Source organism: Hyla sarda, chromosome 1 (genome assembly GCF_029499605.1).
Source record: "Hyla sarda isolate aHylSar1 chromosome 1, aHylSar1.hap1, whole genome shotgun sequence".
In the NCBI taxonomy this organism is placed as follows: Eukaryota; Metazoa; Chordata; class Amphibia; order Anura; family Hylidae; genus Hyla; species Hyla sarda.
In genome coordinates, this window is record NC_079189.1 from 11751118 (window position 1) to 11895296 (window position 144179).

The 144179-nt window shown below is 44.9% G+C and overlaps 2 protein-coding genes across 6 annotated transcripts in view; one reads left to right on the forward strand and one right to left on the reverse strand.

Annotated features, from left to right (window-relative positions):
* The first annotated feature begins 12271 nt into the window (after window positions 1-12271).
* Window positions 12272-90953, forward strand: HSPA12B (heat shock protein family A (Hsp70) member 12B). 5 transcript variants are annotated; one of them, XM_056551832.1, is made up of 14 exons: window positions 12349-12405; window positions 20993-21038; window positions 41657-41745; window positions 44203-44303; window positions 51088-51212; window positions 58082-58268; window positions 60608-60712; window positions 60858-60974; window positions 62682-62859; window positions 65725-65811; window positions 70696-70800; window positions 76110-76368; window positions 87247-87350; window positions 89475-90953. In XM_056551832.1, exons 4-14 carry the CDS (start codon window positions 44211-44213, stop codon window positions 90113-90115), a joined length of 2001 nt encoding a protein of 666 aa, XP_056407807.1. In that variant the 5' UTR covers window positions 12349-12405; window positions 20993-21038; window positions 41657-41745; window positions 44203-44210; the 3' UTR covers window positions 90116-90953. The 5 variants fall into 5 exon arrangements, with proteins under 5 accessions (XP_056407749.1, XP_056407770.1, XP_056407812.1 ...); XM_056551774.1 differs by lacking the exon at window positions 41657-41745 and having other exon boundaries at window positions 12272-12405; XM_056551795.1 differs by lacking the exon at window positions 41657-41745 and having other exon boundaries at window positions 12272-12405; window positions 44206-44303.
* Window positions 90954-141933: 50980 nt separating this feature from the next.
* Window positions 141934-144179, reverse strand: part of ADISSP (adipose secreted signaling protein) — a 44446-nt gene continuing 42200 nt past the window's right edge. Inside the window, exons 5-6 of the mRNA XM_056551988.1 lie at window positions 144137-144179; window positions 141934-142509 (exon numbers count right to left, since the gene is read on the reverse strand). The exon at window positions 144137-144179 is cut by the window's right edge and continues 80 nt beyond it. Of these exons, the coding sequence (XP_056407963.1) occupies window positions 142409-142509; window positions 144137-144179 (144 nt within the window). The 3' untranslated portion in view covers window positions 141934-142408. The remainder of the gene's footprint in view (window positions 142510-144136) is intronic.

Genomic DNA, 144179 nt, shown 5'->3' on the forward strand with positions numbered 1-144179 from the left:
TGTATTAGTAGTGGTGTTTTTCTATCTTCATAGTGTGTATTAGTAGTGGTGTTTTTCTATCTTCATAGTGTGTATTAGTAGTGTTGTTTTTCTATCTTCATAGTGTGTATTAGTAGTGATGTTTTTCTATCTTCATAGTGTGTATTAGTAGTGGTGTTTTTCTATCTTCATAGTGTGTATTAGTAGTGGTGTTTTTCTATCTTCATAGTGTGTATTAGTAGTGGTGTTTTTCTATCTTCATAGTGTGTATTAGTAGTGTTGTTTTTCTATCTTCATAGTGTGTATTAGTAGTGTTGTTTTTTTATCTTCATAGTGTGTATTAGTAGTGGTGTTTTTCTATATTCATAGTGTGTATTAGTAGTGGTGTTTTTTTATCTTCATAGTGTGTATTAGTAGTGATGTTTTTTTATCTTCATAGTGTGTATTAGTAGTGATGTTTTTCTATCTTCATAGTGTGTATTAGTTGTGGTGTTTTTCTATCTTCATAGTGTGTATTAGTAGTGGTGTTTTTCTATCTTCATAGTGTGTATTAGTAGTGGTGTTTTTCTATCTTCATAGTGTGTATTAGTTGTGGTGTTTTTCTATCTTCATAGTGTGTATTAGTAGTGGTGTTTTTCTATATTCATAGTGTGTATTAGTAGTGGTGTTTTCTATCTTCATATTGTGTATTAGTAGTGGTGTTTTCTATCTTCATAGTGTGTATTAGTAGTGGTGTTTCTATCTTCATAGTGTGTATTAGTAGTGGTGTTTTCTATCTTCATAGTGTGTATTAGTAGCGGTGTTTCTATCTTCATAGTGTGTATTAGTAGTGGTGTTTTCTATCTCCATAGTGTGCATTAGTTGTGGTGTTTTTCTATCTTCATAGTGTGTATTAGTAGTGGTGTTTTTCTATCTTTATAGTGTGTATTAGTAGTGGTGTTTCTATCTTCATAGTGAGTATTAGTAGTGGTGTTTTCTATCTTCACAGTGAGTATTAGTAGTGATGTTTTTCTATCTTCATAGTGTGTATTAGTAGTGGTGTTTTTCTATCTTCATAGTGTGTATTAGTAGTGGTGTTTCTATCTTCATAGTGTGTATTAGTAGTGGTGTATTTCTATCTTCATAGTGTGTATTAGTAGTGGTGTTTTTCTATCTTCATAGTGTGTATTAGTAGTGGTGTTTCTATCTTCATAGTGTGTATTAGTAGTGGTGTTTTTATTATCTTCATAGTGTGTATTAGTAGATGTGTATTTCTATCTTTATAGTGTGTATTAGTAGTGGTGTTTTTCTATCTTTATAGTGTGTATTAGTAGTGGTGTTTTTCTATCTTCATAGTTTGTATTAGTAGTGGTGGTTTTCTATCTTCATAGTGTGTATTAGTTGTGGTGTTTTCTATCTTCATAGTGTGTATTAGTAGTGGTGTTTTTCTATCCTCATAGTGTGTATTAGTAGTGGTGTTTTTCTATCTTCATAGTGTGTATTAGTAGTGGTGTTTTTCTATCTTCATAGTGTGTATTAGTAGTGGTGTTTTTCTATCTTCATAGTGTGTATTAGTTGTGGTGTTTTTCTATCTTCATAGTGTGTATTAGTAGTGGTGTTTTTCTATCTTCATAGTGTGTATTAGTAGTGGTGTTTCTATCTTCATAGTGTGTATTAGTAGTGGTGTATTTCTATCTTCATAGTGTGTATTAGTAGTGGTGTTTTTCTATCTTCATAGTGTGTATTAGTAGTGGTGTTTCTATCTTCATAGTGTGTATTAGTAGTGGTGTTTTTCTATCTTCATAGTGTGTATTAGTAGTGGTGTTTTTCTATCTTTATAGTGTGTATTAGTAGTGGTGTTTTTCTATCTTCATAGTGTGTATTAGTAGTGGTGTTTCTATCTTCATAGTGTGTATTAGTAGTGGTGTATTTCTATCTTCATAGTGTGTATTAGTAGTGGTGTTTTTATTATCTTCATAGTGTGTATTAGTAGATGTGTATTTCTATCTTCATAGTGAGTATTAGTAGTGGTGTTTTTCTATCTTCATAGTGTGTATTAGTAGATGTGTATTTCTATCTTCATAGTGTGTATTAGTAGTGATGTTTTTCTATCCTCATAGTGTGTATTAGTAGTGATGTTTTTCTATCTTCATAGTGTTTATTAGTAGTGGTGTTTTCTATCTTCATAGTGTGTATTAGTAGTGGTGTTTTTCTATATTCATAGTGTGTATTAGTAGTGGTGTTTTCTATCTTCATAGTGTGTATTAGTAGTGGTGTTTTCTATCTTCATAGTGTGTATTAGTAGTGGTGTTTCTATCTTCATAGTGTGTATTAGTAGTGGTGTTTTCTATCTTCATAGTGTGTATTAGTAGCGGTGTTTCTATCTTCATAGTGTGTATTAGTAGTGGTGTTTTCTATCTCCATAGTGTGTATTAGTTGTGGTGTTTTTCTATCTTCATAGTGTGTATTAGTAGTGGTGTTTTTCTATCTTTATAGTGTGTATTAGTAGTGGTGTTTCTATCTTCATAGTGAGTATTAGTAGTGGTGTTTTCTATCTTCACAGTGAGTATTAGTAGTGATGTTTTTCTATCTTCATAGTGTGTATTAGTAGTGGTGTTTTTCTATCTTCATAGTGTGTATTAGTAGTGGTGTTTCTATCTTCATAGTGTGTATTAGTAGTGGTGTATTTCTATCTTCATAGTGTGTATTAGTAGTGGTGTTTTTCTATCTTCATAGTGTGTATTAGTAGTGGTGTTTCTATCTTCATAGTGTGTATTAGTAGTGGTGTTTTTATTATCTTCATAGTGTGTATTAGTAGATGTGTATTTCTATCTTTATAGTGTGTATTAGTAGTGGTGTTTTTCTATCTTTATAGTGTGTATTAGTAGTGGTGTTTTTCTATCTTCATAGTGTGTATTAGTAGTGGTGGTTTTCTATCTTCATAGTGTGTATTAGTTGTGGTGTTTTCTATCTTCATAGTGTGTATTAGTAGTGGTGTTTTTCTATCCTCATAGTGTGTATTAGTAGTGGTGTTTTTCTATCTTCATAGTGTGTATTAGTAGTGGTGTTTTTCTATCTTCATAGAGTGTATTAGTAGTGGTGTTTTTCTATCTTCATAGTGTGTATTAGTTGTGGTGTTTTTCTATCTTCATAGTGTGTATTAGTAGTGGTGTTTTTCTATCTTCATAGTGTGTATTAGTAGTGGTGTTTCTATCTTCATAGTGTGTATTAGTAGTGGTGTTTCTATCTTCATAGTGTGTATTAGTAGTGGTGTATTTCTATCTTCATAGTGTGTATTAGTAGTGGTGTTTTTCTATCTTCATAGTGTGTATTAGTAGTGGTGTTTCTATCTTCATAGTGTGTATTAGTAGTGGTGTTTTTCTATCTTCATAGTGTGTATTAGTAGTGGTGTTTCTATCTTCATAGTGTGTATTAGTAGTGGTGTATTTCTATCTTCATAGTGTGTATTAGTAGTGGTGTTTTTCTATCTTTATAGTTTGTATTAGTAGTGGTGTTTTTCTATCTTCATAGTGTGTATTAGTAGTGGTGTTTCTATCTTCATAGTGTGTATTAGTAGTGGTGTATTTCTATCTTCATAGTGTGTATTAGTAGTGGTGTTTTTCTATCTTCATAGTGTGTATTAGTAGTGGTGTTTTTCTATCTTCATAGTGTGTATTAGTAGTGGTGTTTCTATCTTCATAGTGTGTATTAGTAGTGGTGTATTTCTATCTTCATAGTGTGTATTAGTAGTGGTGTTTTTCTATCTTTATAGTTTGTATTAGTAGTGGTGTTTTTCTATCTTCACAGTGTGTATTAGTAGTGATGTTTTTTCTATCTTCATAGTGTGTATTAGTTGTGGTGTTTTCTATCTTCATAGTGTGCATTAGTAGTGATGTTTTTCTATCTTCACAGTGTGTATTAGTAGTGGTGTTTTTCTATCTTCATAGTGTGTATTAGTAGTGGTGTTTCTATCTTCATAGTGTGTATTAGTAGTGGTGTATTTCTATCTTCATAGTGTGTATTAGTAGTGGTGTTTTTATTATCTTCATAGTGTGTATTAGTAGATGTGTATTTCTATCTTCATAGTGAGTATTAGTAGTGGTGTTTTTCTATCTTCATAGTGTGTATTAGTAGTGATGTTTTTCTATCCTCATAGTGTGTATTAGTAGTGATGTTTTTCTATCTTCATAGTGTGTATTAGTAGTGGTGTTTTTTTATCTTCATAGTGTGTATTAGTAGTGATGTTTTTTTATCTCCATAGTGTGTATTAGTAGTGATGATTTTTTATCTTCATAGTGTGTATTAGTTGTGGTGTTTTTTATCTTCATAGTGTGTATTAGTAGTGGTGTTTTTCTATCTTCATAGTGTGTATTAGTAGTGGTGTTTTCTATCTTCATAGTGTGTATTAGTAGTGATGTTTTTCTATCTTCATAGTGTGTATTAGTTGTGGTGTTTTTCTATCTTCATAGTGTGTATTAGTAGTGGTGTTTTTCTATCTTCACAGTGTGTATTAGTAGTGATGTTTTTTTATCTTCATAGTGTGTATTAGTTGTGGTGTTTTTCTATCTTCATAGTGTGTATTAGTAGTGTTGTTTTTCTATCTTCATAGTGTGTATTAGTTGTGGTGTTTTTTATCTTCATAGTGTGTATTAGTAGTGGTGTTTTTCTATCTTCATAGTGTGTATTAGTAGTGGTGTTTTTCTATCTTCACAGTGTGTATTAGTAGTGATGTTTTTTTATCTTCATAGTGTGTATTAGTAGTGGTGTTTTTCTATCTTTATAGTGTGTATTAGTAGTGGTGTTTTTTATCTTCATAGTGTGTATTAGTTGTGGTGTTTTTCTATCTTCATAGTGTGTATTAGTAGTGGTGTTTCTATCTTTATAGTGTGTATTAGTTGTGGTGTTTTTCTATCTTCATAGTGTGTATTAGTTGTGGTGTTTTTTATCTTCATAGTGTGTATTAGTAGTGGTGTTTTTCTATCTTCACAGTGTGTATTAGTAGTGATGTTTTTTTATCTTTATAGTGTGTATTAGTTGTGGTGTTTTTCTATCCTCATAGTAAGTATTAGTTGTGGTGTTTTTCCTTTGACATCCCATCCCCTCTGTCATTACATGAATTGTGATTCTTTCCAAATGAAAAATTGTGGTGGGTGGGGGTGGGGGGATGTAGTGTTTTTTCTGTTTTTTTTTTTTTTTTTTTTTTACCCATAGAGGTTTGTAGGATGAAAAACATCACAATTTCTTGAGGAAAAAAATGCAATGCAATCACTAACAGATATAAAACATTTCATTTTTACAAATTTCAAAAGGTGTCCAAAGTCTTTATTCCTGCAGGAGATTGGTGGAATCTGGTGGAGACTGCAGAACAGAGGAGGAAGAGGGAGATGAGAAGAGAGGAAGCAGCTGCGGGAAGTAGTGATGACAGGTTATATATAGATCCAGGAGAACCGTGATGTCATCATCTCTGGGGTTACATGGGACTGCAAGTAACACCTACTACATTATCTGTACTCAGAGTTATCACTGTGTGTTATCTGTGGTGTTACATAGGACTGCAAATAACACCTACTACATTATCTGTACTCAGAGAGTTATCACTGTGTTATCTGTGGTGTTACATAGGACTGCAAGTAACACCTACTACATTATATGTACCAAGTGAGTTATCACCGTGTCTTATCTGTGGTGTTACATAGGACTGCAAGTAACACCTACTACTTTATCTGTACTCAGAGAGTTATCACTGTGTGTTATCTGTGGTGTTACATAGGACTGCAAGTAACACCTACTACATTATCTGTACTCAGAAGTTATCACTGTGTTATCTGTGGTGTTACATAGGACTGCAGGTCACATCTACTACATTATCTGTACTCAGAGAGTTATCACTGTTATCTGTGGTGTTACATAGGACTGCAGGTCACATCTACTACATTATCTGTACTCAGAGAGTTATCACTGTTATCTGTGGTGTTACATAGGACTGCAGGTAACATCAACTACATTATCTGTACTCAGAGAGTGATCACTGTGTTATCTGTGGTGTTACATAGGACTGCAGGTCACGTCTACTACATTAGCTGTACTCAGAGAGTTATCACTGTGTTATCTGTGGTGTTACATAGGACTGCAGGTCACATCTACTACATTATCTGTACTCAGAGAGTTATCACTGTGTTATCTGTGGTGTTACATAGGACTGCAGGTCACATCTACTACATTATCTGTACTCAGAGAGTTATCACTGTTATTTGTGGTGTTACATAGGACTGCAGGTCACATCTATACATTATCTGTACTCAGAGAGTTATCACTGTGTTATCTGTGGTGTTACATAGGACTGCAGGTCACATCTACTACATTATCTGTACTCAGAGAGTTATCACTGTGTTATCTGTGGTGTTACATAGGACTGCAGGTAACATCTATACATTATCTGTACTAGTATTAGTAGTGGTGTTTCTATCTTCATAGTGTGTATTAGTAGTGGTGTATTTCTATCTTCATAGTGTGTATTAGTAGTGGTGTTTTTATTATCTTCATAGTGTGTATTAGTAGATGTGTATTTCTATCTTCATAGTGTGTATTAGTAGTGGTGTTTTTCTATCTTCATAGTGTGTATTAGTAGTGGTGTTTTTCTATCTTTATAGTGTGTATTAGTAGTGGTGTTTTTCTATCTTCATAGTGTGTATTAGTAGTGGTGTATTTCTATCTTCATAGTGTGTATTAGTAGTGGTGTATTTCTATCTTCATAGTGTGTATTAGTAGTGGTGTTTTTATTATCTTCATAGTGTGTATTAGTAGATGTGTATTTCTATCTTCATAGTGTGTATTAGTAGTGGTGTTTTTCTATCTTCATAGTGTGTATTAGTAGTGGTGTTTTTCTATCTTCATAGTGTGTATTAGTAGATGTGTATTTCTATCTTCATAGTGTGTATTAGTAGTGGTGTTTTCTATCTTCATAGTGTGTATTAGTAGTGGTGTTTTTCTATATTCATAGTGTGTATTAGTAGTGGTGTTTTCTATCTTCATAGTGTGTATTAGTAGTGGTGTTTTCTATCTTCATAGTGTGTATTAGTAGTGGTGTTTTCTATCTTCATAGTGTGTATTAGTAGCGGTGTTTCTATCTTCATAGTGTGTATTAGTAGTGGTGTTTTCTATCTCCATAGTGTGTATTAGTTGTGGTGTTTTTCTATCTTCATAGTGTGTATTAGTAGTGGTGTTTTTCTATCTTTATAGTGTGTATTAGTTGTGGTGTTTTTCTATCTTCATAGTGTGTATTAGTAGTGGTGTTTTCTATCTTCATAGTGTGTATTAGTAGTGGTGTTTCTATCTTCATAGTGTGTATTAGTAGTGGTGTTTTTATTATCTTCATAGTGTGTATTAGTAGATGTGTATTTCTATCTTTATAGTGTGTATTAGTAGTGGTGTTTTTCTATCTTTATAGTGTGTATTAGTAGTGGTGTTTTTCTATCTTCATAGTTTGTATTAGTAGTGGTGGTTTTCTATCTTCATAGTGTGTATTAGTTGTGGTGTTTTCTATCTTCATAGTGTGTATTAGTAGTGGTGTTTTTCTATCTTCATAGTGTGTATTAGTAGTGATGTTTTTCTATCTTCATAGTGTGTATTAGTAGTGGTGTTTTTCTATCTTCATAGTGTGTATTAGTAGTGGTGTTTTTCTATCTTTATAGTGTGTATTAGTAGTGGTGTATTTCTATCTTCATAGTGTGTATTAGTAGTGGTGTTTTTCTATCTTCATAGTGTGTATTAGTTGTGGTGTTTTTCTATCTTCATAGTGTGTATTAGTAGTGGTGTTTTTCTATCTTCATAGTGTGTATTAGTTGTGGTGTTTTTCTATCTTCATAGTGTGTATTAGTAGTGGTGTTTTTCTATCTTTATAGTGTGTATTAGTAGTGGTGTATTTCTATCTTCATAGTGTGTATTAGTAGTGGTGTTTCTATCTTCATAGTGTGTATTAGTAGTGGTGTTTCTATCTTCATAGTGTGTATTAGTAGTGGTGTTTTTCTATCTTCATAGTGTGTATTAGTAGTGGTGTTTCTATCTTCATAGTGTGTATTAGTAGTGGTGTTTCTATCTTCATAGTGTGTATTAGTAGTGGTGTATTTCTATCTTCATAGTGTGTATTAGTAGTGGTGTTTTTCTATCTTCATAGTGTGTATTAGTAGTGGTGTTTCTATCTTCATAGTGTGTATTAGTAGTGGTGTATTTCTATCTTCATAGTGTGTATTAGTAGTGGTGTATTTCTATCTTCATAGTGTGTATTAGTAGTGGTGTATTTCTATCTTCATAGTGTGTATTAGTAGTGGTGTTTTTCTATCTTCATAGTGTGTATTAGTAGTGGTGTTTTTCTATCTTCATAGTGTGTATTAGTAGATGTGTATTTCTATCTTCATAGTGAGTATTAGTAGTGGTGTTTTTCTATCTTCATAGTGTGTATTAGTAGATGTGTATTTCTATCTTCATAGTGTGTATTAGTAGTGATGTTTTTCTATCCTCATAGTGTGTATTAGTAGTGATGTTTTTCTATCTTCATAGTGTGTATTAGTAGTGGTGTTTTTTTATCTTCATAGTGTGTATTAGTAGTGATGTTTTTTTATCTTCATAGTGTGTATTAGTAGTGATGATTTTTTATCTTCATAGTGTGTATTAGTAGTGGTGTTTTTTATCTTCATAGTGTGTATTAGTTGTGGTGTTTTTCTATCTTCATAGTGTGTATTAGTAGTGGTGTTTTCTATCTTTATAGTGTGTATTAGTTGTGGTGTTTTTCTATCTTCATAGTGTGTATTAGTTGTGGTGTTTTTTATCTTCATAGTGTGTATTAGTAGTGGTGTTTTTCTATCTTCACAGTGTGTATTAGTAGTGATGTTTTTTTATCTTTATAGTGTGTATTAGTAGTGGTGTTTTTCTATCTTTATAGTGTGTATTAGTAGTGATGTTTTTTTATCTTTATAGTGTGTATTAGTTGTGGTGTTTTTCTATCCTCATAGTAAGTATTAGTTGTGGTGTTTTTCCTTTGACATCCCATCCCCTCTGTCATTACATGAATTGTGATTCTTTCCAAATGAAAAATTGTGGTGGGTGGGGGTGGGGGGATGTAGTGTTTTTTCAGTTTTTTTTTTTTTTTTTTTTTTTACCCATAGAGGTTTGTAGGATGAAAAACATCACAATTTCTTGAGGAAAAAAATGCAATGCAATCACTAACAGATATAAAACATTTCATTTTTACAAATTTCAAAAGGTGTCCAAAGTCTTTATTCCTGCAGGAGATTGGTGGAATCTGGTGGAGACTGCAGAACAGAGGAGGAAGAGGGAGATGAGAAGAGAGGAAGCAGCTGCGGGAAGTAGTGATGACAGGTTATATATAGATCCAGGAGAACCGTGATGTCATCATCTCTGGGGTTACATGGGACTGCAAGTAACACCTACTACATTATCTGTACTCAGAGTTATCACTGTGTGTTATCTGTGGTGTTACATAGGACTGCAAATAACACCTACTACATTATCTGTACCAAGTGAGTTATCACCGTGTCTTATCTGTGGTGTTACATAGGACTGCAAGTAACACCTACTACTTTATCTGTACTCAGAGAGTTATCACTGTGTGTTATCTGTGGTGTTACATAGGACTGCAAGTAACACCTACTACATTATCTGTACTCAGAAGTTATCACTGTGTTATCTGTGGTGTTACATAGGACTGCAGGTCACATCTACTACATTATCTGTACTCAGAGAGTTATCACTGTTATCTGTGGTGTTACATAGGACTGCAGGTCACATCTACTACATTATCTGTACTCAGAGAGTTATCACTGTTATCTGTGGTGTTACATAGGACTGCAGGTAACATCAACTACATTATCTGTACTCAGAGAGTGATCACTGTGTTATCTGTGGTGTTACATAGGACTGCAGGTCACGTCTACTACATTAGCTGTACTCAGAGAGTTATCACTGTGTTATCTGTGGTGTTACATAGGACTGCAGGTCACATCTACTACATTATCTGTACTCAGAGAGTTATCACTGTGTTATCTGTGGTGTTACATAGGACTGCAGGTCACATCTACTACATTATCTGTACTCAGAGAGTTATCACTGTTATTTGTGGTGTTACATAGGACTGCAGGTCACATCTATACATTATCTGTACTCAGAGAGTTATCACTGTGTTATCTGTGGTGTTACATAGGACTGCAGGTCACATCTACTACATTATCTGTACTCAGAGAGTTATCACTGTGTTATCTGTGGTGTTACATAGGACTGCAGGTAACATCTATACATTATCTGTACTCAGAGAGTTATCACTGTTATCTGTGGTGTTACATAGGACTGCAGGTAACATCTATACATTATCTGTACTCAGAGAGTTATCACTGTGTTATCTATGGTGTTACATAGGACTGCAGGTCACATCTACTACATTATCTGTACTCAGAGAGTTATCACTGTGTTATCTGTAGTGTTACATAGGACTGCAGGTCACATCTATACATTATCTGTACTCAGAGAGTTATCACTGTGTTATCTGTGGTGTTACATAGGACTGCAGGTCACATCTATACATTATCTATACTCAGAGAGTTATCACTGTGTTATCTGTGGTGTTACATAGGACTGCAGGTCACATCTATACATTATCTGTACTCAGAGAGTTATCACTGTTATCTGTGGTGTTACATAGGACTGCAGGTCACATCTATACATTATCTATACTCAGAGAGTTATCACTGTTATCTGTGGTGTTACATAGGACTGCAGGTCACATCTACTACATTATCTGTACTCAGAGAGTTATCACTGTTATCTGTGGTGTTACATAGGACTGCAGGTCACATCTATACATTATCTGTACTCAGAGAGTTATCACTGTGTTATCTGTGGTGTTACATAGGACTGCAGGTCACATCTATATATTATCTGTACTCAGAGAGTTATCACTGTGTTATCTGTGGTGTTACATAGGACTGCAGGTCACATCTATACATTATCTGTACTCAGAGAGTTATCACTGTTATCTGTGGTGTTACATAGGACTGCAGGTCACATCTACTACATTATCTGTACTCAGAGAGTTATCACTGTTATCTGTGGTGTTACATAGGACTGCAGGTCACATCTACTACATTATCTGTACTCAGAGAGTTATCACTGTTATCTGTGGTGGTTACATAGGACTGCAGGTAACATCTACTACATTATCTGTACTCAGAGAGTTATCACTGTGTTATCTGTGGTGTTACATAGGACTGCAGGTCACATCTACTACATTATCTGTACTCAGAGAGTTATCACTGTTATCTGTGGTGTTACATAGGACTGCAGGTCACATCTATACATTATCTGTACTCAGAGAGTTATCACTGTGTTATCTCTGGTGTTACATAGGACTGCAGGTCACATCTATACATTATCTGTACTCAGAGAGTTATCACTGTGTTATCTGTGGTGTTACATAGGACTGCAGGTCACATCTATACATTATCTGTACCAAGTGAGTTATCACTGTTATCTGTGGTGTTACATAGGACTGCAGGTCACATCTATACATTATCTGTACTCAGAGAGTTATCACTGTTATCTGTGGTGGTTACATAGGACTGCAGGTAACATCTACTACATTATCTGTACTCAGAGAGTTATCACTGTGTTATCTGTGGTGTTACATAGGACTGCAGGTCACATCTACTACATTATCTGTACTCAGAGAGTTATCACTGTGTTATCTGTGGTGTTACATAGGACTGCAGGTCACATCTATACATTATCTGTACTCAGAGAGTTATCACTGTGTTATCTCTGGTGTTACATAGGACTGCAGGTCACATCTACTACATTATCTGTACCAAGTGAGTTATCACTGTGTTTTCTATGATGTTACATAGGACTGCAGGTAACATCTACTACATTATCTGTACCAAGCGAGTTATCACTGTGTTATCCATGGTGTTACATAGGACTGCAGGTAACTTTACAACATTCTCAATGTGTGAGATCTGTGGTTTTACACAGGACTGCAGAAAACTACTACCTTACTGCACAAGGCCCAAGTATTGTAGTTTAATACAGCGTCACGACAAACTCGCCACTGCCACATCTTTCTAGATTTTCGGTATAAAATAAAAGAATAATAAAGTGTCAGTGCTACGGGGGCAGAGTTGTGGCAGAGTTGTAGCAGAGCTGAGTGCGCGGCGTCTAATGTTCCCTCCCTGGGGATGCTTGGTCCAGCCTCCTCCTCCTCCTGCATCTGGGAGTGACTGCCCAGAGGAAACAAGGAAAACAGAGAATGAACTTCGCTTTTGAGAAGAAAGAAAACTTTCTCCCCTGCAGCCAATAAACTGGATCCTGGGACCTAGAGAAATCGCAACGACAGCGAAAAACTGAGCCGCGACCGTCCACTGGACCCCGCTGCACAACAAGGTACTGTGTCCTAATCTTGGCTCATTATAGACATAACCGACTGACTACGGCTGCGTTCACACCACCATTTCGCTCGACGGTTTCGGAATACGGTTTTATGTACGAAACCGGATTACCCGAAAACGTATACAACCGTATGCTTAAAAAGTCAACCGTATACGGTTACATAAGTTTTTATTCCATAAAATGTTTTTTTTTTTTTTTTTTTTTATTATTTATTAATTTTTTTTAAATAAAGTTATGGTTGTTCTGTTGAAATTTAATTTTGACATTTCATTTTGAAATCTGCGCATGTACAAAAGTCTAAAAAACTGTACTGGACCGTAGGCATGTACGGTTCTCCTCATAGACTGCTATGTTAAAAAAAAAAAAAACGTTGTACGGTTACTATACCGTTTTGGACCCTGACAAAAAAAAAAAAAAAAAAAAAACGTGGTCGACCACGGTTTGGAGTAAGAAAAAAATAAAAATAAAAAATAAAAATACGCATAACAGGCAAAACGTATGTAACCGTATATATATAATTGGGTATACGGTTTATAATGTTAACGCAATGCACACGGTTCGCTGTACGGTTGAATGCGGTTTTGGGGTCGAAACCGTATTCCGAAACCGTACAGCAAAATCATGGTGTGAAAGGACCCTAAGCCAGTGTTTCCCAACCAAGAGTGCCTCCAGCTGTTGCAAAACTACAACTCCCAGCATGCCCGGACAGCCTTCGGCTGTCCGGGCATGCTGGGAGTTGTAGTTTTGTAACAGCTGGAGGCACGCTGGTTGGGAAACACTGGACTAAGCAGTAACTTTTACACAAAGATATCATGTGATTGTGATTTAATTAACAAGTTATTACGGGATTATTTTTCTCCATATTTAAATTATACTCGGAGCCCGTAATAATTCCAATCCGACCGCGGTTTATTATTCGCTGCGCCGTGTACAGGACAAGGGAGAGGTGTAACTTCAATCCTGGGTCACATTGCTTAAAGGGGTACTCCGGTGGAAAACGTTATTTTTTTTAAAAATCAACTGGTGCCAGAAACTTAAACAGATTTGTAAATTACTCCTATTAAAAAAAAAAAATCTTAATCCTTCCAGTACTTATTAGCTGCTGAATACTACAGAGGAAATTCTTTTATTTTTTGGAACACAGAGCTCTTTGCTGACATCACGAGCACAGTGCTCTCTGCTGACATCTCTGGCCATTTTAAGAACCGTCCAGAGTAGGAAAAAATCCCCATAGCAAACATATGCTGCTCTGGACAGTTCCTAAAATGGACAGAGATGTCAGCAGAGAGCACTGTGCTCGTGATGTCAGCAGAGAGCACTGTGTTCCAAAAAGAAAAGAATTTCCTCTGGAGTATTCAGCAGCTAATAAGTACTGGAAGGATTAAGATTTTTTAACAGAAGGAATTTACAAATCTGTTTAACTTTCTGACACCAGTTTAATCTATAACAGATAATGTCCTGCTGATGTAGAGGTGTGTAGTGTGGATGATAATGTCCCTGGTGATCTAGAGGTGAGCAGTGTGGATGATAATGTCCCCGATGATATAGAGGTGTGCAGTGTGGATGATTATGTCCTGGTGATGTAGAGGTGTGCAGTGTGGCTGATAATGTCCTGGTGATGTAGAGGTGTGCAGTATGGATGATAATGTCCCTGGTGATGTAGAGGTGTGCAGTATGGATGATAATGTCCTGGTGATGTAGAGGGGAGCAGTGTGGCTGATAATGTCCTGGTGATGTGGAGGTGTGTAGTGTGGCTGATAATGTCCTGGTGATGTAGAGGTGTGCAGTGTGGCTGATAATGTCCTGGTGATGTAGAGGTGTGCAGTGTGGCTGATAATGTCCTGGTGATATAGAGGTGTGCAGTGTGGCTAATAATGTCCTGGTGATGTAGAGGTGTGCTGTGTGGCTGATAATGTCCTAGTAAAGTAAAGGTTTGCCATGTGGCTGATAATGTCCCTGGTGATGTAGAGGTGTGTAGTGTGGATGATAATGTTCTGGTGATGTAGAGGTATGTAGTGTGGCTGATAATGTCCTGGTGGTCTAGAGGTGTGCAGTGTGGATGATAATGTCCCTGGTGATCTAGAGGTGTGCACTGCAGTGTGGATGATAATGTCCCTGGTGATCTAGAGGTGTGCAGTGTGGCTGATAATGTCCTGGTGATGTAGAGGTGTGCAGTATGGATGATTATGTCCTGGTGATGTAGAGGTGTGCAGTGTGGATGATTATGTCCTGGTAATGTAGAGGTGTGCAGTGTGGCTGATAATGTCCTGGTGATGTAGAGGTGTGCAGTGTGGCTGATAATGTCCTGGTGATGTGGAGGTGTGTAGTGTGGCTGATAATGTCCTGGTGATGTAGAGGTGTGCAGTGTGGCTGATAATGTCCTAGTGATGTAGAGGTGTGCAGTGTGGCTAATAATGTCCTGGTAATGTAGAGGTGTGCAGTGTGGCTAATAATGTCCTGGTGATGTAGAGGTGTGCAGTGGGGCTAATAATGTCCTGGTAATGTAGAGGTGTGCAGTGTGGCTGATAATGTCCTAGTGATGTAGAGGTGTGCAGTGTGGCTGATAATATCCTAGTAAAGTAAAGGTTTGCCATGTGGCTGATAATGTCCCTGGTGATGCGGAGGTGTGCAGTGTGGCTGATAATGTCCTGGTGATGTAGAGGTGTGCAGTGTGGCTGATAATGTCCTAGTAAAGTAAAGGTTTGCCATGTGGCTGATAATGTCCCTGGTGATGCGGAAGTGAGCAGTGTGGATGATAATGTCCTGGTGATGTAGAGGTGTGCAGTGTGGATGATAATGTCCTAGTAAAGTAAAGGTTTGCCATGTGGCTGATAATGTCCCTGGTGATGCGGAGGTGTGCAGTGTGGCTGATAATGTCCCTGGTGATGTAGAGGTGTGCAGTGTGGCTGATAATGTCCTGGTGATCTAGAGGTGAGCAGTGTGGCTGATAATGTCCCTGGTGATGTAGAGGTGTGCAGTGTGGCTGATAATGTCCTGGTGATCTAGAGGTGTGCAGTGTGGCTAATAATGTCCCTGGTGATGTAGAGGTGTGCAGTGTGGCTGATAATGTCCCTGGTGATGTAGAGGTGTGCAGTGTGGCTGATAATGTCCCTGGTGATGTAGAGGTGTGCAGTGTGGCTGATAATGTCCCTGGTGATCTAGAGGTGAGCAGTGTGGATGATAATGTCCCTGGTGATCTAGAGGTGTGCAGTGTGGCTGATAATGTCCCTGGTGATATAGAGGTGTGCAGTGTAGCTGATAATGTCCTGGTGATGTAGAGGTGTGCAGTGTAGCTGATAATGTCCTGGTGATGTAGAGGTGTGCGGTGTGGCTGATATTGTTCTTGTGGTCTAGAGGTGTGCAGTGTGGCTGATAATGTCCTGGTGATGTAGAGGTGAGCAGTGTGGCTGATAATGTCCCTGGTGATGTAGAGGTGTGCAGTGTGGCTGATAATGTCCCTGGTGATCTAGAGGTGTGGCCTTGTTTTTCTTGTTACTGTGGCACACCCATGGTGCTTCTAGTCCACACATCAGCTGCTACATGATACCCTTAGAGAAGAAGCTTTTTTTGAGTTAAATGATGCTCATCCTTACAAAGAGCTTCTGCAGCAGCTGGGCTGTGTATTTGTTATATACCCTGACTGTCTGTGTAATTTATGCAGTATTGTGAGCTTCTCAGGTATAGTCTCAGTGTAACAACATTATCATATATATATATATATATATATATATATATATATATATATATATATATATTGCCCTCTGAGCTACAGGGAAGGACTGGGCCACCTCTGATACAAAGCAGAGGGTTTGTTACAGTTGCATCCAGACTAAAAAAAATTCCTCGAGTAGTTTAACATATTATTATGATTTAATATTCTAACGTATTAATCTCTTTAATGTATCAAGGCAGGTAAAATGTAGCAGTCTGAACCCAGCTCACAGAGAGGGACGTCTACATTTGGATACAATTGTAACAAACCCTCAGCTCTGAAATGAGTTAGGACTAAACAAGTGTTTTCGGCTTCTTCCTATAGAACAGTGGTCTTCAACCTGCGGACCTCCAGATGTTGCAAAACTACAACTCTCAGCATGCCCGGACAGCCAACGGCTGTCCGGGCATGCTGGGAGTTGTAGTTTTGCAACATCTGGAGGCCCGCAGGTTCAAGACCACTGCTATAGAATATGTTAAAACTTACTGACAGCAAGTAGAAATCTTTAAAAAAAAGGAGAAAATCTTAAAATCTTAAGTATGTAGAATGTAGGTGAAGTGTTATTATTTTTACATTTTGTTTACATGGGACTGCACGACTCTGTGATGTAAGAGCCCCTCTCCGCATCCAGGGGAAATGTATCAATGTTGGTGTAGGAAGAAGTTTTTTGTAGATCATTTTGGTTGGTCTAAATTTGGTGCAACTGTACCAAATTCCCCAAAATTTTGTGTAAAATTCTAAATCTCCACCCAGTTCTATTTGTAACCTGAGCTGCACCTCACAGGAAAAGGGGACACAGGGATTTTGTTTTATTGCTTTGAGGCTCGGATTCCATTGAGGTTTTTTTGTTCACCAGTAAAAACGCCAGAAAAACGGTCACAACTTTTTCCTGCGTTTTGTCAGTTTTTTTCTTGCCTTTTTGCCGGTGTGTGGAAACAGTCATTTTTGTACCCTGTGGCAATTTTTTCCTTCAGGTACCACTCCAGGGGTCAGATGGAGAGCGCCCGGCCCACAGAGTGTAAAGAGTGATGTATAGTATATACATATACAGGGTGTAGAGCATCACTACTTACCTCCGCCGGCTGTATAGTATACAGGGGTGCATAGTGCACCCATGAATATTATGCAGGAGCCCAGCAAGGAAAGTGTTAACCCAGAACTGCTCAGCAGCAGCGTGGGTTAAGTCTTTGTGCGCTATCCTGTATACACACACGTCTATAGATGACTGTATATACAGGATACAGTAGGCAGACATCAACAATTGGAGGCTCCCTGTTTAGGAACACCCAAGGGGAGAGCGCCACAAATGTACTAACCTTTTTAAAAAAGTTTTTTTTTTTTTCTTCTCATTTCAGATACGTGAATGCGGTGGGCTATGTCACATTTGGTGGATTGCTACGATTGCTAGCGTTTTTTTTAAATGTCAGTAAAAGGGTTAACGAGGGCTGTGGAGGAGTGCTTTTTTTAACCCCTTAACGACCACGGACGTAAACGTGCCTCCTGGTTTGGCGGTACTTCGCGCACCAGGAAGTACATTTACGTCCTGTTTATGACCACGAGCATCGGAGCAGTGCTGGCGTCATACATGGCAGGTTCGGGTTGCTATCATCAATGTGTCATGTTTTTTAGAATTTAATTTTCAGGCTCAGTAGTGGAAGCTGGGGAGGGCCAGTAACAATGGTCCTCGCCCACCCTGGTAACGTCAGGCTGTTGCTGCTTAGCTGATATCTGGCTGATACTGAAAATAGGGGGAACCACACACGTTTTTTTATTTATTTATTTTCAGTTTTAGCCAGATACCAACCAAGCAGCAACCGCCTGACGTTATCAGGGTGGGCGAGGACCATAGTTATTGGCCCTCCCCAACCTAAATAACGCCAGCCTGTTACCGCCTAGGCCCAGGAGCGCCATTTTTTACGCTCCATGCCTGTTGGTACCCGCTCTTCCCGGCACCCCTGTGGCGGTGAGTACCGGTGTAATAATTGTAATAAATGGGGGTTAGCGCTAGCTAATCTTGGGGCTATCGCTAAGCCCCTGCTTAGTAGTGGATTCTGTGTACAAGACGGTTTCCACTACTAAGCCTGAAAATTCAATTATAAAAAACATGACACATTGAAAAAAAAAATTTATTTAAAAAACACTCCCCCACAGCCCTCGTTAATCCTTTTATTAAAATTTAAAAACCGCTGTTCATCGTCGCAGTCCACCAAATATGACGTAGTCCTCTGCATTCACGTATCTGAAATGAGAAGAAAAGAAAAACAAGAAATATGGGTTAGTACATTTTTTGCGCTCTCCCCTGTTCGTAAACAGGAAGCCTCCAATTGTTGCTAAACTACAATTCCCATCATGAGGGGGCTGTAGTTAAGCAACAGCTGGAGTCTCCCTGTTTGGGAACACACTGCCAGAAAGGCTCTGTTCCCATTATGCAAAAAGCATAGTCAGGCCTGGACTGTGTAGCTCCGCCCCTAATGATGTCATCACTAGGGGGCAAAGCAGTAAAGGTCACAGGGGGTCTCAGGAGTGAGACCCCCTTTTGATCTGTCCCTCTGACCTTGGACTACTACTCCCATCATTTGACAGAGTCTGTCCCATGATGGGAGTAGTTGCAGTACTGCAGCACTGAGGGATGGTACTTGCACATCCCCTGGCTGCGGGACTCTTTTTGGACAGTTAGGACTACTACTCCCATCATGGACAGACTCCGTCCATGATGGGAGTTATAGTCCAGGGGCTGAGGTACAGATGGCAGCAAGTCATTCTCCAGAGACCCGCTGCGATCCGCATTTATTAAGTTAACAAGCCAGCTCCAGGCCGGGAATACTGTATACGCTGTCATAATTCCTAATCCCCGCCGCCGGGAGACGGGAGCCCTGATTAGTGAATAGCTCAGTGGAGCCGCATGTGCTGCCGACTTGTTAATTTAACAAATGCGGATCACAGCGGGTCTCTGGAGAATGACCTGCTCCTATCTGCACCTCAGCCCCTGGACTATAACTCCCATCATGTACGGAGTCTGTCCATGATGGGAGTAGTAGTCCTAAAAGTCCCACAGCCGGGGGATGTGCAAGTGGCATGCCTCAGCGCTGTGGTACTACAACTACTCCCATCATGGGACAGATTCTGTCCATGATGTGAGTTATAGTACAGGCTGAGGGGCAAATCGCAGCAGGTCATTCTCCAGAGACTCGCTGCAATCTGCACTTATCAAATTAACAAACCGGTGGCACATGCGGCTCCACTGCGCTCCCCACCGGCTCCTGTACACAGCTCTCACAATTCATAATCCTCGCGGCCCGGAGTCGGGAGCTTTGATTGGTGAAAAGCTATTCACCAATCAGAGCTCCTGTCTGTCCCATGATGGGAGTAATTGCAGTACCGCAGCGCTGAGGGACGGAACTTGCACATCCCCCAGCTGCGGGACTATTTTGGGACAGTTAATACTACTACTCCCATCATGGACAGACTCTGCCCATGATGGGAGTTATAGTCCAGGGGCTGAGGTGCAGATCGCACCTGGTCATTCTCTAGAGACCCGCTGCGATCCGCATATATTAGGTTAACATGCTGGCAGCACATGCGGCTCCACTGCGTCACTCTGGAGAATGATCTGCTGCGATTTGCCCTTCAGCCCCTGGACTATAACTCCCATCATGGACAGAGTCTGTCCGTGATGGGAGTAGTAGTCCTAATTGTCCCAAAAGAGTCCAGCAGCCGGGGGATTTGCAAGAGTAGTTGTAGTACCTGCTGAGGGATAGCACTTGCACATCCCCCGGCGGCAGGACTTTTTTGGAACAATTAGGACTACTACTCCCATCATGGACAGACTCTGTCCATGATGGGAGTTATAGTCCAGGGGCTGAAGGGCAAATCGCAGCAGGTCATTCTCCAGAGTGACGCAGTGGAGCCGCATGTGCTGCCAGCATGTTAACTTAATATATGCGGATCGCAGCAAGTCTCTGGAGAATGACCAGGTGCGATCTGCCCCTCAGCCCCTGGACTATAACTCCCATCATGGGCAGAGTCTGTCCATGATGGGAGTAGTAGTCCTAACTGTCCCAAAATAGTCCCACAGCTGGGGGATGTGCAAGTTCCGTCCCTCAGCGCTGCGGTACTACAACTACTCCCATCATGGAACAGACTATGTCCATAATGGGAGTAGTTGTAGTTTAGCAGTGTTGAGGGACGGCTCCTGCATCCCCCGGCTTTCTCGGTAGAACATTTCCCTACGTGTCCTTTTTTATGATGTATTTTTGCATTAAAAAAAAACGTATTTACACAAAAAATATATAAACGCACATGATAAATTAGTATCCACTGCAAAATGCTTTCTACAATACACAAAAAATAGACTACTTGCTTTCTGCTCTATCAAAAAAGACGAACAAAAAAGACGCAAAATAACTTACTGCGCATAAATTTGCGCTACATATAAAAAAGAAAAAGCTTCTACCACTAATGATAAATTCCCCCCAGTGTCCCCCCTGTCATTCTAGGACCTGTGCGGACCACCTAGTGACTCACACATCACACCGGTCAGACTTCCTCTTAGCTGCGCTCACATCCTACGCCCCTTCCTTCCACACTGCTGGAGGGGGCGCTGCCCCGCACATTGTTCAGCTCCTTAAGGAGATAATTATAGGAGAAGAAGAGAATTTTGTTTTCTACTGGGAAATTCTGTCCTATATTAATTCCCTTTATTTACAAAAGTAACTAATTCCACAGGAGCTCAAGATATAAGATCTCTATATAGGTAACATCTACTGTATCTGTGGTGTTACATAGGACTGCAGGTCACATCTACTATATTATCTGCACCCCCCTAAATTCTGAGGGCTCGAGAATAATAATTTGTTTCTATATTTCCAGGACATGACAACGTTGCTGGACAGCAGGATGGGATCACTGCAGATAGGTAGGAAGAGCTTTCATTATTATTCATTTACTCTGTAATGAATTAAGTAAATATTGGTATGGATGTTAGGCCCCACCCCTGCTTACCTAAGCCCCGCCCTTGCTGATAGGCCACACCCCCATATCCTGTAGAACATTGACTTTAATACATACCTGTTCCTCATGGAGATGAAGATGTAGGTCAGTGGAGGTCATGGAGATCTAGGTCAGTGATCCCCACCAAGTCCTCTAGGTCCACCAACTTTCCAGATATTTTTGGTAACTCCATTAAAATAGAGAATTAAAATTTGGGACTGTTCGTGGGCCTTGAGGACGAGTTTGGGGACCTGTGATCTAGATGACAACCCGTGAGCTAGATGTAATAGTGGTCATAGTGGTTGTCATGTAGACTACAAGTGTCCAAAGACTAAATTGCCGGGGACACGCGGATTGTCGGTCTATCACCATGACCCCTGGGTTCTCGGTGGTGACATAATTCTAGGATTCAGAGACGACTCCTCAGTCGGGGGGTCACCACCTTTCTGTCCAAGAGGAAACATTCAGACAATGACATTGTATCAAGGCGTTTACATCTGTACCGCGTCCCATTATTTCAGACATCCCATAATTCATGGTACCAGATGGAAGATCTCACCCGGCACCCATGGAAGTGGCCAGAACCAGGCATCAGGGAGGGGGGATGTTTACTCTGGAGGCCATATACAAAGATGGGAGCCGGGGAGAGCTGAGATAGCAGCCACTGATAAGAGGAAACCTATAGAGAGGTATTTCCTTCTCCTCCTTTCTCAGAGGATGTTTGCACAGAATAGAAATATAATGACAACGCCCAACTTCCATGTACTGAGGGTCGGAGGCAAGGAGCCCGGAGCCTCCGGGGGTCACAACAAGATGACTTCATTGGAGGACTTGGCAAAATCATCATCCTGTACACATGAAACATAGTCATTGTATATGAAAAGTTCTGCAAAGAGCTCTGCTTCTTGTCAATGAAGTAAAACCTTTTTTGCACAAAGATTTCCATTATGACTTAGTCCTGTTAACAAACCTGTAAGTGTTTTGCAAATTATTATGGACCGGCTGCAAAGTCCAAAGAAAATATATAGTGGATATAGTGCACAATAATACCATAAACCATATAAATGATGCATAATTCTACTATAATCACATATTATGCACAATTCTACCATAACCATATGAAGTAAAACATCCTGAGGAAGACACCCCTTTAAGAAGAACCAAGGTGGGAACCTGGATTGAGATGGGAGCCATGATGGGAACAAGGAATGACATGAGGAGCCATGATGGGGAGCCATACTGGAAACCAAGAATGGGATAGGGAGCCATTGTGGGGACAAGGAATGACATGAGGAACCATGATGGGGATCCATACTGGGGACCAGGAATGACAAGAAAACCCATGATGGGGAGCCATACTGGGTACCAGCAATGACATGAAGGACCATGATGGGAAGCCATGCTAGGGACCAGGAATGACATGAAGGACCATGATGAGGAGCCATACTGGGGACCAGGAATGACATGAGGAACCATGATGGGGAGCCATACTGGAAACCAAGAATGGGATAGGGAGCCATGGTGGGGACAAGGAATGACATGAGGAACCATGATGGGGATTCACACTGGGGACCAGGAATGACATGAGGAACCATGATGGGGATCCACACTGGGGACCAGGAATGACTAGAAAACCCATGATGGGGAGCCATACTGAGGACCAGGAATGACATGAAAGACCATGATGGGGAGCCATACTAGGGACCATTAATGACATGAAGGACCATGATGGGGAGCCATACTGGGGACCAGGAATGACATGAAGGACCATGATGGGGAGCCATACTGGGGACCAGGAATGACATGAAGGACCATGATGGGAAGCGATACTAGGGACCAGGAATGACATGAAGGACCATGATGGGAAGCCATACTAGGGACCAGGAATGACATGAAGGACCATGATGGGGAGCCATACTGGGGACCAGGAATGACATGAAGGACCATGATGGGAAGCGATACTAGGGACCAGGAATGACATGAAGGACCATGATGGGGAGCCATACTGGGGATCAGGAATGACATGAAAAACCATGATGGGGAGCCATACTGGAGACCAGGAATTACATGAAGGACCATGATGGGGAGCCATACTGGAGACCAGGAATGACATGAAGGACCATGATGGGGAGCCATACTGGAGACCAGGAATGACATGAAGGACCATGATGGAGAGCCATACTGTGGACCAGGAATGACATGAAGGACCATGATGGGAAGCCATACTAGGGACCAGGAATGACATGAAGGACCATGATGAGGAGCCATACTGGGGACCAGGAATGACATGAAGGACCATGATGAGGAGCCATACTGGGGACCAGGAATGACATGAAGGACCATGATGGGAGCCATGCTAGAAACCAAGAATGGGATAGGGAGCCATAATGGAACTAGGAATAACATTGTGAGGCAGTCTGGGGACTAAGAATGAGATGGAGAGCCTTGCCTTGGGGGACATATTGCAATGCTTGGGACAAAAAAAGGCTAAGAAATAGGAAGGAAACAACAGCGCCCCCTTGTGAACCAGCATTCTATATACTTTTTTTTTCTTTTTGAGGACCACCCATAAAAGACCATTTATTTGCACAGATTTTGGTAGTAAGCTCAGAGAGGTTTCAATGTACATTTAGTGCGCAGATCTACCACAACCATAAACTTATGGAGGGTATGTGTTATCGAAATACGCTGCGCATGTTTGCTTTGTATTGTCGGAAAATTATGAGCAACCAGAAAACCGCACAAAAAAATTAAGACTCTTATGAAATGCAACTATTCACATTTTTCCGCAAAAAGTCATAAGCGGTTTATTTTGAGCTGTCGTAATTGACCTGGATCCATATGGTCCCGAGAACAGTTCCCAGTCTAGACATTTACTTTATAAGCATTGAACATGTCACCGTTATTTCTCCTATAGACCATGGACTGACAACACAAACCCACATAACAAATCCCATTTGTCACCATAGACCAGAGTGATGTATGGAATTATTTTCAACAAGTAAAATGAACCGTGTCCAGAGAGGGGGAAGGGTTCTCCATGGTGGGCAACTCTCTTAGCACCCTCCATAGTCTGACAGGATATACAAAGCCTTTATGATAAGAATAGTGTAATGGCCATGAGAAGTCCCTGCATAACAAACATACATGGATGGGGGATGAGGGTTAAAGAGAGAAAATGAATGGGACTCTGCATATTTTATAGGATTCAATACACCAATGTACATCACATAGAACATTAACTTATAATACTCATCCCAAGTTATATCCTGTATTAGGCTAAGTATGTACACAGTGACCTTACCAGCAGAATAGTGAGTACAGCTCTGGAGTATAATACAGGATATAACTCATGATCAGTACAGGATAAGTAATGTAATGTATGTACACAGTGACCTTACCAGCAGAATAGTGAGTGCAGCTCTGGAGTATAATACAGGATATAACTCAGGATCAGTACAGGATAAATAATGTAATGTATGTACACAGTGACCTCACCAGCAGAATAGTGAGTACAGCTCTGGAGTATAATACAGGATATAACTCAGGATCAGTACAGGATAAGTAATGTAATGTATGTATACAGTGATCTCACCAGCAGAATAGTGAGTACAGCTCTGGGGTATAATACAGGATATAACTCCGGATCAGTACATGATAAGTAATGTAATGTATGTACACAGTGACCTCACCAGCAGAATAGTGAGTACAGTACTGGAGTATAATACAGGATATAACTCCGGATCAGTACAGGATAAGTAATGTAATGTATGTACACAGTGACCTCACCAGCAGAATAGTGAGTACAGTACTGGAGTATAATACAGGATATAACTCAGGATCAGTACAGGATAAGTAATGTAATGTATGTACACAGTGACTACACCAGCAGAATAGTGAGTACAGTACTGGAGTATGAGTTTCCGGTTGGCAGTTTTTGGATATCTGCCACTGCAGTTTTTGAGCCAAAGCCAGAAGTGTATTCAAAAGGAATAGGACATATAAAGGTCGGACTTGTACTTCTCCTCCCTTATGGATCCACTTCTGACTTTGGCTCAAAAACTGCAGTGGCAGCTATCCAAAAACTGCCAACTGGAAACTCATACTACAGTACTGTACTCACTATTCTGCTGTTGAGGTCACTGTGTACATACATTACATTACTTATCCTGTACTGATCCTGAGTTATATCCTGTAGATCTTTTATTAAAATTTCAAACATAACAATAAAAAAAATTACAAAACATAAACATATCATATCCGACAGAACATATCAATATGATCATGAAACCAACACAATAGCATAAAATACAACACCGGTCCACCCCACACTCATTCCTGCACACAAACAAATATATACAATATTTACAAAAGACATATTCCTATAATACCCATAATACCCATACCATACTAATAAACTATATACACTAATACTAAATGTGAATTTCCTGGCCCAGTTGCAATATCAAAAACCCAATACCAGTAATATACCAAAAAGAATAACAACAACAACAATAATAATATATACAAAATAATAAAAACCAACACAAACAAAATAACACCACTTTTATTTATTTTTATTTTTTTTTGGCCCTGAGCTGGTCCCGCATCCCATGCCCCCAGTACATGTTACCAGACGTCCATGAACCAGTCCAGGATTTTCTGTATATATAAAAGTCCCATACAAACCCCCTCCCCCCTTTTTAACCCACCACCCAACCTAAACTAAACCCAAACCCCAGGTGGCATCACACAATATATACAATATATACATTACATAAAATATACACAGACTAATAATATATACAATACATAAGTATACACATAGACTACAACAATAAATACAATAACAAATACATATAACACTATAAGCCAAACAACAAACACCTAAAGCTCAAGTTCAGCGCCTGCAAGCCCTATATTACCATAAACCAACTGCTCAAAACAAAAATACTAATGTGCCAGCATCAGCCCACCACCAGGGGGAGACAACAGGCTAAGGCACTTTAAAGGCAGAGCCCCTCCACAGACGAGAGGCCCTGCCAGCACCCAGCCTCTCGTACTCCAGAGAACGCACCTTCACCAGGTCACCGAGAATGTTCCTAACCACCACATCCACATGGAGGATTTTACGCTGCGTCGACACTAAACACCGTGCGTTCCACGTGTAGTACCTAACCACTGAGCTGACTAGGAATAAAGTGCACCGGTCCCAGCCTCCAAGGTTTCTGAATGCCCCATAGGCCCATTCCGCATAGGAGAGACTGGCCAGCCGAGGCCAACCAATGGAAGCGCCCACCCTGGTGTAAACCTCTGTGTTAAAGGGACAATGAAGCAGAAAATGCTCCATGCTTTCCAGCATGCCTCCACACTCTTCGCGGGGACATCCCCGGTCATCAGAGCTCCTGCACTTCAGATTGTCCCTCACACACAGTTTCCCATGGAAGCAGCGCCAAGTCAAGTCCCAAAACTTCAAGGGGATCCTGATAGAATTCAAAAGCTCTAAACCCACCTCCAGATCCCGACTTGGGCAGTCCTTGAGCGCCAATGGCCTCTGGAAATGAGAAGACAGGACCCTCTTGTTAAGGAATTTCCTTGACAGAGTCCTAATCTCCCACATCCCCAGACCCCACCGACGAATAACCTTCAGAACCGGGGTAGCATAAGCCGGGAGATGTCCGTGTGGTGTGCGAAGATCCTTCACTTGCCCTCCTGTCTCCCATTCCTGGAAGAAAGGCCAAAACCATCCCCTACAGGAGGATACCCACGGAGGAGCCCTCTCTGACCAGAGGTTTGCTATATTGGTCTTAAGAAAGGTATTCACTAGGAATACCACGGGGTTGACCATACACAACCCCCCTAGTCTCCTTGTACGGTAAGTAACCTCTCTCTTCACTAGGTTCAGTCTGTTCCCCCATAACTTCTGGAAGAACACACTGTAGACCTGGGTCCAAAGAGGTTCTGGCAACATGCATACACTGCCCAGGTATATCAGTAAAGGGAGCAGGAATGTTTTGATCAGGTTAACCCTTTCCCGGAGGGTCAAAGACCAACCCTTCCACTGATCCACCTTCTGAGCGGCGATCTTAAGCCTGCTGTCCCAGTTTTGTTTGGGGTAATCCCCTTGGCCAAATTCGATGCCGAGAACTTTGCAGATTCCTGGGGCTCTGGAAGGGCGTCCGGGAGATCAAAACTAGGATCTCCCCCTCCCAGCCAGAGACTCTCGCACTTATCCCGGTTGATCTTGGACCCGGATGCCTCCGAGTAGCGGTCCACCTCTGACATCACCCATTGGCCTTCCTCTTGTGAGGTGACAAACACGGTGACATCATCAGCATACGCTACCGCCCTCAGAGCCAAACCCGGCACCACCAGGTCCATTCTCACCCCCGCCAACGGTCCACAATCAATCCTCCTAAGGAAAGGATCAATTGCAAACACGTACAGCAACGGGCTCAAAGGACAACCCTTACGGACACCAGACCCAACCTCAAAAGAGCGGCCAATCCAACCATTCACAAGCGGGAAACTCTCTGCCCCTGTGTACAAGGTCTTAAGCCAATCAACAAACCCCCCCCCCCCCCCCCCCCGGCAGGCCATATCTCAGAAGAACAGACCAGAGGTACTCATGGTTAACCCGATCAAACGCTTTTGCCTGATCCAAGGACAGCAAGTAACCCTTCCAGTGGCCAGCCCTACCCTGTTCCACAGCCTCTCGGACACTGAGCACAGCACTAAATGTATTGCGGCCCGGAACAGAGCAATGCTGAGCCCCCGAAAGGAGCCGGGGTGCAAACTCCACCAGCCGGTTAAACAGCACTTTTGCCAGAATCTTTCGGTCCACATTGAGAAGCGCTATAGGACGCCAATTCTAAATGTGGAACGGGTCTTTACCCTTTGACAGGATGATCAGCGCTGACCTCCTCATTGACTTTGGCAGAGTGCCTGAGGATAGACACTCATTAAATACCTCAGTCAACAGGGGAACCAAAGTGTCCTTAAAGGTCTTATAGAACTCAGATGTTAAGCCATCTGGACCGGGTGACTTCTTGAGGGCAAGCCCATCAATAGCCATCCTGACTTCCTCTTCCCGGATCATCTCTGTCAAAACGTCAAGAGAGGGGTCTACTCCTAGTTCAGGGATGGTTTCAGCCAAGAAAGCTGACACCTTATCCCGATCTAGATCCTTTCTTCCCAAGAGGTGCGAGTAAAAGGATCTGACGACCTCCAAGATCCCTCATCTGGACCTTTTCAAGGATCCCGTACTATCAATCAGTCCTGAGACTACCTTACTATTCACTGACATCTTGCAGTTTCTGTAAGGGTCGGGCGAGCGGTACTTCCCGTAATCCCTCTCAAAAACCAAAGATGCATGCCTATCGTACTGACACCTCATCAGCAAGGATTTCACTCCGGAGATATCATCACGACTACCTCCAGTCGAGACAAGGTGCTCAAGTTTCTTCCTCAGGCCCTGGTACAAACGGTACCTGTTTAGGCTTCTGAGGCCTGAGAGCTGGCGGAAGAATCTCGCAACCCTTTTTTTGAAGATCTCCCACCACTCTGACTTACTGCTACAAAGGCCCAGCAATGGTACCTGGCTCTGAAGAAAATCCTCAAAGGACTGTCTTATCTCCGCTTCTTCCAAGAGAGACGAATTCGGCTTCCAATAGCCTCTGCCCATCCGGGGGGTCTCTGTAACATTCAGAGAAAACAAAATTAAACAGTGATCGGAGAACTCCACCTCAACAACAGACACTGCTGAAGAGACGGCCTCCTCCTTTAAATAAAACCTATCTATCCTAGACCTACAACTACCCCTATAATAGGTGAATCCTGCGTGGCCTGGGGTGTGCCGGATGTGGACATCCACCATGCGAGCCTCACTCGCTATGTTATTTAGGGCGACGCTATCATTAGTCAGCTTGTCTCTGGAACCTCCCCTATCTTGGGGCCTCGTGACAGCATTGAAGTCCCCTCCAAAGACCACCTGCCGACTTGTAAAAAGATAGGGCTTGATCCTCATAAAGAGACACTTCCGGTCCCACTTAGACTGTGGGCCGTAGATGTTAATAAGGCGAAGTTCTTGTCCCCTCATGAGGACATCTAAGATCAGGCACCTCCCCATTTCTAACTCGATAACCTGTCGGCATTCTACCGCTGCCGTAAAAAGGACCGCCACTCCGCTATACGGCTCGGCCCCAAGAGACCAGTATGAGGGCCCATTCCTCCACTCTCTTTTAGCCTTGTAGATAGATGACATATCTGTTAGCCTGGTCTCCTGCAAAAATAACAGCATTAATATGGGCAAAAAAATCATAGGCCGCAAATCGAGCCGTATCTGACTTAATGCTGGCAACGTTAATGGATGCCAGAGTCAACGGAGAGGGTGCCGCCATCGAGGGTGATTGAGTTAGACAGCTTTCTTTTTCCTCCCATCCACCACACCACCCTCCTCATCAGATGATGGTTTACCCCTTTTTAGTGAGATGGATGTGTCCATTTTCCCTTTATATACATTTTCCTCGTCCCCAGACTCTGAGCCAGTCCCCCCCCCTGAAGACATAGGTTCCCCAGGGAGAGAGGACTCAGGGTCCCCTGTGGGCCCCACCGCAACATCCGGAACCTCACCCCGAGCCTCCTCCTCCGAAGAGGAAATTTCGCGGAGGCCTCGGAATCGGTTGGAGAGACCAATCAGAGGGGGGTCAGTTGTACCTTCCTTTGGCATCTGGCGGGTGGGAGAAGATTTTAAATCTCCCTTTTTCTTATTCCTCCGAGTACCCCGCTTTGTTTCTGCCCATCTCCCTCTGTCCTCATCCACGCTCTCACCATGGGAGGACAGCGAGGAGACAGCATCCTCCTCTTTGTGGATCCTTCCAGTCTCCTCATCCAGTTCACTATCCCCCAGGGCCTCAGCAGTAACACTGGTCGCAGGGACAGGATCAGAAGCCACCTCAGCTGGCTGATGCTCCTGTGACTCCCGAATCTCCCTATCCCTTTGACGCTTCTTGAGACGCCTCAGTTGGGCAGGCGTCTTCTGCTTACTTTTCTTCCCTGGCCTCTGCACCCCTTCATCCCCGCCAGCCATCCCCCCAGCAGAGTTCACCTCATGGCTTACCCCCACCGGGGCAACAACCGCGTTGACAAAGGAACGAGGGCAGCGACTGAATGGGTGACCTAAGTCACCAAACAGGTGACACCTAATCTCCGCACAAGATGCAGCGAGATGGCCTATTTCCCCACACAGAGTGCACTTTTGCACAGTGCAATTGGCACTAAAATGTGTGGGGTCACCACATCTGTGACAGAGCTTCGGCTGACCCTGGTAGAAGATCTGGATAGGTAACGGTGTTTCCTGAAAGCTTAAGCTTGACCATAAACGTCCAGGCCCCTGACCAGATGCCATATTCATCCCTGTTCTTTTTTGGGACCTCCACCACCTCTCCATACCGACCTAGCCACGTCATGATGTCAATACAAGAAAGTGATTCGTTACGGGTTAAAACGGTCACTTTCTTGACATTGTTTTGGCGAGACACCGCCTGAATGGCAAAGTCTCGCCAGCCGGGCTCATTCTTTACCAGCTCATAATTCGACCAGAAGAGCTCAAGCCCCTCTGGCCGAACAAAGCTGATATCGAACTCAGGGGTACCATAAGGATGTATCAAGGCGTAGATGTCAGCTGCCTTAAAGCCCAACTTCAGCAGAAGCTCAACAACTTTAGATCTTGGAGGACATGTTTCACTGCCTCTCCACCTCAGCCGGACCACATTCCTTCGGAGACCACCTGGCCCGGCTGTTGGGAGGGACCACACAGTATCCCCCCCTCTTTCCTCTCGGAAGGCTGAAAGACCATGTCTTTCTATCCAAAAGGATAGATCAACCTCCCTACCCTCTACATTGATTGATCTCTACCCTCTCCTTAAGGCCCCCAGGAGACGCTGCTGCAAATTGCCCCCCCCCCCCAGAGCCAGAAGACGAGGAAGGTGCCCCCCTCCCCCCAGCGGTGACATTTGCGTAGCTGCGTACCGGTGCTGCCACCGCTGGGGGTGCAACTGAACCAGGCCCTACATCCCCACCACTAATTTGTGCCCCTTCACCACCCTCCTCCACATAATCCATACTCACACCATTATTGCCTGTTTTAGCTGATGTGCCCCCCATACTTCCACCCGTGCTACAGCCCATACTACCATTCACTCCAACATTAACCTCCCCATCCATACTGGCTGGACCAGTGCGTTCTGGTGCAGATAGTGTACCATCAGCATCACTGGGTACCAGAGCTGGAGCCACTGCCACAGGACAGGTCACCGGTCCTTTATACAAGGACCGGGAAGCCTGCCTAGCCTGTTTATTAGTGGCCCCAGCCCTGTTTTTACTGGTACCCTTCGCCTCATCAGTACTGGAGTTTTCTGCTCCTGGGCGCCACTGTTCAGGATAAGCGGCGCCAATACAAAATAAAGGTTTTAGTCCAGTCTTTCTGGGAGACGAAGACATCTTGGCCCCGGCAGCTCTTTCACGATGACACCGCTGCTCCAAAGGAACAGCAGTGCCAACGCTCAGAGCCACCGGAGCTCCCGCAGCTGACTCTGGCACAAAGCCGCCCCCCCTCCCGTTAGGGAGCAGCCCAATGTGCCAGAGCCATCCATGCCCATCGCTGGGCAAATATCACTGTCCGACCTCACAGCCGATGCATTGTCTGCTCCACCACTGTTACTACAAACAGCGATGGAGCTCACCGCCACACTAGACTCCATACTCTCCCCACTCTCCTGCACTGAGTCCACAGCAGAACTCAGGCTGGGCTGAGAAATGGGGTTCACACAGTGAGCTGACCCTGCGGCCAGTCCGGGGGGCTCAGGGAGGGGGGTATACACAAATGTTACCTGCTCCTGGAGCTTGGTCTTCTTTAGCTTCTTCTTTTTCCTTCCCCCAGGTGCCTCCTCTGGTAACTCATCCCCAAACGTGAAGTCCTGGAGGCGACCTGGGGACTCCAGGAGCTGGATCTGGGCCATCAGCGCCCCTCCCTGGTGACTGGTGCTGCTCTCATCCCCCGAACCACCAGAGCCACGGCCAGATGACATCGCCACTTGCCCTGCAGGGAGCCCACTGTATGGGGTCAGATGTTGCAGACCCCCGGGTGGATTTGGCTCAACATTATCGGCCTCCGCAGCGTCTCCTTCCTCCTCCACCCGTGGCTGAAGCCCCCTCAGCCGTCTCTGCTTCTCTCTCTCCATTGTATGAAAGCGGTCTTCATTTAAAAGTTTTTCCCTAAATGGCCCGCTGTTCTCTAAAATAAAAGTTCTCTTCTTCTCCAGTATCCTTATTTCATTTTTCAGCTGTTTAATCCGGGCTGACAGCTCAGCTTTCTGTTGTTTGGCCGCAGTTTCCACCAGGGCTTTTGCTTCCCGTACCTCCTCCTGGAGCCTATACAAGCTGCCCCTTGCTTCCTCATACCCACGGATGTGTTCTGCCACACGAGAGTTATGGGGGACTCCAGACTCCCGGGCCCTAGGCATCCCCCAATCCTCCTCCACACATCCGTGGGCATTTAGCTTTGCTCCAGGAGGAGTATCACAGTCCACATTGTCAGGCCTTGTTGTCACAGTACCTGTGCTTCCGGAACTTCTTGCACTTTTAGTCCCACAACTTGCAGGGCCAGCCTTGCGGCTGCTCTTTGTCTCTACGGGTTCAGGGCTGGAGATGCATCGCTGCACCTCCTGGCAGAGCGCCTCAACCCGGAGACCTCTGATGCACTTCCTGACGCTGGTCCCTCCACACCTGGTCGCTGGCTCCCCCTGCCCCCCGCGGACCTGATTCGGGGGGCAGGTGTTGGGGTTCTCTTCTCCTCGCTCATGCCTGAACACACGCTCTCCCTCTGGGGAAGGAAGAACGTTGTCCGGCACAGATGACACGGCAGAGCTCAGAGCGCACACACACCAAACAATCCAGCAAACGACTTCCTCCACACTCAGCAGACTCACAGGAAGATGCTCCCTCCAGAGCTGTACTCACTACTCTGCTGGTGAGGTCACTGTGTACATACATTACATTACTTATCCTGTACTGATCCTGAGTAATATCCTGTATTATACTCCAGAGCTGTACTCACTATTCTGCTGGTGAGGTCACTGTGTACATACATTACATTACTTATCCTGTACTGATCCTGAGTTATATCCTGTATTATACTCCAGAGCTGTACTCACTATTCTGCTGGTGAGGTCACTGTGTACATACTTTACATTACTTATCCTGTACTGATCCTGAGTTATATCCTGTAGATCTTTTATTAAAATTTCAAACATAACAATAAAAAAAATTACAAAACATAAACATATCATATCCGATAGAACATATCAATATAATAATCATAAAACCAACACAATAGCATAAAATACAACACCGGTCCACCCCACACTCAATCCTGCACACAAACAAATATATACAATATTTACAAAAGACAGATTCCTATAATACCCATAATACCCATACCATACTAATAAACTATATACACTAATACTAAATGTGAATTTCCTGGCCCAGTTGCAATACCAAAAACCCCAATACCAGTAATATACCAAAAAGAATAACAACAACAACAATAATAATACATATAAAATAATAAAAACCAACACAAACAAAATAACACCACTTTTTTTTTTTTTTTTTTTGGCCCTGAGCTGGTCCCGCATCCCATGCCCCCAGTACATGTTACCAGACGTCCATGAACCAGTCCAGGATTTTCTGTATATATAAAAGTCCCATACAAACCCCCTCCCCCCTTTTTAACCCACCACCCAACCTAAACTAAACCCAAACCCCAGGTGGCATCACACAATATATACAATATATACATTACATAAAATATACACAGACTAACAATATATACAATACATAAGTATACAAATAGACTACAACAATAAATACAATAACAAATACATATAACACTATAAGCCAAACAACAAACCCCTAAAGCTCAAGTTCAGTGCCTGCAAGCCCTATATTACCATAAACCAACTGCTCAAAACAAAAAGACTAATGTGCCAGCATCAGCCCACCACCAGGGGGGGACAACAGGCTAAGGCACTTTAAAGGCAGAGCCCCTCCATAGACGAGAGGCCCTGCCAGCACCCAGCCTCTCGTACTCCAGAGAACGCACCTTCACCAGGTCACCGAGAATGTTCCTAACCACCACATCCACAGGGAGGATTTTACGCTGCGTCGACACTAAACACCGTGCGTTCCACGTGTAGTACCTAACCACTGAGCTGACTAGGAATAAAGTGCACCGGTCCCAGCCTCCAAGGTTTCTGAATGCCCCATAGGCCCATTCCGCATAGGAGAGACTGGCCAGCCGAGGCCAACCAATGGAAGCGCCCACCCTGGTGTAAACCTCTGTGTTAAAGGGACAATGAAGCAGAAAATGCTCCATGCTTTCCAGCATGCCTCCACACTCTTCGCGGGGACATCCCCGGTCATCAGAGCTCCTGCACTTCAGATTGTCCCTCACACACAGTTTCCCATGGAAGCAGCGCCAAGTCAAGTCCCAAAACTTCAAGGGGATCCTGATAGAATTCAAAAGCTCTAAACCCACCTCCAGATCCCGACTTGGGCAGTCCTTGAGCGCCAATGGCCTCTGGAAATGAGAAGACAGGACCCTCTTGTCAAGGAATTTCCTCGACAGAGTCCTAATCTCCCACATCCCCAGACCCCACCGACGAATAACCTTCAGAACCGGGGTAGCATAAGCCGGGAGATGCCCGTGTGGTGTGCGAAGATCCTTCACTTGCCCTCCTGTCTCCCATTCCTGGTAGAAAGGCTGAAACCATCCCCTACAGGAGGATACCCACGGAGGAGCCCTCTCTGACCAGAGGTTTGCTATATTGGTCTTAAGAAAGGTATTCACTAGGAATACCACGGGGTTGACCATACACAACCCCCCTAGTCTCCTTGTACGGTAAGTAACCTCCCTCTTCACTAGGTTCAGTCTGTTCCCCCATAACATCTGGAAGAACACACTGTAGACCCGGGTCCAAAGAGGTTCTGGCAACATGCATACACTGCCCAGGTATATCAGTAAAGGGAGCAGGAATGTTTTGATCAGGTTAACCCTTTCCCGGAGGGTCAAAGACCAACCCTTCCACTGATCCACCTTCTGAGCGGCGATCTTAAGCCTGCTGTCCCAGTTTTGTTTGGGGTAATCCCCTTGGCCAAATTCGATGCCGAGAACTTTTGCAGATTCCTGGGGCCCTGGAAGGGCGTCCGGGAGATCAAAACTAGGATCTCCCCCTCCCAGCCAGAGACTCTCGCACTTATCCCGGTTGATCTTGGACCCGGATGCCTCCGAGTAGCGGTCCACCTCTGACATCACCCATTGGCCTTCCTCTTGTGAGGAGACAAACACGGTGACATCATCAGCATACGCTACCGCCCTCAGAGCCAAATCCGGCACCGCCAGGTCCATTCTCACCCCCGCCAACGGTCCACAATCAATCCTCCTAAGGAAAGGATCAATTGCAAACACGTACAGCAACGGGCTCAAAGGACAACCCTGCCGGACGCCAGACCCAACCTCAAAAGAGCAGCCAATCCAACCATTCACAAGCGGGAAACTCTCTGCCCCTGCGTACAAGATCTTAAGCCAACCAACAAACCCCCCCGGCAGGCCATATCTCAGAAGAACAGACCAGAGGTACTCATGGTTAACCCGATCAAACGCTTTTGCCTGATCCAAGGACAGCAAGTACACCTTCCAGTGGCCAGCCCTACCCTGCTCCACAGCCTCTCGGACACTGAGCACAGCACTAAATGTACTGCGGCCCGGAACACAGCAATTCTGAGCCCCCGAAAGGAGCCGGGGTGCAAACTCCACCAGCCGGTTAAACAGCACTTTTGCCAGAATCTTTCGGTCCACATTGAGAAGCGCTATGGGACGCCAATTCTCAATGTGGAACGGGTCTTTACCCTTTGACAGGATGATCAGCGCTGACCTCCTCATTGACTTTGGCAGAGTGCCCGAGGATAGACACTCATTAAAAACCGCAGTCAAGAGGGGAACCAAAGTGTCCTTAAAGGTCTTATAGAACTCAGATGTTAAGCCATCCGGATCGGGTGACTTCTTGAGGGCAAGCCCATCAATAGCCATCCTGACTTCCTCTTCCCGGATCATCTCTGTCAAAACGTCAACAGAGGGGTCTACTCCTGGTTCAGGGACGGTTTCAGCCAAGAAAGCTGATACCTTATCTCGATCTAGATCCTTCCTTCCCAAGAGGTGCGAGTAGAAGGATCTGACGACCTCCAAGATCCCTGATCTGGACCTTTTCAAGGATCCCGTACTATCAATCAGTCCTGAGACTATTTTACTATTCACTGACATCTTGCAGTTTCTGTAAGGGTCAGGCGAGCGGTACTTCCCGTAATCCCTCTCAAAAACCAAAGATGCGTGTCTGTCGTACTGGCACTTCATCAACAAGGACTTCACTGTGGAGATATCGTCACGACTACCTCCAGTCGAGACAAGGTGCTCAAGTTTCTTCCTCAGGCCCTGGTACAAACGGTACCTGTTTAGGCTTCTGAGGCCTGAGAGCTGGCGGAAGAATCTCGCAACCCTTTCCTTGAAGATCTCCCACCACTCTGACTTACTGCTACAAAGGCCCAGCAATGGTACCTGGCTCTGAAGAAAATCCTCAAAGGACTGTCTTATCTCCGCTTCTTCCAAGAGAGACGAATTCAGCTTCCAATAGCCTCTGCCCATCCGGGGGGTCTCTGCGACATTCAGAGAAAACAAAATTAAACAGTGATCGGAGAACTCCACCTCAACAACAGATACTGCTGAAGAGACGGCCTCCTCCTTTAAATAAAACCTGTCTATCCTAGACCTACAACTACCCCTATGATAGGTGAATCCCACGTGGCCTGGGGTGTGCCGGATGTGGACATCCACCAGGCGAGCCTCACTCGCTATGCTATTAAGGGCGGCGCTATCATAAGTCAGCTTGTCTCTGGCACCTCCCCTGTCTTGGGGCCTCGTGACAGCATTAAAGTCCCCTCCAAAGACCACCTGCCGACTTGTAAAAAGATAGGGCTTGATCCTCATAAAGAGACACTTCCGGTCCCACTTAGACTGTGGGCCGTAGATGTTAATAAGGCGAAGTTCTTGTCCCTTCATGAGGACATCTAAGATCAGGCACCTCCCCATTTCTAACTCGATAACCCGTCGGCATTCTACCGCTGCGGTAAAAAGGACCGCCACTCCGCTATACGGCTCGGCCCCAAGAGACCAGTAGGAGGGCCCATTCCTCCACTCTCTTTTAGCCTTGTAGATAGATGACATATCTGTTAGCCTGGTCTCCTGCAAAAATAAAATATCAGCATTAATATGGGCAAAAAAATCATAGGCCGCAAATCGAGCCGTATCTGACTTTATGCTGGCAACATTAATGGATGCCAGAGTCAACGGAGAGGGTGCCGCCATCAAGGGTGATTGAGTTAGACAGCTTTCTTTTTCCCACCATCCTTCCCATCCACCCCACCACCCTCCTCATCAGATGATGGTTTACCCCTTTTAAGTGAAATAGATGTGTCCATTTTCCCTTTATATACATTTTCCTCGTCCCCTGACTCTGGGCCTGTCTCCCCCCCTGAAGACATAGATTCCCCAGGGAGAGAGGACTCAGCGTCTCCTGTGAGCCCCACCGCAACATCCGGAACCTCACCCCCAGCCACCCCCTCCTCCGAAGAGGAAATGTCGCGGAGGGCTCGGAACCGGTTGGAGAGACCAATCAGAGGGAGATCAGTTGTACCTTCCTTTGGCATCTGGCAGGTGGGAGAAGATCTTACATCTCTCCTTTTCTTATTCTTCCGAGTACCCCGCTTTGTTTCTGCCCATCCCCCACTGTCCTCATCCGCGCTCCCACCATGGGAGGACAGTGAGGAGACGGCATCCCCCTCTTTGTGGATCCTTCCAGTCTCCTCATCCAGTTCACTATCCCCCAGGGCCTCAGCAGTAAGACTGGCCGCAGGGACAGGATCAGGAGTCACCCCAGTTGGTTGATGCTCCTGTGAGTCCTGAATCTCCCTGTCCCTTTGACGCTTCTCGAGACGCCTCAGTTGGGCAGGCGTCTTCTGCTTACTTTTCTTCCCTGGCCCCTGCACTCCTTCATCCCCGACAGCCATCCCCCCAGCAGAATCCACCTCACGGCTTACTCCCACCGGGGCAACAACCGCGTTGACAAAGGAACGAGGGCAGCGACTGAATGGGTGACCTAAGTCACCACACAGGTGACACCTAATCTCTGCACAAGATGTAGCGAGATGGCCTATTTCCCCACACAGAGTGCACTTCTGCACAGTGCAATTGGCACTAAAATGTGTGGGGTCACCACATCTGTGACAGAGCTTCGGCTGACCCTGGTAGAAGAACTGGATACGCTCCCTTCCGAGGAAGGTCGCAGATGGTATATGGGTAACGGTGTTTCCTGAACGCCTAAGCTTGACCATAAACGTCCAGGCCCCTGACCAGATGCCATATTCATCCCTGTTCTTTTTTGGGACCTCCACCACCTCACCATACCGACCTAGCCACGTCATGATGTCAATACAAGAAAGCGATTCATTACGGGTTAAAACGGTCACCTTCTTGACATTATTTTGGCGAGACACTGCCTGAATGGCAAAGTCTCGCCAGCCGGGCTCATTCTTTACCAACTCATAATTCGACCAGAAGAGCTCAAGCCCCTCCGGCCGAACAAAGCTGATATCGAACTCAGGGGTACCATAAGGATGTATCAAGGCATAGATGTCAGCTGCCTTAAAGCCCAACTTCAGCAGAAGCTCAACAACTTTAGATCTTGGAGGACATGTATCACTGCCTCTCCACCTCAGCCGGACCACATTCCTACGGAGACCACCTGGCCCGGCTGTAGGGAGGGACCACACATTATCCCCCCCTCTTTCCTCTCGGAAGGCTGAAAGACCATGTCTCTCTATCCAGAAGGATAGATCAACCTCCCTACCCTCTACATTGATCGATCTCTCCCCTCTCCTTAAGGCCCCCAGGAGACGCTGCTGCAAACTGTTCTCCCCAGAGCCAGAGGACGAGGAAGCTGCCCCCCTTCCCCCAGCGGTGACATTCGCGTAGCTGCGGACGGGTGCTGCCACCGCTGGGGGTGCAACTGGACCAGGCCCTACATTCCCACCACTAATCTGTGCCCCTTCACCACCCTCCTCCACATAATCCATACCCAAACCATTGACCCCTATTTTAGCTGATGTGCCCCCCATACCTCCACCCGTGCTACAGCCCAAACCACTATTCAAAGCCCCAGACAGATTTTTAGTAACAGATTAATTATTCCCCTCATTCACACCCTCAGTCACTCCAACATTAACCTCCACATTCATACTGGCTGGACCGGTGCGTTCTGGCGCAGATTTTGTACTGTCAGCATCACTGGGTACCAGGGCTGGAGCCATCACCACAGGACAGGTCACCGGTCCCTTATACAAGGACCGGGAAGCCTGCCTAGCCTGTTTATTAGCGGCCCCAGCCCTGTTTTTACCGGTACCCTCCGCCTCATCCGTACTAGAATGTCCAGCTCCTGGGCGCCGCTGAGCTGGATCAGCGGCGCCAATGCAAAACAAAAGTTTTTTTCTACTTTTGGGAGAATCTATTTTTCCCTTAGCCACCACGACTACCTCCGGCACTGAGTCACCCCCCTCTCCCACAGGGGAGCGAACTACAGCACCGGAGTCTGCCTCTATGCCCACCGCTGGGCCGCCCTCACTGTACGGCCTTGCGGCCAATGCCTTCTCTGCTCCATCTCTGCTACTGCAAACAGGCATGGAGCTCTGCGCCCTTTTAGTATCTGTACTCTCCCCGCACCTTTGCACCGAGTCCACCACAGAACACGGGCTGGGCTGGGTAACGGGGCTTGCACAATGAGCTGACCCTGCGGCCGACTCAGGGTTTACAGGGAGGGGGGTGTAGATGTAACTCACCACTTCTTGCTGCTTTGGCTTGGTCTTCTTCTTCTTACCCCCAGGTGCCTCATTTGGGAGCTCATCTCCAAACACCAGATTCTGAGGACACACTGGGGATTCCAGCATGCGGATCTGGGCCATTAGCGCCCCTCCCTGGTAGCTGCTGTCACTGTCCTCCCCTGAGTCGGCAGGTGATACTGCTGGTTGCTGTGCAGGGGGCCCACTGTACGGGGCCTGCTGCTGTTGCCGCAGGCCACCAGGTGGATCTGGCTGTTGTTCTTCCTCCATCTCCTCCGCATCATCCACCTGGCTCTCAGGTTGCAGCCCCATCAACCTTTTATTTTCCTTTTCCTCCATTACCTTGAATCTTTCTCCATTTTCCAATTTTTCTTTAAATGGACCACTCTTCGCCAGTAATTCTGCTCTCTTCTCCTCCAAAGCTTGTATTTCAGCCATAAGTCTTTTTATCTCTGCCTGGATCTCTGCCTTTTTCCTCTTAGGAGTTACCTTAGCCCTGGCACGGGCACAGCGAAGTCCCTCTCCGAGCCTCCTGATGGCCTTACAGGCGTCTTCATACTCACGGAGGTGACTTTTTACCCGGGACGTATAGGTGGAAATAGACTCCCGGGTCCTCAGCACTCCCCAGCCTTCCTCACTGAGGTCGGCTTCACCTCCGTGAGTACTCTGCCTTCTTCCTGATGAAGCCAGCTTTCCGCTGGAAACACCCAGCTTTCCCGAGGTGGATCCAGCCTTGGAGCTCCTCACCTCTGTGGGGGGAGTTGGAGCAGCATTGCTGCGACTCCTGGTGGAACGCCTCACCCCCAAATCCTCCGATGTTCCGGCCGCTTGCTGGCTTCTACTGCTCCCCTGCGGCCTATTCCGAGGAGCAGAAGCCTGGGCCTCGCCTCCCTCACTCATGCCTGGAAACCCACTCCCTCCCTGGGGAGGAGGAAGCAGGCCCCAGGTGGAACAGATGGAAATCCCTGGAGCTCAGGAGACACAGCAGACACACACAGCACAGCTGAAGCACGACCACACCCGCAACTAATTGGTCAGCACTCCAGAGCTGTACTCACTACTCTGCTGGTGAGGTCACTGTGTACATTCATTACATTACTTATCCTGTACTGATCCTGAGTTATACAGTATCCTTTATTATACTCCAGAACTGTACTCACTATTCTGCCGGTGAGGTCACTGTGTACATATTTGATGTCCCAGTACAGGACATGGTCCTGTACTACCATTAGGCCCTGTCAGGTTGAGTCCCTCAGTGACCTGGGGGCTGTCCTGCAAGGTCTCCCCCCTGTTGGTTTTCTAAAGGTGTGTGTGTCACGTTAATACCTAGACAGGATCCCTATGTATAGGTAGTGTAGAGGACCTGTGGGAGGTCTCAAGGACCTGTGTAAGTCTGTCACATGTTATGTTATGCAGTCCCATGATTTGTTGTCACATATTCTCCCAGAGAGCACCAGCTTAACCTATGACCCGCAGATTGACCAATGGGCTTTAGTCCACAATATAAAGGGGCGGCAATTACAATTTCTCTCAGAACAGATTCCATCTGCTTCTCAGCACAGCAACCACCAGAGATCTCAGTGCAAGTGATCAGCATCTGGAAGACCCCAAAATCTACAGTCATTCCAGTAAGTCTCAAGTCTATGTCTGCTGTCACTGAAACTAGTCAAGTCCTGCACATAGTCATGTCAAGTCTGATTTCAAGTCAAGTTAATTACAAATATATTGGTCCAGCATTGGTCCTCTGCTTCCTGGCCACCTCTCCGGGAATTCCGGCCTTAGCTGTGAAGATAATTACACCCGTCTTCTACTCAGTAAAGCCTCTGTTTGACCATAACTGGTTGTGGACTCTCATTTCACTTCTTGTAATTGGGATAGCAGAGGAACCGGGCGTGTGGTGTTCCGGAACCCAAAAACCACACTGGCGTCACGAACACTAGGGGTTAATACCATCCAGCCCCCAGGGTTAAAACCATCTGATCCCACCACTCTCACCGCAACACCCGTGGTCCCGCCATTTCACCCGGTGGTCCACCACACATACATTACATTACTTATCCTGTATTATACTCCCAAGGTGCACTCACTATTATATACATAATATGTGACAGATCCTGTGTTATACTATAGACATGTACATTTTATATATTTCATTCAGCTTCTCCAGTTTAGAGGGCAGCGGACTGATGACTGACTCTGGAGAGAAAGCTCAGGGTCAGTAAGTCTCCCTTAAGGCCCTATACACATAAGGTAGACCTCCCCTTTGAATATAGAAATGTCTGTGATATATATATTTTTTTAATTAATTAAGTTCAAACAAACCTCGTACAAAAAGTACTGCCTGGTCCCCGGAGACTGATTCTTGACATTTTATTTGGTACACGATCCCCTGTGCAGATCATGTTCAATACAGAGGGAATGTTCTGGAACCCCCAACCCCCTACATTACCCCCTTCCCCTGTAATCACACAATTCAGGGCACATCTGTTATTAATCTACATGAAATTTCTGAAATCCCACCTCAGAGCTGGGGTGAGGGAGGGGGGATAATGGCAGGGGCTTCACAACCGAAGCTCAGATTCCTTTGTGTGGCAAATGTTCGTGCCCCCTGTGTGATGTGAACCGGACTTATCTGGTCAGAACACTTACGTTTGATTCTAACACTTTCTATGATATACAGTCATTCCCTCCCCCTACGTGTTCATCACTTTGCTTGTTACATTTTTTAGAATGTTTTATTCTAAAAGACGAATTCTAAGTGAAAAGTATCACAAGGACCACATCAGTAGCCCCCCGTATCTCCTACATAGTTCTCTAACCCCCAGAAGTTAATATAACTAATGGAGCAGGATTACAGGTGAGATTATAACCAGAGACGAACGGGGAGAGAAAAAAATGGAACACAAAGCGCAACTATGTGTCATTACCCTATGTGAGGATACTTCCTCAAAGGGGTACTATGGTGCATAGACATCTTATCCCCTATCCAAAGGATAGGGGATAAGATGCCTGATTGTGGGGGTCCTGCCGCTGGGGACCCCCGTGATCTTGCATGCAGCACCCCAGTTAAAATCAGTCCCCGGAGCGTGTTCGCTACGGGTCTGATTACTGACGACCACGGGGCAGGCGGCGCGTGGTGTCATGCCTCTGCCCCCATGTGACGTCACGCTCCGCCCCTCAATGCAAGCCTATGGGAGGGGGCGTGACAGCTGTCACGCCCCCTCCCATAGGCTTGCATTGAAGGGCGGAGTGTGACGTCACACGGGGGCGGAGGCGTGACAGCTGTCACGCCCCCTCCCATAGGCTTGCCTTGAAGGGCGGAGCGTGACGTCACACGGGAGCGGAGGCGTGACAGCTGTCACGCCCCCCCCCCCCCATAGGCTTGCATTGAAGGGCGGAGCGTGACTTCACACGGGGGGCGGAGGCGTGACGTCACACGCCGCCTGCCCCGAGGTCGCCGGTAATCAGACCCGTAACATGCTCCGGGGACTGATTTTAACTGGGGTGCTGCTTGCAAGATCACGGGGGTCCCCAGCGACGGGACCCCCGCGATCAGGCATCTTACCCCCTATCCTTTGGATAGGGGATAAGATGTCTAAGTACCTGAGTACCCCTTTAAATAGAAAAGCAGGTGTGCTCACATTACGGTGTTGTGCTATGGGCAAGCGTTCAGCGCTTTAGGTCACTAATAATGACCATCGATGGCGGGGTGCAGCCGAGCAGTCAATAGCTCAGAAGTATCTCCTCTAACAGAAGTGGGGGAAAAAGGTGCTCAAAAGGCGCTCTCCCGTGCAGTGGAGTAAGGTGTCAGCTTACAATTTATCGATGTCAGACAACAAAATAATAAACATAAACAAGACTGCACATTGTGCTACATTCCTTTTGCATATAAAAGCCTTATTTATGTTTAATATTTGGTTCATTGTAAGTTTACACCTTACTCTACTGCGCGGGAGAGCGCCATTTGAGCACCTTTTTTCCCCCCACTGCTGTTGGAGGAGATACTTCAGAGTCATTATAACCAGAGAAGTATAATGTGAGTCAGTGACTACAAGGAGTTATAACTATGTCTTATTCTCTTCTAGCAGAAAACATGGATCGTTCCTGCTCGCCTTCCCCGACACTGTCACCAAACTTCCTGAATGAGAGTTGTAGTATCGCTCCACTAACTCCATCACAGTCTCCGGTATGCTTTAAGTCTTATTTTACCGTATATAAGTCTACTATGGTCCCTATATACAAGATGTATAATATATAAGACCAGCAGTACATATTGTGAGACAGTGACAGGAACGGTCGCCAGGGATCACCATTCAGTGGTCCCTTAAAGGGGTACTCCGCCCCTAGACATCTTATCCCCTATCCAAAGGATAGGGGATAAGATGTCAGATCGCGGGGGTCCCGCTGCTGGGGACCCCCGGGATCTCGGCTGCAGCACCCACCTCAACAGCTTCTTGCAACACTGGAGGCTTCAAATCCCGACCACGCGAGCGAAAGAGCGTGACGTCACGACTCCGCCCCTGTGTGAGGTCACGCCCCGCCCCTCAATGCAAGTCTATGGGAGGGGGCGTGACGGCCGTCACGCCCCCTCCAATAGGCTTGCATTGAGGGGGCGGATCGTGATGTCACACGGGGGCGGAGCCATGAGGTCTCAACGCTCTGGCCCCGTGATCGACAGTAATCAGACCCGGAGCGAACACGCTCCAGGGACTGGTTTTAACGGGGTGCGGCATGGAAGATCACGGGGGTCCCCAGCGGCGGAACCCCCGCGATCCAGCATCTTATCCCCTATCCTTTGGATAGGGGATTAGATGTCTAAGCGCCGGAGTACCCCTTTAAGTTAAAATATTCATTTTACCAGTGAAATGCCCATCCTGATTGGTCAGTTCTTCCAGACAGTTATACTACCATAAATCACCAAAGTGGTCATCAGAACCCTTTGTTCACAAACACTAAATCTAAACTAACATAATGGCCGATGTGGTGAAACTTGAGGGCGCTGTGTCTTTGAGGTTTTAAAGGGGTACTCCGCCCCTAAACATCTTATCCCCTATCCAAAGGATAGGGGATAAGATGTCAGATCGCGGGGGGTCCCGCCGCTGGGGACCCCCGGGATCTCGGCTGCAGGACCCACCTGTTGCGACTTCCGGCAGCGTTAGAGGCTCTCATCCTAACGCCTCCCGACCACGATGATGTGAGATCATGACGTCACGACTACGCCCCCGTGTGAAGTCACGTCCCGCCCCCTCAATGCATGTCTATGGGAGGGGGCGTGACAGCTGTCACGCCCCCTCCCATAGACTTGCATTGAGGGGCGGGGCGTGACATCACACGGGGGGCGGAGCCATTCTTCATGATCTCACGTCACCGTGGTCTGGAGCAGAAGCCTCCAGCGTTTCCGGAAGCCGCAACAGGTGGGTCCTACAGCCAAGATCCCGGGGGTCCCCAGCGGTGGGACCCCCGCGATCTGACATCTTATCCCCTATCCTTTTGGATAGGAGATAAGATGTCTAGGGGCGGAGTACCCCTTTAAACAAACACTGTGTTTGTTTATGGGCATCATTTAATTAAGGTTTACTTGTATTCAGTTTAGATTTAGTGTTGGTGTTTGGAAACAAAGGGTTATAGTGACCACTTTGGTGGTTTATGATAGTGTAAACTCCGGTGGAAAACTTATTTATTTTTTATTTAATTTTTTTTCAAATCAACTGGAAAGTTAAACAGATTTGTAAATTACTTCTATTAAAAAAATCTTAATCCTTCCAGTACTTATCAGCTGCTGTATACTAAAAAGGAAGTTGTGTTTTTCTTTCCAGTCTGACCACAGCGCTGTCAGGAACTGATCGGAGCAGGAGAGGTTTGCTAGGGGGATTTGCTTCTACTCTGGACAGTTCCTGACACAGACAGAGGTGTCAGCAGAGAGCACTGTGGTCAGACAGAAAAGAACAACTCAACTTCCTCTGGAGCATACAGCAGCTGATAAGTACTGGAAGGGTTTAGATTTTTCAATAGAAATTATTTACAAATCTGTATAACTTTCTGGCACCAGTTGTTATGAAAAAAAAAATAGTTTTCTACCGGAGTACCCTTTTAACCCTTCATTCACATATCTCCTTTGACAACTCTTCCAGCCATTGACACATTTCACAGATCTGGACTGTCTGTAGCATATACCTTGTGTTAGTTACACATTTTTGGTTACTTTTATGTTGGGTGGCTGCATAGAGAGGGAAGATTTTGGCTGTATAGAGAGGGAAGATTTTGTGCAGTTAGCCTAGACAACCAGGGTTTATTTAGTATTTGTTCCTGAAGTTAAAGGGATTGTCAGGTTATATAAAACGTATCCCCTAACCACAAGGGATAAGTCATGGGCCGAGGCAGGCCATCTCTGCGTACGGTGACTGGCGGAGCGGGCCATCATTCCCGAGACCAGTTTGTCTAGAATGGTGTGGACTCGAGCTCTCCAAGGCAAGAGACTGGCTCCGTATGCCATGTCATATGCCTCAATGTGACAAGACTAAAAAAAAATGTAAGTGACAGGTACACTTTAAAGGGGTACTCCGGCTCTAAGACATCTTATCCACTATCCAAAGGATAGGGGATTAGAAGTCTGATCGCGGACCCCCGCAATCTTGCATTCAGCACCCACCTTAGGGAGCTGCACTGCCAGCTCAGAACCTGCCGTGTGACGACCACGGGGCCGGAGAATCGTGATGTCACGACTCCGCCCCTTGTGCTGTTAAGCCCCGCCCCCGCTATGCAAGTCTATGGGAGGGGGCGTGACGGCCTCCCATAGACTTGCATAGCAGGGGGCGGAGTCGTGATGTCACGATCGGACATCTTATAGGGATAAGATGTCTTAGGGCCGGAGTACCCCTTTAATGTTGCCAATGTGTGAAGTACCACAATCCTCCACAGGTTTTTCCTCTTTTGAGCTAGTGTCTCACTGACACCCACGCGGACCGGCTATTGCTAAGGAAACGTGGGAGCAGGATCACACACCTATAAGTATAAGTCGTGCCAACCGTCAAGAAGAAGAAGCTCAGAGTCCTCTGTACAACCCAGAGGAGTGAGAATGAATTCCTGGCAAAATGGCAAGGGCCCTATGATGTAATGGAGAGAGTAGGAGAAGAAATGATAAAGTGTACCAGCCAGGTAGGAGAAAGCAGAACAGTTGTACCACATAAAACACGGACAAAGAGTTTCTGGCAGCAGTGAGCTCCCCTAGTAAGGTTGTTCTTAAAAACACCTGCCAATTGGAAGCACCACTTATAAGAATATTCCAAAAATATGTATTTATCTTGTCCAGGGCCCAAAAGCAAGGGACAAAAGAGTTGGTCCTTAGAACTATTGATGTCTTCTCCCAATTACCTGGGCTTATCCCATACATGATCATACATGACCATTGTCTTCAAGCCACAGGTACGAGTTCATTTTAAACCATATAGGGTACCAGAAGCTTGTAGACAAGCCATATTTGTAGAGGTCAAAATGATGTTGGACCTCTGGGGTATTGGAATGGACAATAAAAAAGTGAGTGGTCAAGTACCATTGTCCAGTAGATGGAGCATGTTTGGATCCCATCCGAAGTGAGTGGTGAATTCGGGACACGTTTTGATCAAAAAATGCGCTAAGAGACTCAATTATTCTGATCAAATACAGTGGTCCCTCAACATACGATGGTAATCCGTTCCAAATGGACCATCGTTTGTTGAAACCATCGTATGTTGAGGGATCCGTGCATTGTAAAGTATAGGACAGTGGTCTACAACCTGCGGACCTCCAGATGTTGCAAAACTACAACACCCAGCATGGCCAGACAGCCAACGGCCGCAGGTTGAAGATCACTGGTATTGGAGGTTATACTCACGTGTCCCCGCCGCTCCGGACCATCACCGGTGCCCTGGATTTCGCCGTCCATCGCTGTTGCCGCGTCCCCTTTCTGGGTCGTCCGGATTTTCAGGTTTGTCCCTCAGTCAGCACAGGTACTGAGTCTTTCTGGGTCGTCCGGATTTTCAGGTTTGTCCCTCAGTCAGCACAGGTGCTGAGTCTTTCTGGGTCGTCCGGATTTTCAGGTTTGTCCCTCAGTCAGCACAGGTGCTGAGTCTTTCTGTGTCGTCCGGATTTTCAGGTTTATCCCTCAGTCAGCACAGGTGCTGAGTCTTTCTGTGTCGTCCGGATTTTCAGGTTTGTCCCTCAGTCAGCACAGGTGCTGAGTCTTTCTGGGTCGACCGAACTTTTAGGTTTGTCCCTCAGTCAGCACAGGTGCTGAGTCTTTCTGGGTCGTCCGGATTTTCAGGTTTGTCCCTCAGTCAGCACAGGTGCTGAGTCTTTCTGGGTCGTCCGGATTTTCAGGTTTGTCCCTCAGTCAGCACAGGGGCTGAGGCCGATTAATAGAGGGCTTACAAAATGTATAACCAAGTCTGCACTGAGAGGCTGTGAGGAACCACTGATGACATGAGCATTCCTGAGGTCCTGGAAAAGGGGACATGTATGGACAAGAAAGATTTCTGTGTAGTCAGCGCTGGACAAAAAGGCTTATTTTGTATTTATTTGTGCCTGAAACTAAATGTTATTTGTTTTGTTACTGAAAAATAAAGAAAGTCCTCTTTAACCCCATTTTGGCTTTAAGAACAAAGCCAATTTTATTTTTGTATTTTCATTTTTTCCTCCTCGCCTTCTAAGAGTCAGAACTCTATTATATTTCTATCCACAAACTTGAGGGTTTGTTTTCTGCACGACCAATTATATTTTGTAATGACATCACTTATTTTACCATAAAATGCATGGCAAAACCAAAAAAATATATATTTAAAATTGCCCTATTTTGACCGCCTATAACTTTCAAATTTGTCCTGTATACGGCGCTGTATGAAGAATAATTTTTGCACTGTGATTTTTTTTTTTTTTTTGTACCCTGTACGTGTGACTTTTTAATAGTTTTTTCTTAAAAATTTTTGGTATGTGATGTGACAAAAAGGACCAATTTTAGACTTTTTTTTTACGTTTACACTGTTCACCTTACAGGTTCATTTACATTGTATTTTGATAGTTTGGACATTACCGCACACTTAGATACCAAAATGTGTGTTTATTAATTTACTTTTCACGCTTTTCTGGGGTGAAATGGGGAAAGGTGCAATTTTTATTGTGGGACGGGATTTTTCACACTTTTTAAAAACTTTTTTTTAACATTTATTTTACACTTTTTATGTCCCCATAAAATACTATTTATAGCAATTACTAGATTACTAATACTGTTCAGTGCTATGCCTATGTAAAGCACTGATCAGTATTATCAGCGATCTACTTCTCTGGTATGCTAGAAGGCAGAGCAGAGAAGACCCTGGGAGAGAGCGGCGGAGGCAGGTCAGGGGTAGCTCCATAAGTCAACTTGGCTGATCGGATTTCTGGGTGATCCGATCAGTTATAAGAACCACCCGCACACCATCTGCGGGGTACCAGAGAGTATCTGGCTGCTGACAGCAGCCGGCACTTGCCGTGCATAAGTGATCACAGCTCCTGTGCTCGCTTTATGTACAAGACGTAAATGTAAACATTTTACAGAAAACGTTTGACCTCTGTCATTGCCAAAAAAGGGTGTATATATAACAAAGAACTGAGATGAACTTTTGTTATTGACCAAATATTTATTTTCCACCATAATTTGCTAATAAATTCTTTTAAAATCAGACAATGATTTTATGGATTTTTTTTCTCATTCTGTCTCTCATAGTTGAGGTTATAACCTATGATGAAAATTACAGCCTCTCATCTTTATAAGGGGGAGAACTTGCACAATTGGTGACTGACTAAATACTTTTTTCCCCCACTGTATGTACATTTATGTCCGATGTCCTTAAAGGGGTACTCCGCCCCTGGCATCTTATCCCCTATCCAAAGGATAGGGGATAAGATGTCAGATCGCCGCGGTCCCGCTGCTGGGGACCCCGGGGATCGCTGCTGTAGCACCGCGCTATCATTACAGCACAGAGCGAGTTCGCTCTGTGCGTAATGACGGGCGATACAGGGTCCGGAGCTGCGTGACGTCATGGCTCCGCCCCTCATGACATCACGGCCTGTCCCCTTAAAGGGGTAGTCCAGTGGTGAAAAACTTATCCCCTATCCTAAGGATAGGGGATAAGTTTGAGATCACGGGGGGTCCGACCGCTGGGGCCCCCTGCGATCTCTCTGTACGGGGCCCCGACTCTCCAGCCAGATAGCTGGTGTCGACCCCCGCACGAAGCGGCGGCCGACACGCCCCCTCAACACATCTCTATGGCAGAGCCGGAGATTGCCGAAGGCAGCGCTCCGGCTCTTCCATAGAGTTGTATTGAGGGGGCGTTTCGGCCGCCGCTTCGTGCGGAGGTCGACACGCCCCCTTCCCGCGGGCTGTCGGGGCTCCGTACAGGAGATCGCAGGGGGCCCCAGCGGTCGGACCCCCCGCGATCTGCAACTTATCCCCTATTCTTAGGATAGGGGATAAGTTGTTCACCACGGGTCACCACTGGACTACTCCTTTAATGCAAGTCTATGGCAGGGGGCGTGACGACCCCCACGCCCCCTCCCATAGACTTGTATTGACGGGGGCGGGCTGTGACGTCACAAGGGGCGGAGCCGTGACTTAACGATGCTCCGGCTCCTGTATTGCCCGTCATTACGTGCAGAGCGAACTCGCTCTGCGCAGTAATGATAGCGGGGTGCTGCAGCAGTGATCCCAAGGGTCCCCAGCAGCGGGACCCCGGCGATCTGACATCTTATCCCCTATCCTTTGGATAGGGGATAAGATGTCTAGAGGCAGAGTACCCCTTTAAGGGGTTAAACATTGCCACCTTGTCTTTGAATGCTATCTTGTTGCTTTTGGCAATATATAATTATATACAGTAGAAACCCAGGCTACATGCATAGTGCATATATTTTTTTCTCTATAAGAGTACTTTTGTTCTACATTGGCAATCCTTGTATTTCAGAGGAGCGAACACCGGTCCGTCCTGTCACCTCGGTTTGTTGTAGTCGTGGCCATTGACTTTGGCACCACGTCCAGCGGTTACGCCTTCAGCTTTGTAAAGGACCCAGAAGCGATTCACATGATGAGGTAAGCCACAGTTATATTACCAGAGGGCAAGTGATGGGGACGGGGGCTTTGACCACCTCCTGTTACCATAGTTACATAGTTAGTACGGTTGAAAAAAGACATACATCCATCAAGTTCAACCAGGGAATTGAAGGGTAGGGGTATGGTGCGATATTGGGGAAGGGATGGGATTTTATATTTCTTCATAAGCATTAATGTTATTTTGCTCCAGGAATGTATCTAACCCTGTTTTAAAGCTGTTAATTGTTCCTGCTGTGACCAGTTCCTGAGGTAGACTGTTCCATAAGTTCACAGTTCTCATGGTAAAGAAGGCGTGCCGCCCCTTTAGACTAAACCTTTTCTTCTCCAGACGGAGGGAGTGCCCCCTCGTCCTTTGGGGGGTTTAACCGGGAACAGTTTTTCTCCATATTTTTTGTATGGGCCATTTATATACTTATATACGTTTATCATATCCCCCTTAAACGTCTCTTCTCAAGACTAAACAATTGTAACTCCTTTAATCGCTCCTCATAGCTAAGATGTTCCATGCCCCATATTAGTTTAGTCGCGCGTCTCTGCACCCTTTCCAACTCTGCAGTGTCCCTTTTATGAACAGGCGACCAAAACTGAACAGCATATTCCAGGTGAGGCCGTACCAATGCTTCATAAAGGGGGAGTATTATGTCCCTGTCCCTGGAGTCCATGCCTCTTTTTATACATGACAATATCCTGCCGGCTTTGGAAGCAGCAGCCTGACATAGCATAAAACAATTGCTCATGTAAACTGAGGACAGGCATAAGTAGTACATACCTTATTTTTCGCCATACAGGACGCTCCGGCATATAAGATGCACCCAATTTTAAAGGAGGAAAATCTAGAATACAATGTAAAGTATAGGACAGTGATCTTAAACCAGCGGACCTCCAGATGTTGCAAAACTATAACTCCCGGCATGGAGGTCCGCAGGTTGAAGACCGCTGGTATAGGAGGTAATACTTACGTGTCCCCGCCGCTCCGGACCCTTCACCGCTCGTCACCGCTGCCCTGGATGTCGCCCTCCATCGCTGTCGCCGCGTCACCGGGGTGTCCCCGTCGCTCCGGAACGTCTCTGCTGCCCGGTATCCTCGCTCTCCGTCGCCGCCATCACGTCGCTACGCACACCGCTCCTATTAGATGACGGGACGGCGTGCGCAACGACGTGATGACGACGAAGGAGAGCGCCGGCCATGCAGGGGATCCCGGCACGGAGCAGACACACCGAGGAGGCCGGTAAGGTCCCTCCAGGTGCAGCCGGGTTAGTGTCACTTTCCCTTCAGACGCGGCGATCGCCACGTCTGAAGGGTTAACACAGGGCATCACCGCGATCGGTGATGTCCTGTATTAGCCTCGGGTCCTGGCCGTTGATGGCCGCAGGGACCGCTGCGATAGGACAAGGTTTTAATGTGTATTCGCTGTATAAGACGCACCAACTTTTCCCTCCCCATTTTTGGGGAAGAAAAAGTGCGTCTTATACGACGAAAAATACGGTAATTATTTTTCAAATAAGGTTTTTGGGTGCAACTACCCCCAATAACATCCACCAAGAGATCCATCCTGAAGATACAGCTCTTCCAATGTTTACAAGGCGGTGGAATCCGTTATCATCGCTCATCTGCGTCCCACGCTTATCTCTGTATAAAGTAGTGAAATCCAGGTTACGTCGGTCACCTAGCAACTAAAGAGTGTGGAATGTGTTCTGGCTTCACCTCCGTCTGCCCGTATCATTCCACAAGACGTGATGTCTCTCTGATGGGTATGAGGCAGCCCTACTAATCAAGTGCAGAAGGAGGGGAGAGCCCGGGGACTCCTTCAGTACACATGCTCCTCCAGAATGTTAAAGGGGTTCTCCACTATAAGGTGATTTTAGTACGTACCTGGCAGACAGTAATGGACATGCTTAGGAAGGATCTGCGCTTGTCTTGGGCTAAATGGCTATGTTGTGAGATTACCATAACACTGTGGACTTGTATTTCCTGTTTTCAGTTTTCTTGTTTGCCTACAAATCCCATGATTCCATTTTCCTCCTTCCCGCACATCATCCACCCCACCCATTGAAACATAAATGAGCTGCAGACCTGTGGTTTTCAATCAGGATGCCTACAACTGTTGCATTACTTGCAGATTGCTCTCTCCACCCATTTAAGCAGACAGGCTCCCTGTCATCAGTTGACTAGTGATGTCAGGTCTCGACCGCATTGCAAGCTGGGAAAAATCTGAGACAACAGTCATTTTGTATGCTGGTAAAAATACATATTGGGGTGAAAATCACATAAGAATTGTGAGAAAACCGTCACACACAGGTACAGGCACTATATTATGAACTACACTAACTGTACAGCCTCTGTAGCATAGTCAAATAAAAAAAAATTCCTGGAATACCCCTTTAAGCATTTATAGATTTGAGCAGACCAGGCCAGGGACTAACTCTATAAACATCTCGGCTGATCACATAGGGAACAGGCACTTCCAGGACTGTAAGAACTTTTTAAGTCTTCCATATGGACCTCACCTCACTATACATGGGGATTCTGGATAATACGGTGCTATAAAAGCTCTAAATATAGTATTTTACTCACAGCCTCTCTATACAGCACTCTATGGTGGATGATGACTGTGCACTCTATTTTTGCTTGGTAACTGGATATTAATGAGGGCATGGCGTCACGAAACTAATACAGAGGGAGCTGATGTGTCACCTGACATCTACTCTTATCCTGGCCATATTGAGGCCACTGTACCTTGGTTGTCATTCAGGTCTGGTGGGTGGCAGGTTTCATCTTCTAAACTCCCATGGCAGGTCCTCCATGGTGTCCACATATACAGTCGTCCATCATGTTACAATATTAATTGGTTCCGGGACGACCATTGTATGTTGAAACCATTGTATGTTGAGACCAGAACTCTATGGAAACCTGGTCATCGGTTCTAAAGGCACCAAAATGTCATCCAAAAATAGGAAAAAGTGAGAATTAAAGAGAAATAAGTAGATAACTAATATAGATAAAGCAAATCCTTACATATAAAAGTAATAAAGATCTGCTGGGAGCTGTAATCACTGTGTATGTCAGTGTTTCCCAAGCAGGGAGCCTCCAGCTGTTGCAAAACTACAACTCCCAGAAGGCTGTCCGGGCATGCTGGGAGTTGTAGTTTTGCAACAGTTGGGGGCACCCTGCTCTGGAAACACTGGTCTATGTAGAGGACGGGAGCTTCTTCGTGGTCCTGTACAGTACACGCTAGGGATCGGCAGATAATCACGATTTTGGCCAATATCGGTATCGGCAATTACCTTGCCGATAAGCCGATAATGCCCCGCGACCGCAGCCCCCAACCCGCCGCGAACGCCCCCCCCCCCCCCCCCCCCCCCCGACGCACCGCGTCGCACCCCCCACCGTAGTGCTGGGCGGTATACCGGTATGGATTTTTGCCCATACCTATATACCGGTCGGGCCCCTCCCCCACCCTCCGAGTCAATAAAAAAAAATTAAACTTACCCGTAATGGGGGGTGGTCCGGGCCATCCATCCTTCCTTCCTGTAGTGTCCAGCGGCATTCCGAGTGGAGGGTGAACCGGTCCGGGCTGTCCTTCTCCGGGGGTCCTCTTCTCCACTCCGGGCAGGCTCTGGCCTAGTACACTGCATAGACGCCGCTGCGCCGTGACGTCAGGTGCGTCGCTGCGCACGGGCGTCACTGTGCAGCGGCGTCTATGCTGCGTTACTAGGCCGGAGCGGAGAAGATGACCCCCGGAGAAGAAGGACAGCCCGGACCGGTTCACCCTCCACCCGGAATGCCGCCGGACACTACAGGAAGGATGGATGGCCCGGACCACCCTGACAGGTAGGGGGAGAGAAGCGGGTGGTGGCGGCGGCGGCCTATGGCACCGCAAAAGCCACCGCAGTGCATTGATTTTAAGCGCCCACTTTAAATCAATGATCTGCAGCGGTGTCGCAGGGGGATAAATAGCCGATAACTTATACCGGAATATCGGTATAAGTTATCGGCTATCGGCCCTAACCTCCAACGATTATCAGTATCGGCCCTAAAAAAACGATATAGGTCGATCCCTAGTACACGCAATGTCCTAAAAAAGTAACATGGAGTCGCCCTCACCTGGTGTCCAAAGGAGCAGGTAACCCTGGTACAGGTAAAGTGTACAGAACATGTAATACCTCCCTGTACTGTAGGGGGCGCTACCAGACATCAGTCAGTGCATACGATTCAATAATACAGGTGTTTTACCAGTGAAACACCTGTATTATTGGTTGGTCGGTTCTTCCGGCCATTGACACTTTTCACAGATCTGGACTGTTCGTAACATTGTATGTTGAGTCTGGTTTCAAGTTACAATGGTCCAGAAAAGACCATTGTATGTTGAAACTATTGTATGTTGAGGCCATTGTAAGTTGAGGGATCACTGTACATGGTAATTTGGAGGTAACACACTTGTTTTAACCAACCACCTGTCTCCCAGGATCAGCATTGAGACATTAATGCATTGACTGTAGTAGATTAGTAGTGACCCACAAGAGATGCAGCAGACGCTCAGCCTTCTCTCTCATTCCTATAGAGCGGTCTCACTATGTATTTTAATCATAACCAGATTGATTTAATTAATGTAAGCTGAAAAATGACATTTCTTTCTGTCTGGAATGTGTAAATGTGTAAATGTGTAAATGTGTGCCTACAGTAATAAATCATAGGGGCATCCGCTCAGCATCTCCACCAAATTACTGCAGCCCAGTATATACTGAATATACCCAATAAATACCATTCCTGGTCCAAAGTCATTATAAAATCTATATCATTCTAGAACTTTCCGACATTGACCTTAGCTGTTTAGACTTCTTACCCGCTGGATTTTTATAACCATATGTCCTGAAGTTCAGGAAATGACGTGAGCAATCCCAGAAGATGTCATTGAGATTGTCAGGATCCGGAGTGGTATGCAGCGAGGACACTGGTGGTGGATCCTCTGTGTCATTGGGGTGATGGCGTGGGACATACCAGGGGAACGGAATCTAAGGGGTTACTGGTTTTCACCAGAGCCCGCCGCAAAGCGGAATGGACTTGCAGCAGCAGGTAACCCCCAGGTCGTTCCACCCGATAGCGACTCAACCCCAACTGACAGCTGAGACAGGCACGGTACAAGGGATTAGGCAAGAGCAAGGTCGGACGTAGCAGAAGGTCAGGGCAGGCAGCAACAGTCATAGTCAGGGGCAACAGCAGAAGGTCTGGGTACACAGGCTTGGGAACACAGTAAACGCTTTCTCAGGGCACAAGGCAACAAGATCCGGCAAGGACAGGAAGGGGAAGTGGGTTTTTATATCAATGGAAGTGATTGACACTGATTGGGCCAGGCACCAATTAGTGGTGCACTGGCCCTTTAAATCTCAGAGAGCCGGCGCGCGCGCCCTAGAAAGCGGGGCCGCGCGCGCCGGGACGTGACAGCCGGGGAACGGGACAGGTGAGTGGATTGGGATGCGACCCGCGGGTGGGCGCGTCCCGCTACACGGATCGCATCCCCGCCGGCAGTGACAGTGCAGCGCTCCCGGTCAGCGGGTCTGACCGGGGCGCTGCAGAGAGGAGAACGCCGCGAGCGCTCCGGGGAGGAGCAGGGACCCGGAGCGCTCGGCGTACATAAGGTGAGTGTTGCAGACATAAGGTGAGTGTTGGCTTAAAGGAGTACTCCAGTTTATTAAAAGCTATATCCTATTCTAAAGATAGGGGATAAGTTTCAGATCGCGGGGGGTCGACCACAACCCCCCCCCCCCCCCCCCGTGATTTCCCTACGGGGTCCTGGCTCCCCGTCCAAATGGCGCGTGGCGACCACTGCACAAAGTGGCATCCAACATGCCCCATCAATGCAGCTCTGTGGGAGAGCAGGGGAGTGTCAAATGCCGCCTTTGTGTGGTGGTTAAACATGCCCCATTCAGCAGGAGCCCGTAAAGCGGGACGACCCCCCCACGATCTGACATGATCCCCTATCCTTAGGATAGGGGATACATTTTTTATGCCAGAGATCTCCTTTAACTGTCAGAAGGTCTGGAGGGGACAGAGAAGTCAGAAAGAGGACAGAGGGTTCTAAGTACCTGGACAGAGATATCTGGACAGGGACAGAGATATCTGAAGGAAGATAAAGGGATACAAGGTGAACAAGTTACGGGATCTAACAATGGATTATTTCTTTCATCCTACTGAGAACATCTGCATGCTTGGCTGAGCTGAATATGCATGTGTAAGAGGATAGGAAGGTAAGGAGGAATAGCTGTTGGCTGACAGCTATTTAATGTCTGTCGAGCCTTCGAAGGAAAAAAAGACCGTCTTGAGTACTTAACCTTACAAAATGATTGGGGCAGCCATAAACATTTGAGGAAAGTCTTTAGATCTCTAAGGAGTCTTGGATCAGCACATTATCTCAGATGTAGGGGTATTCTGACTCTCCCTGATAGCTAATGGCAAGAAAAAAAAGGATCAGACAATGGTGAATGGCGGTAGCTAGGGTGTAGAGAGTATCAGGGTGTAGAATAAGAATAGGTGGAGAACAGACGACCATTTGGCCAACAGCTATTGAAAGTGTGTGACTGGATATAGAGCCGTTCTGTGAAGCTTATAATATGTTATAATGTACAAGTATACCCTAATATGTCTCAAAACATATTGTTAAACATCGGACTGACCCTCTTCCCCCCCAGTAGTGTTTCGGATATCGAGCAGCACTCAACACAAGCCACCATAACACTCATCTCCATTATGTCCGGTTACATCCAGCTCTATAAAACTCATTGTCAGTGCGTCTAAATATCTCCATGACTGCTCCACCAAAACCAACTCTTCTACTGCTCTTCATTTTTTAGGAAATGGGAGGGAGGGGACCCTGGCGTTGCCAACCAGAAAACTCCCACAAGTCTATTGCTGACTCCTGACAAGACGTTCCATAGCTTTGGATACTCGGCCAGAGACTTCTACCATGACCTGGACCCTGAGGAGGCACGCGACTGGCTCTACTTCGAGAAATTCAAGATGAAGATTCACAGCACCAGTGTAAGATGGTTTGTGTACACTGTGTAAAGTAATGGTCAGACCATACATAGAATACTGTGTACAGTACTGGTCAGACCACACATAGAATACTGTGTACAGTACTGGTCAGACCACACATAGAATACTGTGTACAGTACTGGTCAGACCACACATAGAATACTGTGTACAGTACTGGTCAGACCACACATAGAATACTGTGTACAGTACTGGTCAGACCACACATAGAATACTGTGTACAGTACTGGTCAGGCCACACATAGAATACTGTGTACAGTACTGGTCAGACCACACATAGAATACTGTGTACAGTACTGGTCAGACCACACATAGAATACTGTGTACAGTACTGGTCAGACCACACATAGAATACTGTGTACAGTACTGGTCAGACCACACATAGAATACTGTGTACAGTACTGGTCAGACCACACATAGAATACTGTGTACAGTACTGGTCAGACCACACATAGAATACTGTGTACAGTACTGGTCAGACCACACATAGAATACTGTGTACAGTACTGGTCAGACCACACATAGAATACTGTGTACAGTACTGGTCAGACCACACATAGAATACTGTGTACAGTACTGGTCAGACCACACATAGAATACTGTGTACAGTACTGGTCAGACCACACATAGAATACTGTGTACAGTACTGGTCAGACCACACATAGAATACTGTGTACAGTACTGGTCAGACCACACATAGTATACTGTGTACAGTACTGGTCAGACCACACATAGTATACTGTGTACAGTACTGGTCAGACCACACATAGAATACTGTGTACAGTACTGGTCAGACCACACATAGAATACTGTGTACAGTACTGGTCAGACCACACATAGAATACTGTGTACAGTACTGGTCAGACCACACATAGAATACTGTGTACAGTACTGGTCAGACCACACATAGAATACTGTGTACAGTACTGGTCAGACCACACATAGAATACTGTGTACAGTACTGGTCAGACCACACATAGAATACTGTGTACAGTACTGGTCAGACCACACATGGAATACTGCGTACAGTACTGGTCAGACCACACATAGAATACTGTGTACAGTACTGGTCAGACCACACATGGAATACTGTGTACAGTACTGGTCAGACCACACATGGAATACTGTGTACAGTACTGGTCAGACCACACATGGAATACTGTGTACAGTACTGGTCAGACCACACATGGAATACTGTGTACAGTACTGGTCAGACCACACATGGAATACTGTGTACAGTACTGGGCACCAGTGTACAAGAAAGATATAGTGGAGCTGGAGAGGGTTCAAAGACGGGCAACCAGAGTAATACGGGGAATGGGAGGACGACAGTACCCAGAAAGATTATCAGAATTAGGGTTATTTAGTTTAGAAAAAAGAAGGCGTAGGGGAGATGTAAGAACTATGTATAAATATATCAGGGGACCGTACAGAGATCTCTCCATGATCTATTTATACCCAGGGCTGTATCTATAACAAGGGGGCATCCTCTACGTCTAGAGGAAAGAAGGTTTCTACACCAGTACAGATGGGGGTTCTTTACTGTAAGAGCAATAAAACAGACCCACAGAGCGCTCCGTAGTGCAATAAATTTAGGGTGAGTAGATCATAGGATAGGAAGTAAAAAAACATGTAATGGAGTCTCCACGATGCAGCCGATCCCTCCACCAACGAATGGTGTTTAAGATACAGAACAATTCCTCCAACCACAGCGGGATTCAAATAGGCGCAAGCATGAATAGCAGCAATAGTAGCAAGAGCACTTAGGCAGTAGGTACGGTAATATAAAATGATTTAATATAGAACAACGCGTTTCAACGTCAGGGCCGGTGTCTTCCTCAGGTTCTCATGTTCGCTTCGGGTCTGATGACTGCTGATCACGGGGCAGGAGTATTGTGACTTCGCGGCTCCGCCCCCCTGACGCCTACTCCGCCCCCTCAATGCAAGCCTATGGGAGGGGGCGTGACAGCTGTCACGCCCCCTCCCATAGGCGTGCATTGATGGGGCGGAGCGTGATGTCACACAGTGCGGAGCTGCGAAGTCACAATACTCCTGCCCCGTGATCAGCAGTCATCAGACCCGAAGCGAACATGCTCCAGTCGCTGATGGTAACGGGGTGCTGCTTGAAAGATCACGGGGGTCCCCAGCGGCGGGACCCCTGCGATCAGGCATCTTATCCCCTATCCAAGATGTCTTAGCGCCGGAGTACCCGTTTAACATGGACAGGAAGCCAAAAGTGTAGATGAAATTGTATTCCTCCCAGAGTCATAACTAATATAAGAACGTTATGTCTGTCACTATAGTTATGATATTGTGTCTTCTAGGATCTCACAATGAAAACAGAACTGGAAGCCTTGAATGGGAAGAAGGTTCAAGCACTGGAGGTGTTTGCACACGCCCTGAGGTTCTTCAAGGAACATGCAGTACATGTAAGTCACACCTAGCAAAAAGGGAACTGGGAATGGATACAGAGTAATGAGGATTAAGAGGTTTAGGTCACGTCATATGATCTAGGACAAGTGTAGATGGTGGCACTCATTTTTATTTTATATTTTTTTCTGTTCTTCTGAAAAGGAACTCAAGGAACAATGTCCATCTCTTGATGAGAATGAAAGCATCCGCTGGGTGATAACTGTACCCGCCATATGGAAGCAGCCAGCAAAGCAATTCATGAGAGAAGCAGCATACTTGGTAAGACGTAATACCTACAAGAATACTGGCCCTATATACCAGAATGCAACTACTATATACTGGCCCTATATACCAGAATACAACTACTATATACTGGCCCTATATACCAGAATGCAAATACTATATACTGGCCCTATATACAAGAATACAACAACTATAATACTGCTCCCATACACAAGAATATAACTACTATAATACTGCTCCTATATACAAGAATACAACAACTATAATACTGCTCCTATATACAAGAGTATAACTACTATAATACTGCTCATATATACAAGAATATAACTACTATAATACTGCCTCCTATATACAAGAATATAACTACTATAATACTGCTCCTATATACAAGAATATAACTACTATAATACTGCCTCCTATATACAAGAATATAACTACTATAATACTGCTCCTATATACAAGAATACAACTACTATAACACTGCTCCTATATACAAGAATACAACAACTATAATACTGCTCCTATATACAAGAATATAACTACTATAATACTGCTCCTATATACAAGAATATAACTACTATAATACTGCCTCCTATATACAAGAATATAACTACTATAATACTGCTCCTATATACAAGAATACAACTACTATAACACTGCTCCTATATACAAGAATACAACAACTATAGTACTGCTCCTATATACAAGAATATAACTACTATAATACTGCTCCTATATACAAGAATATAACTACTATAATACTGCCTCCTATATACAAGAATATAACTACTATAATACTGCCTCCTATATACAAGAATATAACTACTATAATACTGCTCCTGTATACAAGAATATAACTACTATAATACTGCCTCCTATATACAAGAATATAACTACTATAATACTGCTCTTATGTACAAGAATATAACTACTATAATACTGCCTCCTATATACAAGAATATAAGTACTATAATACTGCTCCTATATACAAGAATATACCTACTATAATACTGCCCCTATATACAAGAATATAACTACTATAATACTGCCCCTATATACAAGAATATAACTACTCTAATACTGCTCCTATATACAAGAATATATCTACTATAATACTGCCTCCTATATACAAGAATATAACTACTATAATACTGCCTCCTATATACAAGAATATAACTACTATAATACTGCCCCTATATACAAGAATATAACTACTATAATACTGCTCCTATATACAATAATATATCTACTATAATACTGCCTCCTATATACAAGAATATAACTACTATAATACTGCCTCCTATATACAAGAATATAACTACTATAATACTGCTCCTATATACAAGAATATACCTACTATAATACTGCCTCCTATATACAAGAATATACCTACTATAATACTGCTCCTATATACGAGAATATAACTACTATAATACTGCTCCTATATACAAGAATATAGCTACTATAATACTGCTCCTATATACAAGAATATAACTACTATAATACTGCTCTTATATACAAGAATATAACTACTATAATACTGCTCCTATATATAAGAATATAACTACTATAATACTGCTCTATATACAAGAATATAACTACTATAATACTGTCTCCTATATACAAGAATATAACTACTATAATACTGCTCCTATATACAAGAATATAACTACTATAATACTGCTCCTATGTACTAAAATATAGTTACTATAAAGTGTACTCTTTCATCTTGTGACCTTCTAGGCCGGTCTGGTCTCTCCAGAATACCCGGAGCAGCTCCTCATTGCTTTGGAGCCAGAAGCAGCCTCCATCTACTGCAGGAAACTTCGTCTTCACCAGCTCATTGACCTCAGCAGCGCCACTTTCTTCAATGGTTTCCCCACTGAGCGGTGTCGGTCCATTGACTCCAGCTTCAGGCAAGGTAAAAACTTCACCGAGCCTAAAACGTCCCAGTAGCTGTGATTATAGTTCGTGATGCCATGTGTCCATGCCAAGTGTCCATGCCAAGTGCCAGCTGTAGAATGTGATCCCAAGTTTTCACCGAGGATCCACGACGGCTTCCTTCCTGTTAGTCTTCACTATTGTCCTTTCTTGAAGAATCACCATCAGCCCGGCGGCCCGAGCAATCATCTTTTCTCAGCGTTTCATCATTGCTCCATCAAGTGTCCACATTCTATATCCTTCACAGTCTGAAGTTTGTTACAGTGTATCAGTGTAGGTAGAGATATCAGTCCGGATTCCAAGAAAAAAAGGGAGATTTGTGTCTTCGTGTTGTTGCTGCTGATACATTGTGACAAAGTTTAAGAATTGGTGTAGTAGGTTTTCCTTACACAATGATTCAGTCTAATTCATAGATCAATGGATAATCCGCCGGCAGATGATCATTTACAGATTATAGAGTTTATCCCTCAGCCATTTAAAGGGGTTATCCAGGAAAAAACTTTTTATATAAATTTAAACAGATTTGTAAATGACTTCTATTAAAAAATCTTAATCCTTTCAGTACTTATGAGCTTCTGAAGTTCAGATTGTTTTTTTCTGTCTAAGTGCCCTCTGATGACACGTGTCTCGGGAAACGCCCAGTTCAGAAGAGGTTTGCTATGGGGATTTGCTTCTAAACTGGGCGGTTACTGAGACAGGTGTCATCAGAGAGCACTTAGAAAGAAAAGAACAACCTTAACTTCAGAAGCTCATAAGTACTGAAAGGATTAAGATTTTTTTAATAGAAGTCATTTACAAATCTGTTTAACTTTCTGGAGCCAGTTGATATATAAAAAAAAAAGTTTTTTTCCTGGATAACTCCTTTAAAGGGGTACTCCGGTGAAAACCTTTTTTCTTTTAAATCAACTGGTGGCAGAAAGTTAAACATATTTGTAAATTACTTCTATTAAAAAATCTTAATCCTTCCAGTACTTATTAGCTGCTGAATGCTACAGAGGAAATTCCTTTCTTTTCGGAACACTGATGACATCACGAGCACAGTGCTCTCTGCTCACATCTCTGTCCATTTTAGCAACCGTGCATAGCAGATGTATGCTAAGTGCAGCATGGTGGTTCAGTGGTTAGTACTGCTGCCTTGCAGTGCTGGGGACTTGGGTTCAAATCCCACTAAGGACAACAATAAATAAAGTGTTATTATTATTATAATTACGTCAGCAGAGAGCAATGTGCTCGTGATGTCATCAGAGAGCATTCCAAAAAGAAAAGAATTTCCTCTGTAGTATTCAGCAGCTAATAAGTACAGGAAGGATTAAGATTTTTTTATAGAAGTAATTTACAAATATGTGTAACTTTCTGCCACCAGTTGATTTAAAAGAAAAAAGGGTTTCACCTGAGTACCTCTTTAATTTGTTACACTCAACATAAGGGTGGGTTCACACCACGATTTTTCTATACAGTTTTTGGATACGGTCTTTAAAAAAAAAAAAAAAAAAAAAAAAACGTAGGCAACCATACAACAAACCATGGCCATAGACTTTCCATTCAAAACCGTATGCACCATAATGTATACGGTTGTCTCCGTTTTTCAAACCATACGTTTTTTTAGCATTTTTTTTTTCTGGACAGAAAGTCGTGGCCTACCATGGTTTTTGGTCCTAGTGAAAAACCGTATTAAAGCGTATACGTTTTTTTTTTTTAACATGGGAGTCAATGGAAACCGTACAGACCTGTACGTATGTACGGTTCCATCCAGTTTTCACCATACGGTTTTTTGACTTTGCACTGTTTTTGTGACTTTGTGAAACTTTATTCATAATGGAGTTGAAAAGTTCAAAACGTATATGGTTTTTTTTCTTTAAAGAAAACGGATGCAACCCCGCATCATTTTTCAAACCGTATACAGATAAAACTTTGTACACACGTTTTGATACCGTTTAGTCCGGTTTTGAGGAATCCGTTTTTTTTTTTTTTTTTTAATTCTACTCAAAAATTCTGCTGCAGCGGTCTTATTGATTTCAATGTGATTCTGCTGCACTGTGCACATGGCAGAATTTTCACGGCAGAAACATCTGGCGTGGATATTCCGGTTTGGGCGTCCGCAGAAACAATGAACATTACAGTGGTCCCTCAACATATGATGGTAATCCGTTCCAAATGGACCATCGTTTGTTGAAACCATCGTATGTTGAGGGATCCGTGCAATGTAAATTATGGGACAGTGGTCTACAACCTGTGGACCTCCAGATGTTGCAAAACTACAACACCCAGCATGCCCGGACAGCCGTTGGCTGTCCGGGCATGCTGGGTGTTGTAGTTTTGCAACATCTGGAGGTCTGCAGGTTGAAGACCACTGGTATTGGAGGTTATACTCACCTGTCCCCGCCGCTCCGGACCGTCACCGCTGCCCTGGATGTCGCCCTCCATCGCTGTCGCCGCGTCCCCGGGGTGTCCCCGATGTCCGGTAAGGCCTCTGCTTCCCCGGCATCCTCGCTCTCCGTCGCCGCCATCACATCGCTTCGCACGCCGCTCCTATTGGATGACGGAACGGCATGCGCAGCGACGTGATGACGACGATGGAGAGCGAGGATGCCGGGGAAGCAGAGGCCTTACCGGACATCGGGGACACCCCGGGGACGCGGCGACAGCGATGGAGGGCGACATTCAGGGCAGCGGTGACGGTCCGGAGCGGCGGGGACAGGTGAGTATAACCTCCAATACCAGTGGTCTTCAACCTGCGGACCTCCAGATGTTGCAAAACTACAACACCCAGCATGCCCGGACGTTTCTATAAGACAAATGATCTCGCGCATGAACCACATATAACCTGTATCTTCCCTTCATTCAGCGAGAGAGCAGCTGCGGAGATCCCGGCACAGCCGCACGTTCCTGGTGGAGACGGGGATGGGGGAGCTGTGGTCAGAGATGCATGCAGGTCAGTCCCTGGAAAGTAATGGAGCCTCATTGGATGATGCTCCTCCTCATTGTTTTGGGCTTCAAACTATTAAAGGGGTACTCCGGTGAAAACCTTTTTACTTTTCAATCAACTGGTGCCAGAAAGTTAAACAGATTTGTAAATTACTTCTATTAAAAAACCTTAATCCTTCCTGTACTTATTAGCTGCTGTATACTACAGAGGAAATTCTTTTCTTTTTGGAATTCTTTCTGATGACATCACGAGCACAGTTCTCTTTGCTGACGTCATTATAAAAATAATAACACTTTATTTTTTGTTGTCCTTAGTGGGATTTGAACCCAAGGCGCCAGCACTGCAAGGCAGCAATGCTAACCACTGAGCCACCATGCTGCCCTTAGCATACATCTGCTGTGCACGGTTGCTAAAATGGACAGAGATGTCAGCAGAGAGCACTGTGCTCGTGATGTCATCAGTGTTCCAAAAAGAAAGGAACTTCCTCTGTAGCATTCAGCAGCTAATAAGTACTGGAAAAATTAAGATTTTTTAATAGAAGTAATTTACAAATATGTTTAACTTTCTGGCACCAGTTGATTTAAAAGAAAAAAGGTTTTCACCGGAGTACTCCTTTAAGTCATTCAATCTACTGCTGTCTTCTTGGCAACAGAGATTGGTAAAGATTAGATACATCACTGGTACCAGTAAGGTCCCAGCATGCACCCCTCCTCTGATGCCATCTCCGGGTATATCTAGATGACATCACAGGACACTTGCTGGAGAAATTTCTGCTTTTTATAGTGATTTTTGCCTTCAAAGTTTCTGTTAAAGGGGTACTCCAGTGAAAACCTTTTTTCTTTTAAATCAACTGGTGGCAGAAAGTTAAACATATTTGTAAATTACTTCTATTAAAAAAATCTTAATCCTTCCAGTACTTATTAGCTGCTGAATGCTACAGAGGAAATTCCTTTCTTTTTTGAACACTGATGACATCACGAGCACAGTGCTCCCTGCTGACATCTCTGTCCATTTTAGCAACCATGCATAGCAGATGTATGCTAAGGGCAGCATGGTAGCTCAGTGGTTAGTACTGCTGCCTTGCAGTGCTGGGGACTTGGGTTCAAATCCCACTAAGGACAACAATAAATAAAGCATTATAATTATGTCAGCAGAGAGAACTGTGGTTGTGATGTCATCAGAGAGCATTCCAAAAAGAAAAGAATTTCCTCTGTAATATTCAGCAACTAATAAGTACAGGAAGGATTAACATTTTTTTAATAGAAGTAATTTACAAATATGTTTAACTTTCTGCCACCAGTTGATTTAAAAGAAAAAAGGTTTTCACCGGAGTACCCCTATAATGCAGAGATTTCCTTAAATCCTGGCCTATGGATTAATAGATGGCATCTAGTGCCATCTGGTGGGCACTTTCTAGAATGCATCACACAAAGTTCTCTGCATGCTCTTGTCTGCAGAAGACTGGAAGGGCACAAGGGTTAAAGGGTTATTCCAGGAAAAAACTTTTTTCTTATATATATATATATATATATATATATATATATATATATATATATCAACTGGCTCCAGAAAGTTAAACAGATTTGTAAATTACTTCTATTTAAAAAAAATCTTAATCCTTTCAGTACTTATGAGCTTCTGAAGTTAAGGTTGTTCTTTTCTGTCTAAGTGCTCTCTGATGACACGTGTCTTGGGAACCGCCCAGTTTAGAAGAGGTTTGCTATGGGGATTTGCTTCTAAACTGGGCGCTTCACGAGACACGTGTCATCAGAGAGCACTTAGACAGAAAAGAACAACCTTAATCCTTTCAGTACTTATGAGCTTGTGAAGTTAAGATTTTTTAATAGAAGTAATTTACAAATCTGTTTAACTTTCTGGAGCCAGTTGATATATATATTTTAAAAAAAGTAACCCCTTTAACACTAAGTCTGTTCCCTGTTATCAGCCATTATAGACTGAGGAGAGGTGACTGTAATAGATATGAATGTATTCTATTACTCTCTGTTATCAGCCATTATAAACTAGGGAGAGGTGACCATAGTAGAGGTGAATGGATTATACAACTGAATACGTTCTATTACTTTCTGTTATCAGCCACTTAGAGCAGCAGAGAGGTGAATGTAGTAGAGGTGATTCTATTCAATTACTCCAGTGGGATAGTAAAACAGACACGTACACCGAGACGTTTTAAACTTTCCGGGGGCCAGCAGGGTTCATATCCCCTTATCCCCTGCTACTGTAGCTATATATATATATATATATATATATATATATATATACATATATATATACAGTGGTCCCTCAACATACGATGGTAATCCGTTCCAAATGAACCATCGTTTGTTGAAACCATCGTATGTTGAGGGAGCCGTGCAATGTAAAGTATAGGACAGTGGTCTACAACCTGCAGACCTCCAGATGTTGCAAAACTACAACACCCAGCATGCCCGGACAGCCGTTGGCTGTCCGGGCATGCTGGGTGTTGTAGTTTTGCAACATCTGGAGGTCCGCAGGTTGAAGACCACTGTTAAAGGAAGTAGTACTCACCTGTCCCCGCCGCTCCGGACCGTCACCGCTCGTCACCGCTGCCCTGGATGTCACCTTCCATCGCTGTCTCCGTGTCCCCGTGGTGTCCCCGACGCTCCGGCAAGGCCTCTGCTTCCCCGGCATCCTCGCTCTCCGTCACCGCCATCACGTCGCTACGCACGCCGCTCCTATTGGATGACGGGACGGCGTGCGCAGCGACGTGATGATGACGATGGAGAGCGCCGACGATGCAGAGGATCCCGAAGAGGACGCGCCGGAGCCCTGAGGACAGGTAAGTGATCGTCAGCGGAGCACACGGGGCACCGTAAACGGCTATCCGGTGGCAGCTGAAGCAGTCTGCGCTGCTGGATAGCCGTTTATGCGATGGCCCCGACATAAAAAAACATCGTATGTTGATGCTGCCTCTGAGAGGCCATCGCATGTTGAAATTATCGTATGTCGGGTATGTCCACCCGATGTGTTTTATTTAACACAACAAAGGGTTAAAGGAAAACTGTTATCCTGTTCACGCACACTAAACCCAATAAACTGGCTTAAAGTGAACAGGAGTCTGTTGAAGGGTCCTTAAAGGGGTTATCCAGGAAAAAACTTTTTTAAATATATCAACTGGCTCCAGTTAGTTAAACAGATTTGTAAATTACTTCTATTAAAAAATCTTAATCCTTTAAGTACTTATGAGCTTCTGAAGTTAAGGTTGTTCTTTTCTGTCTAAGTGCTCTCTGATGACACCGGTCTCGGGAAACGCCCAGTTTAGAAACAAATTCCCATAGCAAACCTCTTCTAAACTGGGTGGTTCCCGAGACAAGTGTCATCTGAGAGCACTTAGACAGAAAAGAACAACCTAAACTTCAGAAGCTCATAAGTACTGAAAGGATTAAGATTTTTTAATAGAAGTAATTTACAAATCTGTTTAACTTACTGGAGCCAGTTGATATATAAAAAAAAAAGTTTTTTCCTGGAATACCCCTTTAACATACCTTAGGTCTGGAGTAATGTTCCACCGAAGATCCTCTTCTATCTTCACTGAATTGCGCGCTGGAGGCGGGCCCTTTATTTGCATATTCATCGCCACTGGTCTCTACGTTCTAGTGCCGGTCACGTGAGCACTAAGCCGGCGCATGCGCTCACGTGACCACCACTAGGATGTGGAGACCAGTACCAATAAATATGCAAATACAGCCAACAGGGTCCGCCTCCAGCGCGAAATTCAGTGAAGATAGAAGAGGATCTTCGGTGGAACATTACTCCGAACCTAAGGTAGGTATGTTAGTAAGTGACCCCTCCATGAACTACTGTTCACCCACACTATAATCCAGTGTATTGTGGGTGAACTGGATGACAGTTTCCTCCATGTTTCCTGTTACTCTTCATTGGTGACAAACATAAAGTCTACCCTTCACAGCGTGCAGTGTGTGGTGCCCGGCTCTGAGCACTATTAAAGGGGTACTCCTGTGAAAACCTTTTTTTTTTAAATCAACTGGTGGAAGAAAGTTAAACATATTTGTAAATTACTTCTATTAAAAAATCTTAATCCTTCCAGTACTTATTAGCTGCTGAATGCTACAGAGGAAATTCCTTTCTTTTTGGAACACTGATGACATCACCAGCACAGTGCTCGCTGCTGACATCTCTGTCCATTTTAGCAACCATGCATAGCAGATGTATGGCAGATGTATGGCAGTTGTATGGCAGTTGTATGGCAGATACATGCTAAGGGCAGCATGGTGGCTCAGTGGTTAGCACTGCTGCCTTGCAATGCTGGGGACTTGGGTTCAAATCCCACTAAGGACAACAATAAATAAAGTGTTATTATAATAACATCAGCAGAGAGAACTGTGCTCATGATGTCATCAGAGAGCATTCCATAAAGAAAAGAATTTCCTCTGTAGTATTCAGCAGCTAATAAGTACAGGAAGGATTAAGATTTTTTAATAGAAGTAATTTACAAATATGTTTAACTTTCTGCCACCAGTTGATTTAAAAGAAGAAAAAAAGGTTTTCACCGGAGTACCCCTTTAAATCTACTACATAAGGCGATCAGTGAGAGGTCCATGGCTATTTGGGTCCCTGGCAGGAGCGGCCGGGCTAATATTAGCCTGTAAAACATTATACAGTATATTTGACACTTCTAGAGAACCTTAAAGCAATCGTCTGGTTTAGAACTCCAAATATCCCGAATTAAAGCTGATTTCTAACTTTTGATCTCCCACATAGGAGCTGGAACTTACTGAGCAATATGGTTTTTTGCCTATTTGATATTGAGCAAACAGTATAAAGTCTATGAAGCACTGTACAATGATCCTCCTCTCTCCTCATGTTTTCATATCTGACATTCAATTGTAGGCGATCGGTATATTGTGGCCGACTGCGGAGGAGGAACAGTGGATCTCACTGTCCATCAGATAGAGCAGCTAGAGGGAACCCTAAAGGAACTATACAAAGCATCAGGTACATCTTCATTTTTTACCAATATGTCTATTCCTGCTGCACAATAGAGTGTGAGGAGGGACAAATATCTAGTACAAAAGTGGGTAAAAAAATATCAATAACTACTTTAATACTGCCTCCTATATACAAGAATATAACTACTATAATACTGCCTCCTATATACAAGAATATAACTACTATAATACTGCTCCTATATACAAGAATATAACTACTATAATACTGCCTCCTATATACAAGAATATACCTACTATAATACTGATCCTATATACAAGAATATAACTACTATAATACTGCTCCTATATACAAGAATATAACTACTATAATGCTGCCTCCTATATACAAGAATATAACTACTATAATACTGCCTCCTATATACAAGAATATAACTACTATAATACTGCCTCCTATATACAAGAATATAACTACTATAATACTGCTCCTATATACAAGAATATAACTACTATAATACTGCCTCCTATATACAAGAATATACCTACTATAATACTGATCCTATATACAAGAATATAACTACTATAATACTGCTCCTATATACAAGAATATAACTACTATAATGCTGCCTCCTATATACAAGAATATAACTACTATAATACTGCCTCCTATATACAAGAATATAACTACTATAATACTGCCTCCTATATACAAGAATATAACTACTATAATACTGCTCCTATATACAAGAATATAACTACTATAATACTGCTCCTATAAACAAGAATATATCTACTATAATACTGCTCCTATATACAAGAATATAACTACTATAATACTGCCTCCTATATACAAGAATATAACTACTATAATATTGCTCCTATATACAAGAATATAACTACTATAATACTGCTCCTATGTACAAGAATATAACTACTATAATACTGCTCCTATATACAAGAATATAACTACTATAATACTGCTCCTATATACAAGAATATAACTACTATAATACTGCCCCATATACAAGAATATTACTACTATAATACTGCTCCTATATACAAGAATATAACTACTATAATACTGTTCCTATATACAAGAATATAACTACTATAATACTGCCCCCTATATACAAGAATATAACTACTATAATACTGCTCCTATATACAAGAATATAACTACTATAATACTGCTCCTATATACAAGAATATAACTACTATAATACTGCTCCTATGTACAAGAATATAACTACTATGATACTGCTCCTATATACAAGAATATAACTACTATAATACTGCTCCTATATACAAGAATATAACTACTATAATACTGCTCCTATATACAAGAATATAACTACTATAATACTGCTCCTATGTACAAGAATATAACTACTATGATACTGCTCCTATATACAAGAATATAACTACTATAATACTGTCTCTGTTACGCCTAGCGCTCCGGGTCCCCGCTCCTCCCCGGAGCGCTCACGGCGTCTCTCTCCCTGCAGCGCCCCGGTCGGTCCCGCTGACCGGGAGCGCTGCACTGACATGGCCGTCGGGGATGCGATTCGCACAGCGGGACGCGCCCGCTTGCGAATCGCATCCCAGGTCACTTACCCGTCCCGGGTCCCTCCTGTCATGTGCTGGCGCGCGCGGCTCCGCTCTCTAGGGCGCGCGCGCGCCAGCTCTCTGAGACTTAAAGGGCCAGTGCACCAATGATTGGTGCCTGGCCCAATTAGCTTAATTGGCTTCCACCTGCTCCCTGGCTATATCTGATCACTGCCCCTGCACTCCCTTGCCGGATCTTGTTGCCTTGTGCCAGTGAAAGCGTTTAGTGTGTCCAAAGCCTGTGTTTCCTGAACCCTTGCTATCCACCTTGACTACGAATCTTGCCGCCTGCCCCGACCTTCTGCTACGTCTGACCTTGCCTCTGCCTAGTCCTTCTGTCCCACGCCTTCTCAGCAGTCAGCGAGGTTGAGCCGTTGCTAGTGGATACGACCTGGTTGCTACTGCCGCAGCAAGACCATCCCGCTTTGCGGCGGGCTCTGGTGAACACCAGTAGCCTCTTAGAACCGGTCCACCAGCACGGTCCACGCCAATCCCTCGCTGACACAGAGGATCCACTACCTGTGAGCCGAATCGTGACAGTAGATCCGGCCATGGATCCCGCTGAGGTGCCGCTGCCAAGTCTTGCTGACCTACCCACGGTGGTCGCTCAGCAATCGCAGCAAATTGCCCAACAAGGACAGCAGCTGTCGCAGTTGACCGCCACGTTACAGCAACTTCTGCCTCTGTTACAGCAGCAACCATCTCCTCCGCCAGCTCCTGCACCTCCTCCGCAGCGAGTGGCCGCTCCTAGCCTCCGCTTGTCCCTGCCGGACAAATTTGATGGGGACTCTAGACTCTGCCGTGGATTTTTGTCTCAGTGTTCCCTGCATATGGAGATGTTGTCGGACTTGTTTCCTACGGAACGGTCTAAGGTGGCGTTCGTAGTGAGCCTTCTTTCAGGAAAGGCCTTGTCTTGGGCCACACCGCTCTGGGACCGCAATGATCCTGCCACAGCCACAGTCCAGTCCTTCTTCGCTGAGGTCCGTAGTGTCTTCGAGGAGCCAGCCCGAGCTTCTTCTGCCGAGACTGCCCTGCTGAACCTGGTCCAGGGTAATTCTTCAGTGGGCGAGTACGCCATCCAATTTCGTACTCTTGCTTCCGAATTATCATGGAATAACGAGGCTCTCTGCGCGACCTTTAAAAAAGGCCTATCCAGTCGCATCAAGGATGTGCTGGCCGCACGAGAGATTCCTGCCAACCTGCAAGAACTTATCCATTTGGCCACCCGCATTGACATGCGTTTTTCTGAGAGACATCAAGAGCTCCGCCAGGAAAAAGACTTAGATCTCTGGGCACCTCTCCCACAGTATCCGCTGCAATCTACGCCTGGGCCTCCCGCCGAGGAGGCCATGCAAGTGGATCGGTCTCGCCTGACCCAGGAAGAGAGGAATCGCCGTAGGGAAGAAAATCTTTGTCTGTACTGTGCCAGTGCCGAGCATTTCTTGGTGGATTGCCCTATTCGTCCTCCACGTCTGGGAAACGCACGCACACACCCAGCTCACGTGCGTGTGGCGTCTCTTGGTTCAAAGTCTGCTTCTCCACGTCTCACGGTGCCCGTGCGGATTTCTTCTTCAGCCAACTCCTCCCTCTCAGCCGTGGCCTGCTTGGACTCTGGTGCCTCTGGGAATTTTATTCTGGATTCTTTTGTGAATAAATTCCGCATCCCGGTGACCCATCTCGTCAAGCCGCTCTACATTTCTGCGGTCAACGGAGTCAGATTGGATTGCACCGTGCGTTACCGCACAGAACCCCTCTTGATGTGCATTGGACCCCACCACGAAAGGATTGAATTTTTCGTCCTCCCCAACTGCACCTCTGAGGTCCTCCTCGGTCTGCCATGGCTCCAGCTTCATTCTCCCACCCTTGACTGGACCACCGGGGAGATCAAGAACTGGGACTCTGCTTGCCACAAGAGATGCCTCTCCCCCCCTCCCAGTCCCGTCAGGCAAGCCTCAGTGCCTCCTCATGGCCCCCGTCCTTGTGTCACCCTGCCCCGTGCCAAGCTTCACCCTCTGCCCTCCCTCCCCATTCCCACTCCTGCTGTACTGCCTGCCTTTGAGGAAACCCTCCATTCACTCCCGGTGTCCTCATCCCAGGTAAAGCAGTTGTCGGACAAAAAGAGGGGGAGACCTAAGGGGGGGGTACTGTTACGCCTAGCGCTCCGGGTCCCCGCTCCTCCCCGGAGCGCTCACGGCGTCTCTCTCCCTGCAGCGCCCCGGTCGGTCCTGCTGACCGGGAGCGCTGCACTGACATGGCCGTCGGGGATGCGATTCGCACAGCGGGACGCGCCCGCTCGCGAATCGCATCCCAGGTCACTTACCCGTCCCGGGTCCCTCCTGTCATGTGCTGGCGCGCGCGGCTCCGCTCTCTAGGGCGCGCGCGCGCCAGCTCTCTGAGACTTAAAGGGCCAGTGCACCAATGATTGGTGCCTGGCCCAATTAGCTTAATTGGCTTCCACCTGCTCCCTGGCTATATCTGATCACTGCCCCTGCACTCCCTTGCCGGATCTTGTTGCCTTGTGCCAGTGAAAGCGTTTAGTGTGTCCAAAGCCTGTGTTTCCTGAACTCCTGCTATCCACCTTGACTACGAATCTTGCCGCCTGCCCCGACCTTCTGCTACGTCTGACCTTGCCTCTGCCTAGTCCTTCTGTCCCACGCCTTCTCAGCAGTCAGCGAGGTTGAGCCGTTGCTAGTGGATATGACCTGGTTGCTACTGCCGCAGCAAGACCATCCCGCTTTGCGGCGGGCTCTGGTGAACACCAGTAGCCTCTTAGAACTGGTCCACCAGCACGGTCCACGCCAATCCCTCGCTGACACAGAGGATCCACTACCTGTGAGCCGAATCGTGACAGTCTCCTATATACAAGAATATAACTACTATAATACTGCTCCTATATACAAGAATATAACTACTATAATACTGCTCCTATATACAAGAATATAACTACTATAATACTGCTCCTATGTACAAGAATATAACTACTATAATACTGCTCCTATATACAAGAATATAACTACTATAATACTGCCTCCTATATACAAGAATATAACTACTATAATACTGCTCCTATATACAAGAATATAACTACTATAATACTGCTCCTATATACAAGAATATAACTACCATAATACTGCCCCATATACAAGAATATTACTACTATAATACTGCTCCTATATACAAGAATATAACTACTATAATACTGCCTCCTATGTACAAGAATATAACTACTATAATACTGCTCCTATGTACAAGAATATAACTACTATAATACTGCTCCTATATTCAAGAATATAACTACTATAATACTGCTCCTATATACAAGAATATATCTACTATAATACTACTCCTATATACAAGAATATAACTACTATAATACTGCTCCTATATACAAGAATATAACTACTATAATACTGCTCCTATATACAAGAATATAACTACTATAATACTGTCTCCTATATACAAGAATATAACTTCTATAATACTGCCTCCTATATACAAGAATATAACTACTATAATACTGCTCCTATATACAAGAATATAACTACTATAATACTGCTCCTATATACAAGAATATAACTACTATAATACTGCTCCTATATACAAGAATATAACTACAGTAATATTTTGCTTTCCTTCTGGATAAGAATTAGGCTTCCCGCAGGGAGCAATATAAGGTTTTTTTTATAGAGAATTCCATAAGATTTGTTTATAAGTTCATTTATAACAACCTGGCAATATTTTGTGGTCATGTAGGGGGTCCCTATGGAGCTGTCGGGGTGGACCTTGCCTTTGAGAAGATGTTGTGTAAGATATTCGGTGAAGACTTTATCCAGATCTTTAAGGTGAAGCGTCCGGCGGCCTGGGTGGATCTAATGATTGCATTCGAAGCACGGAAAAGAACGGCGGCTCCACAGAGGTCCAACCACCTGAATATCTCCCTCCCGTTCTCCTTTATAGACTTCTACAAGAGACACACCCGGCAGAATGTGGAGACCGCCCTACGAAAGTGCAGGTGAGGCGGAGGTAGCAGGGGTTTTATACTGCGGAACATGATATAATAATGTACCCAGGTGTATATTTTATGGGTGTTGTTATAAGGATTGTAAGGGATCATTATTGTAGTGTGAATCGTCAATCCTCGATGATGTCCTAGCCAAGTGAGATCCAAGGGATGTGTCCCAGGTAACATGGTTGGACATCCTGTCTGCAAAATGGCCTCAAGGGAAAGGGGCCCTTAACCTATCGGAATGAAGTTAATAACTCTGGGTCTCAATAGGTATAGAACAGTTTAATCACTTAAGGACCCAGGGCATACAGGTACGCCCTGACACCCTGGTACTTAAGGACCCAGGGCATACCTCTACACCTGTGGGAAATCGTTCAGCAGGCACCCATTGCAAACCCCTGGGGAGGTCCTGAGACTGGCGATTAGCGGCGATTCCGGGTCAATCGGGTCTCTGGTGACCCGGTAAAAAAGGGTGATAGGTTATCACGCTTTACCAGCAGGAGTGAGGTGGCACGGGTCCCGACGACTAATCAATCACTGAGCCTGCTGGGAGGTGATCGGGTGGCGAGCGGGCAAGTCGGGGGTCCCTTACCTGTCCATCGGGGCAGGCGGAGGTCCCTGGAGTTGGCAGAGCCAGCAGAGGACCCCAGGCTGTGGTGGCAGCAGCATCCTCAGTGGCGGTTGCTAAGAAACAACTCCCAGCATGCACAGCCAAAGGGCCTGCTGGGAGTTGTAGTTTTGCAACAGCTGGTAGCAACACTACAACTCCCAGCATGCCCTTTGGCTGTTTGTGCATGCTGGGGCTTGTAGTTATGCAACAGCTGGAGGCACTTTTTTCTATGAAAAAGTGTGCTTCCAGTTGTTGCAGGGCATGCTGGGCGATGTAGTAGTGTGCCTACAGCTGTTGATTAACTACAGCTCCCAGCATGCCCTTCGACTGTCAATGCATGCTGAGAGTTGTAGTTTTGCAACAGCTGAAGGCATACTGGTTGCGAAACACAGAGTTTGTTACCTAACTTAGTGTTTCGCAACCAATGGGTCTCCAGCTGTTGCAAACTACAACTCGCAGCATGCACTGACAGACCGTACATGCTGGGAGTTGTAGTTTTGCAACAGCTGTAGGTTGCGAAACACTGAGTTAAGTAACAAACTGTGTTTTGCAACCAGTGTGCCTCCAGCTGTTGCATAACTGCAACTCCCAGCATGCACGGATAGCCAAAGGGCATGCTGAGATTTGTAGTTTTGCAACAGCAGGGTACATTCACATGGGCAGGGGTTTACAGTGAGTTTTTCGCTGCAAGTTTGAGCTGTGGCAAATTTTCTGCCGCAGCTCAAACTCCCAGTGGGAAACTCGCTGTAAACCCGCCTGTGTGAATGTACCCTAAAAACACTACACTACACTACACTGACACAAAATATAGTAAACCACTGAATATACACATACCCCTACACAGTTAGTGAGTATGCAAATACCTCATATGTGGATGTAGAGTGCTCTGTGGGTGAACTACAATGCTCAGAATAGAAGGAGCTCCATTGGGCTTTTGGAGAGAGAATGTGTTCAAAATTGAAGGCCATGTGTGTTTTCAAAGCCCCCATGGTGCCAGAACACCCCCCCCCCCCCACACGTTACCTCATTTTGGAAACTAAACCCCTCACGGAATGTAATAAGGATTGCAGTGAGCATTTACACCCCACTGGTGTCTGACAGATTTTTGGAACAGTGGTCCATGAAAATGAAAATTTTTCATTTGCACTGCCCACTTTTCCAAAGATCTGTCAAATGCCAGTGGGGTGTAAATGCTCACTGCACCCCTTATTACATTCTGTGAGGGGTGTGGTTTCTAAAATGGGGTCACATGTGGGGGGTTCCACTGTTCTGGCACCACGAAGGGCTTTGTAAACACACAAGGCCCCCGACTTCTATTCCAACCAAATTCTCCCTCCAAAAGCTCAATGGTACTCCCTCTCTTCCGAGCATTGTAGTTCGCCTGCAGAGCACTTTACTTCCACATATGGGGTATTTCCTTACTCAGATGAAATGGTGTTACAAATTTTGGGAGGCTTTTCTCCTATTATCCCTTGTGAAAAAGAAACATTTGGGGTAACACCTGCATTTTAGTGAAAACAAATCGAATTTTTCATTTTCACATCCAACTTTAGCGGAAATTTGTCAAACACCTGTGGGGTATTAAGGCTCACTGTACCAATTGTTACGCGCCTTGTGGGGTGTAGTTTCCAAAATAGTATGCCATGTGGAGTTTTTTTTAATGTTGTTCTGGCACCATAGGTGCTTCCTAAATGCAATATGCCCCCCAAAAAGCTAAATGTGATTCCTTTTCTTCTGAGCATTGTAGTTCGCCAGCAGAGCACTTGATGTCTACACATGGGGTATTTCCATATTCAGAAGAGATGATGTTACAAATTTTGGGGGGCATTTTCTCCTATTACCCCTTGTAAAAATGTAAAATTTGGGGGGGAAAACTGCATTTTAGTGAAGAAAAAAAAAAAATAAATTAATTTACACATCCAACTTTAACGAAAAGTCGTCAAACACCTGTGGGGTATAAAGGCTCATTGTACCCCTTGTTACATTCCTTGAGCGGTGTAGTTTTCAAAATAGTATGCCATGTGGGGGGGGGGTGCTGTTCTAGCACCATAGGGGCTTCCTAAGTGTGACATGCCCCCCAAAAACCATTTCAGGATAACTCATTCTCCAAAATCCCATCGTCGCTCCCTCCCTTCTGAGCCCTGTTGAGTGCACCCACAGAGCACTTAACATCCACATATTAGGTATTTCCTTACTCGAGAGAAATTGGGTTACAAATTTTAGGGTGATTTCTCTCCTTTTACTCTGGCTCTACTGAGTCTCCAAGAACATGCAAGTGTAAAAGATGAAGATTTAGAATTGTCTCCTTCATTTTGCTGCTATTCCTGTGAAACACCTAAAGGGATAACACACTTACTGAATGTCATTTTGAATACTTTGAAGGGTACAGTTTTTATAATGGGGTCATTTGAGGGGTATTTCTAATACGAATCCCCTTCAAATCAACTTCAAAACTTAACTGGTCCCTGAAAAATTCCGATTTTGAAAATTTTGTGAAAAATGTTAAAATTGAGCTGAACTTTGAAGCCCTCTGATGTCTTCCAAAAGTAAAAACATGTCAACTTTATGATGCAAACATAAAGTAGACATAATGTAAATTTATTTGGAATGTCCATTTTTCTTATAAGCAGTTTCAAAGTAAAAAAAAAATGCAAAATTTTCTAATTTTTCATCAAATTTTGGCTTTTTTCACCAAGAAATGATGCAAATATCGACAAAAATTTACCACTAACATGAAGAATATGTTACGAAAAAACAATCTGAGAATCAGAATGAAAAGTAAAAGCATTCCAGAGTTATTAATGCTTAAAGTGACAGTGGGCAGATGTGCAAAAAAATGCCCGGGCCCCTAAGGTGAAAATGGGATGGGTCCTTAAAGGGGTACTCCACCCCTAGACATCTTATCCCCTATCCAAAGGATAGGGGATAAGATGTCTGATCGCGGGGGTCCCACAGCTGGGGACCCCCGCAATATAGCATGCGGCACCCACCTGTTTCTGCTGCGGAAGCGCTGTAGGGTCTGGGTCCCGACCACCGGAACGGAAGCCCATGACGTCACGACTCCCTGTCCCCTCAATGCAAGTCTATGGGAGGGGGCGTGACGGCCGTCACGCCCCCTCCCATAGACTTGCATTGAGGGGACGTGGCGTGACGTCACACGGGGGCGGAGTCGTGACGTCACGGACTTCCGTACCGGTGGTCGGGACCCAGACCCTACAGCGCTTTCGGAGCAGAAACAGGTGGGTGCCGCATGCTATATTGTGGGGGTCCCCAGGGGATCAGACATCTTATCCCCTATCCTTTGGATAGGGGATAAGATGTCTAGGGGGTCTCCAGCGGCGGGACCCCCGCGATCAGACATCTTTTCCCCTATCCTTTGGATAGGGGATAAGGTGTCTAGGGGTGAAGAACCCCTTTAAGGGGTTAAGGAGAAATAGTATACAATAAGCTCTCTGTAGATAAAAGATGCTGCCCCCCACATGCTCATGAGCTCAGTCTGGCGTTATCTATGGTGCTAGAGCAGTGTTTCTCAAGCGCGGTCCTTAAGTATCCCCAATAGGTCCTGTTTTCTTAGTCTTTCACAGTTTATATTATCATGGTCAGTGAATCAGCCATCATTGCAGTTATATCAACTGTGAAAGACTAAGGAAATCCTGAAAACATGACGTGTTTGGGGGGTACTTGAAGACCACTGTGCTAGAGGACAGCATGGCGGTAATATAACACTCCTCCTATTGATTACTGTGTGATGTGTAATGAATTGTTTCTCCTCCGCCCCCATAGATAGGGCCTCAGGGAGTCAATTCATATTGATCCTCAACAGGCAGAATGCACTAATGTCTGAGTGTACAATGGCCTAGATGCTGCTGCCGCCCTCTGGCCTGGACCGCAGCACATTCACACGGAGATGTATCCTAATGGGGATCGGGTTGTAAACAACGTAGTTGCACCTACCTGAATATGCCCCCCCAGGCCCGAGCATAGAGGTGGCACGTGGATCCTTGTTACTGCACACAGGGGCAAAATCAATAGTTTTTGCTGTAAATGTGCAGATTTGAAATAGGTGTTCCAATAATACCGCATTATACTGCTACAATGTCAGTGTCAGGATAGGCCCCAGATAACAGTGCTATAGGGTGGATATTAAATCTTACAGCAAACAAATAATAAATAGTGCCGTAGATTACTTTAATATGAGCCATAATAATGCCATGCAGAGCCATATAATAGCACTGGCACTACTTAAAGGGGTTATCCAGGAAAAAAACTTTTTTTATTTATAATATATATATATATATATATATATATATATATATATATATATCTCAACTGGCTCCAGAAAGTTAAACAGATTTGTAAATTACTTCTATTAAAATATCTTAATCCTTTCTGTACTTATGAGCTTCTGAAGTTGAGTTGTTCTTTTCTGTCTAAGTGCTCTCTGAGGACACCTGTCTCGGGAAACGCCCAGTTTAGAAGCAAATCCCCATAGCAAACCTCTTCTAAACTGGGCGGTACCCGAGACACGTGTCAACAGAGAGGACTTAGAATGAAAAGAACAACCTTAACTTCAGAAGCTCATAGATTTGTAAATTACTTCTATTAAAAAATCTTAATCCTTTCAGTACTTATGAGCTTCTGAAGTTGAGTTGATCTTTTCTGTCTAAGTGCTCTCTGATGACACGTGTCTCCTTTGCTATGGGGATTTGCTTCTAAACTGGGCATTTCCCGAGACACGTGTCATCAGAGAGCACTTAGACAGAAAAGAGCAACCTTAACTTCAGAAGCTCATAAGTACTGAAAGGATTAAGATTTTTTAATAGAAGTAATTTACAAATCTATTTAACTTTCTGGAGCCAGTTGATATATAAAAAAAAGTTTTTTCCTGGATAACCCCTTTAAACAACAGAGCCAAACAGACAACATATAACAGTGCCCTAAATGCTACAGTAACGATGCTGTACAGTGCCCCCATAACAGTACCACACAATCTCTAAAAATAAAACCGCCTTACACTGCTATCCCCAGCACTCTGCATTTCCTCGCCCTCTCTCCAGGTTCCTGAACACATCTGTGTTGTGACTTTAATTTTACTTATTCTGTCACAAAAACAAAAATTGGATTTCAAGCTGGGAAGGATCGGCCGGGTTCTGTCTCTATGACAGAGTGAATAGCGCTGCCCGTTACCAAGATCATTGCACACATGAGGGGGTCATGTGATGTTAAAGGGGTACTCCGTCCCCAAGACATCTTATCCCCTATCTAAAGGATAGGGGATAAGATGTCTGACCGCGGGGGTCCCCGCTGGACCCCCGTGGTCAGACATCTTGTCCCCTATCCTTTGGATAGGAGATAAGAAGTCTTAAAGGGGTACTCCGGTGAAAACCTTTTTTCTTTTAAATCAACTGGTGGCAGAAAGTTAAACATATTTGTAAATTACTTCTATTAAAAAATCTTAATCCTTCCAGTACCTATTAGCTGCTGAATGCTACAGAGGAAATTCCTTTCTTTTTGGAACACTGATGACATCACGAGCACAGTGCTCTCTGCTGACATCTCTGTCCATTTTAGCAACCACGCATAGCAGATGTATACTAAGGGCAGCATGGTGGCTCAGTGGTTAGTACTGCTGCCTTGCAGTGCTGGGGACTTGGGTTCAAATCCCACTAAGGTCAACAAGAAATAAAGCGTTATTATTATTATAATAATGTCAGCAGAGAGAACTGTGCTCGTGATGTCATCAGAGAGCATTCCAAAAAGAAAATAATTTCCTCTGTAGTATTCAGCAGCTAATAAGTACAGGAAGGATTAAGATTTTTTAATAGAAGTTATTTACAAATATGTTTAACTTTCTGCCACCAGTTGAGTTAAAAGAAAAAAAGTTTTCACCGGAGTACCCCTTTAAGGTCGGAGTACCCCTTTAACAGTCTCTAATGTTCATGAAAATTCAGTCACGAAAGAGTATTCGGCACTGGAGTTAATAGCGTTTAGGGTGTAATTAGCAACTCTGCTTCAGCTTCTGGAGCCCGGTGCAAAACTGTAGGATAGTTCCTGACATGGACAGAGGTGTCAGCAGAGAGCACCGTGGACAGACAAATTCTAAAAGAAAAGAACTTCCTCTGTATTATACAGCAGCTGATAAGTTTTGGAAGGATTAAGATTTTTTAATAGAAGTAATTCACAAATCTGTTTAACTTTCTGGGACCAGTTGATTTAAAAAATTTTTTTTTCCCACAGGAGTACCCCTTTAAGAAAGAAACAAACATGCTCATGGAATCATGTGTGTATGGGGCGCATAGTGCTCCCTATATAGAGGTGCCTACATTCACCCACAATTCAATATACTACAAAAATAGTGCAGCAACACATAAAGACTCTCCGTATTACTAAAGTCCTTCCTACTAGGATGTTTTAACCGCAGCTTCCTTTTGGCGGTCACACGTGTCGTTCTATTTTTTGTCCCGGGATGGATGTATATACAGAGTAACTTCATACATTGGCACTAGAGATGAGCGAACTTACAGTAAATTCAATTCGTCACGAACTTCTCGGCTTGGCAGTTGATGTCTTATCCTGCGTAAATTAGTTCAGCTTTCAGGTGCTCCGGTGGGCTGGAAAAGGTGGATACATTCCTAGTAAAGAGTCTCCTAGGACTGTATCCACCTTTTCCAGCCCACTGGAGCACCGGAAAGCTGAACTAATTTATGCAGGAAAAGTCATCAACTGCCGAGCCGAGAAGTTCGTGACGAATCGAATTTACTGTAAGTTCGCTCATCTCTAATTGGCACCTTCCTTTTCTGTCCTGCAGATGTCACTGTTGTTTTAGATTTTCAGTATCACAGATTTGCTCTCTCCCAGAAGGAATAGATATTGTTCTCTGGTGTCCTGAGGCTCTTGGAGGGTTATTCTAGGATTATTATTTTTTCTTCAGCCTTTGAGCCCATGATCCCAATTTATAAAATGTGTAACATGCTCCTATTCTTCTCTATTCTATTCTTAATCCTGTTGCAGGGGACCCACACCCAGTAAGTGCTGTAGTACTGTTGTCTCTGAACTTTCCCAGCATTCCATGCAGCCAAGGACAATATGTCACAAGTCACATAGTCTTAACCCCTTGAGGACGTCACCTGTTTTTACCTTAAAGGGGTACTCCAGGGAAGTGAAAAATAAAAAATGTCCCAAAGCCACCACAAAACCTTTTCTGTGTCCCCTGTAGTTATCCATGTGATTTTGGCAGCTCCTTTGGCCCCTGATGTCTCCTAAACACTTATTCCTTGTTTGCAGCACAGACTACAACTATCAGAAGTCAGTGCAGCTCTGTGTAATGGCTGCTAGCCAATTGCTTTCACTATCTGTGTGCATGCTTACACTGCAGCACACACACACTGTATTTGTCTTTTCTTTTAGACTATCCTTACCCCAGCAATAAGTCATGCTGTGATCTTATTAGCAGAAGTCAGTGATTAGATATTCAGCAGAGAAACAGCAGCTATGTGCTCAGTTGTGACTAGGAATCTTCACTGCTTTTCTCTGACAACTCTCACGCAGGGAGGGGAGGGGGAGGGGGTGTGTGGCTGTACAGCCAGAGCTCTCGACCAAACAGAAATCTGGTGGTGTTGTCCTGAAGGGTGGGGGCTAGCCTCAGTGAGGGGTTTACACCAAGACAAGGTGGATTTGAGAATTATGTTTTTTTTCTCATTTCCTGCCTGTAAGTGGCAGCTGAAAGAGGGAAACTGCTGTATAAAGCTAATGAATGATATTTAGACAAATACATAGGTTGGTGAGAGGGAAAGGATGGGCTATTGGTTTAATTCCCCGGAGTACCCCTTTGATGACCAAGCCCAATTTTTCAAATCTGGCTTGTGTCTCTTTAAGTGGTAATAACTTTGACATGCTTTTACTTTGCTACAGAATTTTGAGACACATTGTACTTTTTATTAGATGTAAATCTTTGTTGTTTCATGCAGCATTTGCTGTGAAAAACTCCAAAATATTGTGAAAAATGGGAACATTTCTGGCATTTTTTTTTTATAACATTGACTCTATGGTAAAAATTATGGTGTTTTTATTCTGTGGGTCGGTACAATGATTGCGATACCTAATTTATATAGCTTTTTATGTTCTTTCCTTTTCTGAACAAATCAATTCCTCTTTTTTGTGATGTCATGTTCTGACAGCCATAACTTTTTTATTTTTCGTCCAACTGCATTGTGTGAAGGCTTATTTTTTATTGGTTCCATTTTTGTGAATTATGCTACATTTTGATCTTTTTTTATATAGGTTTGGGTGTTTTTTTTGGGGGGGTGACAATATAGGGATTTATTGGGTGATGGAATTGGGAGAATCCATTTTTGAGACTTCATTATTCTCGGTCTAAGTGACTGCATTCTATCTCTCTTGTTTTGTTTCTACATAACTAACTCCTGAACTTATGGACTAGAGACGATGGGCACCTTATCTTCAAGGATGCAGACACTCTTATCTTTTTCTACCCCAGATGTGTCCTTGAAACAATGGTTCATTATATTTCAGCTTAAGCAATATATCTTTGTTTCCAACTTTCTTCTTGCTATGCAAAAGATTTATGTTTTCCTGTGTTTATACAATGTAAAGTTTACTGCGCATGCCTTATTTGAAAATCAGCATTGTTTTTACACTTTATTTATAAAACCTTTAATTTTTTTTACTTTATACAGGTTATACTATGCTGCCGTACATCTGTACGGCAGCACAGTATAAACAGTCAGTACTACACTGATATACAACCTGTGCAATCCAGCCTATGGCTGGACCTCATAGGCTGCCATACTAGGCAGACAGGAGACCATCAGCTGGCCTCTTGCTGCCATGGCAACCAACAGGATCCCACATTCAAATTGTGGGATCATTGTTGGTGAACAGGGGGAGCCCCCTCCCCCTGTCAACCCCTTAGATTGAGTGATCAGGACTGATCACGGCATCTATGGGGTTAATGCTGCTGAGACCGGCGCAATCCCAGTCTCAGCTGCTGCGGCAAGACCCCGGCTGTGATTGACAGCCAAGTCCTGCTGGCGATCTCCTTCAGCTCGTCACGCTGAGCAGGATATCGCCAGGATGTACGCATACATCCTAGGGCGAGAAGGGGTTAAGGGGGCATAGCTCTATTGCAGTGGTTGGGTGGATAGCATGGTGGAAGGTTCTTACTAAAGTAATAGTATCCGCCCACCCAATGCAGCATAGCCACGCCCCCTGGAGACCATGTGACTATGAAAACAGGACACAGTGGCACACGAAGGTAATAGAAGTATTATAACTTAAGAGTGTATTATAACTTGGCACCATGGGCTCAAATGATAAGAAAAAAAATCCTGAAATACCCCTTTAAAGGAGTAGTCAAGCACAGACTTATATGAATGCTACCGTCAATAGGGGGCACCAGAGACTAAGCTCTTTTCCTTCTGGGAGAGCTATTTTGCATATCCTTTTTCTTACTGAAGCATAAATGGTCCGCCTGCACAAGCCTTTTGATGTTCTCCTCAAGGGGAAATCTTACCCCCTCAGTTTCATGATGTCAGTGACGCCATCCGGTAATAATTAATATATTGTTCTTATAAAACATTTGTAGGATGGGACCATATAAGGAGCATCAGTACGTGATAACTTCTGCACTGTTAGGAAACATAGAAATAGTGTAGATGGTTGTCAGCACTTCGTCAACGGGTGGTGCACGTGGATAAGGTAACCAGATGGAGAAGAAAAGGTCCCAGCACTCACCAAATGATGCAATAAATCAAATGTATTTTTTGTAGTTCATCTTAACAGGACGCGTTTCGGCAATGTATGCCTTCCTCTGCTGTCAGCAGAGGAAGGCATACATTGCCGAAACGCGTCCTGTTAAGATGAACTACAACAAATAAATTTGATTTATTGCATCATTTGGTGAGTGCTGGGACCTTTTCTTCTCCATCAGTAAACATAGAAAGTCAGATCTGGTTCAACAGGAGAAGCAAAAAACCTTCTTTATGTGCAGGTCTCAGATTAGAGAAGCTTGACATGTGAGCCCCCAATCATAGGCCGCTTATGTGTCCCTTATACCAATGGATCAGCTAGAAGGCACTTGGTAGGAAGTAAATATGAATAGGATTATGAGATGTTGTACTATTCTCAACATAGACAAGGCTTCTGAAGAACTGATTATGAAGATATATTCTGTATCAGTGCCATCTAATCGGGACTTTCCTCCGCTCCAGGCTCCTGTACTCAGATATAATCTCAGGTTTTCTTCTTTATGGCAGTGTGAACTTTGTGAAATGGTCGTCGCAGGGGATGCTGCGTATGTCATCTGAAGCCATGAACGAGCTCTTCCAGCCCACCATCCAGCAGATCGTCCAGCACATAGGTACAGTCTATGATCCTTTCTTCCTCATCTGTCTGCTCCCTGTTACAGTATGGTGCTTACATTGTACCAACATGTGCCTGTCATTTCCGTGACTGTAATGACGGTCACCTTGGCTGTCAGTCAGCTTTCTCATAGACAGATAAAATTAAGAAGTGGCTGAACAGGTAACATCCTTACTAAAGGTGGACTTTATAGTAATTTCCTCTTCAGGAAATGAGGAGATGGCTCTGCTGTGCCATCAAATGTAACAGATACGGATTATTTACGGCTTCAGAACTGCAGATGAGCTGTCATTAATAATGTACCATAAGCACTGCAGAGTGACTAAAGAGTGCCAACATAAGACTGTGCTCCCTGTAGGTAGGAAGGATGCTTGGAAGGTAGATCCTCCCCAGTAGTGTCCCACAAATTAGGTAGGTCTCCCCTTGAAGCAGTCCCCTCAGTAAGCAGGTAGATCCCACAAGCAAGTGAGCAGGTAGGCCCTCAGTAGGTAGGTAGGTAGGTCTCCCAAGTAAGTAGGTAAGTAGGCCACCATTAGTTAGGTAGGTCCCACTAGTAACAAGTAGGTAGGTGTCCCCACCAATTTGCAGGAACATCGAATCAAGAAAAAATTAGGAACGGGATTTATGGTTCATTATTTCAGAAGACTTGAAGGTATGTCATAGAGCAGAATGCTTGGGTGTATAGGGAGAGGTATTACCAGTAGAGAGGGAAGTGCTCATGAGTGTATGGGGAGAGGTATTAGAAGTAGAGAGAAGTGCTCATGGGTGTATAGGCAGAGGTATTAGCAGTAGGAAGAGGAAAGTGTTTATGGGCGTATAGGGAGCGGTATTAGCAATACAAAGAGGAAAGGGCTCAAAGGCGTATAGGGAGAGGTATAAGTAGAAAGAAAAGGGCTCATGGGTGTATAGGGAAACATATTAGCAGTAAAGGGACATGCTCATGGGTGTTAAGGGAGAAGAATTAGAAATAGAAAGAGGGAAGTGCTCATGGGTGTATAGGGAGAGGTATTAGCAGTAGAGGCAAGTGCTCATGGATATATAGGTTGAGGTGTTAGAAGTAGAAAGATAAAGGTGCTCATGGGTGTACATAAAGAGGAATTAGCAGTAGAGGCAAGTGCTCATGGGTGTAAAGAGAGGTATTAGCAGTAGAGAGGGAAGTCATGGGTGTATGGGGAGAGATGTAAGCAGTAGAAAGAGGAAAGTGCTCATGCCCTTATACACAGAACTGGAGAGACTAGTGAGTATTGTGCACAGTACTGGAGACCGTATCTCTAGAAGGATATAGATACATTGGAGAGAGCTCAGAGAAGATACTAAACTAGTACATGAATCGCAGGATAAAACTTACCAGGAGACAGGAGATATGATAGACACTTAAACATAAATGAAAATCAACACGGTAAAGGAGGAGAGGATATTTAAAAAAGAGAAATTACTACAAGAAGACATAGTTTTACATTAGAGGGGCAAAGGTTTCTGCAGTAATATCAGGACGTATTATTTTACTGAGAGAGTAGTGGATGCATAGAATAGCCTTCCTGCAGAAGTGGTCGCTGCAAATACAGTGAAGGAGTTTAAGCATGCTTGGGATAGGCATAAGGCTATCCTTCATATAAGATAGGGCCAGGGACTATTAGTATTTAGGATATTGGGCAGGCTAGATGGGCACAAATGATTCATATTTGCCGACACGATGATAAGCAGCTTCTGGTCTCTTGCAGGCCACAGGCCTAAAGTAGCCTGTGGCCTACAAAAGGCTAAATAACTGGGCATGGAGAGCCAATGAGAAAAATGTGCAAACAGTCAAAAGTGCACCTGTATAAATCAGGCCACAAATCAGGTGCCAAATCCTGTAAGGGCATGGGGGTCCTGGGCAATTGTGAGCCCTAGTTACAGGATTAGTCTGGGTGGTAACAAATATGAAGCTTTCAAAAGGTTATGTCACTCTGTCATCCAGTTTTCTCACACTCTATCGAGCTGTATCATCATGTAGCAGTACGAAGGCAAGGAATGTGTCACCTTATGGCAGTCCCACAGAATGTCTCCTTAGCTGTTGGTAAATGAGGCAAAACATTCGTGCACTTTCTATTGAGTAATGCCAGTTTGATCTTCTTGTCTACAGGCGATCTCATTAATAAACCCGAGGTTGAAGGCATCAAGTACCTCTTTCTGGTGGGCGGTTTTGCAGAGTCTCCCATGTTGCAAAACGCAGTTCAGACGGCATTCAGTGAAGTGTGTAGGGTTATCATCCCTCAAGATGTCGGTTTGACGATCCTCAAAGGAGCTGTTTTGTTTGGCCTTGACCCGACCATTGTGAGAGTTCGTCGCTCACCCCTTACTTACGGGGTTGGTGTCCTGAACAAGTTTGTGGAAGGCAAACACCCGAAAGAGAAGCTTCTCGTGAAGGAAGGCAAGAACTGGTGCACCGACATCTTCGACAAGTTTGTGTCCGTGGACCAGTCTGTAGCCCTTGGAGACATTGTGCAGAGGAGCTACTGCCCAGCCCGACTCGGCCAACGCAAAATCATCATCAACATTTATTGTTCATCCAGCGATGACGTGGTGTACATCACCGATCCTGGGGTCAGGAAGTGTGGCACCATTAACCTGGACCTGCCCGACATCGATGAGGCCAATGGCAAGATCCTTCGTAGGGAGATTAAGGCCAGCATGCAGTTTGGAGACACAGAAATCAAAGTCACGGCCATGGATGTCAAGACTTCTAAGACTGTCCGTGCTGCCATTGACTTTCTCTCCAACTAATCAAAGATCTCATGTGGGCGTGAACAAATAGCACTTGACTATGATTGGAATTACCATTCTAACAGAAAAGAAATATGGGAGCATGTCAAGAGTGCACCAGATCTTTAAAGCACATTCCAAAAAGGTTTTGGAGCCGGGTTATAGGGACCTTTACTGAGGAAAGGCGTGCCCCAAAATTACTCTTTATAACTCTAACCAAATATCTTTCATTTCAGAAATCTATGGACTAATCCATGTTCATCTGAAAACAGTTCTTTCGACTTCTAGGCGATGAACACCGGAACAGATATTGGTTGGGTGCAAAGCTTTAGGTTCTCAAAATTATTTATTTACTTAAACATATATACAGAGCCCCGCAAAAATGGAAACCAATGGTCAGTTGTTGATGGACCTGTTGATCTCTGACTTGTTATTGTTACCTGTCAAAATGGGACAATCCAGTGAATGAAAGCAGAGTATCTAATCCACGCATCTTCCTTCTGTATGATCTCACTAGTTATTTTGCATATTTAACCCCATCTCTTACCTTTGGAAGTGATCATGAAGGCCAGGCATCGACACACGCACTTATGTAGACACAAACCTGATAACCACAATCGATTGTCTCAATACCCTCAATGACCTTACCTACCATAACGATTGGATTCTTGGACAAGTTTTGACATTTCTCATTGGCTCAGGCTTCAGTGATGGATTGAGGAACATTTTCCAATAACATATATTGATTTTTATTGATCGGTTCTTTCACAGTCCAGTCACATATAGGTCAACACTTTTCATATAAACCCAAGATTAAAGGGGTACTCTGGTGAAAACCTTTTTTCTTTTAAATCAACTGGTGGCAGAAAGTTAAACATATTTGTAAATTACTTCTATTAAAAAATCTTAATCCTTCCAGGACTTATTAGCTGCTGAATGCTACAGAGGAAATTCCTTTCTTTTTGGAACACTGATGACATCACGAACACAGTGCTCTCTGCTGACATCTCTGTCCATTTTAGCAACCATGCATAGCAGATGTATGCTAAGAGCAGTATGGTGGCTCAGTGGTTAGCACTGCTGCCTTGCAGTGCTGGGGACTTGGGTTCAAATCCCACTAAGGACAACAATAAATAAAGTGTTATTATTATTATTATAATGACGTCAGCAGAGAGAACTGTGCTCGTGATGTCATCAGAGAGCATTCCAAAAAGAAAAGAATTTCCTCTGTAGTATTCAGCAGCTAATGAGTACAGGAAGGATTAAGATTTTTTAATAGAAGTAATTTACAAATATGTTTAACTTTCTGCCACCAGTTGATTTAAAAGAAAAAAGGTTTTCACCGGAGTACCCCTTTAAGCATCGACCTTCATGCTTGGCTCAGCATTGGCCATTAGGTGGCACTTTTCTCTGATCCTGTCCAATGCCCATGTGTTATTGAGAATATTATATAAGAATTGTACTCAGAATTTATTTTTTTACCTGTAGCTGTTCCTGTAGTATCTGTGTACCATGTATTATGTGTATACCATGAATAAACAACTACTGTACACACAGTTCTCTTCTACTGATCATCATGTCTTATGCTCCAGTCACATCCTTTAGATAGGCTTAGATACTGTAAATAGCTCAACAGACGGTATCAAGTATAATAGGATTAGGTATAGCCGCTCATCAGAGTGTATCACACAATAGAATTAGATACCACAGCTCTGAAACACTGTATTACACCCGATAGGATTAGGCACACTAGCTCAGCAGACATTATAACACATGATATCTTAGATACCACTCAATACACAGTATCACACAATAGGGTTAGATATACAAGCTAATCAGACAGTATTACACATAAGATTAAATACAGTGGCTCAGCAAACAGGATCACACATGAGAAACAGCAGCCCAGAAGACAGTATAACACATAATGGGCTTAGATACACTGCTCAACAGACAGTATCACAAAACTAGGCATAAATAAGCTACAGCAGAATTACAGGGCTTTACAGTGACCCCCCCCCCCCCCCCCCCCCCCCGACCTACGAAGGCCCCGACATACGATCATTTCAACATGCGATGGCCTCTCAGAGGCAGCATCAACATACAATGCTTTTGTATGTCGGGGGCCATCGGATAAACGGCTATCCGGCAGCGCAGACTGCTTCAGCGGCCACCGGATAGCCGTTTACAGTGCCCCGTGAGGTCCGCTGATGATCACTTACCTGTCCTCGGGGCTCCGGCGTGTCCTCTTCGGCATCCCCTGCATCGTCGGCGCTCTCCATCATCGTCATCGCGTCGCTGCGCACGCCGTCCCGTCATCCAATAGGAGCGGCGTGCGTAGCGCCGGGATGGCGGCGACGGAGAGTGAGGATGCCAGGGAAGCAGAGGCCTTGCCGGAGCATCAGGGACACCCCGGGGACGCGGCGACAGCGATGGAAAGTGACATCCAGGGCAGCGTTGACGAGCAGTGACGGTCCGAAGTGGCGGGGACACGTGAGTATAACCTCCAATACCAGTGGTCTTCAACCTGCGGACCTCCAGCCGTTGGCTGTCTGGGCATGCTGGGTGTTGTAGTTTTGCAACATCTGGAGGTCCACAGGTTGTAGACCACTGTCCTATACTTTACATTGCACGGCTCCCTCAACATACGATGGTTTCAACAAACGATGGTCCATTTGGACTGTTCATTGGAGATTGCTTAGCAAATATTTTAATATGGTAGGATTAGATACAGTGGCTCAGCAGACAGTATCAGACATGAGTAGATACATCAGCTCAGTAGATAGTATCACACATGACAGGTACACTTGGGGAGTTTCTTAAAGGGCTACTCCGGCGAAAACCTTTTTTCTTTTAAATCAACTGGTGGCAGAAAGTTAAACATATTTGTAAATTACTTCTATTAAAAAAAATCTTAATCCTTCCTGTACTTATTAGCTGCTGAATACTACAGAGGAAAATTATTTTCTTTTGGGAATGCTCTCTGATGACATCACAAGCACAGTGCTCTCTGCTGATGTTATTAGAATAATAATAACACTTTATTTATTGTTGTCCTTAGTGGGACTTGAACCCAAGTCCCCAGTGCTAACCACTGAGCCACCATGCTGCCCTTAGCATACATCTGCTATGCACCGTTGCTAAAATGGACAGAGATGTCAGCAGAGAGCACTGTGCTCGTGATGTCATCAGTGTTCCAAAAAGAAAGGAATTTCCTCTGTAGCATTCAGCAGCTAATAAGTCCTGGAAGGATTAAGATTTTTTAATAGAAGTAATTTACAAATATGTTTAACTTTCTGCCACCAGTTGATTTAAAAGAAAAAAGGTTTTCACCGGAATACCCCTTTAATGCCAGAGAACTCATTAGGGTGCATTCCCACACGGCGTATTTTGCTGCGTATTTGCTGCGTATTTTCCTACCCATTGACTTCAACAGGGAAAATAAAATACGCAGCAGCAAATACGCAGCAAATACGCCGTGTGGGAACGTACCCTTAGACTGTTTATGAGCAACCAAGTGCTAATATTCTTTTTGCTGCTATAGAGTGTGCTCATTGCCTATTGATCTAATACAGAATGGGAGCTGTATGCAGTGAGCTCCCCCTAGAGGTGGCAGTAGACAATGTTATCATCATGTAATGGCACAGTATATGGTGGTGTGAAAGGGGAAAAAAAATCTGATCACGTTAAAAGAATTCTACAGTGTCCTTCCCTATATTCAGTAATAACACAGGTCCCCAGTCATGATCAGAGGACCACTGTGCTGTCTCCACTAGAGATGAGCGAACTTACAGTAAATTCGATTCGTCACAAACTTCTCGGCTCGGCGGTTGCTGACTTTTCCTGCATAAATGAGTTCAGCTTTCCGGTGCTTCGGTGGGCTGGAAAAGGTGGATACAGTCCTAGGAGACTCTTTCCTAGGACTGTATCCACCTTTTCCAGCCCACCGGAGCACCTGAAAGCTGAACTAATTTACGCAGGATAAGTCATCAACTGCCGAGCCGAGAAGTTCGTAACGAATCGAATTTACTGTAAGTTCGCTCATCTCTAGTCTCCACCATCAATGTGCTGTAAATATCCTGCAGTGTACCACACAATACTGACACATACACAGACCCGGGGCCGGACGCTCAGGACTATATCCTCTCATTTACATACAGAACAATGTTCCGTTCCGTTCTACACTTATAATGAAGGTGTCAGAGTTCTGGATCTGACAGACGTGATAAATAATTCCCACACACGGCGGCCGCGGATGAGAACATTCTGTTTTCACATCGCGCCTAATTACTGAGGATGAAACAGAACAGACACGTTATTTATCCTGTAAAAGGAAGAGCGAGACGCCCAGGATATCGCATCGGCCCGGGGAATCCAACACCCACAGGGATCCTCAATCCACCCCATGATGAACCAGAATACAGTGATCCCTCAACTTACAATGGCCTCAACTTACAATGGCCTCAACATACAATAGTTTCAACATACAATGGTTTTTCTGGACCATTGTAAGTTGAAACCAGACTCAACATACAATACTACAGACAGTCCAGATCTGTGAAACGTGTCAATTAGAGATGAGCGAACTTACAGTAAATTTGATTCGTCAGTTGATGACTTATCCTGCGTAAATTAGTTCAGCTTTCCGGTGCTCCGGTGGGCTGGAAAAGGTGGATACAGTCCTAGGAAAGAGTCTCCTCCTAGGACTGTATCCACCTTTTCCAGCCCACGGGAGCACCGGAAAGCTGAACTAATTTATGCAGGAAAAGCCATCAACTGCCGAGCCGAGAAGTTCGTGACGAATCGAATTTACTGTAAGTTCGCTCATCTCTAGTGTCAATAGCTGGAAGAACTGACCAATCAGAATGGGCATTTTACTGGTAAAACCCTTGTATTCCTGAAGCGTATGCACTGAGCGGCCCCTACAGTACAGGGAGGTATTACATGTTCTGTACTCTTTACCTGTATTACTGAAGCGTATGCACTGACTGGTGTCTGGTAGAGCCCCCTACAGTACAGGGAGGTATTACATGTTCTGTACTCTTTACCTGTATTACTGAAGCGTATGCACTGACTGGTGTCTGGTAGCGCCCCCTACAGTACAGAGAGGTATTACATGTTCTGTACTCTTTACCTGTATTACTGAAGTGTATGCACTGACTGGTGTCTGGTAGCGCCCCCTACAGTACAGAGAGGTATTACATGTTCTGTACTCTTTACCTGTATTACTGAAGTGCATGCACTGACTGGTGTCTGGTAGCGCCCCCTACAGTACAGGGAGGTATTACATGTTCTGTACTCTTTACCTGTACCTGGGTTACCTGCTCCTTTGGACACAAAGTGAAGGCGACTCCATGTTACTTTTTTAGGACATTGCATGTACTGTACAGGACCCTGAAGAAGCCTCTGTCCTCTACATAGACCAGTGTTTCCCAAGCAGGGTCCCCCAGCTGTTGCAAAACTACAACTCCCATCATGCCTGGACAGCCTTTGGCTGTCCGGGCATGCTGGGAGTTGTAGTTTTGCAACAGCTGGAGGCTCCCTGCTTGGGAAACACTGACACAGACAGTGATTTACAGCTCCCAGCAGATCTTTATTACTTTTATATGTAAGGATTTACTTCATCTGTATTAGTTATCTACTCATTTTTCTTTAATTTTCACTTTTTCCTATTTTTGGATGACATTTTGGGTCTTCAGAACCAATTACCAGGTTTCCATAGAGTTCTGGTCTCAACATACAATGGTTTCAACATACAATGGTCGTCCTGGAACCAATTAATATTGTAACTTGAGGGACCACTGTACTGTGATCTACATTAAGGCTCCTGGTCATCTGCCGGCAGTGTAAAGAATGGTGGTCATGGCTTCGTTACATTCTTTAATATATTCTTTAATTAATTGTATGTATATATATATATATATATATATATATATATATATATATATATATATATATAATAAATATCACCATGGACTAGAAATCCAAAAAGCAATGCCATAGGCCACCAGGTAAATAATTACACGGTGCCCAACTCAAATACTCAGAGACAGGACCTAAATACTGCAATGCCAAAATAATAGCACCACATGGAGCATAAATAGTTTGCACAACATGTTTTTGTGCAAAAAAAAAAAAAAAACGTGCTTAAAGGGGTACTCCGGTGAAAACCTTTTTTCTTTTAAATCAACTGGTGGCAGAAAGTTAAACATATTTGTAAATTACTTCTATTAAAAAATCTTAATCCTTCCTGTACTTATTAGCTGCTGAATACTACAGAGGAAATTCTTTTCTTTTTGGAATGCTCTCTGATGACATGATGAGCACAGTTCTCTCTGCTGACATTATTATAATAATAATAATGCTTTATTTATTGTTGTCCTTAGTGGGATTTGAACCCAAGTCCCCAGCACTGCAAGGCAGCAGTGCTAACCACTGAGCCACCATGCTGCCCTTAGCATACATCTGCTATGCACGGTTGCTAACATGGACAGAGATGTCAGCAGAGAGCACTGTGCTCGTGATGTCATCAGTGTTCCAAAAAGAAAGGAATTTCCTCTGTAGCATTCAGCAGCTAATAAATCCTGTAAGGATTAAGATTTTTTTAATAGAAGTAATTTACAAATATGTTGACCTTTCCGCCACCAGTTGATTTAAAAGAAAAAAGGTTTTCACCGGAGTACCCCTTTAATTTTGCCCCTCTGCCAAACACAAAACCCGTTATGATAAGGAAGAAGCGCCACACGTATTATCAGGTAGGGGACGAGCACCAATGTCAACAAAGAACTCAATCAATAGGAAAAGGAGGGTAAACTTTATAGCCACTATGCTTTCCTGAAACCACCGGTTATAAGGACCAAAAATACACTATATTACAAATCTCACGGTCCCATAGGTGTTTGGGATCAATACTAGAGATGAGCGAATTTACAGTAAATTCGATTCGTCACGAACTTCTCGGCTTGGCAGTTGATGACTTTTCCTGCATAAATGAGTTCAGCTTTCCGGTGCTCCGGTGGGCAGGAAAAGGTGGATACAGTCCTAGGAAAGAGTCTCCTAGGACTATATCCACCTTTTCCAGCCCACGGGAGCACCGGAAAGCTGAACTCATTTATGCAGGATAAGAAATCAACTGCCGAGCCGAGAAGTTCGTGACGAATCGAATTTACTGTAAATTAGCTCATCTCTAATCAGTACTGTACCTGGTAACAGTAATAATTCTCAATTAGGCAAATGGAAATGTGTGATCTCTAATCCATAGAGGAATACTGTTTAGAAGTAGGGATGAGCGAACTTGCAGTAAATTCGATTCGTCAAGAACTTCTCTGCTCGGCAGTTGATGACTTATCCTGCATAAATTAGTTCAGCTTTCCGGTGCTCCGGTGGGCTGGAAAAGGTGGATACAGTCCTAGGAGACTCTTTCCTAGGACTGTATCCACCTTTTCCAGCCCACCGGAGCACCTGAAAGCTGAACTCATTTATGCAGGAAAAGTCATCAACTGCCGAGCAGAGAAGTTCGTGACGAATCGAATTTACTGTAAGTTCGCTCATCTCTATTTACGAGCGTGGCCATAATTACCGCTGACAGCGTACACAACTGCAGATTTTGTTACTTCAAATCTGCAACAGATTCTGTGTGTAAATACACCCTTAAAGGGGTACTCTGCTGCTCAGCGTTTGGAACAAACTGTGACGAATGCTGGAGTCGGGAGCTTGTGACATCATAGCCCCGCCCCCTCATGATGTCACATCTGCCTCCTCAATGCAAGTCTATGGGAGGGGGCGTGACAGTCGCCACGCCCCCTCCCATAGACTTGCATTGAGTGGACAGGGTGTGACGTCATGAGGGGGTGGGGCTATGATGTCACAAGCTCCCGGGGCCGGCCCCAACATTTGGAACAGTTAGTTCCAAATGCTGAGTAGCAGAGTACCCCTTTTAACCCCTTAAGGACGCAGGACGTAAATGTACGTCCTGGTGAGGTGGTACTTAACGCACCAGGACGTACATTTACGTCCTGTGCATAACCGCGGGCATCGGAGCGATGCCCGGGTCATGCGTGGCTGATCCCGGCTGCTGATCGCAGCCAGGGACCCGCCGGCAATGGCCGACGCCCGCGATCTCGCGGGCGTCCGCCATTAACCCCTCAGGTGCCGGGATCAATACAGATCCCGGCATCTGCGGCAGTGCGCGATTTGAATGAATGATCGGATCGTCCGCAGCGCTCCCGGCGGCTCCCGGCGTCTCCTGCTCTGGTCTGTGATCGAGCAGACCAGAGCAGAAGATCGCCGATAATACTGATCTGTTCTATGTCCTATACATAGAACAGATCAGTATTAGCAATCATGGTATTGCTATGAATAGTCCCCTATGGGGACTATTCAAGTGTAAAAAAAAATGTAAAAAAATGTAAAAGTAACAGTAAAGAAAAAGGGAAAAATCCCCTCCCCCAATAAAAAAGTAAAACGTCCGTTTTTTCCTATTTTACCCCCAAAAAGCGTAAATTTTTTTTTTTATAGACATATTTGGTATCGCCGCGTGCGTAACTGTCCGAACTATAAAAATAAAATGTTAATGATCCTGTACGGTGAACGGCGTGAACGAAAAAAAAAGTCGAAAAATTCCTACTTTTTTAATACATTTTATTAAAAAAAAATTATAAAAAATTAATTAAAAGTTTTTTATATGCAAATGTGCTATCAAAAAAAAGTACAGATCATGGCACAAAAAATGAGCCCCAATACCGCCGCTTATACGGAAAAATAAAAAAGTTAGAGGTCATCAAAATAAAGGGATTATAAACGTACTAATTTGGTTAAAAAGTTTGTGATTTTTTTTAAGCGCAACAATAATATAAAAGTATATAATAATGGGTATCATTTTAATCGTATTGACCCTCAGAATAAAGAACACATGTCATTTTTACCATAAATTGTACGGTGTGAAAATTTCCCCACAAAAATAGTGTTTTTTGGTTGCGCCATACATTTTATGATATAATGAGTGATGTCATTACAAAGGACAACTGGTCGCGCAAAAAACAAGCCCTCATACTAGTCTGTGGATGAAAATATAAAAGAGTTATGATTTTTAGAAGACGAGGAGGAAAAAATGAAAACGTAAAAATTTAATTGTCTGAGTCCTTAAGGCCAAAATGGGCTGAGGGCGATCCGATCATTCATTCAAATCGCGCACTGCCGCAGATGCCAGGATCTGTATTGATCCCGGCACCTGAGGGGTTAATGGCGGACGCCCGCGAGATCGCGGGCGTCGGCCATTGCCGGCGGGTCTCTGGCTTTTATCAGCAGCCGGGATCAGCCTCGCATGACACGGGCATCGCTCCGATGCCCGCGGTTATGCACAGGACGTAAATGTACGTCTTGGTGCGTTAAGTACCACCGCACCAGGACATACATTTACGTCCTGCGTCGTTAAGGGGTTAAAGGGGTTATCCAGGCCAAAACTTTTTTTTATATATATCAACTGGCTCCGGAAAGTTAAACAGATTTTTAAATTACTTCTATTAAAAAGTCTTAATCCTTCCAATAGTTATTAGCTTCTGAAGTTGAGTCGTTGCTTTCTGTCTAACTGCTCAATGATGATGTCACGTCCCGGGAGCTGTGCAGTTCCTATGGGGATATTCTCCTATCATGCACAGTTCCTGGGACGTGGCATCATCATTGAGCAGTTAGACAGAAAACTTCAGAAGCTAATAACTATTGGAAGGATTAAGATTTTTTAATAGAAGTAATTTACAAATCTGTTTAACTTTCTGGAGACAGTTGATATATATATAAAAAAAAGTTTTGGCCTGGAATACCCCTTTAAGGCTTCTTCACACAAGTGGATTTTGTTTCAAACTTGCATTAGTTTAGAATAATAGCAGCAGCATTTGAATGTAAGTATTACTGTGAATTATCTGCGTCTATATCATAAAAAACTGCTAAATTATACAGGGTGCGCCATTTATACTATATACTACTATATACACCGCAGGAGAAATGCTAGCACAGGCTTCCAGTATCCGTATACACTGCTATATACTACTATATACACCGTAGGAGAAATGCTAGCACAGGCTTCCAGTATCCGTATACACTGCTATATACTACTATATACACCGCAGGAGAAATGCTAGCACAGGCTTCCAGTATCCGTATACACTGCTATATACTACTATATACACCGCAGGAGAAATGCTAGCACAGGCTTCCAGTATCCGTATACACTGCTATATACTACTATATACACCGCAGAAGAAATGCTAGCACAGGCTTCCAGTATCCGTATACACTGCTATATACTAATATATACACCGCAGGAGAAATGCTAGCACAGGCTTCCAGTATCCGTATACACTGCTATATACTACTATATACACCGCAGGAGAAATGCTAGCACAGGCTTCCAGTATCTGTATACACTGCTATATACTACTATATACACCGCAGGAGAAATGCTAGCACAGGCTTCCAGTATCCGTATACACTGCTATATACTACTATATACACCGCAGGAGAAATGCTAGCACAGGCTTCCAGTATCCGTATACACTGCTATATACTACTATATACACCGTAGGAGAAATGCTAGCACAGGCTTCCAGTATCCGTATACACTGCTATATACTACTATATACACCGCAGGAGAAATGCTAGCACAGGCTTCCAGTATCCGTATACACTGCTATATACTACTATATACACCGCAGAAGAAATGCTAGCACAGGCTTCCAGTATCCGTATACACTGCTATATACTAATATATACACCGCAGGAGAAATGCTAGCACAGGCTTCCAGTATCCGTATACACTGCTATATACTACTATATACACCGCAGGAGAAATGCTAGCACAGGCTTCCAGTATCCGTATATACTACTATATACACCGCAATATAACTGTACTGTATTCTCTTATATCCTGTACTGTACTGTATTCTCTTATATCCTGTGCTGTCCTGTATTCTCTTATATCCTCTGCTGTACTGTATTCTCTTATATCCTGTACTGTACTGTATTCTCTTTTATCATGTGCTGTACTGTATTCTCTTATATCCTGTACTGTCCTGTGTTCTCTCATATCATGTTCTGTACTGTTTTCTCTTATATCCTGTACTGTACTGTATTCTCTTATATCATGTGCTGTACTGTATTCTCTCATATCCTGCGCTGTACTGTATTCTCTTATAACCTGTACTGTACTGTATTCTCTTATATCCTCTGCTGTACTGTATTCTCTTATATCCTGTACTGTACTGTATTCTCTTATATCATGTGCTGTACTGTATTCTCTTATATCCTGTACTGTCCTGTATTCTCTTATATCATGTGCTGTACTGTATTCTCTTATATCCTGTACTGTCCTGTATTCTCTTATATCCTGTACTGTACTGTATTCTCTTATATCATGTGCTGTACTGTATTCTCTTATATCCTGTACTGTACTGTATTCTCTTATATCCTGTACTGTCCTGTATTCTCTTATATCATGTGCTGTACTGTATTCTCTTATATCCTGTACTGTCCTGTATTCTCTTATATCCTGTACTGTACTGTATTCTCTTATATCCTGTACTGTCCTGTATTCTCTTATATCCTGTGCTGTACTGTATTCTCTTATATCCTGTGCTGTACTGTATTCTCTTATATCCTGTGCTGTACTGTATTCTCTTACATCCTGTGCTGTACTGTATTCTCTTATATCATGTGCTGTACTGTATTCTCTTATATCATGTGCTGTACTGTATTCTCTCATATCCTGCGCTGTACTGTATTCTCTTATAAACTGTACTGTACTGTATTCTCTTATATCCTCTGCTGTATTCTCGTATATCCTGTACTGTACTGTATTCTCTTATATCATGTGCTGTACTGTATTCTCTTATATCCTGTACTGTCCTGTATTCTCTTATATCATGTGCTGTACTGTATTCTCTTATATCCTGTACTGTCCTGTATTCTCTTATATCCTGTACTGTACTGTATTCTCTTATATCCTGTACTGTCCTGTATTCTCTTATATCCTGTGCTGTACTGTATTCTCTTATATCCTGTGCTGTACTGTATTCTCTTATATCCTGTACTGTACTGGATTCTCTTATATCCTGTACTGTACTGTATTCTCTTATATCCTGTCCTGTACTGTATTCTCTTATAACCTGTGCTGTACTGTATTCTCTTATATCCTGTGCTGTACTGTATTCTCTTATAACCTGTGCTGTACTGTATTCTCTTATATCCTGTCCTGTACTGTATTCTCTTATATCCTGTACTGTACTGTATTCTCTTATATCCTGTCCTGTACTGTATTCTCTTATATCCTGTGCTGTACTGTATTCTCTTATATCCTGTGCTGTACTGTATTCTCTTATATCCTGTACTGTACTGTATTCTCTTATATCCTGTCCTGTCCTGTACTGTATTCTCTTATAACCTGTGCTGTACTGTATTCTCTTATATCCTGTGCTGTACTGTATTCTCTTATATCCTGTGCTGTACTGTATTCTCTTATAACCTGTGCTGTACTGTATTCTCTTATATCCTGTCCTGTACTGTATTCTCTTATATCCTGTACTGTACTGTATTCTCTTATATCCTGTCCTGTACTGTATTCTCTTATATCCTGTGCTGTACTGTATTCTCTTATATCCTGTGCTGTACTGTATTCTCTTATATCCTGTACTGTACTGTATTTTCTTATATCCTGTACTGTACTGTATTCTCTTATATCCTGTCCTGTACTGTATTCTCTTATAACCTGTGCTGTACTGTATTCTCTTATATCCTGTGCTGTACTGTATTCTCTTATAACCTGTGCTGTACTGTATTCTCTTATATCCTGTCCTGTACTGTATTCTCTTATATCCTGTACTGTACTGTATTCTCTTATATCCTGTCCTGTACTGTATTCTCTTATGTCCTGTGCTGTACTGTATTCTCTTATATCCTGTGCTGTACTGTATTCTCTTATATCATGTGCTGTACTGTATTCTCTTATATCCTGTACTGTACTGTATTCTCTTATATCCTGTACTGTACTGTATTCTCTTATATCCTGTCCTGTACTGTATTCTCTTATGTCCTGTGCTGTACTGTATTCTCTTATATCCTGTGCTGTATTCTCTTATATCCTGTGCTGTACTGTATTCTCTTATATCCTGTCCTGTACTGTATTCTCTTATATCCTGTCCTGTACTGTATTCTCTTTTTCATCTCACTTTGTCCTGCTCAATTATCAGTCTCTCCCCTGCTCCCCCCTCGCTTCCCCTTTTTCTCATCCTTATCTATCTAGTCTATGTTTCCATAACAGGACAATTTATGGCCCATCTTAGTGTGAATTCTCCACATCTATTGTCTTAACCCCTGCATATTTGTGAGATGTAACCTGTGTCTTCTGCTTGTGAACTCAGATTTGCTTTGGACTTGATAATGGGAGGAATCCCGAAAGCTTCTCTACAAAATGCTGTTAGTCCAATAAAAAAGGTATTACAAGATACTGCAACATTTTTTGATGTGCATCTGCATCACTGGACTAATACGGCTACTCAAATTTACTATATATGCACACAGCTTAACTGACCTTGTGCTACTTACATATAATAGAATTTTCTTTTTGGGTCGCTATGGTATCAAGTTGCTACGCTACATAGCTGACAGGGCTGAATTATAGTATAATTTATCAGTTTTATGATCTAGACACAGGTAATTCACAGTGGTACTTTCGTTCACATGCTGCTATTATTCTGTACTTATGCTAATAGCCGACCTGTCAGATGAAATTGACTCACTGAGTCATTGGTAATTCCAGCTGTGTTTTGATAGAGTATTTTTTTGAGGATTACGGATCATACCTTTTTTTTTTATCTATTTATGCTACTGAGCAGCAGTAAATTTGTATTCTGTGTTTCCGTTGGAAACAATGTAAATTAGTAAATTTATGGCAAACACCTTTTCACAGGTCAGGAATTAGTAGGACCTTATTGCTCCGTCACATGATAAAGGGAGATAGGACCTTAAAAGTAGCCTGGGGGGGCTGGACATTAGCTGAAGGAAAGGTGCTTTGGCGCATGCTGGTCGGGGGAGTCAACACGTGAAATGTAATATCAGAAGTCCCAGCAAGAGGGCTGCAGAAGTGAGTGGCACACCTCACAGGGGAATCCAAAAATTAACAGCCACTAAGGGTCGTGTCAGGAGACGGGCGGGTGGGAGTAGGCCTCCAAGCAGAAGAAAAGCTGTCCATACACTTAGTAACTGTCAAACGAATGTTTCCAACTTTCATACACATGAACTTTCAGCATGGCTATAGGGAAGGGAGTGATAAGCCGCAGGAAGACTGCTCTGGCACCTGCTTTCCCTTCCCAGAACAAAGAGAGTCAAACATCCAGCACGTTGACCCTTCTCTTCACCAACATCATCAGACGATGGTGCCATACACCTTAGAGAGTTGGCTGAACCTGCAGGCAACTTTAATATAAGGTGTATGGGCACCTTAAGACCAAATCAATGGGACATGACAGGAACTCTGACCAGCCACATGTAGAGGTAGAAATCTGGATGGTAAAGATCCAGGAGTGTTTTTCCTTCCTTTATTCCAGAGCTGTAAAGGTTGATGTCAACAAGAACCAGAAATGATGACAACTATGGATCAATCTACCCCAACCGCAGCCATAAACCCTAGGTGCATGCTGGGCCTTAGGACATGGAGTTGGTGAACTTAGCTGATATGATTTTTCAGGGTTAGAGGATCATGTCCTTTATCTCCTGTCTTATTTCAGCAATCTTCTAACTTATTAAAAGCATTTCACAAGGTTTTCCTGGGAGAGCAGTACAGCGGTCACGAAGCAGACGTCTACTGTCACGTCATCACTCATCTTCTGCCTGATTGATCTTCAGAATCCTCCACATCTCAGGAGATTATTTGTTTCGAGCAGCAGACACGGCCCGGCGTTCAGTCACCACCGGCTTTACAGGTACTTGCCCGATAATATTTACTGCTAATGTCGAAGACGTACAGTAGCCGCACAAATTCAAAGTACTTTCTGTTCTTGTTGTTTTGGACCTGTCATTATATGTTCATTCATCACCTGGAAGTGAATGTCATGTCTGAAATGTCAGTGGGCTATAATCTTGTAAGGTGGGGCAAACCAAACGTGACTAGAATGTAAAGGTTATGCTTTTGGGCTGTAAAAAAAATAAAAATAGAATAAATGTACAAGCTTGATGTTATTTAGTTCGGCGAGAAGAGATCTTAGAAGCAATAGTGATCTTTTTTATACCTAGGTCAGTAAACATGACAAGGGGGTATCCTCCACGTCTAGAGGGTAGAAGGTTTCACCATCATCACAGACGGGGATTCTTTACTGTAAAAGCAGGTGAGACTATGGAATTCCCTGTGACATTCTCTGTGGTCTCCTTCTTAGCCTACAAACCTACCGTATATACTCGAGTATAAGCCGAGTTTTTCAGCACGATTTTTTGTGCTGAAAACACCCCCCTCGGCTTATACTCGAGTGAACTCTCCGCCCTCAGTGGTCTTCAACCTGCGGACCTCCAGAGGTTTCAAAACTACAACTCCCAGCAAGCCCGGGCAGCCATCGGCTGCCCGGGCTTGCTGGGAGTTGTAGTTTTGATGACAAGGGGATGATGGGATGATGACAAGGGGATGATGAAGGGGGGGGGGTGGAATGATGAAAGGGGGATGATGAGGGGGGGTGGGATGATGAAAAGGGGATGATGACAAGGGGATGATGAAGGGGGGTAGGGATGATGACAAGGGGATGATGAAGGGGGGGTGTGGGATGATGACAAGGGGATGATGAAGGGGGGGTGTGGGATGATGACAAGGGGATGATGACAAGGGGATGATGACAAGGGGATGATGAAGGGGGGGGTGGGATGATGACAATGGGATGATGACAAGGGGATGATGAAGGGGGGTGGGGATGATGACAAGGGGATGATGAAGGGGGGTGGGGATGATGACAAGGGGATGATGAAGGGGGGTGGGGATGATGACAAGGGGATGATGACAAGGGGATGATGAAGGGGGGTGTGGGATGATGACAAGGGGATGATGACAAGGGGATGATGAAGGGGGGTGGGGATGATGACAAGGGGATGATGAAGGGGGGTGGGGATGATGACAAGGGGATGATGAAGGGGGGTGGGGATGATGACAAGGGGATGATGAAGGGGGGTGGGGATGATGACAAGGGGATGATGAAGGGGGGATGTGAGATGATGACAAGGGGATGATGAAGGGGGGTGTGGGATGATGACAAGGGGATGATGACAAGGGGATGATGAAGGGGGTGGGGATGATGACAAGGGGATGATGACAAGGGGATGATGAAGGGGGTGTGGGATGATGAAGGGGGGTGGGGATGATGACAAGGGGATGATGAAGGGTGGGGATGATGACAAGGGGATGATGAAGGGGGGGTGTGGGATGATGACAAGGGGATGATGAAGGGGGGGTGGGGATGATGACAAGGGGATGATGAAGGGGGGTGGGGATTATGACAAGGGGATGATGAAGGGGGGTGTGGGATGATGACAAGGGGATGATGAAGGGGGGGGTGGGATGATGACAAGGGGATGATGACAAGGGGATGATGAAGGGGGGGTGTGGGATGATGACAAGGGGATGATGAAGGGGGGGTGTGGGGATGATGACAAGGGGATGATGACAGGCGGTGATGATGAAGGGGGGATGATGACAGGGAGATGATGATGAGGGTGTTAATGACGGGGGTCTGGATGATGACAGGGGGGGATGATGTATTTCCCACCCTAGGCTTATACTCGAGTATATACGGTATGTGGCATCACCGTACTGACTTGGCTCTTCTCCACCTTCTTTTCAATCCAGTGAGTGTGAGTGACCTCATTTACACGTCCCTTAAAAAGAAATATAAGTAGAACCCACACAATATAGTAACAGTCCCTTCTCTCACTATCCTACACATAGTGAAGAGGGATGAAATCTGTAGTATTAAAGAGAAGCTCCCACCATCTATATATTTTTTCCTGTCGCTACCTATTGCTAATCTATCCCTAACCCCCTCCCTTTAAAAAAAAAAAAAATTTGCTTTGTAAAGTGTTATATTGCTGTCTTTAATTCTGCTGTTTGAGGCCGAGCATGAAGCAGACTTAACCAGCAGACGCAATGTCACTGATGCCTGCTAGGTGCCGACATCCGCCCTTACCTCATCTATGCTGCGCTCCTGTGTTTTCCTAACAGGGTGCCTACAGCTGTTTCACAACTACAACTCTCAGCATGCCCTGACAGCTATTGGCTGTGAGGGCATGCTGGGAGTTGTAGTTGTGAAACTAGAGGTGGAATCTTAGGAAAACCCTCAGGGAAGGTATACATAGTTTAGCATATAATTTGGCCACAGAATCATCTGAACAACCCCCCTCCTAGATAAATCCTATTTGGTAGATTTTATTTATTTCCCCAAGTGAAATAAGACCTCAGAACAGGCTTAACCATACAGGGAACGAGCGCAGGCTGACTGAATTCGGACCGATTGCCGGCCCGGGATCGGTCTGAAATTCAGCTGTGACGTCACAGCAAGCTGCAGCCCGCCACTAGAAGGGAGACCCCTAGTGGTCGGATTTCAAGAGCAAGTTACAATAATTTACCCCCCAAAAAATAATAGAAGTATATTAGCGATATGTTGTAGTACATAAGTACTACAACATATCAAAAAATAAAAATTATGACAGTGCCCATTTAAGGTGATCAGGACTCCCACCTATACCTGGTACTGAGCAGGATGATGGGTGAAACTTGGCATCTATATTTGCTATGAAGTAGGATGATGGGCAGAACCTGACATCAACATCTAGTACCACTAATGATCTAATTCACCTGATAGCAATACCTGGAACTGAGCAGGATGATGGGTGACACCCAATGGCAAAGTTTCCACTTGGTTTTCTTCATGGCAGTTTTTGGATATATGCCACTGCAGTTTTTGAGCCAAAGTCAGAAGTGGATCCATAAGTGAAGAGAAGTGTAAGTCCTTCCTTTATATGTATTATTCCTTCTGAATACATTTCTGGCTTTGGCTCAAAAACTGCAGTGGTATATATCCAAAAACTGCCAGGAAAAAAAACAAGTGGAAACTTAGCCTATATCGATACATGGAACTGAGCAGGATGATGGGTGACACCCTATATCGATACATGGAACTGAGCAGGATGATGGGTGACACTATATCGATACATGGAACTGAGCAGGATGATGGGTGACACCCTATATTGATACATGGAACTGAGCAGGATGATGGGTAACACTCTATATCGATACATGGAACTGAGCAGGATGATGGGTAACACCCTATATCGATACATAGAACTGAGCAGGATGATGGGTAACACCCTATGTCGATACATGGAACTAAGCAGGATGATGGGTGACACCCTATATTGATACATGGAAGTGAGCAGGATGATGGGTAACACCCTATGTTGATACATGGAACTGAGTAGGATGATGGGTAACACTATATCGATACATGGAACTGAGCAGGATGATGGGTAGCTGTCACGATGCCGGCTGGCAGGAGGTGGATCCTCTGTGCCAGAGAGGGATTGGCGTGGACCGTGCTAGTGGACCGGTTCTAAGTCACTACTGGTTTTCACCAGAGCCCGCCGCAAAGCGGGATGGTCTTGCTGCGGCGGTAGTGACCAGGTCGTATCCACTAGCAACGGCTCAACCTCTCTGACTGCTGAAGATAGGCGCGATACAAGGGAGTAGACAGAAGCAAGGTCGGACGTAGCAGAAGGTCAGGGCAGGCAGCAAGGATCGTAGTCAGGGGCAACGGCAGGAGGTCTGGAACACAGGCTAGGAACACACAAGGAAACGCTTTCACTGGCACAATGGCAACAAGATCCGGCGAGGGAGTGCAGGGGAAGTGAGGTATACATAGGGAGTGCACAGGTGAACACACTGATTAGAACCACTTGCGCCAATCAGCGGCGCAGTGGCCCTTTAAATCGCAGAGACCCGGCGCGCGCGCGCCCTAGGGAGCGGGGCCGCGCGCGCCGGGACAGGACCGACGGAGAGCGAGACAGGTACGGGAGCCGGGATGCGCATCGCGAGCGGGCGCCACCCGCATCGCGAATCGCATCCCGGCTGGAGGCGGTATCGCAGCGCACCGGGTCAGTGGATCTGACCGGAGCGCTGCAGTAGCGAGAGTGTAGCGAGCGCTCCGGGGAGGAGCGGGGACCCGGAGCGCTCGGCGTAACAGTACCCCCCCCCCTTGGGTCTCCCCCTCTTCTTAGAGCCTGAGAACCTGAGGAGCAGACTTTTGTCTAGGATATTGTCCTCAGGTTCCCAGGATCTCTCTTCAGGACCACAACCCTCCCAATCGACCAAAAAAATAGTTTTCCCTCTGACCTTCTTGGAGGCCAGTATCTCCTTTACGGAGAAGATGTCCGAGGAGCCGGAAACAGGAGTGGGAGAAACAAGTTTGGGAGAGAAACGGTTGATGATGAGTGGTTTAAGAAGAGAAACGTGAAAGGCATTAGGAATACGAAGAGAAGGAGGAAGAAGAAGTTTGTAAGAGACAGGATTAATCTGGCACAAAATTTTGAAAGGACCAAGATAGCGTGGTCCCAATTTGTAGCTAGGGACACGGAAGCGGACATATTTAGCGGAGAGCCATACCTTGTCTCCAGGAGAAAAAATGGGGGGAGCTCTTCTTTTCTTATCAGCAAACTTCTTCATGCGTGATGAAGCCTGTAAGAGAGAATTTTGGGTCTCTTTCCATATGGTGGAAAGATCACGAGATATTTCATCCACAGCGGGCAAACCAGAGGGCAAGGGAGTAGGGAGGGGGGGAAGAGGGTGACGGCCGTACACCACGAAAAATGGGGATTTGGAGGAAGATTCAGAGACTCTGAAGTTATACGAGAATTCGGCCCATGGTAGAAGATCTGCCCAGTCATCCTGGCGGGAGGAAACAAAATGCCGTAAATAATCACCCAGGACCTGGTTAATTCTTTCTACTTGCCCATTGGATTGAGGATGATATGCAGAAGAAAAGTTTAATTTAATCTTGAGTTGTTTACAGAGAGCTCTCCAGAATTTTGACACGAATTGGACGCCTCTGTCCGAGACGATCTGTGTGGGCAACCCGTGAAGACGAAAAATGTGTACAAAAAATTGTTTTGCCAACTGAGGCGCTGAAGGGAGACCAGGAAGAGGGATGAAATGTGCCATCTTGGAGAATCGATCAACGACCACCCAAACAACAGTGTTGCCACGGGATGGGGGTAAGTCTGTAATAAAGTCCATACCAATCAGAGACCAAGGCTGTTCGGGGACAGGCAGAGGATGGAGAAGACCAGCGGGCTTCTGGCGAGGAGTCTTATCCCGGGCACAGACAGTGCAGGCTCGCACAAAATCCACAACATCCGTCTCCAGAGTCGGCCACCAATAGAAACGAGAGATGAGTTGCACGGATTTCTTGATGCCCGCATGACCTGCGAGATGGGAGGAGTGACCCCATTTGAGGATTCCGAGGCGTTGGCGTGGAGAGACGAAGGTCTTCCCTGGAGGAGTTTGCCTGATGGAGGCTGGAGAAGTGGAGATCAGGCAGTCAGGAGGAATGATGTGTTGCGGAGAGAGCTCTACTTCCGAGGCATCCGAGGAACGAGAGAGAGCATGGGCCCTAATGTTCTTATCGGCAGGCCGAAAGTGAATTTCAAAATTAAATCGGGCAAAGAACAGAGACCACCTGGCCTGGCGAGGATTCAGCCGTTGGGCAGACTGGAGATAGGAGAGGTTCTTGTGATCGGTGTAAATAATAACTGGAAATCTTGATCCCTCCAGCAGATGCCTCCATTCCTCAAGTGCTAATTTAATGGCTAGTAGCTCTCGATCCCCGATGGAGTAGTTCCTCTCCGCCGGAGAGAAGGTCCTAGAAAAAAAACCACAAGTAACAGCATGCCCGGAAGAATTTTTTTGTAGAAGGACCGCTCCAGCTCCTACTGAGGAGGCATCAACCTCCAATAGGAAGGGTTTAGATGGGTCAGGTCTGGAGAGCACGGGAGCCGAAGAAAAGGCAGAATTGAGCTGTTTAAAGGCGTCTTCCGCTTGGGGAGGCCATGACTTAGGATTGGCATTCTTTTTGGTTAAAGCCACGATAGGAGCCAGAATGGTAGAAAAATGTGGAATAAATTGTCTGTAATAATTGGCGAACCCCAAAAAACGTTGGATAGCACGGAGTCCGGAGGGGCGTGGCCAATCTAAGACAGCAGAGAGTTTGTCTGGATCCATTTGTAGTCCCTGGCCAGAGACCAAGTATCCTAGGAAAGGAAGAGATTGACATTCAAACAGACATTTCTCCATTTTGGCATAAAGTTGATTGTCACGAAGTCTCTGAAGAACCATGCGGACATGCTGGCGGTGTTCTTCAAGGTTGGCAGAAAAAATCAGGATATCGTCCAGATACACAACAACACAGGAATATAAGAGATCACGAAAAATTTCATTAACAAAGTCTTGGAAGACGGCAGGGGCGTTGCACAGGCCAAAGGGCATGACCAGATACTCAAAGTGTCCATCTCTAGTGTTAAATGCCGTTTTCCATTCATCCCCCTCTCTGATGCGGATGAGATTATAAGCACCTCTTAAGTCCAGTTTGGTAAAGATGTGGGCACCTTGGAGGCGATCAAAGAGTTCAGAGATGAGAGGTAGGGGGTAGCGGTTCTTTACCGTGATTTTATTAAGACCGCGGTAGTCAATGCAAGGACGTAGGGAGCCATCTTTTTTGGACACAAAGAAAAATCCGGCTCCGGCAGGAGAGGAGGATTTGCGGATAAAGCCCTTTTTTAAATTTTCCTGGATGTACTCAGACATAGCAAGAGTCTCTGGGGCAGAGAGAGGATAAATTCTGCCCCGGGGTGGAGTAGTGCCCGGGAGGAGGTCAATAGGACAGTCATAAGGCCTGTGAGGAGGTAGAGTCTCAGCTTGTTTTTTGCAAAAAACATCCGCAAAGTCCATATAGGCCTTAGGGAGACCGGTTACAGGGGGAACCACAGGGTCACGGCAAGGAGAACTGGGAACCGGTTTAAGGCAGTCCTTGAAACAAGAGGAACCCCAACTCTTGATCTCCCCAGTGGACCAATCCAGGGTTGGGGAATGGTGTTGAAGCCAGGGTAGTCCGAGGAGAATTTCGGAAGTGCAATTGGGGAGGACCAAAAACTCAATTTTCTCGTGATGAGGTCCGATGCACATTAGGAGGGGCTCCGTGCGGAAACGTATGGTACAGTCCAATCTTTCATTGTTAACACAATTGATGTAGAGGGGTCTGGCGAGACTGGTCACCGGGATGTTGAACCTGTTGATGAGAGAGGCCAAAATAAAATTTCCTGCAGATCCGGAATCCAAGAAGGCCATAGTAGAGAAGGAGAAGGTAGAGGCAGATATCCGCACAGGCACAGTAAGACGTGGAGAAGCAGAGTTGACATCAAGGACTGTCTCACCTTTGTGCGGAGTCAGCGTACGTCTTTCCAGGCGGGGAGGACGGATAGGACAATCCTTCAGGAAGTGTTCGGTACCGGCACAGTACAGGCAGAGATTCTCCATGCGGCGTCGTGTCCTCTCTTGAGGTGTCAGGCGAGACCGGTCGACCTGCATAGCCTCCACGGCGGGAGGCACAGGAACGGATTGCAGGGGACCAGAGGAGAGAGGAGCCGGGGAGAAAAAACGCCTCGTGCGAACAAAGTCCATATCCTGGCGGAGCTCCTGACGCCTTTCGGAAAAACGCATGTCAATGCGAGTGGCTAGATGAATGAGTTCATGTAGGTTAGCAGGGATTTCTCGTGCGGCCAGAACATCTTTAATGTTGCTGGATAGGCCTTTTTTAAAGGTCGCGCAGAGGGCCTCATTATTCCAGGATAGTTCAGAAGCAAGAGTACGGAATTGTACGGCGTACTCGCCAACGGAAGAATTACCCTGGACCAGGTTCAACAGGGCAGTCTCAGCAGAAGAGGCTCGGGCAGGTTCCTCAAAGACACTTCGAATTTCCGAGAAGAAGGAGTGTACAGAGGCAGTGACGGGGTCATTGCGGTCCCAGAGCGGTGTGGCCCATGACAGAGCTTTTCCAGACAGAAGGCTGACTACGAAAGCCACCTTAGACCTTTCAGTAGGAAACTGGTCCGACATCATCTCCAAGTGCAGGGAACATTGAGAAAGAAAGCCACGGCAAAATTTAGAGTCCCCATCAAATTTATCCGGCAAGGATAGTCGTAGGCCTGAAGCGGCCACTCGCTGCGGGGGAGGTGCAGGAGCTGGCGGAGGAGATGATTGCTGAAGCTGTGGTAGTAGCTGCTGTAGCATCACGGTCAGTTGAGACAGCTGGTGGCCTTGTTGCGCTATCTGTTGTGACTGCTGGGCGACCACCGTGGTGAGGTCGGCGACAACTGGCAGAGGGACTTCAGCGGGATCCATGGCCGGATCTACTGTCACGATGCCGGCTGGCAGGAGGTGGATCCTCTGTGCCAGAGAGGGATTGGCGTGGACCGTGCTAGTGGACCGGTTCTAAGTCACTACTGGTTTTCACCAGAGCCCGCCGCAAAGCGGGATGGTCTTGCTGCGGCGGTAGTGACCAGGTCTTATCCACTAGCAACGGCTCAACCTCTCTGACTGCTGAAGATAGGCGCGATACAAGGGAGTAGACAGAAGCAAGGTCGGACGTAGCAGAAGGTCAGGGCAGGCAGCAAGGATCGTAGTCAGGGGCAACAACAGGAGGTCTGGAACACAGGCTAGGAACACACAAGGAAACGCTTTCACTGGCACAATGGCAACAAGATCCGGCGAGGGAGTGCAGGGGAAGTGAGGTATACATAGGGAGTGCACAGGTGAACACACTGATTAGAACCACTTGCGCCAATCAGCGGCGCAGTGGCCCTTTAAATCGAAGAGACCCGGCGCGCGCGCGCCCTAGGGAGCGGGGCCGCGCGCGCCGGGACAGGACCGACGGAGAGCGAGTCAGGTACGGGAGCCGGGATGCGCATCGCGAGCGGGCGCCACCCGCATCGCGAATCGCATCCCGGCTGGAGGCGGTATCGCAGCGCACCGGGTCAGTGGATCTGACCGGAGCGCTGCAGTAGCGAGAGTGTAGCGAGCGCTCCGGGGAGGAGCGGGGACCCGGAGCGCTCGGCGTAACAGTAGCACTCTATATCGATACATGGAACTGAGCAGGACGATGGGTGACACCCTATATTGATACATGGAAGTGAGCAGGATGATGGGTAGTGTCTTCGAGGAACCAGCCCGAGCCTCTTCTGCCGAAACAGCCTTGCTGAACCTGGTCCAAGGAAATTCTTCTGTAGGCGAATACGCCATCCAATTTCGTACCCTCGAATTATCTTGGAACAACGAGGCCCTCTCCGCGACCTTTAAAATAGGCCTATCCAGTAACATCAAGGATGTGCTGGCCGCACAAGAAATTCCTGCCAACCTGCATGAACATCTCCATTTGGCCACCCGCATTGACATGCGTTTTTCTGAAAGACACCAGGAGCTCCGCCAGGAAAAAGACCTTGATCTCTGGGCACCTCTCTCCCAGTATCCATTGCAATCTACCCCTGTGCCTCCCGCCAAGGAGGCTATGCAAGTGGATCGGTCTCGCCTGACCCATGAAGAGAGGACTCGCCGCAGAGATAAAAATTTATGTCTGTACTGCGCTAGTACCGAACATTTCCTAGTGGGTTGCCCTATTCGTCCTCCACGTCTGGGAAACGCACGCACCAAGCTCACGTGGGAGTGGTGTCTCTTGGTATGAAGTCTGCTTCTCCACGTCTGATTGTGCCTGTGCGGATTTCTCCTTCTGCCAACTCCTCCTTCTCAGCTGTGGCCTTCTTGGACTCTGGTTCTGCGGGAAATTTTATTTTGGCCTCTTTTGTTAATAGGTTCAACATCCCTGTGACCCGTCTCGTCAAGCCGCTCTACATTTCCTCGGTCAACGGAGTAAAATTGGACTGCACTGTGCGTTATCGCACAGAACCCCTGCTTATGAGCATTGGACTGCATCACGAAAAAATTGAATTTTTTGTTCTGCCCAACTGCACCTCTGAAGTCCTCCTCGGTCTGCCATGGCTCCAACGCCATTCTCCTACCCTTGACTGGACCACTGGGGAGATCAAGAGCTGGGGTGCTTCTTGCCACAATAAATGCCTCACGTCTGCTCCCAGTCCCGTCAGTCAAACCTCAGTGTCTCCTCCTATATCAGGTCTCCCCAAGGCCTATCAGGACTATGCCGATGTTTTTTGCAAAAAACGAGCAGAGATTTTGCCTCCTCATAGCCCCCTTCCTGGTAACACTCTGCCCCGTGGCAACCTTCACCCTCTGCCCCCCCTCCCCATTCCCACTTCTTCTTGACTGCCTGCCATGGATGAATTTACCCAGGACTTCTCTGTCTTCCAGAAAGAAACTCAAGAATCGCTCCCAATGGCCTCGTCTCATGTGAAGCGACAAGTAGACAAAAAGAGGGGGAGACCTAAGGGGGGGGGGGGTACTGTTAAGCCGAGCGCTCCGGGTCCCTGTTCCTCCCCGGAGCGCTCGCGGCGTTCCCCTCTCTGCAGCGCCCCGATCAGACCCGCTGACCGGGAGCGCTGCACTGACACTGCCGGCGGGGATGTGATTCGCATAGCAGGACGCGCCCGCTCGCGAATCGCATCCCAAGCTACTCACCTGTCCCGGTCCCCGTCTGTCACGTCCTCGCGCGCGCGGCTCCGCTCCTCAGGGCGCGCGCGCGCCAGCTCTCTAAGATTTAAAGGGCCAGTGCACCAATGATTGGTGTCTGGCCCAAATCAGTCTATTTAGCTTCCACCTGCTCCACGTCCATATAACCTCACTTCCCCTTCCCTGCATTGCCGGATCTTGTTGCCCTTGTGCCTAGAGAAAGGGTTTACTGTGTTTGCCATACCAGTGTTTCCAGACCTTTGCTATCACCATTGACCACGAACCTTGCCGCCTGCCCTGACCTTCTGCTACGTCTGACCTCGCCTTTGTCTAGTCCTTCTGTCCCACGCCTTCTCAGCAGTCAGCGAGGTTGAGCCGTTGCCGGTGGATACGACCTGGTTGCTACCGCCGCACAAGATCATCACGCTTTGTGGCGGGCTCTGGTGAATACCAGTAGCAACCTAATACCGGTCCACCGGTACGGTCCACGCCAATCCTTCGCTGACACAGAGGATCCACATCCAGCCTGCCGAATCCTAATAATGGGTAACACCCTATATCGATACATGGAACTGTGCAGGATGAGGGGTAACACTCTATATCGATACATGGAACTGAGCAGGATGATGGGTGACACCCTATATTGATACATGGAACTGAGCAGGATGATGGGTGACACCCTATATTGATACATGGAACTGTGCAGGATGATGGGTGACACCCTATAGCAATACATGGAACTGTGCAGGATGATGGGGGACACCTGGCATCTATACCTGGTACGGGGCAGGATCAGAGGCAATATCTGGCATCCACACCTGGTACTGCAGACACCCCTCCCCCATACTCTATAGTAATTCACCCTAGCTTATCAAAGTTAGTGGGGATCTCTCAGTCCGCTCACTATGAATATTTTAGCAGTATTGACCCGCAGTGAACACAATCGTCTGCTACAGAAACTAAATGCTAATTTTGGCAGGAAAATACTGAAAGCAGCAAAGTCTGAGGACCCTACTGATTTCCCAGAGCAGATCTAGTGTCTGCCCATCAGATTACAGGGAAAAGGTAACAAATCCTGACCTTGTATAACCTCTTGCCTTCTGCTCCAGTTACAGCCAGAGCTGCATTCAGAGGTTGCTCGTTTACGGTGAGTGCACTGCCAGGCACTGCAGGAGAAAAACTATTTATCCCAGAATGCAAAAAAAAAAAACAAGCAGAACTGTGAATGGAGTAACTGGAGTATGGTATGGAGATCTGCAGTCAACGTTTGACTCTGTTCAGATCGACACTTTATACTGTAAATTAAAAAAACATTGTAAGTAAAGTTTACTTTAAATTTCTGTTTTTTTTCCTGCTTTGTTGTTGTTGTTTAGGCCAATCTAAGGGCTTGTATCTAAGGGCTCGTTCACACAGCCGCCTGCTCCCGTTAAAAAATGCCCATTATGCAACCGGCTTACTAATTTTGCAAATGGGTGTAAACGGATTTACAGTCCTTTATCACCTGTTTGCACCCGTTCTGTTTGTAACCCGTTATTTTTGACGGCCAAAAGACGTTCCATGCAAAACATTTTTGGCCTTCAAAAATAACGGGTGAAAAACGGGTCTTTAAAATTTAACATTGAAGTCTATGGCAAACGGATGAACCTTTAATGTCATCCGTTTGCAGCTGGTTTATAATATCCTGAGCATGCTCAGAAGAGGTGAAATCAGCAGACTCCTGCAGACGGGACTACTACTACTCCCATCATGGAACAGACTTGTTTTCATGATGGGAGTAGTAGTTCCCTGGCTGCAGGAGTCTGCGGGTGGCTGGGGAGACTACATTAGGGCTTGTACTGAGTCTTTTCCATCATGGGGGTTGTAGTACAGGAGCTGAGGGATTGATCGCACCAGGTCTCACTTCTGAGACCCAATGCGATCAGAAGTTATTAAACAGAGGAGCGGGCAGCATGGTTTGCAACCCTGTGATGTATAGTGTGTTTTTACTTTCATTTTTAAATCCCCCACGGGGAGCCCTGAATGGCCGGTACTGAGGAGCCAATCAGTACTGAGGAGCCAATCCGTGGGGTTTTTAAAATGAACATTGTGAGTGGCAGCGGTGGCCATATGTATATTAAAAGCTGTGGGGGTCAAGATATATAGCGCTGCTGGGGGGGGAAGACATATAGCCTATATATCTGACCTGCAGCGTCGATCAAGCAGCAGCAGGAGGTGAGTGGCAGCCTCCATCTTTTGCTTAGCAACAGCTCCCAGCATGCAAAAAGGGCATGCTGGGAGCTGTAGTTATGCAACAGGAGGAGGCAGACCACCACAACTCCCAGCATTCCCTTATGGGCATGCTGGGACTTATGGTTTTGCAACAGCTGGAGGCACATTCTTTCTATGGAAAAGTGTACCTTCAGCTGTTGTGTAACTACAACTCCCAGCTTGCACAAACAGCTAAAGTTCATGCTGGGAGTTGTAGTGGTGCATCTGCTGGTTGCATAACTACAACTCCCAGCATGCCCGTTGGCTGTCAGTGACTGCTGAGAGTTGTAGTTTTGCAACAGCTGAAGGCACACTGAGTTAAGTAGCAAACCAGTGTGTCTCCAGCTGTTGCATAACTACAATCCCCAGCATCCCCAGCCAAAGTAGTATGCCTCCCGCTGTTGCATAACTACAACACCCAGCATGCCCTTCCGCTGTCCGTACATGCTGGGGGTTGTAGCTTTTGCAATAGCTGAAGGCACACTGGTTGCAAAACACTGAGTTTGTTGCCAAACTCAGTGTTTCACAACCAGTGTGCCTCCAGCTGTTGCAAAACTACAACTCCCAGCATGCACTGATAGACCGTACATGCTGGGAGTTGTAGTTTTGCAACAGATGGATGTTTCTCCCCCCCCCCCCCCAATGTGAATGTACAGGGTACACTCACATGGGCGGAGGATTACAGTAAGTATCCGGCTGCAAGTTTGAGCTGCGGCAAATTTTCTGCTGCAGCTCAAACTGCCAGCGAGAAACTACTGTGAACCCTCGCCCGTGCGACTGTACCCTAAAAACACTACACTAACACAAAATAAAATAAAAAGTAAAAAACACTACATATACACATACCCCTACACAGCCCCCCTCCCCAATAAAAATGAAAAACGTCTGGTACGCCACCGTTTCCAAAACGGAGCCTCCAGCTGTTGCAAAACTACAACTCCCAGCATGCACTTATAGACCCTACATGCTGGGAGTTGTAGTTTTGCAACAGCTGGATGTTCCCCCCCCCCCCAATGTGAACGTACAGGGTACACTCACATGGGCGGAGGATTACAGTAAGTATCCAGCTGCAAGTTTGAGCTGCGGCAAATTTTCTGCCGCTGCTCAAACTGCCAGCGGGAAACTACTGTGAACCCTCGCCCGTGCAACTGTACCCTAAAAACACTACACTACACTACCACAAAATAAAATAAAAAGTAAAAAAACACTACATGTACACATTCCCCTACACAGCCCCCCTCCCCAATAAAAATGAAAAACGTCTGGTACGCCACTGTTTCCAAAACGGAGCCTCCAGCTGTTGCAAAACAACTACTCCCAGTATTACCAGACAGTCACTGACTGTCTAGGCATGCTGGGAGTTTTACAACAGCTGGAGGCACCCTGTTTGGGAATCACTGGCGTAGAATACCCCTATGTCCACCCCTATGCAAGCCCCTAATTTAGGCCTCAAATGCGCATGGCGCTCTCACTTTGGAGCCCTGTCGTATTTCAAGGCAACAGTTTAGGGTCACATATGGGGTATCGCCGTACTCGGGAGAAATTGTGTTACAAATTATGGGGGGGGGTATTTTCTGCTATTACCCTTTTTAAAAATGTAAAATTTTGGGGAAACCAAGCATTTTAGGTAAAAAATTATTATTTTTTTTTTACATATGCAAAAGTTGTGAATCACCTGTGGGGTATTAAGGTTCACATTACCCCTTGTTATGTTCCCCGAGGGGTATAGTTTCCAAAATAGTATGCCATGTGTTTTTTTTTTTTGCTGTCCTGGCTCCATAGGGGCTTCCTAAATGCGGCATGCCCCCAGAGCAAAATTTGCTTTCAAAAAGCCAAATGTGACTCCTTCTCTTCTGAGACCTGTAGTGCGCCAGCAGAGCACTTCTCACCCCCATATGGGGTGTTTTCTGAATCGGGAGAAATTGAGCTTCAAATTTTGGGGGGTATTTTCTGCTATTTCCCTTTTAAAAAATGTTAAAATTTTGGGAAACCAAGCATTTTAGGTAAAAAAAAAATGTTTTTTTTTTTACATATGCAAAAGTCGTGAAACACCTGTAGGGTATTAAGGTTCACATTACCCCTTGTTACGTTCCACGAGGGGTCTAGTTTCCAAAATGGTATGCCATGTGTTTTTTTTTTTTGCTGTTCTGGCACCATAGGGGCTTCCTAAATGCGGCATGCCCCCAGAGCAAAATTTGCTTTCAAAAAGCCAAATGTGACTCCTTCTCTTCTGAGACCTGTAGTGCGCCAGCAGAGCACTTCTCACCCCCATATGGGGTGTTTTCTGAATCGGGAGAAATTGGGCTTCAAATTTTGGGGGGTATTTTCTGATATTATCCTTTTTAAAAATGTAACATTTTTGGGAAACCAAGCATTTTAGGTAAAACATTTTTTTTTTTTTTTTTTACATATGCAAAAGTCATGAATCACCTGTGGGGTATTAAGGTTCACTTTACCCCTTGTTACGTTCCCCGAGGGGTCTAGTTTCCAAAATTTTATGCCATGTGTTTTTTTTTTTCTGTCCTGGCACCATAGGGGCTTCCTAAAGGTGACATGCCCCCCCAAAACCATTTGTCGCTCCTTCCCTTCTGAGTCCTCTACTGCGCCCGCCGAACAATTAACATAGACATATGAGGTATGTGCTTACTCGAGAGAAATTGGGTTTCAAATACAAGCAAAAATTTTCTCCTTTCTACCAATTGCAAAAATTAAAAAATTGGGTCTACAAGAACATGAGAGTGTAAAAAATGAAGATTGTGAATTTTCTCCTTCACTTTGCTGCTATTGCTGTGAAACACCTAAAGGGTTAATACACTTACTGAATGTCATTTTGAATACGTTGGGGGGTGTAGTTTTCATAATGGGGTCATTTATGGGGTATTTCTAATATGAAGATCCTTCAAATCCACTTCAAACCTGAACTGGTCCATGAAAAATAGCGAGTTTGAAAATTTTGTGAAAAATTTCCAAATTGCTGCTGAACTTTGAAGCCCTCTGGTGTCTTCCAAAAGTAAAAACTCATAAATTTTATGATGCAAACATAAAGTAGACATATTGTATATGTGAACCCAAAAATGTTTTATTTTGAATATCCATTTTCCTTACAAGCAGAGAGCTTCAAAGTTAGAAAAATTCAAAATTTTCATTTTTTTCATCAAATTTTGGGATTTTTCACCAAGAAAGGATGCAAGTTACCATAACATTTTACCACTAAGTTAAAGTAGAATATGTCACGAAAAAACAATCTCAGAATCAGAATGATAACTAAAAGCATTCCAGAGTTATTAATGTTTAAAGTGACAGTGGTCAGATGTGCAAAAAACGCTCTGGTCCTTAAGGTGTAAAATGGCCTGGTCCTTAAGGGTTTAAATATACATATGGCTCCCGCTGCAACTCACAATGTTCATTTTAAAAACCCCGCTGAGAGCCCTGAATGGCTCCTCAGTACCGGCCATTCAGGGCTCCCCACGGGGGATTTAAAAATGAAAGTTAAAACACACCATACATCGCAGAGTTAATAACTGCTTAATAACTTATGATCGCATCGGGTCTCAGAAGTGTGACCCGGTGCTATCAACCCCTATCATGGAAGAGTCTGTTCCATGATGGGGGTAGTAGTGTAAACACTAATGTAGCCTCCCCAGCCACCGGCAACTCCCGCAGCCAGCGAACTACTACTCCCATCATGGAAACAAGTCTTTTCCATGATGGGAGTAGTAGTAGTCCTGGCTGCAGGAGTCTGTAGGTGGCTGACTTTTCATACTAACGGATGAAAAACTGATGCAAAAGGATGCCACAGAATGTCATCCGTTTGCATCAGTTTGCATCCGTTAGTAGTATGGTCCGTTTAGGAGGCAGTGATGGGAGAAAAACAGTTACATACTCTTCTATTACTGTACTGCTTTAAAAAAAATCCCAAACTTCTTTTTGCAAAATTCGTACGTTTAAAATTGCCCTATTTTGACCACCTCTAGCTTTCTTATTTTTCCGTATTCCCCTGATGTGTGAGGGCTAATTTTTGTGCCATGTTCTGTAGGTTTTTTTTGTTCCCCTTTTGCGTATATGTGACTTTTTGATCACTTTTTATTCATTTTTTTTTTCAGTTTGATTTGACAAAAAAAAGCTGAAATTTTCACCGTAGGGGATCATTTACACTATATTTTTATAGTTTGGACATTTACACACGTGACGATGCCAAATTTGTTTATTATTTATAATTTGTTACCCTTTTTTGTATTAAAATGGGGAAAAGGGGTGATTTAAAACTTTATTGGGGAGGGGCTTTTTCAAATTTTTTTAAAAACTTTTTTTACATTTATTTTAAACTTTTTTTTATTCCCAATAGGGGAATATTTAAAGCAATCATTAGATTGCTAATACTGTTCAGTGCTATGCAAAGGGAATAGCACTGATCAGTATTATCGGCAATCTTCTGCTCTGGTTTGCTGGAATGCAGATCAGTGCGGAAGACCCCGGGAGATGGACGGAGGCAAGTGAGGGGACCTCCGTCCGTCATCTCGGCTGATCTGATCCCTGCAACTGTGCAGCGGGCAATCAGATCAGCCATTTTAAGTGCTGCACTCCCGCAGATGCCATGATCTGTATTGATCACGGCATCTGAGAGGTTAATGGCAGGCATCAGCACGATCGCTGATGTCCGCCATTACCGGTGGATCTGCGGCTGCCGACAGCCACCGGGACCCGCCGTAACTGAAGAGAGCGCAGCTCCTGCACTCACTTCACAGCTGTGCCATAAATGTACGGCGCTGTGTTGGAAGTATTCACTATGCAGCGCCATACATTTATGGCACGTGTCCTTAAGGGGTTAACCCTGTAACACTTTTTACACCAGGCTGTGGAGGTTAAATGATTCCTACCATATGTGTTGTATAGCCGGTCTTGCAGTCTTTAGCCTTGCAGTCCTCCTGCAGTGCTTCAGCCGGACTTGCGGAAATCCGTTCGCACACAAACCAGGCCCCCTAAATAGTTTTGGTGCATAATTTCCTTTTGCCAAAATGCAGCACAATTTTTCGATGCCGAAACTTCAGTGCATTCCTCTTCATGACCGAAAACAAGCGTCACTGTATAACATTAGACTAGATTAACACACTCTCCTGAAATACTCTGCAATGCTGTGGAGCTGCAGCAGCTGCTGCTTTAACATGTTTGACAAAGGTAAACGTGCAGAAAATAGAATTGCGGTCTACAGAATTTATTTGCCCTGTCCACGTTACACTGCCCTCGCATTATGAATCGCTCCACCATTGCTGTCAGGCCCCATTCATCTGGAGTCATTACTTGTTGTTGCACATTTGTTGTTGATGTGCTAATGTCCTCCAGCCCAGGAGACACATCACAGACACTTACTGGTCTTAGTGGGACTATGAAGAGTTCACAGACACGAGACGATGACGCCTGCTCCCAGGAATGGACTATCATAGAGCGTCATCATTCATTAAAGGAGTACTCCGGCGTGCACTTTTTTCCTTTTATCCCGTCCGGGTTGCAAAATAAAAGAAAACACACTTTCTCTTACCTGCCAACGAGCCCCCAGAGCTCCGGTACACTCCGGTACAGGTGTTCGGTCCCCGGGCTGTATTCTTCTTACTTCCTGTTAGCCCGGCACGTCACACGGAGCTTCAGCCTATCACCGGCCGCAGCAATGTCCCGCCTCGGCCGGTGATAGGCTGAAGCTCCATGTGACGTGCCGGGCTAACAGGAAGTAAGAAGAATACAGCCCGGGGACCGAACACCTGTACCGGAGTGTACCGGAGCTCCGGGGGCTCGTTGGCAGGTAAGAGAAAGTGTGTTTTCTTTTATTTTGCAGCCCGGGCGGGATAAAAGGAAAAAAGTGCGCGCCGGAGTAGTACTCCTTTAAGCTCTGCTGCAGGTTATTTATAACACATAACATGATGGGTGGGGCTCCGGGATGAGTGGACAAAAAAGATGGTGGGGACATTTATCATTGTAGGTGATGGTAGGAGCACCAAATTAATTAAAATGTAGCCAAGCATTTGGTAAAATTTTGTGCAGGTACACAGTTTCTAAAATTTCACTCTTCACATACACCAAAAAGCTAAGCTAAGCCAAGTCTGGTGTAGTTGGAGACTTTTTGGTGGTTTTGCGCCTTTTCACAAAAAGGCGCAGTTCTTAAAACCCTTCCATATCATGTGTATTGCCAAAATCCGTAAATTACAACTCAACAGAAATGTGTAAACCAAAAGGCGCAAATAAACCCTGCATGCGCCTTTTTTGAGCCTTTTCTAGACGCAAAAACTGTCTAACGACAATGATAAGTGTTGGCCTTCAGCTTTACAAAAGAAGTAAGATCTACAAGCGAGCGGCACCGTCACATCATGATATTGTTATAATCTGTGATGGTGTTATCATCTGATGACCAAAAATAATGGTGGAGTCCAAGAGTCAGATCCTCTATCTCATCCTGGCAAGGTTTCACCACACTTTACAGCTGGCACCATGCGTGACTATGTACCTCAGCACTTGGTGACCCTCCTCTGTAACTTGGTCATGTATGTGGTCTCCATTCTGTGGCTAAGTTATCGTGGCTACTAAACACTTTCACTTGTCAATGATACGACTCGCAGCCGATTATGAAAGATGTAGGAGGGAAGAATTTTAAGAACTGAATAGAAGGACCTTTTCTTTCACAGGTGTTTGAAAAGAACACTGGATTGATAGGGGTGGATTTTATACACCTGTGGCAATGGGACTGAATCAATATTTAATTATGGGTTCACAATACTTTTCTCTATAAACAAATTCGACCACGATGGGAACTTCTTGTCCATTTACACATCTTGGTATTATCTGACCAGTAAAGGCTCTTCTAATCCTATTGTGCAGGACATAAATGTAAAATTAGACTCATTTGGACCACATAGAATTCCCAACTTCCTACATAATGCAGTAGACTAGGCTGGGACAAACACTACAAGGTAACATAGTTCATAAGGTTTAAAAAAAAAAAAAAAAAAAAGAGAGATTTCATCAAGTTTAACCAGGCAGAAAATGTAAGAGGCTGATGCCAATTCTCCAATTGATGCCATGACTCCAATATGCCAATCAGAATTAGCCCCTGGATCGTTTTTCTATCCCTATAAATGTAGTATCCATTACCTGTAATGTTATTATTCCAGGCCCCTCCTGAACTCTTTGATTTGAGTTCACCATGACTTCTTCTGGGAAAGAGTGGTAGGCTGGCTAGTGATGCAGTACATGTTGCAGTTCAGCACTTTTCTGGGAAACATGACAAACATATGAACCCAGTACTCATGGAGTGTCGCCATCTAACAGATCTACCTAATGCTATAACATCCTAACATGCTTGCTTTTGGGAGAAGATCAGGTTAATGATTTTTTAAAAATTTTTGGCGCTGGATAGCCACTGGTAGTCGTTGGGCCATGCTTGTTCACCCAGGTTTGAAGCTCCTTGTGCATGAGACAATCTGAGCCAGCAAGTTTGAAAGAGCCAAAAGGTGCAAAGTTAGCCGGTCATGGTGCCCTAGGAAATTGATTTGATATAAAAGGGTGCACTTTATACATTCATTGTCATAGTATTATTCCAGGTGTGGTAGCCTTAAAGGGGTGCTCCAGGGAAGTTAAGAAAATATAGAATTATTTACTTACCAATAATTTGGTTTTCTAGAGTCCACCATGACAGCCCACATGAGAGATGGTCCTATATATAAAAATATAAACCTCTCTGTTTCCTGTTCCTATTAGGTCCTATGGGACCATCTGTCATGTGGGCTGTCATGGAGGACGAAGTGTAAAATAAAAATGCCACAAAGCCACCACAATACCTCTTCTGTGTCCCCTGTAGTTATCCATGTGATGTTTCCAGCTCCTGTGGCCCCTGTTGTCTCCTAAATATTCTTTTTCCTTGCTTGAAGCCCAGACTACATCTTTCAGCAGTCAGTGTGGCACTGTGTAATGGCTGGCAGCCAATTGCTTTTACTATCTGTGTGCATGCTGTGTTCTTGTAAGCTGCCCACTATGTACTTTTTTTTTTTCAAACTATCCTCCCCCCCCCCCCCCCAGCAACAAATCATGCTATGAATAACAGCAGTCAGTGATAAGATTTACAGCAGGAAAAGAGCAGCGTTATGTGCTGAGGAGACTGTGCTTCTCTGCCAGCAAGATCCACACAAAGGGAGGGGGAGGTGTTGCTCGCCACGTGAGAGATGTACACGCGAATGACCCTAGTGTCCTACGGTTTTGTGGTCTACGACAAATAAGACTTGGCCCTAGGGGCGTGAATTTAGATAATATCCTCTTAAAAGAGGAATCGAAATGGATTTTTCGACTGAAGACATTGAATCCCCATGGTCTCAATGAGGAATTCAACTATACAGCCTTCATTTAGCAGTTGGATCCCTATTTCATATAGAGTATCAATATGGGTAGATCAACAGTAGGCGAGAATCATCAATACAGATGTTCAGAGCTGTAAAAGATAAAGGAATATGGACTACCAGCCATACGTCAAAGTATACATATAGATAGGGACATATCTAGCAGGGTAGAGGGCAAAATGTTATTCCAATGAGTTTAACATGGTGCATCATGACTATAGGTTTATGAAGAAAGGCATCTTCTGGATTTAATTTGATGCATTATGAACATAGGATTATGAAGAAGTGCTTTTTCTGGATTAAATTTCAGCACACTTACCTGTTAAATAATCACATCTCTGTATGAATAAGAAATATATTCCATCTTGTCCTCTCCATAAAGAAATATAATATGTGGTTTCCACTTAGATAACATCTTAAAAGATAACAAAATTCTGACTTTTACTCAGGCAAAGATGTGGACAAATATGACTATTTAATGAATAATATAGATACAAATAAATAGCTATATGTATTGTCGAGAATTGTAACCATATTGCCCATATATTCCCTTGTTTTGTAATAGTGCATATCCCAGCCATATAGAATTTTATATTGGGAGATAGGTATGGACAAGCATCCAGCATGATATACCCGAGCATGAAGGAGTTAACATCCACTGGAGGTTGAAGCTGTGTGCACCTGCGCAGTGTGGAAGAGACAGACACGCGCATGCATAGAGATGCACTTGATGTGACATAACGTAGAGAGCCTTATAGTGATTGGTTTATAAGTGACATTTGGAGTATGGAGAGTTGCTATTGATGTGGCTGCATATGTTCTGAGCATACGGATTGGCTCTAATGAACGTAGGCTATGAGTTATGGTTATTTCAAGCGTGATGTCAGGAGAGCACCATATAAAAAGGCTCATTTGGCTCTGACATTCAATGCTGTCAGTTGTCTCCTTGATAAAGCCACACCAGTGGTGAAACATGTCGGGGTGTGACAGTTTGTTTTAATTGCGGTTCCACTGAGTCCAATGCTAAATCAAGACTAAAAAAGGGAGGGTCTAAATAGGCTAGTCAGCCAACATACAGCTGATGCCTGCGGTGCATAGCAGGTTTTAGTGGCTGGCAATTTGAGTCATTCATGATGGGGCTGGGGATCTGATAAACAACCACATACATAAGTGGCGTTTATGCACAATTATTCAGATCCATCAACCTCTGTTGCTCTATTTAAGAGGACCTGGCTGGTCCCTTCTATAATTAGTATAGGAGCTCTAGTGGAACAGTTTTTTTTTTTTTTTAAATGTGTGATCCTCACCTTTAATTATCTATGAATACACAATAAAAGTTAAGTTTTATTATTTTTGACACATGTATTATAGAGGCTTTATCTTACCCCTAGGGGTAATATCATTGTGAGGAGGGGGAGGTGTGGCTCTGAAGACAGAAATCATGTAGTATTTGTCTTCCAGGAGGGGGGGGGGGGGGCTAGGTCTCAATGAGGGGTTTTCAAAGAGACAAGCAGGATCAGATTATGACGTCTTTCTCTCACTCCCTGCATGTAAGAGAAAGCTGAAAGGAATAAATAGGTTGGTGAAAGGGAAAGGATGGTCTATGGGTTTAGTTCCCCGGAGTACCCCTTTAAAAGGTGTTTCACCACGATTATCCCCAATCGATAGCTGACCCACTCGTGGTCCAATCACTGGGACCACCAAGATCTGGAGAATGTAGATCAATTGTCCCCCAAGCGAGTAACTTCAATGAGCATGCTAGCCTATTGGGTCTTGCTGATTTTTCACAGGACTTCTAAACCTTGCCAAGCATTGACCTCTATGATGTAGGACATTCTATTGACAGTCAATGCAGCGTCTTCCCTTTCTCTTCTGCAGTTCTACAATAAATATGTAATAAAAAGTGGGATGCTAAAAGGTACCATACCGTAAACTCCATTGGACACTTGGAAATGTAGTTTACAGTTTGTCTGGCACAATGAGGGCAGCACAGTGGCCAGCCTGATTTAGTTACCCTCTTGTGGGATTCTTCTATAATCACAATTGGGGTGTTTATTAACCCGTCCAGGACACAGGGCATAAAAGGTACGCTCTGACACTTAAGGCCCTAGGGCGTACCTATACGTCCTGAGTCCCGTTAACTGTGTTTAAACGAGCGGAGAACGGGTTAAACTGGTGGGTTCCGGTTGCTACAGGCAGCCAGGACCCATAGCTAATGCCGGGCACAGCCAATCGGGCCGATGCCCAGCATTAACCCTTTAGACGCCATGATCAATTTGATCACGGCATCTAAAATGAAACTATCCCGGCAGCTCAACTGAGCTGATCTGGATAATTTTTCGATGTCCGTTCGGCGATCTGCTGCTCCAGGCTAGAGCAGCAGAGCGCCGAGAACACTGATCAATGCTATGCTATGGCAAAGCAATGAACAGTTTAAGCAATCAAAAGATTGCATGTTACATGTCATAATAAGAGGTAATAAAAGTGAATTCACCCCTTCCCTATTAAAAGTATAAATCCCCACACTTCTTATTTTTTTAAATAAAATAATGTAATAAAATTAAAATAATCATATAGTTACATAGTTAGTATGGTTGAAAAAAGACATACGTCCATCAAGTCCAACCAGGGGATTGAAGGGAAGGATGTAAGGGGATAAGGGAAAGGGATGTAGTTTTATAATTCTGCATAAGCATTAATGTTATTTTGTTCCAGGAATGTATCTAACCCTGCTTTAAAGCTGTTAATTGTTCCTGCTGTGACCAGTTCCTGAGGTAGACCGTTCCATAAATTCACAGTCCTCACGGTAAAGAAGGCGTGCCGCCCCTTTAGACTAAACCTTTTCTTCTCCAGACGGAGGGAGTGCCCCCTCGTCCTTTGGGGGGGTTTAACCTGGAACAGTTTTTCTCCATATTTTTTGTATGGGCCATTAATATACTTATATACGTTTATCATATCCCCCCTTAAACGTCTCTTCTCAAGACTAAACAATTGTAACTCCTTTAATCGCTCCTCATAGCTAAGATGTTCCATGCCCCATATTAGTTTAGTCGCGCGTCTCTGCACCCTTTCCAACTCCGCAGTGTCCCTTTCATGAACAGGCGACCAAAACTGAACAGCATATTCCAGGTGAGGCCGTACCAATGCTTTATAAAGGGGGAGTATTATGTCCCTGCCCCTCGAGTCCATGCCTCTTTTTATACATGACAATATCCTGCCGGCTTTGGAAGCAGCAGCCTGACATTGCATGCTATTTTGTAGTCTGTGATCTACAAGTACACCCAGATCCTTCTCTACCAGTGACTCTGCCAGTTTAATCCCCCCTAAGACATACGACGCATGCAGGTTATTAGTACCCAGATGCATAACTTTACATTTATCCACATTGAACCTCATTTGCCAAGTGGATGCCCAGACACTTAGTCTATCCAAGTCATCTTGTAACTTATACACATCCTCAATAGACTGTACCGTGCTACAAAGCTTGGTGTCATCTGCAAAGATAGAAACAGAGCTGTTAATACCATCCTCTATATCATTGATAAATAAATTAAACAGCAGCGGGCCCAGTACTGAACCTTGGGGTACACCACTAATAACCGGGGACCAATCAGAGTACGAATCATTTACCACCACTGTCTGGGTACGATCCATGAGCCAGTGTTCAATCCAGTTACAAACTAAAGTTTCCAAGCCCAAGGACCTTAACTTACCTGTCAGATGTCTGTGAGGGACAGTATCAAACGCTTTGGCAAAATCCAGAAACACTATATCCACAGCCATTCCTCTGTCAAGGCTTCTACTCTGTGGTATATGTGGTACCGCCTATTAAAATCTATGGTTAGAAGAGGCGTGGCCGAATGGAGAGCTGAGCGGACGCACCTCTAAGTGCTCCTGCTACCTCGGCTCTTTTTTATCCTGAATACCCCTCCTGTTCGGGCCCCAACTCACCTCTTTGGCCCTCTGAAAGTCCGGCAGTGCCGCTGATCCCGGGGATACCAGTTGCAGGTGCGGAAGCCGGTGGGACGAGGAGCGCGGTTCCAGGCTGTGCGGTGGTCTGGTGGCAGTCGGCGAGACTTGCGGGAGGAGAGGGGGGGGAGCCTCGGGGGAGCCAACAGCTGGTAGTGGAGGCGGAGGTGTTTCCGGCAGCGGCTGGAGCTGGAACTGCTGTCCTGGCAGAGACACAGTGGACTGGGAGCGGGTCCGCCATTGGGGCCTTTGTGGGAGGAGTCACTGGTTGCCGCGGTGACTCCCGCGCCCGGGAAGTGCTGACTGGTAGTGGACCTGTGGCCGCAGCGCTGGAGATTACACGCCGTGGGGTTGCAGTGTCTCTCTCCCCCCCTACAGATAAGTGCACTTCACCTTCTCCTTCTTTACCTGCTAGCGATTTGCAGGTGTGTGTGTGGACTACAAATAGACTATTAACTCCTGAGAGTCTGCTGGTCTGGAGGAGTGGGGGTTCTGACCTGCTCCCATATACCCTGCTTGACTGTGCTGTGGGGGTTTCTCTGAGAGGGATGCTGCTATACTGGCCCTGTGCTTAACCCTAAATTGCCTGCATTCCTGGACCCTGTGTGGAACCTGTGTGGAGTACCTGCTAACCGTAATCCCCCTGCTGGACTGCGCTGACAGGTTCCTTTGAATGGGACACTGCTATCCTAGCCCTGGGGTTTAACCCTTTCACTACCTGCATTGCCGATTCTTATGTACAGTGCCTGCTAACCATAAATCTACTGCTGGACTGTCCTGTGTGGGCGCCTCTGAGAGACACTGCTATACTAGCCCTGTGGTTTAACCATTTCACTACCTGCATTACTGGATCTGGTGTGTTGTGCCTGCTAACCATAACACTACTGCTGGACTGTTCTGTGAGGGCGCCTCGCAGAGTAACTGCTCTACTAGCCCTGTGGTTTACCCTTTCACTACCGGCATTGCTGATTCTTATGTCCAGGGCCTGCTAACCATAATTCTACTGCTGGACTGTCCTGTGTGGGCACCTCTGAGGACACTGCTCTACTAGCCCTGTGGTTTAACCCTTTCACTACCTGCATTGCCGGATCTTGTGTGCAGAACCTGCTAAACATAACATTACTGCTGGACTGTCCTGTGTGGGCGCCTCTGAGGACACTGCTATACTAGCCCTGTGGTTTCACCCTTTCACTACAGGCATTGCTGATTCTTATGTCCAGGGCATGCTAACCATAATTCTACGTAAGTGCTTGATTTTTGCTATCCCCCATTGTTAGCATTTAGGGTCTAGGTCTGCACGAGTTTTAGTGTTAGACAGGGTTGTTTGGGGAATGCTTTTGAACTGTATTGCATTTGTTTTTGTTTGGTGTTGTGTCTCTGTCGTGAGTTTGGACTGTTTGTCTTGTCCTATGTCTGTCTTGGCAGTGGTATGCGTGCTGTGTCCTTTGTCTTGTGGGTGGTTTGTGTGGAGTGTGTGCCGGGGCCCCTAAGGGAGTGGTGTTTACTGGTAGGTATACCTGGTTTCTCCGTGTTGCAGGCCATTTCTATATTCCTTCCTAATGGGGTCACTTAACATATTAAGTTGGAACGTTAGAGGCCTTAATTCTAAATTTAAGAGAGCGTTATGTCTTGATTTTGCTAAAAAACAGTCTCCCCATATTATCTGTCTACAGGAAACCCATTTGACTGGTCAGAAGATACTCTCCTTGAAACGGGCTTGGATAGCGAGAGGGTTTCATTCTTCCTACTCTTCTTCGACAAGGGGGGTTTCTGTTCTAGTGACTAAATCTCTTCCTATAGTGATAGATCAAGTAGCATGTGATCATTTTGGCAGGTTTGTGATAATTCAGTGTTCACTGCATGCGGCACATTTTCTATTGGTATCTTTGTATGTTCCTCCTCCCTTTCAGTTGGATGTCTTGGATAGTGTGGTTTCTAAATTACTAACTTTTCCTTCTCTCCCTGTATTATTCGTAGGAGATTTCAACGCAGTCCCAGATCCAACGGTCGATCGCACTGGAGCACCTGACCCGGGATCCGCTAGACTGAATGATTGGTGTTTGAAATGATCATTTACTAAGGTTTGGCGCTGGAAGCATCCGTCTGAACGGGTGTTTTCATTTTTTTCAGCGGTCCATAAGACATTTTCTAGAATTGACCTCGCTTACGCTTCCTCAGATCTTCTGCCGTTGGTGAGCGATGTCAGATATACCACTAGGGGAATCTCTGATCATTCGGCCCTCTTAATATCTTTGTGTCTAGGCCCACGCCTCTCCTCCAGACTTTGGCAGATGCACCCTGGCTGGCTTCGGGAGGAGGTGGTGTCGGCATCCCTGTTAGAGGCTCACAATTGTTTCTGGGAGCACAATTCTTCTCATGTGGATAAATTGGTTCAGTGGGATGAATATAAGGCGCATGTTAGGGGAGCCTTTATGGTGGGAGTGTCGGGGCAGAGGAGGTTATGTGCTGCTAGGGAAATTGCTCTACAGTCAGAGTTCTGGAGGCAGAGGTGGTGAGGGATCCTAATTCTGATAATGAACGTAAATGGTTGGTATCTCAAAGGACACTGCTGATACTACAGAAGGAACGCATTCAAAAGAGATTGGTGGATAGAGAAGCTGCTATATTTGAATTTGGGGACAAAAACGGTAGACTGTTGGCGTACTTGGCGAGGGAGAGTAGATCGATGGCTGCCATACCATGTATTCGAGGCCTGCTGGGGTGTTTGGAGTCAGATCCTATTGTCATTAATACTGTGTTTAAAGACTTTTATAGCAATCTCTACACCTCTCAGCAGTAAGGTATACCGGAAGGCTTAGTACCTTTTTTGAAGGGCTTGCCTCTTACCCCCCTGACCTTGGTCCAGGCCGAAGCTCTGGATGCCCAGATATCGGGTGAAGAGATTGCTATGGCTATTTCTTCCCTTCAGACCGGAAAAACCCCAGGGTTAGATGGAATGATTGGGGACTGGTATAGGGCGAACAAGGAGCGGCTCATACCTATTTTGCAGCAGTTGTTTAGTGTAATTTTGGAGTCTGAGAGACTTCCAGATTCCATGAGGGAGGCCCTGATTGTGGTCCTTCCCAAACCAGGAAAGGATCCCACTTTGCCTGACTCATATAGACCCATCTCGCTCCTAAATGTAGATATCAAACTCCTGGCAAAAGTGTTGGCCAAAAGGCTTCAAAAGGTTATAGCCGCTACCGTTCACCCAGACCAGACGGGTTTCATGCTGGGTAGGGCTACAGATGTTAATGTGCAAGGTTTACATCTGAATGTAGCGGAGGCAGAAGGTGACAACTCTGGGGGTTATGTGGTTAGACTAGATATATACAAGGCCTGTGATTCAGTAGAATGGATGTATATTTTGGGGGTCTTGGGAGTTCATGGGTTTGGTCCCCGGTTCCGGGCTTGGGTCCGCATACTTTATGATAACCCAAGAGCTAGGGTTCGCACTAATTTGGAAGTGTCAGAGGCCTTCCAACTGGGCAGGGGAATAAGACAGGGTTGCCCGCTGTCCCCGTTCTTATTTGCACTAGCGGTAGAGCTATTCGCCAATCTGTGGGAATTAGGGGCTTGCCTAGGGGGTCTATTGAAGAGAAAGTCTCTATGTATGCTGACGACACTCTGGTTTATTTAGCTGATACTGGGGACTCCCTCAATTCTCTGTATGTTCTCCTTGATAAGTTCAGTTCCCTCTCAGGGTTGAGGTTCAACTGGAGCAAATCCTCACTCATGCCTTTGGCGGGGGGATTGGTGCCGGTTCCTTCCTCCCTTCAGGGGTTACAGGTGGTGTCCCAGTTCAGGTACCTGGGGGTGGAGGTGTCGGCCCGTATATCAGACTACATGAGGTTGAATCTGACTCCAGTTCTGGACATAGTTGATACAAAGCTACGGGCGTGGAATTCCCTGCCCTTGTCTCTAATGGGTAGAATTAATATTTTTAAAATGATCTATTTACCTAAATTTTTGTATCTCTTCCACCTCTCCCCTGTAGTCCCCCCCCTAAGAAATATTTTAAGAGGCTGAATGGTATACTGAGATCCTTTTACTGGCAGGATAAGCCGCCGCGCTTGGGTCAGGCGCTGCTTCAGGCGTCCAAATTGCGGGGAAGCTTAGCCGCTCCGAAAATGCATAATTATTTTTTAGCTTCCCAATTGGTCTATGCGGCCTGGTGGATCGACTTGGATATGGTGAATGCGGCAACTGCTCTGGCGGGAGCTCTTATGGGTTCGTATGAAACGCTGACTAATGTTTTATATCGATATGTCCCTTCTGCTAGGATTCTACTACCTATTAAAACGGTGGCTGAGGTCTGGTCGGTGGTTTCCAGACGTTTTCCGGTGCCTGTGGTGTCACCTAGAGCACCTCTGTGGGGTAATCCTCATTTGGAACACCTACGGGGGTTGGAGTCTGCTGGGTTCTGGAGTAGTCATGGGGTCAAGTTCGCCATGCATGTTTTTGGGGAATTCCCTTCTTTCCCGACATTTACTGAGCTGAGAGATCGTTTTAGTCTCCCTCGGGGTGCTCATTTCCAATACTTCCGGCTGAGACACGCGGTGATGGCGCAGTTTGGTACGCATGACGTTGCTCCAGCATTCTCCGTGGTGGAGTTGCTTCTGGGCACTGCTGACCTTGCCAGGCATATACATTGTTGCAATCGGTAGGTCCTAATCCCTTTGAGTTAGCCTATGTTAAGTGAGTGGTGGATATGCCAGGTCTGTCGGAGGAACAGTGGCGTGAAATCACTACTACCTATTATCCTACAGTGGTTAGTGCAAGGGATGTACTGATACTTCGCCTCTATTATACTCCAGTGAAATTGTGCATGATGGGCATCTCTACTTCAGACCTATGTTTTAGATGTGGGATGGAGACGGGTACCCTAATCCACACTATGTGGGCATGCCCGTGTTGAGCCCTTTTGGCGGTCGGTGTTGCAGTTTTTGGCAGATCATCTGGGGTTTCCCTTTGTGTTCTCTCCTACTGTGTGTCTGCTGGGAGTAATTAATGATTTGGCCTCGGATACACATCGGAGGCTGCTTATTCGTTTTCTCTTATTTTGTGCCCGTAAGGTGCTAATCATGGCCTGGAAAGATACGTCCCCCCCATTGGCTCGGTGGTTTAATATGATTAATAGCTATGTCCCCTTATATAGGACCCTATATACTAGCCGTGAACGCCCAAAGAAATTTGATCAGGTATGGATGTCATGGTTGCTGATTGAGGAATCGGTGGTTTCTCCGGAGCTGGTCCCCTCTCCGGAATAGTTTACCAGTGGGAGTTCTGTGACTTAAGGAGGTGGGGGGCTTCCGGCAGTGTGCGTGTGGTGAGTGACTGATTGTTGTTGTTTTTTTTGTCTGTCATGTCTACGTGTTGATGTCCGGTAGGGGGCTGACCTCCGATTTTTACCATTGCATTACCCTACGTTGTATTGTACTGACTTCCCCTTACAGTGGGGCTGCCTCTGGCGGACTATCTTGTCTTCCATGTTTTATGTGTATAGTTTTGTATGTTTTGTGAAAAGTTATAAACTCTTTAAAAAAAAATATATATATATATATATATATATATATGGTTAACTAAACCACACGGTCAATGGCATGCATTTTGGGTCACTTCATATACCATAAAAAAACTAAATAAAAAGCAACCAAATATATACAGATAAAAACTACAGACCACAGTGCAAAAAATGAGCCCTCCTATAGCCCCATATGCGGAAAAAGTTGTTTTGGTGCATGTAGTTAGGATTTTTTTAAAGTAGTAAAATAAAACCTACGTAAATTTGGTATCATTGTAACCGTATGGACCTACAGAATAAATATCAGGTGAAAAATGCACTGTGTAGAAACGGAAGCCCCCAAAAGTTACAAAATGATTTTTTTTTTCAATTTCACACCGCAAATATAAATTTTTTGGGGTTTTACAGTAGATTTTGTCATTAAATGATTGATGTACAATTGGTGGCGCAAAAAACAAGCCCTTATATGGGTCTGTAGGTGCAAAATTGAAAGCGGTAAGATTTTTAGAATTTGAGGAGGAAAAAAACAAAGTGCAAAAACGAAAATTGGCTTGGTCCTTAAGGGGTTAATAATAATATATTATTATTAATTTATAAAAGTCTTTTGGCTGTGTTAACTATAATATATCTTGATAGATAGCAGTAGCAGTATACAGAGAGCTGAAGGGGAGGTGTATAACTGCTATTCATCCTAACCCGACACAGATGGCAGCAGGAGTATACAAAGCTGGAGGTGAGGGGTCTATGTGCAGATAGAAGAGAAATTATAGGTGAGGCGATCCAGTAGTTTACAGTAAGTCAGCTGACCCAGGACTCCACTTCCTTCAGTTTCTGTAGGCCAGTCTTGTGATCACATGACCCAGTTAAAGTAAAGAAATGCATGGATGCATCTGTGCTGGAATGAAACAGATGGCACTGTACAACTAGTGATGGTGAGTGCATGAAATGTGATGGGAGACCTAGCGTAATTCTTTAAATTTAATTTCACACTACTTATGCTCCTTCCTCAGGCTCCTTGGGTGAAGAACAAAATGTTTAGTTTATTGATGTAAACACCCAAGTACTGTTTTTAGATCTGTAATATGCTATATCCATGATGTCAATGATCCATCACATTTAGGTGGGATGAAATAACCCACATTTCTCCTGGCCGAGATCACTTGATGGGTTTATTATTAGATTTGTTTCCAGCCTCTGACAATAAAAGGAGAAGATTGAGAAGGGCAGGACAGGGAAGACGTACATAGACCGGCTGGAGTTTTATACCATATTAAGACGCACATCAACTCCAATTACTGATCTGATATTTCCATTGCTAGCTACAGAAAATTCTTGAATCTGTTGTCTACTCCGAGATGGTGAGGCTAAAATGTGACCAAACACAATAACAACTTTCACAAAGAATCCCTAAAGAGGTGGAACCAGAATCCTGCATTTTTCAGATAAGCCCAGTACAATCCTAACACCATGAGACACACTGCCTGCTGCAACATCAGTCAATACTGTAAATGCTGTGAAGAAAAATTGGATCTTTGATTTTGTACATTTGTCCCAGACAAAAATGATCTGTCTAAAATGTTAATGGTCTATCTGAACACTAAGACTAAATAAGAAAAATCCATAAAAACAAATAGGTTAAAATTCCTTTGCAAATTACTGAAGAAAGGATTTGATCAATCAGCAAGATTTCTGGCTCCTAGGTGTCTGCTAATAGGTAAAAAGCTAATATTAGGAGGACTCTCATATGAGGATCAGTGCTCCTAATCTCACCATATTACCTGTATAGAACACAACTATCCCTAAAAGCAGGCAAACAGATTCCAAACTCTCCACGATGGCCAATACCAAAAAGATGTCCAAGATTGTAGACCCACACACGCTGGAATGGCCTACAAGACCATCGCCAAGCAGCTTGGTGAGAAGTTTACAGCAGTTGGTGTGCTTGTTTGCAAATGAAAGAAACACTAAACAATTGTCAATCTCCCTTGGTCAAGATCTCACCTAGTGGATATCAGGAATCAGCCCAGAACTACACAGAAGGATCTTGTCAATGATCTCAAGGCAGCTGGGACCATAGTTATCAAGAAAACAATTGGACTGAAATCCTACCGTGTCCACAAGGTTCTCCAGCTCAAGGAAAACACATGTACCAGCCTGTATTACTCATTCAACCGCTCATTGGCCGAATTCTACCTTTGAGAGTGCTAAGCTCATTACATTTACAGTGGTCCCTCTACATACAATGGCAATTCGTTCCAAATGAACCATCGTTAGTTGAAACCATCGTATGTTGAGGGATCCGTGCAATGTAAAGTATAGGATGTTATACGCACCTGTCCCCGCCACTCCGAAGCATCACTGCTGCCCTGGATGTTGCCCTCCATTGCTGTCGCCGCTTCCCCGGTGTGTACCCGCCCTTCCGGACAGTCTCTGCTGCCCGGGATCGTCGCCGCACACGCCGTTAAGTCAACCAATAGGAGCGGCATGTACAGCGACGTGATGACAACGAAAGAGAGCAACGGCGATGCAGAGGATCCCGAAGAGGATGGTCCGGAGCGACGGGGACAGGTGACACTCTCCGGACCACCTTAAACGGCTATCCGGCAGCAGCTGAAGCATTTTGCGCTGCCGGATAGCAGTTTATGCTATGGCCCTGACATAGAAAAGCATCGTATGCCGATGCTGCCTTCAACATGGGATGGCCTCTGGGAGGCCATCGTATGTTGAAATGATCATATGTCGGGGCCATTGTAGGATTGGGGGGGGTCACTGTATATTAAAAAATAAACACACCTGGGGGCCAGAGATCTTACTGATTGATAGAGGATCAAATACTTATGCAAGTCAATTCATAACTTACCGTATATACTCGAGTATAGGCAGAGTTTTTCAGCACGATTTTTCGTGCTGAAAACACCCCCCTCGGCTTATACTCGAGTGAACTCCCCCACCCGCAGTGGTCTTCAACCTGCGGACCTCCAGAGGTTTCAAAACTACAACTCCCAGCAAGCCCGGGCAGCCATCGGCTGTCCGGGCTTGCTGGGAGTTGTAGTTTTGAAACCTCCGGAGGTCCGCAGGTTGAAGACCACTGCGGCCTTCAACATCATCCAGCCCCCTCTCACCCCCTTTAGTTCTGAGTACTCACCTCCGCTCGGCGCTGGTCCGGTCCTGCAGGACTGTCCGGTGAGGAGGTGGTCCGGTGGGATAGTGTTCCGGGCTGCTATCTTCACCGGGGAGGCCTCTTCTAAGCGCTTCGGGCCCGGCCTCAGAATAGTCACGTTGCCGTGACAACGACGCAGAGGTGCGTTCATTGCCAACGTAATTCTGCGTCATTGTCAAGGCAACGCCTCTATTCCGGGCCGGAAGCGCGGAGAAGAGGCGCCCCCGGTGAAGATAGCAGCCCGGACCACCTCCTCACCGGACCACCTCCTCACCGGACAGCCCTGCAGGACCGGACCAGCGCCGAGCGGAGGTGAGTACTCAGAACTAAAGGGGGTGAGAGGGGGCTGGATGATGTTGAAGGCCGCAGTGGTCTTCAACCTGCGGACCTCCGGAGGTTTCAAAACTACAACTCCCAGCAAGCCCGGACAGCCGATGGCTGCCCGGGCTTGCTGGGAGTTGTAGTTTTGAAACCTCTGGAGGTCCGCAGGTTGAAGACCACTGAGGGCGAATGATGAGAAGAGGATGATGAAGGGGGGGTGTGGGGATGATGAAGGGGGGTGGGGATGATGAAGGGGGGATGTGTGGGATGATAAGGGGATGATGAAGGGGGGATGTGCGGGATGATAAGGGGATGATGAAGGGGGGATGTGCGGGATGATAAGGGGATGATGAAGGGGGGATGTGCGGGATGATAAGGGGATGATGAAGGGGGGGATGTGTGGGATGATGACAAGGGGATGATGAAGGGGGGATGTGTGGGATGATAAGAGGATGATGAAGGGGGGATGTGTGGGATGATGACAAGGGGATGATGATGAGGATGTTAATGACGGGTCTGGATGATGACAAGGGGGGATGAGGTATTTCCCACCCTAGGCTTATACTCGAGTCAATAACTTTTCCTGGGATTTTGGGTTGAAATTAGGGGTCTCGGCTTATACTCGGGTCGGCTTATACTCGAGTATATACGGTACTTAAAATGCATTTCTACTGATTTTTGTTATTCTGCCTCTCATGGTTCAAAAAACCTACCATTAAAATTATAGAATGACCATTTGTCAGTTAGCAAACGTACATTAGCATGTGGGTTAAAAAATCCTTCATCACTTTATTTCACTGGTTCTTTCACGGCTTCTTAGTCGCTCAATGATAAAAAAAAATAATAATTTAAAATTCAACACACGACTCATTGGATACCTGCAAACTACATGTTGAAGCCCCTGGTAGAGAATGAATAAAGGGGAATGGTTTGCAGAGACAACAGTCTACACGTCATATGCTGAAAGTGTTCAGAGAAGACAGGAACATTACACATGCAGACTCTGCACAAGAGAAGATAGATCTAATATAGGAAAAAGCAGGCATAAACTTGTTCAACGTGTTCTGTAAAGATGGGAACAATGAGCAAGCGAGAGGAGAGACCGAGCCACTATAGAAAACAGCAGATCTGAACCATATATGTTCGTCCTGTTCTGTGAAAATTGGAATGACATGCGTGCGTGGACTTTGCGATCGAGCCATTATAGACAACAGCAGGGATGAACTGGGTATGCTCAGTAAAGATGGGAATGACATGCACAGACTTAGCACAATGTGAGCCAGATCTACCATATAAGGAAAAGGAGGGACAAACTGCGCCTGCTTGGCCTGTTCTGTGAAGACCGGAATTACAAGCATTTGCTGATTCTTTAAAAGGTAAGCTAGATCTACCATAGGAAAAAGGAGGGATAACGGCGCTTGTTCTGCGAAGATTGGAGTGACATGCATGTGCACAAAAGGTGAGCTAGAGCTACTAAAGAAAACAGCAGGGGGTGAACGGCGCATTCTCACCCTGTTCTGTAAAAATGGGAAGGACATGCTCCCACGGACTGAGGAGAAACAGGACTCACAGGAAACCGCAGGATTGAAATACACAAACAGACAAGTAAAGAAGGTTGTGTCGAGTAGGAATGAGAACAGTGGTTTTAGATGGGTTAAAGGGGAGGGGTAGTCAGCTGCTCAGGGTTTGGAACAAACTGTTCCGGGAGCTCATGACATCATAGCCCCGCCCCCCACATGATGCCATGCCCCACCCCCTCAATGCAAGTCAATGGGAGGGGACGTGACAGTCGCCACACCCCCTCCCATAGACTTGCATTGAGGGGGTGGAGCGAGACCTCATGCAGGGGCGGGGCTATGTCGTCACAAGCTCCCAGCTCCAGCGTTCGGAACAGTTTGTGCCAAACGCTGAGCAGTGGAGTGATTAGCAAGAAATATGAATTGAAGAAAACCACAACAAGCAGAGCCATCAATGTTAGGAGAACACCTTTAAATACTGTTTGCAAGAAGATCTGAGCAATTGCCCTGTGAAAACAAAAAGCTCCCTTTAGGAGCTGCAGCAATGTGTGCAACAGTACATGGGGTACACAGTGACAACATGGAGGAGAACGACTGCAGATCAGACACACATCCTGCTGATAACACTCCCAAGGCAGCTGCAGGGATAAAAATAAAAAAATTATAATAATACATCCCCACTGCTGCTTTATGCAAAAATATGTCTCCTGCTAACGTAATGGGAACATTAGGGAACTGATCATAACATTTACCAATATAGCCGCCCTTCCTGAACACCATGTTCCATCCTAATCTTTGTTTGGTGATGTGAAGTCATTGAAAGTGTGTGTCTAAATCATCTACAATTTACTACATCCTACCTGGCCTGAATAGTGTTATATGAGAAAAAATTGTTGTTGATTTTTTAAAGAAAATAGGTAAAAATAATGAATAAGGTCTCATTTGCTGTTAAGGACACTGTCGTTTTTCCACCGTTTCTGCTTAAAGATTGTGTAGACAGATATGATAGAGATGAATCTTTACATGGTTTGGAGACTCCCGTAAAAATAAATAATTTTATTCTGGAACAATTTCACTTTTTTCAGACATTCGGAATCACAACATCATGGGCTCAGCCCCCACATCGGACCTGTGTCGTCGTACCTGAGGGAGTACCGTAAGCTATAGATGGACAGAGGGTTTCAGCTTCTGCTTTCTGGTAGCAGACTGTGGGAGCTTGGTGTATAAGCTAGGTGTACAGACGTAACCCCAGGAAGGGAAAGGCTCACAAAAGGCAAAGAAACACAAAGCCACAGGGATCAGGGCCTCCATCTTGCATATACCCTCCTAGACATTGACAAGCTGATCAGAGCGTGCCCGTCCCTCCTCCGCACTGAAAGGCAAAGTAGAACGCCCTTTGAACTAAGTGGATCCCATGTATTCCCTACAATCTTCATGGCTATAAGTTTGAAAAAAGCAGCGCGGCACAAATAGGGCGACTCAACGATCCGCCAGCAACATCAGTCAAAGCCGTGCCAATCGCTCTGCTCAGAGTCGTACTCCGGCTCGGCCCCGATACACCTCACACCCTCCAGCAGCATCGGGGTGCCATGATGGCGGTCTGCAAAGAGAAGAGGAATGTGGAGTGAACAAAGGTGGTATCCATAGATTGTTCACAGTTCTCATAGAACTTATAATCGCTGCAAACTGATTGTTAATAGTGCACCAAAAACAGAAATACCGTATATACTCAAGTATAAGCCGACCAGAATATAAGCCGAGGCCCCTAATTTCACCCCAAAAACCAAGGAAGTGCTAATGACTCGACTATAAGCCTAGGGTGGGAAATACATCATCCCCTCATGTAATCATCCCCGCCCCCCCTTCATCATTGGCCTTCAACCAGCGGACCTCCAGATGTTGCAAAACTACAACTCCCAGCATGCCGATGGCTGTCCGGGCATGCTGGGAGTTGTAGTTTTTAAACCTCTGGAGGTCCGCAGGTTGAAGACCACTGCGGCCTTCATCATCCAGCCCCCCCTTTTGTTCTGTACTCACCTCCCCTCTGCGGGAAGTTAGGGAGAGCTCGACCGGGCTATCTATGCTGCAGGGACAGTCCGGTGGGGAGGGTTAGTCGTTGCGGGCTGTCCATTTTCACCGGGGGGCCCTCTTCTCCGCGCCCGTCCCCGGAATAGTGACGTTGCCTTGACGACGACGCACAGGGACGTTGCGCATGAACATCCCTGTGCGTAGTCAAGGCAACATCACTAGTCTGGGGCCGGCCCAAAGCGCTAAGAAGAGGGCCTCCCGGTGAAGATGGACAGCCCGCAACGACTAACCATCCCCACCGGACGGTCCCTGCAGCATAGATGGCCCGGAGCAGCTCACCTTTCCTTCCCACGGAGGGGAGGAGAGTACAAAACAAAAAGGGGGGGGGGGCTGGATGATGACGAAGGCCGCAGTGGTCTTCAACCTGCGGACCTCCAGAGGTTTCAAAACGACAACACCCAGCATGCCCGGACAGCCGATGGCTGTCCGGGCATGTTGGGAGTTGTAGTTTTGCAACATCAGGAGGTCCGAAGGTTGAAGACCACTGAGAAGGGATTGACAGGCGGAGAATTCACTCGAGTATAAGCCGCGGGGGGCATTTTCAGCACGAAAAGGATCATGCTGAAAAAAAAACGCACTAACATTTTAATTTTAGTGCTTTTATGTGATCCCCCAGCTATCCTACTATAGACAACAATTTGCAGTTTACATATTAGAAATAAAAGTAATGCACTACATGAAAGAAAAAAAAGAAAAAACATAGTATGCACTGGGGCTTAAAGACCAGAAGGGTAAATGTTGTTACAAGGTATGAAATGACTTTCTGATTAAGCAGAGGGCAGATAATACATCGTATAGCTGTGTCGAGGATAACTCATATCTCAAAGTCATTCCAAGGAGAGACTATGCATACAACACCCCATGCAAAGCGTCAGCCCAGAGGGCACGGCAGCCGTGTGTGAATGTGGACACAGATGTGAATTAAAGGTCTGCAAGTTGTTAACGCAATAGCCTTCTAAGAGCCCCAGTGTTATGGCCAGTGAGAGCGGCCGTACAGCAGAAGAACTTTCATAAGAATCCGACACCGGGATCTGATGTCATTTTTATAAATGAAGCCCTGGTAAAAGTCTCTGAATGTTCACAAGCCCTTCCTGAACTTCACCGAATCCTAAAAACAGCAGCGAATAGACTCCACTTACCAAGGACTCGCGCCTGCACCACCACCTTGACAATGGTCTTATG

Excerpts from the sequence above, each read along its gene's own strand:
- HSPA12B (XM_056551774.1), top strand. The coding sequence starts at position 20,996 with ATGACAACGTTGCTGGACAGCAGGATGGGATCACTGCAGATAG. Across the intron at positions 21,039-44,202 it reads GATGGGATCACTGCAGATAG|CAGAAAACATGGATCGTTCC; the intron begins GTAGGAAGAGCT and ends ATTCTCTTCTAG. Across the intron at positions 51,213-58,081 it reads GAAGCGATTCACATGATGAG|GAAATGGGAGGGAGGGGACC; the intron begins GTAAGCCACAGT and ends TTCATTTTTTAG.